At 56.1% G+C, this 107,011-nt stretch overlaps 2 protein-coding genes and 1 long non-coding RNA gene across 7 annotated transcripts; 1 reads left to right on the top strand and 2 right to left on the bottom strand.

Annotated features, from left to right (window-relative positions):
- Positions 1-22,305: 22,305 nt before the first annotated feature.
- Positions 22,306-68,395, bottom strand: LOC150003762 (guanine nucleotide-binding protein G(s) subunit alpha). Of its 5 annotated transcripts, none has more exons than XM_090286607.1 (13): positions 66,469-68,395; positions 33,293-33,365; positions 30,704-30,748; positions 26,736-26,790; positions 26,526-26,645; positions 26,011-26,108; positions 24,093-24,147; positions 23,896-23,969; positions 23,751-23,809; positions 23,530-23,650; positions 23,268-23,398; positions 23,035-23,102; positions 22,306-22,775 (listed from the first exon to the last, which is right to left on the bottom strand). In XM_090286607.1, the coding sequence occupies exons 1-13, from the start codon at positions 68,393-68,395 to the stop codon at positions 22,629-22,631; spliced, it is 2,973 nt and encodes a 990-aa protein (XP_090142733.1). In that variant the 3' UTR covers positions 22,306-22,628. The 5 variants fall into 5 exon arrangements, with proteins under 5 accessions (XP_090142733.1, XP_090142737.1, XP_090142735.1 ...); XM_090286611.1 differs by lacking the exon at positions 66,469-68,395 and adding an exon at positions 39,398-39,419; XM_090286609.1 differs by lacking the exon at positions 66,469-68,395 and adding an exon at positions 36,919-37,101.
- Positions 68,396-72,466: 4,071 nt separating this feature from the next.
- LOC150003760 (uncharacterized) lies at positions 72,467-99,972 on the top strand. The gene is made up of 3 exons (XR_016512802.1): positions 72,467-72,643; positions 97,986-98,228; positions 99,730-99,972. It is a non-coding gene; the product is annotated as an uncharacterized LOC150003760 (long non-coding RNA).
- LOC150003761 (neuroendocrine secretory protein 55-like) lies at positions 79,567-80,552 on the bottom strand. Its single transcript, XM_090286612.1, has one exon. The coding sequence runs from the start codon at positions 80,305-80,307 to the stop codon at positions 79,603-79,605; it is 705 nt and encodes a 234-aa protein (XP_090142738.1). The 5' UTR covers positions 80,308-80,552; the 3' UTR covers positions 79,567-79,602.
- Positions 99,973-107,011: the final 7,039 nt, after the last annotated feature.

The following is a 107,011-nucleotide window of genomic DNA, read 5'->3' as shown; positions in this document are numbered from 1 at the left end:
CGTTCTGGGCCTTGTCTTCTCATCCTATTGACATCTTTTGCAGAGCAGAAATTTTTAACTTTAATAAATCCAGGTTATCAATTTTTTTTATGGATCGTGTCTTTGGTGTCTTATCTAACAGGGCATCACCATCCCCAAGGCCACCTTGGCTCTCTCCTGTGTCGTCTCCTGGGAGCTTCATAGCTTTGTGTTTTACACTGAGGTCTGTGATCCCTTCTGAGTTAGTTTTTGTGAGGGACGCCAGGTCTGTGTCTAGATTCATTTTTCTGCGTGTGGGTGCCCGGCTGTTTCAGAAGCATCGGTTTAACAGACTGTATTTTCTCTACTGACTCCCCTCCGCTCCTTGTCAAAGAGTAGTGCTCTCTGCGTACGGGAGCCTGAGACTGAGCTCGCCGCGTCGTCCCTCGGGTCTCGCAGCCTCTGTCCTGCCGACACCGCCCCGTGTCCATGACTGTGGGTTCCCGGCAAGTCTTGAAGTGGAGCCGCGCCAGCCCTCCGGCCCGGCTCTTCTCTGTCAGCACCGTGCGGGCCCTTCTGGGCCTCCTGCCTCTCCGCATCCATTTTAGAATTGGTTTGTTGGTACCAGCAAGGTCAGTGCTGAGGCTTCGACTGGGGTTGCAATAAGCCTGTGGGTCAGTCTGGGAGAACTGACTCCCTGACAATATGGAGTCTTCCTCGTCCTGAACATGAGCTCTCTCCCCATGTATTTAGTCCTTTGTTTTCTTGTTTTGCTAAGATCCAGGGGCAGCAGAAGCAGGCAGTCTGGTTGCAAGTCCCTGTTTCGATCGCTTTATGTTTCCCGTAGCAGTAAAGACCTGAATGGACGCACCCCGGCCAGGCCGTGTCCGGAGGTGCAGGCGCGGCAGGGCGCGGCAGAGCACAGAGGGACACGGGACACGGAAGCCGGTGCGGAGGACAGCGCTGCGGCCCCAGGGCAGACGGGGAAGACAGGAAAGGTGCACCAACGGGCGCGTCTGACCACCCACGGTTCCTCTCATCCCGCCTCTGGGACCAGTTCCTTCGTGACAAAGTGTCTGCATCACGGTCCTCATCGTGCGCCGGCGTAAACTCTTGGCACGAGAACACGGGGCCCTCCAGGACCGTGCGGGGCCACGCGCGTCCTCTCTGCACCGGCGGGGTCTCGGAGTGTGCTACCCTCTGGGCCCTTCCTCAGTCCTCCTGGCGGCTTCAGCCACCAGGCTTCTGCCGTCCCTCACAGGGGTCTTCTATGTCGGTTTATGCTAAGCTGTCACTGGGGGGCTGCTAATGTAAACAGCATTGTGGTTTTTAAAACATCCAATTCCATCGGCCATTGCCGGTGTACAAAGAGCAATTTACTTCTCTGTTTTAAAATGGTAGCTTGTAAACTTGCTATAACCGCTTATGAGCTCTGGAAGTTTTTTTTTTTTTTTTGGTCAATTCTTTGGATTTCCTTCATAGATGATCATGTCCCCTGCAGACAAAGATAAGTTTGTCTTTCTTCCTAGTCTGCATACCCTTTACTTCCTCTTCTTGTCGTACTGCATTAGCCAGGAATGCCCGCACGGGCCCAGAAGCAGAGGGGAGGGGACGTCCTCCTCTCGCACCTGACCTCACCAGGAAAGCTTTCCGTCTCTCGCCATTCAAGTATGAGGTCACCTGCGGGCTCTTTGTAGATATGATTTTATGTTTTTAATTGACTTTGTTACTGTGTTTTTTCCATCACCATTCACCCCCTCTGCGCCCTCCTCCACCTCCGCCTGTAGGGGTTCTTTATACGTCGAGGAAGCTCCCCTCTATTTCTAGCTTACTAAGATTTCTATCACTTATCGATATTGGATTTTGACAAATACCTTTTCTCTATCTGTTGATATGATCGTGTGATTTTTTTTTTTTTCGTTTTAGCCTATTGATTTGATGGATCACATTTATTGATTTTCAAATGATGAACCAGCCTCCCTTGCACACCCGGGAAAAGACCCCTGGTCATGGCCTATAGTTTTCATACATCATGGGATTCAGTGTGCTAGTGTTTTGTTATAGATTTTTGCACCTGTGTTCATGAGAGATATTGATCTGTAGTTTTTTTGTGATGTCTTTGATTTTGTTATTACAGTAATGTTGGCCTCGTAGGAGTCTGAAAGTATGTTCTCTGCTTCTGTCCTCTGAAAGAGATGGTAGAGAGTCAGTATCACTTCTTCCTTAAAGGTTTTTAGAATCTGCCAGTGAATCTATCTCAGGCTGTTGCTGTCTGATTTGGAAAGATGTTAATTATTGATTCAATATCTTTAATATACAGGATGGGGCAAAAGTAGGTTTACAGTGGTTCGTATGGAAAATAAGATAATAGCTAATAAATAATAATACAAGAATAAACTCTGTGTTTCACATTCTCCCCACCGTCAACCTCCGTTTGCCCCACCCTGTGTATGAGCCCATTCACCTTGTCTGTTTCTGCGGGTGTTGTGGCAGATCATATCTTTCAGGGAATAGGTCCATTTCATTGAGGTTATCGAGTTTCTGGGCATAGAGCTCACCCTGTGCCTTTTGTATCCTTTTAATGCCTGTAAGTTCTGTCGGGATGGCCCCTCTTCTGTTCCTGATGTTAGGAATGGGTGCCCCTCTCTCCTCCTCTGAGCCTGGCTAAGGGCTGATCAATTTTACCGGGGTTTCCCAAGAATCAGCGTTGGGTGCATCCCTGTCTCCAATGAGTCACTATTTCCAACTTCCGTGATATCTGCTCACATCTTTATTGTTTCTTTTCTTCTGCTCACTTTCATTTTCTTTCTCTTTTTCTACTTTTCTCATGTGGAAGTCGAGATGATAGATTTTAGATCTTTCCTCTTTGTTAATATATGAATTCAGTGCCATCAATTTCCCCCTGAAATTTACAGCTTCCGAGGCATCCCAGAAATTTTGGTCAGTTATTTTCATTTTCATGGAATCAAAATATTATACATTTTTCTCGAGATTTCTTCTTAGACCCCTGTGTCACTTAGAAGTGTGTCGTTTAGTCTCGTGTATTTTGGGATCTCCCGACTATCTTTCTGCTTTTGATTTCTAGGCTGGTTCTATCAGATTCCAGAGAGCGGTCCGTGCCAGTGCACGTTTCTCGTGAGCCTGGGAAGAAGGTGCGTCCCCCTGCTGTCGGGTGATGTAGCCTATACGCGTCTGTTGTGCCCACTGGACTGATGGGGTTAAGGTCCACCACAGGCTTTCGGGTTTCCTGCCGGCCGGTGCCTCCCCTTCTGACGGAGGGGTGGCGGCTTCTCCAGCGACGAGGGTACATCCATCTCGTTCTCTTCGGAGGTCTGTCAGTTTCTGCCTCACGCAGTCGGACCCTCTATTGCGAGACACGTGTACATGAAGAACTGCTGTGTCCTCTTGGAGAACTGACCCCCTCACCGTTCTGTCAGGGCGTTCTTCGTCCTCGGCCACGTTTCTTACGCTGACGTCTGCTTCGTCTGAAACGAATACAGCTCCTCCTGCTCTCTTTTGATCGGTGTTAGCATGATGTATGTCCCTCCAGCCAGTTACTTTTAATCTGTGTGGGTCTTAAACTATGAGGCAGATTTCTCGTAGACGATGTCTAGCGAGGTCTTTTTTTACTCATTCTGACAACCTCTGGTGTTTTCTTTTAATTATCGCACGTTGGCCATCAGTGTCCAAGTGACTGTGTAGGGAGGTGACCTAATAGTCCCTCTGTTTCTCACTTTTTCCACTTACTGCCCTGTTCTTTGTTCCTATCTTTGTCTTTCTCTCTTTTTGCCCTTTGTTAATGTAATGGGACATTTTATACGAGTCCTCTTCTTTGTTCGAAGCATTACCACGGGTTCTTTTCTGACTGTTCGTCGTAGTTTTCCCAGAGTTTGCCCTCTACGGTCACAGCTGACCGAGCGCCGCCTGCACACGCGCCCTCCTGCGCCATCAGCCGCGCGGTGAGAGACCGACCCGAAGCCCTGCCCCTGGCCCGGGCGACACCGCTGTCATTCGTTCCGTTACACAGTATTGCATGTGAGCACGTGCGCCTGCATTAGCGTGATGACCAGCTGCATCATTGTCATTGCTGTTTGGGACGAGGCGTGTTAGGGTCACTAAGGACGCGAAGGAGAGGAGGTGGCGCCTCCCCATCACTCCCTCCCTCGGCGCCCCGCACGCTGTGCAGACCCAGGCTCCCGACGGCCTCACGCTCCGTCCCCCGCACGGGCGTCCGAGCGATTCCTGCAAAGGGGGGTCCCCGGCAACGCGTCCCCTCAGTTCGTGTTTGTCCAAGAAGATCCTTATCTCTCCTTCGCTTTTGAAAACGGACTCCGCAGGGACAGAATCGGGGATGGTGGGTTTTTGTCTCTCAACACTCCGACTATTTCATGTTACTCTCTTGGCGGCATGGCTTTTGGGGAGAGTTGAGGGTAATTCTTACCTTTGTTCCTCGGCGGGGCACTCCCCCCCCAGGATTTTTATTCGTCTTTGACTTTCCATAGTTCGAAAACGACCTGCCTAGATGTCGTTCTGAATGTTTTGTCTGGCGTTTTCCCCTCCCGGTGCCCGGGGCTCCCTAGACGGGGGTGCTTTTGTGGCCGACAGTAACTCGGGGACACTGTCCCGGCTGTTTCACATGCTCCTCCTGCCCCTTCCCCTCCCCTCCTCCTGGGCCCCCGGTCCCCATGGTACACCCTCTGTACTTGTCCCACGGCCTGCAGAGACCCCGCGGGGAGGGCTTCCCGCTTGTCTTCTGTCTGCTCCTCAGTTTTCGTGGGTCCTCCCCGCGCAGCCCCCCGCCCGGAGGTGCTCCCCTCTGTCAGGCTCGGGTGACGTAAAGGCACCCCTCGTCTCTGCTTCTGTTATGTGCTTTGTTTTGGTTTTTTTAATTCTTTCTAATGGTTCCCAGCTCTGCTCACGCGGCCCATCTGTCCCTGCGCGCTGTGTGCTGTATCCATGGGAGCCCTTAGCATATTTTCCTCACGGTTTTAGATTCCTGGCCCGGTCCCCGCAGCGTCCTCGCCACGTCTGGTCCTCTGACTTCCCTGTCCCTTCCAATCGTGAGGCTTCCCTTGTTTTTTTCTTGGTAGCCAGACGCAGGGAGCTGCCGTGAAGGGGCCTTCAGGGGCTGGCGGGGAGGGGTGCGGGGTGGGGGTGCAGCTGCTGCCCTGAGGGGGGCCTGGTCTGAGAGTCACCCGTTTCTCTGTGCCTGAGACACCGGGCTTGGAAGCCTCCCGGCTCCGCCTCCTTGGGTGTCCCCATCACCTGTACACTCAAAGCCTCCTTCTCCAGTGGGTAGTTCTTTCTCCTCCCTGTTTAAACACCCCCACGTTGCCTCCATCTAGAAAAGCAACGAGGGACAAAGGCTCCTTGTGAGTGTTAGCGACCGTGGCAGTAACCATGGCTGCCCAGATAATCACCCCAAACTTAGGGACCTGTATTATTCTAACGGTTTCCTTGGGTCAGGAGTTCAGACGGAGCACAGTGGGGTAGCTGGTACCTATTCCGCGACACCCGGGCGTCAGCTGGTTGTCCCCAACGCTCGGGCTGGCGGCACCTGAAGCCTCCTTCACTCTTGTGAATGGAGGAAGGCGACCCCCATCGGCAGCACGGGAGCCTCCCCGGGAGGCCTCTCTGTGGACACCGTGGGCTTCTTTCCCGGGTGGCTGCCGGGTGCCGAGGCTGGAGGTACTGAAAACAGAACCAGGGTGGTCCAGTGCACAGGGACAGAAAGAAGGAGGGTGGTCGCCAGGGCCTGGGGAGAGGGGACATAGAGAGCCCCCCAATGAAAGGCAAGGCTCTGGAAGAAAGTGCGGACCTGAAATGATGACCATCTGTGAAAAATGTCATCTTCCACGGGAATATCCCCACTCCCCGTGCCGCCAGCGGTCACAGGCCCTTCCCTCTGCTGGCCGGCTTTCTGCATTCTTCCTATCTTTCTTCCTTTCTTTTTTTGGCTTTTGCTTTTAAAATGCTCCAGTGAAAACCACACGTGATTTCCATGTTGATGAAGCAAATATGTTTTTTGTTTTCTTTTGCTGTGATCTATGAAAATGGTCCCACATATTCAAAAGTAGAGAAAATAGTAGCATGAGTCGCCGTCACCCAGCTTCGACAGTTACCAGTGTTTGTGAATCCTGTTGCTCCGATCCCCCCTTTGGATAATTTGGTAGGGAATCTCATCTCACTTGACCCTGGGCAGCCCTGACAGGACCCTCCCTCCTGCTTGTTCAGTTTCCTCGGGGCCCAGAGCAGCGTCTTCGCGCCGCTACTGAGCGCCCCGTTACTGTTTGCCGAACGAACCGATGGCCACTTTTCATTCTTCAGATGCGCGGAGCCGGGGATCTTCTCAAAAGCTTGAACCAACATACCCTCCGAGCTCCCGCACCTGAAGGTACGGTTTTCCTCCTGGGGACTGGCATGCTTCCAAAGTTTTTATTATTCCTATTTTTCATGCTTTTATTGCCCGTCCTCAGCCCTTCTATTCTGACTGGTTTGTTCACGTCCTTTTCTCAGACTCCAGTGGGGTGTCCCTCTCATCTTCATCTTTAAGAACCTTCGGCGCACGTGGGGCACAGCACCTGTCCGGCAACCTGTCACCGGTTTCCTCGTCTCACTCACGGGGATTCTGGCTGTTGGTGTCATTTACAATCAGATCGTCTTCATGGCTACATGACCTTATTTTTTGCATCAAATGCTAAACCAGGGACCGTCTACTGCTTTGTTTGCCAAGAAAAACAAAACAAACATCCACCCCTCCCTGTAAGCTCTCCTGCCCAGTTGCCCTGGGACAGTTCTGTCTCCTGCTCCAGACTCGGGGTATGAACAGACGCTGTCCCTTTCCAGGCCCCGCCTTCCCGGTCACCTTTGATTGGCCCAGGAGTCACTTCTGATTCAAGTCCGGCCTATCTTCCTTTCTTGAAATGATTTTTTCCCCCAAAGAACCGGGAGATGAGATACAATCCATTAAAATAATGTATTCCTTCCTGAGAGAATGGGGACGTGTTCATATTGTTTAATAGCCTGTGAAAATCGCTACGAAGAACTCTTGAAAATCAACGAGAAAATTATAGGAACCCTAATAGAAAAAGTAAGAAAAAGATGTGAACAAGGACTTTCTAGAGGAGGAAACCGGAAGGCCAACAAGTGCATGAAGAGCTACTTAAACTTATTAGAAATCAGAGCGCAGCCATTGAGAACAATAATGGCTCTCGTCTGCACCTACTTGACTGGCAGAATTTAAAAGGCTGGTGATTGCCAGCCATTGGCCCGGCATGGAGATGGCTGCCCCTCGTGCCTGCTTGTCACAGCAGCCGTTCCGCAGAGACATCTGGCCCTGCTGCGGGAAACTAAATACGTGCCCTACTGCCTCCAAATCCCATCCCGGCTGTGTGTCTGGAGTGGTGGCCATGGGGACCTGCGGGGGCCACGCGCAGGGGTGCCCCTCACACCGCCGTGTGGGGCAGCAGGGAGGTGAAGGCCACCGCGGGCCAGCGCTATTCGTTAGGACTGTCCCTATATGTCCCAGCCCTTTCTCTTTCCACGTCACCTGGTAGCCCTGCCCTTCCCTGCCATTGAAAGTTAGGGGGGGACCCTGTGCCGTACATTGGCCGTGAGGGGGTTCAAACCGTTATACCCTGGGCAGTGTTGGTTCCCACCGCGTAGCCCCTCTACCGGCCCAATGCAGTGGCCACGGGGGGACAGTGGGGGCAATGGAGGAGGCATGTCCAGAGCCTCGTGAACGGATCTGAAAAACCGCTGGGTGGCGAAAAGGACTGACTGAGCGCTGCAGCATAACAGCGTGTGTGTTCATTGCAAAATAAGGAGCCCCCTACTTTTCTCGCATTCTTCCAAGGACACGCACAGAAAAGGGTACCCAGCGAGCGTATTGGGCCTGCTGCCCAGAGCGGAAGGGGAAATGCAGAGAAAGGGGAGTAAGTCATCCATCCGACAGGAGCCTCCCGGCACAGACCAGGGATGGTCTGGCCGGGGACTGGGGACCACAGTGAGCTCTATGGTCGTCTCCTGAGGTCCCAGGAGGGCAACGGATGTGCTCCTGGATCTCTTCCCCGGAGACATCCAGCACTACCTGCTTGCTGTGTGTCCTGCTAGGGGGCTTCGGCATATGTAAGCAGATATATGTCCCTTCCCGCACACACGCACATACGCACGCACGCACACAGCCTTTCACACAGATGGAAGCCCGCCGGGGGCTGTGCGATTGTTTGCTGCTTGTGTTGGGGGGTCCGAGGCACGGAAGCCCTTCCCATTACCTTCCCCATTTTCCTAAGATAGCTGACACCGAGTCTCGGTGGCACGTAACCAAATGAGCGCTGGCCAACGCCTCCAAATGCCGCTTCGATCGCGTGTTACGTTTCTGTATGCGTGGGGCTGTGTCTGGCCTTCCCGCCTGGCTTCAATGCCCTGCTTACAATATGTTTTTAACACGCAGAGTGGGAGCCCCTGTCGACAACCTTCATCTTCAGAATTTCATTTGTTACTTTTGGAGTGGCAGTTTACTCTTTGGGGTGAGCCACACTGATTTTGCCACATTTAACAGATCAGGGTTGTCTGAGGCTGCATTAGATTTAGGGGCAAATCAACATCTTTCATGGGGAGCCCTCCTAGCCAAGAACAAGGAGCGATTGCTCATCTATTCCAATTGTCTTGTATCTGTTTCAGTAAAGTTATAGTTCTTAATGTAATAAAACTGTGCTTTTCTTGTGACGTTTACTTGTACGTATAAGCTTTGTTTTTTTAAAGCGATTTTATTTATTTAATTTTAGCGAGAAGGGAAGGGAAGGAAAAAGAGAGGGAGAGAAATAACCTGGCCCGCAACCCAGGCATGTGCCCTGACTGGGAATTGAACCAACCACCCTTCTCTTTGCCAAAGACGCTCGGCCCACTGACCCATGCCGTTGTGATTGGTCTCTTTTTCCAGTTACATTTAATGTGTCCATGGTGAGTGTGTATGCTGTGGACCGGGGGTACATGTGTGCGCCTTCAGCCACCGAGTGGCCTTTGGGCTGGGTCTGTTTGTTGCAAGAAATGGTGACTCCGTCAAAGGAGCTGGGTGGGCATGTGTGTCACCGAGTGGCAGCCAGGGAACCCTGGTCTAGAGACGAGGCACCCTCAAAGCGACGCGAGCAGGCCAGCCAGCGGGACCGAGGACGCTGCCCGCTCTCCCTCGCCCGTGGGTGCCCCCTGCCCCTGCTTACCAGCGGGTCTCCCCCCAGCGCTCCTGCCCGGCCCCACCCTACGGGTCCCTCGAGCAGCTGCTGCCCTCGGCGGCTTCCCTCACGTGCCCGCAGGGAGAGAGCTGATGGCATCGCTGCCCCTTCTTATGACCGGCCAGCCACCTCCCTGCATTTGGGCCGCATGTCCGTCCCGCCTTCAGTCCCCTGTCACTTGGATTTTTAAATTATGCAGGGACAGAGACACACACGTGCTCATGGAACTGTGGGCCCTCAGCAGAGCGGTTTCTGTTCCCTTTCCAGGGGGTCGGGCAGAGCGGGGCTCTGAGGTCCCCCCACCCCAGCAGGGACGTGGGGGCGGGGCCGGCTCTGCGCCCCTCCCACTCCCGCACCTCAGGCACACGCCCCCCCGGCCTCAGGGTCAGCCTCTGTGAAGGGTGGGATTTAAAAATAACGTAAGAGAGTATAAGTTGTACGTCACTTAACGGGGAACAGTATTTCCCATTATACGCATGGAGCTATAATAGGATGCGAGAGTGGTAATATAATCATGTAACAATAACATATTCATCTATCATAAAACACAATATAGCATGGTATGATAAATTATATACAATTTAATATGTAATATATCACCTTGCACATGTATAATTATAATATATGAACTGTTACAAATATAAATGCGGTACTGTAAATTATAGTACAGTATTAATCATCTAGAAAATAAAATTAATAATGTAGTACAGTACAACGTTAATTCTGTGTACTTGAATATGTACTATTTCACGCATGCGTGATTATAAACTGCATTGTAAAAGTGAATACTCTATGGTGATGTGTCACTAGAACCTGGCACGTCATATACTCCGGCACGAAGAGCGTGGAAAGCCCCTGCGTCACCGAGAGCGTGGAAGTGCTCTGACACGGCCTGGCTCTCGGCGGGAAGACGTCGCGTCGTCAGAGCCGTGGAGAAACGAAGAGCCGCGCAGGAGCCGGCGTGGGACGGGCTCTCGGTCCGTGCACTTCCGTTTTTGTGGCTACGCCGCGTGTGGGGCCTCGCACGTGTGGCCCAGCGCCGCGCTCCGTGGGACGCGAGTTTCCTTGGGGTTTTCCTGAGCCGCAGGACCGCACCCGCCACGCCACGTACTTTCCTGTTACGGTCACTGCAATAGGCCTGCTTCTTCTTTTGTTGCAGACTCGCGCGGGGCGGGCAAGCGGACCTTCCGAGCAAAGTTCGTCAGTGGCACTGTGCCGCTGCCGGCAGTCAGGACGGGCCCAGTGTCCTCGCGTGCCTTTTCTGTCCCCACGGAGCTGCTGAGGGTGCGTGGTGGCCCTTGTCGCCCATTCATGTGGGAACCCTGCTGGCGAGTTCCGGCCGCCCGTCTTCTGCATCCCCGGGCTCGCCCCGTCTTGCGACGGTCTGGCTGCTTTGTGCTGTGGTTCAGCTCAGCTCTAATTCTGCAAAGAAGTCTCAAGAATAAGGGTCAGGGCACAAAGCACCAATATCATTTTAGCAAGAACCAGGTGAGTAAGAAGCACTAATCTGTATTGATCTATTAGAAAATACAATATAATGAAGCACAGTATAATAAATTACACGTAATTCAATGTAATATACCACCTTATATGTGGGTAATTGTGATATATAAAATATACACATATCAACATGTAGTGATATAAAAATATACTGTATTAATAACCTATACAATAAATGTATACGTAATTTATGCGTTTATATACCTAACATGCCCAACATGACCACAGCCTCCTAAACGTTACCAAGTCGCGGAACCAGCCCCGACAAAGCCAGAGCCGCGGTGACATGCAGGAGAGCTTGTCGGGGTCGCTCCTTAGCGACCCAGCCCTCGTCCGCATTCAGCCCCCGCCGCGAAGGTGGGCTGTCAGAGGCGCTCTGCGTCGCCCCTGGGGAGCCCGGCCTCCGTCCGCAGGGTGAGCTCATTCTACAGCCGGATTTCAAGCCCCTCATGGGAGAAAAACCCAAGTAACCTGCCAGTTCAATTTTCACTGGTGGCCTGTCGGTGTGACACCAACCCTTCCTTCTTTTGTGGTGAAAGAAACGCAAGACTGAGCTTTTACGTCCCTCACGGAAAGGCCTGTGGAAGGGAACCTTCGCGGCGCGAACACACGTGGTCCCGGGCACGCACCGGGGACGTCCCCGCCTTCTGCGCTTCCGTCCCGCTTACGGAGGCGAGAGCCGGAGGGCAGATGCTAACTAAGCTGCTGCTGGTTCCGGCCGAAGCCATCGTGCGAGCGTTCACACCTCGGTCTGGTCGCCGGGGTGCCTGTCCGGGAGTCGTGGCAGGAAGCCGTGTGGGAGTCCCGTTTGGGGTAATTCCTCAGCTATAATCTTAGGGTGAACGGGTTCCGCTGTCCTCTTTTGGATTTACCCTGCGTGACTTTCGGATTTTTCGATTACGAATTAAGGAAAGGCCTCTTCCCGTTTGTGAAATGCATCCTGCCACCTTGGATTCTTGTTCCCGGAGACAAATAACAATTTTTCCAGCTATCCCAGCGATGGTAATTCTCTTTTTAGGAAAGGCAGGAAACTGGAGTTCTTCCTTAGAACTTCCTCGGCGGCCTGGTTGCTCCCTCTCTCTTTATTTGTTTCTTTGATTTACAGCTTTTTACGGCCAATCTGCTTGTGATCTGGCACTAAAAACGGGTTTGGGCTGAAGCTAAGGTTTGCTGCACCAGAGCACCCACAAGAAACCGCACTGAGTACCCTCTCCCACGTCCACGGCCCTGCAGTCTGGGGAGCCCTGGGGCTGCTCCCACCCAGGGCTGCGTGAGGGCCGGCAGAGGCGGGAGAGGGGGAAGCACTCACCTCATGCGATGTGGTCCATCAGCGGGCTTCAGGTACTTGCCACTCCGTGAAACCCCCAACGCCCAGAGAACAGAGTTTCGGACGCCCTCACTGGCCAGTCCTTACAATGTCCAAGGATCGCACTTGGCAATGGTCTACGAGATTCGGAGGTGCGGACCGAGAACCTGGGAGTTGGTGATGGAGACCCAGAAAGGCTCGCTCTGCCCAGGACCATCTTGGTCATCCTGGTCCTGCGGGCAGCTTTGCGTTCCTCCAAGTCCTTGTCCACTGAAGCGCGACGAAGGAAAACTCTTTCCTCTGCAGGGCCCTGCGCTTGAGGGGCAGCAGGACCATGGTATTTCTTTTTCTTTTCCTTAATTAGTTCTCTCCTCTTAGGAAAGAGCCAATTCTTGTTTCTGGTTCATGGATCCTTATTTCTAGTGGCTGAGCTCAGTGATCCCGACCTTCAGCTTCATCTCTGAAGCACCAAGGGGTGTGTGTGTGTGTGTGTGTGTAGAAGCGGTCTCGGTAGGTAGGGGTCAGGGGGGGTCCTACACGCACCCATTATCAGAAGAGCCACCCTGATGAGTTTGTTAGTTTCAGGAGGAAGTGGGCTTCCCCGCCCTCCTGCTTCTCCAGTCGGCTCTCACCGCTTTCTGGGCTCTATGTTCAATGCCCTTAATTCCAGATTCTGACACGGAAGCTTCGTCATTTACTCTCCTCCCGACCCCGCCCCATTTACGCAGATCCTGACTTTGGAGAGGGAAGAACCTGAGGGGCAGGGCCGGAGGTCCTCCGTTACAAAACCCACTGGTGTCTGATGCTGTGGGGTGAAAGGCGTGGGGGGCCCCGGGGGTCTTCCTTGGGGGGTGCCCAGCGCCTCGAGCTCCGTCCTCAGACCTCCACTCTCTTCCTACTCTTCAAATGTCACTTTCACGTCACCTCTTCCAAGAGGCTCTCCATGACCCCATCTTCTAAAGTGGCACCAGCACCACCACCATCATCATCATCATCATCATCACTATCATCATCGCTATCATCATCATCACCAGCACCAGCATTATCACCAGCATCAGCATCATCACCAGCACCAGCATCATCACCAGCATCAGCATCATCACCAGCACCAGCATCATCACCAGCATCAGCATCATCACCAGCACCAGCATCATCACCAGCATCAGCATCATCACCAGCACCAGCATCATCACCAGCATCAGCCTCATCACCAGCATCAGCCTCATCATCATCACTATCGTCATCGTCACCATCATCACCACCACCACCATCATAATCATCATCATCACTATCATCATCATCACCAGCATCAGCATCATCACCAGCACCAGCATCATCACCAGCACCAGCATCATCACCAGCATCAGCATCATCACCAGCACCGGCATCATCACCAGCATCAGCATCATCACCAGCACCAGCATCATCACCAGCATCGACATCACCACCAGCATCAGCATCATCACCAGCACCAGTGCCAACACGTCACGCTGCTGCTGTAGACAGGCCTTGGGACTCTCTGAATTTCCTAGATTATTGACTAGGTAGCAAGTTTCAAGCCTACAATACAGTAACTATAGCTGCTTATTCGTACACCAGATCTCCAGAGCAGACTCGTTTGCGTCACTGAATGTCACCTCGTAAGTGACACCTCCCTGCCCCCTTCCCCCCAGCCCCCGGCAACCACTGTGGGGACTCTTTGCACCCATGAGGGTGACTATTTTAGACTATTTTAGGCAGTATCTGTCTTTCTCTGTCTAGCACAGTTCGTTTAGCAAAAATGTCGTCATGTTCATCTGTATTGCCCTAAACAGCAAGATCTTCTTTTTAGAGGCTCCATTACGTTCCGTGTACGTGTAGGCCACAGCTTCAAAGTCCATTGGTCCACAGACAGAGGGCGGGCGTTTCCACGTCTTAGCTGTTGGGCCGAGCGCTGCCGTGAACACGGGAATGCAGATACTTCTTTAATATCCTGTGGCCTTTCCTTTGCGTCTGTAACGAGAAGTGGGGGTGCTGGGGCATGTGCCACTTCATGCAGGTTCCCCACAGAGGCCACACAAGCTACGCTCCCACCCACTGTGCACAAGGGCTCCCACTCTCTGCGTCCTTACCGACACTTGTCTTTGCCTTTTTGATCAGAGCCATTATGGGGGTGTGAGGTGACCTCTCACTGTGCTTCTGATTTTCATTGCCCTGACAATTAGTGACGTGGAGCATCTCTTCATACACCTGTTGGCCACTGGTCGGCCTTCTTTTATAATTTTTTAAAAAATTTATTGATATTTTGAGAAAAAGAGAACACCCATTTGCTGTTACACTTACTGATGCATCATTGGTTGATTCTTGTCCATGCTCTGACCCAGGATCAAACCTGCAACCCTGGTGTGTGGGGATCTCACTAACCCGCTGAGCTACCTGGCCGGGGCTGGTAACGTCTTCTTTGGAGAGATTTCTATCCAGGTCCTTTGCACACCTTATATCAGGTTATTGGGTTTTACTGGTGGGGTGCATGTGTTCCTTACACAGACGTACCCTGTTTCAGGGTTTTGCTTTGTTGCACTTCACAGATATTGTGGGGTTTTTTGCAAATTGAGGAGGGTGACTGAGGGAGAGAGAGATACCGATTGGTTGCCTTCTTGTACGTACTGTGACTAGGGATCGAAACTCCAACCTTTTAGTCTACAAGACGATGCTCCAACCAGCTGAGCCACATCAGCCGGGGCTCATCGTTGTCTTCCTTTAAGAAACGGCCACAGCCCCCGCCACCTCCTGCGGCTCCCCCACCCCATCCGCAGCCACCATCAGCATCAAGGCCACACCCTCCACTGGAAAAAAGGTGACGACTCAGATGATGGTTAGCGTTTTTAGCAATAAAGTATTTAAAAGTTAAGGTGTGTATATATATATCTTTAGACATAATGCCATTGCATACTCAATAGACTATAGTGTAGTATAAAATAACTTTTATACACACAAGAAACAAAAAATTCGTGCGACTCGCTTTACTGTGACCATCCCTTCTCTGCAGCAGCCTGGAGCCAAACCCGGCGCATCTCCGAGGTTTGCGTGTACATTTCGGAGCGTAAGCCCTTGTCAGATACATAATTTGCACACATAGCCCCCCACTCCATAGTTTGCCTTTCCACTCTGTTGATCGTTTCTATCATTGCACAGAAGCTTTTTCCTTGGATGCAGTCCCACTTGTCAATTTCTGGTTTTGTTGCCTGTACTGACAGTGTTATAGCCAAAAAGAAAAAAAAAAAGAAAATCACCTCCCAGACTGATGTCAGGAAGCTTCCTACCCGCCCCCCACCCCCGCCCCGTCTTCTATTAGTTTCATGATTTCAGGCCTTACATTTAAGTCTTAATCCGTTTTGAGTTGGCTTTTGTATACAGTGGGAGATTGAGTTCACGCTTCTGCGTGTGGATATAAAGTTTTCACTATGCCCTTTATTACACTGTCCTTTCCTTGTCGATGCTCCTATCGAAGATCAATGGGCAGTAGATACGTGGGTTTATTTCTGGGCTCTCTTCTTTCCCGTCGGTCTGTATGGCCACTTTTAGGCCAGTACTGGATGGTTTTGATGACTGTAACTTTGTGACGTATTTTGAAATCAGAAAGTGCGATGCCTCCAACTTTGCTCTCCTTGTTCAAGATTGCTTTGTTCCTGTGGAGTCCTTTGTCATTCTACATTAATTTTAGGGTTTTTTAATATTTCTGTAAAGAACACCTTTGGGATTCTGATAGAGGCTGCATTGACTCTATAGGTCCTTTTGGGCAGCACTGACGTTTTAACAACATAGTTTATTCCAGTCTGTGAACAGGGGATGTCTTTCCATTTACCTGAGTCCTCTTGAACTCCCCATCAAGGTTTTCTAATGTTCAGTGCACCAGCCTTTATTTACCCTTTTTGCTTTAGTTTATTCCTGAGAATTTTATTCTTCTTGTTGCTGTATGAATGGGATAGTTTTCTTAACTTCTTTTTTGGAGAGTTTGTTGTTTGTATATAGAAATTTGACTGATTTTTTTGTATACTGATTTTTTTTTTATCCTGCAACTTTACGGAATTCATTTATTCTAATTTTTTTCATTGTTTTTGAGTCTTAAGAGCTGTTGACATATGTGATCATGTCATCTGCAAACAGGTAATTTTACTTCTTCCTTTCCAGTTTGGATGCCTGCTAGTTCCCTTTCTTGTCTAATTGCTCTGGCCGCAATTTCAGACAGAAGTGGCAGGAGGGAGTGCCCTTGCCTTGTGCTGGATCTTAGAGGAAAAGTCTCAGTATTGCCTCATCAATTACTGCTTTAGCTCTGCCTTTTCATATGGGACCTTTATTGTGTTGAGGCAAGTTCCTTCTATATGTATTTTATTGAGAGATTTTTTAAGTCATGAATGGATGTTGAACTTTGTTAAATTTATTTGTTTCTGCATCAATTAAGATAATCCTGTGGTGTTTATCCTTCATTCTGTTAATGGGGTATACCATGTTGATTGATTTGCGTGCGTTGAACCATTCTTGCATTCCAGGCATAAACCCCACAGGTGATGGTTGAAGATCCTTTTATTGTACCGTGGAATTTGACTTGTTGGCATTTTATTGAGAAGTTTTGCATCTATGTTCATCAAAAATATTGGCCTATAGTTTTTTTGTGTGTGATATTTTTATCTGGTTTTGGTATCACACAATGAGTCCAGAAGTGTTCCCTCTTCTATTATTTTGGAAGAGTTTAGGTAGGATTGGCATTAATTTATCGTTGAATTTTTTATAGATTTTACCCATGAAGCCATCGGGTCCTGTGCTTCTCTTTGTTGAAAGGGTTTTGGCTGCTAATTCCATCTGCTTCTTTGTTGCTGGTCTGTTCAGGCTTCTATTTCTTCTTGATTCAGTTTTGATAAGTTATACAGTTATAGGAATTTAGCTGTTTCCTCTAGGTTATCCAATTGGTTGGCATATAATTCGAGTCCTCTATTGTAATGTAGTCTCTTTAATCTCTGATTTTTGAAATTTGAGTATTCCTTTTTTTTTTTCCCTTAGGCTAGCTAAGGGTTTGTTAATATTGTTTATCTTTTCAAAAAAACCAACTCCTACTTTTTTTCTTTATCTATTTGATTTATTTCTACTCTATCTGTATTTTATTTTTATTTTTCTACCTTCAGGCTTGGTTTGTTCTTCTTTTCCTAGGGTTTTGAGGTGTACAGTTAGGTTGTTTATTTGAGATCATTCCTCTTAAAAAATTTTTATTTTTATTCATGAGAGAGAGAGAGAGAGAGAGATTTGTTGTTCCACTTATTTATGCATTTATTTGTTGATTCTCGTCCAACCCGTAACCAGGGATCAAACTGGCAACCTGGGCGTAGTGGGGTGACGCTCTAGCCGGCTGAGCTACCTGGTCAGGACTCTGTCCTCTTCTTTACTGTAGGTCGTTATCCCTGTAAGCCTCCTCCCTCCTATCGCTCTTGCTGCATCCTTCTGTAACTTTGGTATGCTGCATTTCTTCCTTTTTTTTTCAGATATGTTTTAAATTTTCTTTCAATTTCCTCTTGGACCAAAAAGCTATTCAAGAATTTGTTATTTCATCTCCAGGTATTCATGAATGTTCTCATTGTCTTGCTGTTATTAATTTCTAGTTTCAGTCCATTTTGGATGGGAAAGTTACTCGAAATGATTTGATCTTAAATTTGTTAAGACTTTTTTTGCAGCCTAACATGATTTATCCTGGGGAATGTTTCATGGGCACTTGAGAAGAATGTGTATTCTACTGAGTAGAAAGTTCTGTATATGTTCAGTCTCTTTGATATAGAGCATTGTTCATGTCAGCTGTTTATTGATTTTCTTTCTGAATGACCTTTCCATTATTGAAAGGCTATTGATTTTTGCATGTTGATCTTACAAACCTGTTCTTTACCAAATTCACATTTTTTAGTGATTATTTTTCTGTGAATGATTTGGGGGAGTTATGATGCTTAACTATATCATTTGCAGTAAAGGAGAGTTCTACCTCTTCCTTTCCCGTTCTCAGGCCTCTGGTTGCTTTCTTTTGTCTGGTTGACTTGGCTTCTATGCCCAGTACAGTGATAAAGGGAGCGCGGTGGTATGAGGCGTCCTTGTCTTGTTTCTTATTTCTGACCTTGGAAAAGTTTTTAGTTTCCTCATTAAGTAAAATTTTGATTTTGGGAGAAAAAAATATACTGTATGTACATGTTATATATGTATATGCATTGTCCCATGCAAATTATGTATACATGCATGTTATATATATATATATACACACATATTGTTACATAGTCATTCTATTAAAATTTCATTAATTACTATATTATTGGATTTGTAAAAATTAAATAAATGGGTATTAAATTTTGGCAAATATTACTGTTTTGTTACTATTGAACTAATCTTGAATTCATAAAATATATCTAATCCCATCCAGGTATGCTATATTATTTTTTAAATCTAATATTGTATGCTGCTTGCTTATATTTTAAATTTTTCATATTGATATTCATAAGTGAGGTTAGTCTGTAATTTTACTTTTAGAGGCAATCTTTGACGTGTTTTAGAATCAATGTTATACTTGCTTCATGAAAATAATTTTGAAGTTTTCCTTTGGTTTTACTCTGGAATAATTTAAGTAGTATTGAAATTATTTGATCTTTAAAGATTTAGTAGAATCCCCTGTAAAACTATGTGGGCCTGGTGCCTTTTCCCTTATCCTCATTTAAAGAAACTTAAAAGTATGCATACTGAAAACTGCCCAAATCATGGGGGTATAATCTAATGAATTTTCTCAAATGGAATATATGTATTTTCTAATCCAAATGCTGAGTAAGCAGGCACTAGCACCCCAGAAGCTTCCCTCACGCTTTCTTCCAGCTTCTCATGACAGGCTCCAACTGTGCTCTCTCTATCTCTTCCTATGGTAACTAGTCTGCTTGAGTTGTTTTTGTCTTCACTGGAGTCAATTTTGATAAACAGTATTTTTCTGGACAATTATATATTTCATCTAGGCTTTCAAGCTGATTTATACAGAAATATACAAATTAGTCTCTTATTATTTGAAAGTTTTTTACCTGTTATCTTCCCTAATTCTTATAAACTACAGGCACTGCACCTTCTCATCCTTGTACTTCCATAAGAAAAGTCACCTCCTCCAAGAGGCCCTCCTGGCTATTCTATCTAAAGTGGAATCCCTCCTCAGATCTCTTCCATTCCCCGTTGTCCTTCTCTTGTTTATGAGCTCGGAGACCTTGTCACCATCTGTATTCCTTTTGATTATTTATTTGGTAAATGCATGTCTCCCCCGATAGAGTATAAACCCCACAAAAGCCCAAGTCCCAGAGGCTGACATAGATTCCGTATTCTCTCTACATTTGTTGACTAATAAGGTGACCAAAAATGTCCAAAAAGATACATGCATTATAGCAAAGGATGTCATTTGACATAGAAGAGACATTTCTTTTGATATAATTTTGTCCACATTTAAATAAAAGTGAAGGTGGCTAAAAATTCTGCCCAACTATAGGCCTTCCACATATTAGGCCTCATCAGGGAGATTAGTGGTTTGTTATTATTATTATTACTATTATTATTATTATTACTACTATTTCTCTGAAAAGTCAGTGGTTATTTATAATAACTGGCCTGCACATTTTATAAATTGTGGCACAAATTGTTAACGTTTAGAAAAATATGTTGTTTTGCATTTGGATAGAGAAAAATTCAACTAAAAACATTAAAACTAATAGCTTCTTAAAATCAAAGATTTAGATGTAATTCTTCATAATTTCTTGGCTTGCTGATGACCCCAGCACCTAGATTTTAGAGTGGCCCTAGAAAAGTTTGGTTTGGTACCAGGTCAAAGGGCACATGGAAATGAGGACAGTTTAGAGCGAAGGGATGGACTGTGAGGAAGGGAAGGGGGGACCCTCAGACCCGAAGGAGGGACGGGAGGTGGCCACATAGCTGCAACTCTCTGAACTGGCGAAAGCAGGCGGCTCTCCCCGCTCTGACACCTCCCCGCCTACCCCATCATCACCGCCAGATGTGGGACCCAGGAGGGCCCTGCAGGATTTCCCTTTGGGGTCACAGGTCATGGACGCCTGACGACTGGCATCCTGGAAAACACAGCAGGACCCCGTTTCCTCTTCGGTCCCGTGTCCTCCACACCAACAGTATCCGGTGCAGAAGCCAAGCGTTGGCTCCGTCCACCCGGGTTGGAAGGCCATTTTCCCAGTTTAAGAGCCTTATCTCTTGGGGCAAATTACTGTGGCCCCTCCAGGCCCCCATTTATTCTTTGGCCAAATGGCGGTCACAGCCGAACCTGTCTCATTGGGCAGATCGGCACATAGTGGGTGACTTTTATTCCCTCTTTCTGGAAGTTCCCAAAGTCTCTGCCAGTTTTGACCAGCAAGGGGGGGGGTATCATTTTCTTGGTATAACAGCTTGGTGGCCTTGAAATTTTTCTAATTTTGGTGGGTATGTGCCTAGTGCTGTGGCCATCTTATGTGGACTACTCAGAGAAGGTTCCAGAAGTCCTGCATGGAGGTGGCATACAGGTGGTCATCTTCAAGAGGGCCTATGGGACCGGCATTGAACCTGTTTTATGTCAGAAAGCCTTTCCTGGGGTGGGTGTTTGTGTGATGGGCTAAGTTGTGTGTTTTTGGAGTGCTGTGTGGGATTCTGGGAATGTGTGGGCAGGTCTTCTGGCTGTATTTGCATAGTAAGCAATTATATAGATTATATGTTTATTTGGGCTGCTTTTTAAGAATTTTTTTTATTGATTTTTTTTTTTTTTGAGAGACAGGGAGCTATTGATTTGTTGTTTCACTTATTGATGCGTCATTAGTTGATTCTTGTATGTGCCCTGACCGGGGCTGAACCCCCCACCTTGGAGTATCCTGACGGTGCTGTAAACTGAGCTACCCAGCCAGCACTTTTTTTTAAAGTATATTTTATTGATTATGCTATTACAGCTGTCCTAATTTTTCCATATGCACCCCCCCCGCCCAGCACCCCCCCTTCCCTCCAGTAATCCCCCCACTTTAGTTCATGCATAGAAGTTCTTTGGCTTCTCCATTGCCTTCACTATTCTTAAGGTCCCGGAGGGTGCGCTTGAGTGCTGTTTTGCAGCTTAGCCTACACAGCAAGCACACGGTTTTCATGTGGACTGAACATTATGTAGGACTGTTTATGGAGCTGGTGTACTGGATACTTTTTCTGCCCTCCTGGCGCTCACTGGGCGCAACAGCATTGTAATTGGGCTGGGATTAATTAGATCTGGAAAACAGGAGGTGGATGTTTTGGCCTGAATTGTGGAGTCACCTTGGTTCATGCCCCGTGAGGCCAGTTTCAGAAGGTGCAGTGGTAGACGCTGGGGGCAAGCCGGTCTCTCCCTCCCTCCCACCCACCTGGGGAAGCCACACCGTGGTTGAGTGCATACGTGAGGGATGATCCCAGGGGTGAAGGACTAGAGGAGCCAAGTGGACCTCAGGTCCAAGTGGCAATCCACCATGGCGTCACAGGGCCCCCGAGTGCCAACGGCCACCCCCTTCCAACCGTGGCGCAGGTTTTATTTGTATTTCACTTATGGCTCAGTTTCCATGTTTCCCCCAATGTAAGTCATTTGTATTTTTTTAAGTAAATTGCTTGTTCATGTGTTTTGCCCATTTCTGTGATGGGTTTGCTGCTGCTTTTTGCTTATTAGGAAAATTAACCCTTTGTTACATACAGATCTTTATCCAGTCCCCACCCCTTCATATTCTATGTGACTTTAGTTTTTGTATAGCCCTCCCACGCCCTCCTCCCTGGCTTTTGGATCCCAGGTGACGCTTAAAGATTTATAATATATAAACCAAGGTTTTAATTGTGAAAGTAGCCACTTTTAAGCCCTTTTTACAGGATGAGGTAGGGATCCAGTTTAAAACTTTCCCCAAATGGGGGCCAATTGTTTTGATACCATTTCTATTTATTTGTAGCCCTTGCCACCACCGATTTGGGGGTGATTCTGGGTAGAGACACACTGGGGTGTAAATTATCTGACAGATTCTTTGGCTAGGGGAGCAAAGACCCAAGTATAGCGTTCTCGATGGGCCTAGTGGTTTCCGGGGGCGCCAGTTTGGGAGGAGGATGGGGCGGATGGTTTGTATTGTCCTCAGGAACCCAAAGATTAGGTCAAGGAGGTGGCAAGATCTTTACACCCACTTACAAGCTTGGGGCTTGAGGCCTCACCATGGGCCTCCCGACTTCTGAGGCCTCAATACCACGAACAACGGCCTTGGCTCGAAACCGCAAATAATCCACAGGAGTCACTAACAACTTTTTAAATTTTTATTGATTTTTAATGCTGCACAAGACAATATTGATTTCATTGATTTATTTGCTGCTGTAATTTTAATTACTGAAAGAGGGAACCCATTGTGGCCTTTTTTTCTTTTTATCTGAAGGCCGCCTTAAGCGTGCTAAATTTAGAATATTTAAGCAAGCGGAAAGGGAGAGGGGGTTTTGCAAAATCACTCAAGGGGAAGGGAAGGCTGCTTTGTTAATCATGCCCTATGGTGGGTGATTAACTGCGTGTACAGATACATTTATTTTTAATTAATTGTGCTTAAGGCTTTAATTAAACTGGGGTTCCCTTCTTACAGCAGCTCGTACTGGCGGAGATGCATGCGCTGGATGATGTCGCGGCAATCGTTGAACACGCGGCGGATGTTCTCGGTGTCCACAGCGCAGGTGAAATGGGGGTAGCAGTAGTGACGCCCATCCCCGCTGGCGGTGCTGATTCTCTGCGGGACACAAAGGGGCCGGGTCAGCCCGCGCCTCCCTCCGGGCCCCTCCCCTGCCGAGGACCCTGGCCCCGCCACTGACCTTCCGTGCAAACAAATCTGAGTAAAGGACATAAAAGCTACAAGTCGCGTGGGTGACCCATGAAATGAAACTGAAGTAAGTGCTGGATAGTTTGACCCCCAAACGCGGAGTGAAGCCGGTTCCCACCCCTGAGAACGAGAGCCACCAGAGAGAGAACTGAACATGGTCTCCACTCACCAGAAACTCGTCGCGGATGAAGTACTTGGCGCGGGTCACGCGCGGGTCCTCTCCGGGCTCGGGAGTGGCTGCGGAGAAGAGGAATGTTTTGTAACTTCAGGCCATTGAAAGAACAGAGGTGGCGGCCCGCCTGGTGGCCGCCCCTTCGCCCCCCGGGGTCTCTCCACGGGCACATGCGGGGATAAGGAACGAGCTGACACGCGCGCCCGTCCACGGCAGGAGGCCACACATACCATCCTCAGGGGTAGTGTAGCGAGCGAACTCCGGAAAGTAGTCCTCGATCTTCGATTTCCCAGCGAGGACTTTCTCAGCGAGCAGGTCTTGCTTGTTGAGGAACAGAATCACAGAGATGGTGCGCAGCCATCTGCCAAGGAGGGGGCGGGGTTAAGGCCCGGCCAGAGACGCTCGGCCCAGCCCCTCGCCCAACCTTCTGCCCTGTAAGGGGGCGAACACGGGCGCGGGCGGGGGGCCCCGAGGGCCCGGTGCCCCACCCACCTGTTGTTCCAGATGCTCTTGAAGAGGTTCAGAGCCTCCTGCAGGCGGTTGGTCTGGTTGTCCTCGCGGATGACCATGTTGTAGCTGCTGCTGGCCACCACGAAGATGATGGCGGTCACGTCTGCGGCACAAGGACAGGAGGGGGGAGTGTCAGAGGCAAGGACGCGCCCTCGCGATCTGAGAAGCCACGCCCTCCCTCCCGAGAGGCCCGGCCACTGTACCGTTGAAGCACTGGATCCACTTGCGGCGCTCGTCACGCTGGCCGCCCACATCGAACATGCTGCGGGGAGAGGACACCGGTCACGGCCCGGCCCGCGCCGCCCTGCGCCGCCCCGCCCGCCAGAGGACGCGGAGCCCGTCACTTACTGGAAGTTGACTTTGTCCACCTGGAACTTGGTCTCAAAGATTCCAGAAGTCAGGACACGGCAGCGCAGCAGGTCCTAGAACGAAATCAAGGTCAGCGGGGGTCCCCAAAGCCAGCCGAAGCGCTAACGGCCCCCCACCAAGAGCGCGCGTCCTGACGCGCTGGTCCAGCGGACCCCAGACCCCCAGGGCGAGCGTACCTGGTCGCTGGGGACGTAGTCAGCCTGCTTGATGACATCAATCTTGTCCAGAAAGCTGGGAGGCGGAGAGAGACACACAGGGGTGCTCAGCCGCGCCCCTCCGCCCGCCCCGCCCGCCTCTGCCGGGCCCGGCGGACCGACACGGTCACCCGCCTCTGACTCGGGGGCGTGCCACCTGGGCAGGTCACATTTGTGACTCCAGACCGGAGCTGCGCGTTTCTGAGCGCTTAAGCTTGGATTTGTCCCCACCCAAAGGGACGAATGAAAACGAGGTGCTGGAGGGACTCTTTCTACCTTTTAAGAATCTCACTGGTTACAGAGACTAGGAGAGGCTGACGCCCGGGGGCGCGTCTGGCCCAGAGCGCGCTGCTGCGCAGGAAACACACACAAGGTCCCCTTCCGGTCCGTTTGGTCCGGGAGAGAACAGGCCAGATACGAAAGCTGGAGTTTTAAGGAACCTCGGGGCCACCCAGGTGATGGGCCCTGACCCGGCGGGGCGCAGGCACGGGGGGCAGGGGTCTCGGGGACTCCCCTCTGTGACCCAAAGGCTGGGCATGTAAGCTTCCTGCCTCCCTCTCCGCAGCTGAATTCTTTGCGTTCGTGTTGCCCGACTAGAAACACCATCAGGAAAAATAACTTTTGAAAGACTGGATTAACTTACTTTAGAAAATTAAAGTTAAACCCAGCTTTTTGGGGGGGGCTGGGTGGGGAGTTGGCGCGCACTTGGAATTGCTTTCAAACGCGCTAATCAGAAAAGAAAATCCCAGAGGGGAAAAGTCTGTTTAAAGAAGTTCTGCAAGTTTTTTTCCCCTTCCTTTTCACCAGTTGAGAGCGAGTCTGGCTGGGAGGAGACACGCACTTGCCCAATCAGTCTTACATTACAGCACCAGGCCAGAAATAGCTCCCCAGCCGCCCTGGCCTCCAGCGCGTTGCCATGGCAACAGAACCACAGTTCTATAAATAGCTCATCAGGACCAAATCTTGTGAGAGAGACAGCTGGAGCCGGGCCAGCGAAACCCCAGTTCAACAAATAAAAATAGGCAACTTAAGGAACGGGCAAGGTACCAGGATCTCAACTTTAACATAAAGGCAGTGAAGCCAGACAGGGGCCGGGCAGCGCCCCCGCCCGCGGGGTCCTCGGGCCGGGGAGCCATTTTACAGGCGTCAGCTGCTCTCGTTCTCCCCCAGTTTCTTCACACTTGCCCCACACGGTGGGGATGCTGCCGCTGCAGATGAAGTTGCAGGAGCAATTTAATGTTGCATTAAAAAAATAATAATAAAAAATAAAAAACAAAAAAATCCGCAACAACTTTCAGATGGTGGAGGACTGAAAAAACAACAAAGGGCCTGGCAAAAGGGCCCTGAGCCCCGCCCTCCCGGGGCACCGAAGCCCACCCTGTACCTGTCCCCCGACTTGGATCCAACGCAAACGCAAACAATTCCAGGATTTCCATCTGTTCTACGTTACTATAATTAGCACTTCCAGCTCTTGGTTCTAGCTTTTGAGAAAATCAGGACTTTGTTGAAGAAGAGGTGGGGGTGGGGGTCGCAGGGAGTGGCCGAGAGGGGCCTGTTTTTCTGTCCCTTGTGAAAATACACAAACTTGTCCATTAAACGCTGTGCGATGGCACAGCGCCATGATCAGCTCCCCAGGGGGAGACCTGTTTCTGTCAAGTTTTCAGTGGCAGCAATAAACTACTTCTACATTAGCCCAAGTGTGAGAGGTGCCCCGTCTCCCTCCTTAATTAGGACCCTCCCGCTATCGCTACAGGGACGGTCCTCCTGGCGAACAGGCCTTCGCGTCTCTGTTCAACAACGGCCCTGCGCGAGGAAGTGCGACCAAGGGCCCTGCAAACTGAGTCGGAGGGAAGTTCTAACTGCGGGTGCGGAGAAGGGGCCCCGCGGGGACACCACTCACTACTGGGCGCAGTCGATCAGCTGGTACTCGTTGGAGCGCTCGTAGCAGGCACGCACCCCCTCGTCCTCCCACAGGGCCTTGGCGTGCTCGTAGAACTCCTGCGGGGGCACAGAGTGGGGTCAGGGGGGCTGCGCCCACGCGGCAGCCCGCGCACAGAGCGCGGAGCTGGCGCCCGGCTCCTGGGCGTTCAGGGTTCGTGCAGTTAACTGGACATCGGGGTGCGTGCACCGTGTATAACAGATGCACAAGGGGGGCACGAAGGCTGCCACGTGTGACTCCTCGTAACGTGCAACCGCATCAAGTGTGTTCTGGGCCCCAGTGTGGCGTTTGCACGTGGGGATGCGTGAGCTGTGACGACGAGCGGGTGGGCTGGGTTGTAACCAGTGAGGGTCCTTATGGGAGGAACCCGACTACCCCAAGGGTCGCCATCATGGGGTGTTTTGTGGGACACGGGGCACCAGCTACCGCCTGGGGTGGGGGTGGGGGTCCTCGTCGGGTGCCAGGGCTCAGCTTACGGGAGGGAAGTCAAAGTCGGGCACGTTCATCACGCTCAGGATGTAGTCCACACGGAACTGGTTCTCAGGGTTGGCCAGCTCCACGGGAGGCACCAGGCTGCTCATGGCGGCCACGATGGTCTGAAAGTGATGAGCACGCGGTCAGGGGCGGCCCTGTCTGGGGGAGGGGGGCGGGGGGCTAACGGGACAAGGACAAACCCACACACGTACTTCAATGGCCTCCTTCAGGTTGTTTTTGATGTCCTGCACCTTGGTGGCCTTCTCACTACAGTGGGAGCGGAAAGGAAAAGAGGTCATATGGCATCACCTTGACTAACGGGGCCGCTTTAGTCAAGCTCTTCCGGCTAAACTCAGCATTCTGTTCTCGAAGGAGCAGGGGGCTCATGTTTGCGGGGGCTGAAGGCCCCTGAATGAGGGGGTTTCAATGGGCCACCTCCCAGCTGTCCGGAGGGCGCGCCCGGCTGGAGCCGGGGGGCACCCTGGCATCTAGACCGAGGCCACCGTACTGTACCAGAAGCTGGCTGCCCAGCCACTCAGCGGCGTCCTGTGCGCCTCGAGCCCCACTGCACTCTGTTGGCGGGGGATGGAGTGGGGCGGGGGGGCTTGCTGTGGGCTGAGGAGGAAGTTTCAGGGTCCCACATGGGGCTTCCTGGGTCACGGGTTAGTGGGCTGAATGAAGGTGCCGTGTTAATCAGATGTCAGGCTAGCGTGGCTGTTTGTTTACTTATTTAAATGAAGTCACTGGGTTTCTGTCCCTGCAGCCAGCAGCAATGACTGCCATTCTAGTTCCCAGTGTCCCTGGGCCCTCTGACTGCACAGAAATAAAACTCCGCCCTTTATGAATGGGGCTTCTGAGTTGGGAGGGGGTGGAGGCAGGGCCCCCCCCTCTTTTGAGTAGAGATTAGAGGTTTTGCTGCTTTAAAATTTTGATTTTGACTTGGACCTATAGAACAGCCTCTGTGGCTCGGCCAATCACTGGTCAGGCCACACTTGTGGGCTTCTGGGCCTCCCCCCTTCACACCCCTCCCCCACAGGAACGTCTGCACCCCATTACAGCAATTGAAATGCCGTGTGTTCCCAAAACTGTCCTCCATATGAGGCTGGGACCGAGGAGATGCCTCAGTTTGTGTTTTTAGGGGGTAAGAAAGGAACTCTGGTTTGGGGCGTATCATTTGTGGGCAGATGGGCCCATGGCCCCCTCTGCCTCGGGGCTTTTGAGTGTGTGGGGGCTGTGCATGGAACCAAAGCCCACCTACTGTGCACTAGGCCCTGGGGTTATGACTGAAGAGGAAACTGAGTCACAGGCAAAAGGGACAGAGCTTATCTTTCTGTTACCCTCACTTTTAAAAGAGTCTCCGGAGAGTCCCAATTTTGGAAGCATTCACCTGGAGTCACGGGGTGCAGGCAGTGACCCCATAGAAGAAGACAGAAAATTAAGAGGAAATGTGTGGGGAGGGGGGGTGTTAGGAGCAACCACAGCCTAAGTGTTAGTGTGGGTGGGGAGGGGGCCTTGTGCCCATCTGCCCACAGCCCTGACCCCCAATAACCTGGGGGCACCCCCTGAGCATCTTCTTCTGGGATAAAGGGTGCATATCTGAGGGGAGGGCCCTCGGCTTCTGCAGGGACTCAAGGCACCCGTTTCAGGCTCAGTGCTCAACCCGTTACCCGGGCCCTGGGGACTTGGGGACCCCACTCTTTCCCCAGGATGGGGGTTGCTCTCAGCAGCTGGGGGGGGGGGGCAGGACAGATGGGACCAGGTGCCCCCTGATGGGCACATAAGCTGGACTGGGCACACTCAGGGGACTGGAAAAGTGACAGCGAGGGGTGGGGGGCAAACCAAGAGTGAGGGGCTGCCGGAGCCGACCTACTGGTCCCCAGACCCCTAGGGCCTCCCCCCCTGCAGGGGAGGGAGTGGGGGCCCCACCCTCCTGTCTGTGCCAACTTGCAGCTTCATCCTGCCACCAGGAAGGACGTCCCACCAGTTTTGGAGACCCTGTCTGACGTCAGTGCTGCTCACGTCAACATTTAAAAGCACGTGTGTCTGGCCGCCCCTCATGTTTACTAGGGAGTCAAGCACACCGAAGACCCCACAGGACCAGTCTGTTTCTACTCATTACAGGCCCCGTGGCCAGGGTAACAGGAGCCAAGGGCCCTCCTCTGGTTTTAAGGTCCCACAGTAATTAAAACAAGCTGCATCGGGGCACTAAATACCCAAGTGTACTTGCAGCCACAGAAAAGGATTTCCAGAAACGAGGTTTTCATTCAACTTGATTTCTGGGTCTAAGTAGTAGTATGATAATTGGAGACGCTCCCGTCTTAAATACGGATATTTTGAGAGCGTGTGCAGCACTCATCCACGTACGGGAGTAGGTGTGGGAGTCTATCAAGTAGAAAACCGCTAAAAGAGGAAATCCGAAATCTAATTCGGGGGTGTGATACTCCAACATGGAACTCTGCCGCCAAAGCGATCACTGAGGAGCCGGAGACGTGACACCGGGGGCCGGCAGGCTTCTCCTCTTCCCCGCTATCGCTTGGGGACCCAGACGCTGATTGTAAAACTCAGAGCCAAGCTCCTCAGGTGTCTCTTAGGCCGGAAAGTGCACCCATGGCTTGCAGTCTGATGGGCTACAAAGTTGGGGCGGGACCTCCTTCCAGGCCCTCATCGCTCCCCTCCCCCCTCTGTGTACAAAGCAGAGGAGCGTGGTTCGAACCCCAAGAGCTCCCTGCCCATGGGCTGGGGGTATCATTCAGTTCTCTACCTTCGTGCTTTTAGGGGACAGACAGACAAAAGAAGAGAGACAGCAGACAGAAAGGGATGCTGAGGCATGCAGAGAAGTTTTATTAATCACACAGGTTAAGAGTTTTTACTGCAGACAGTCAGAGAGGAGAGCAGGCAGGTTAGTGGGGTGAGGGGCGAGGGCGGCATCTAGCGCACAGCGGGCTGCGGAGGAAGGGCTGGCCCCCTCCACGCCGACTTTTGGTACAGTACTCACGGCCGGTCACTTGCTACAGATGCCTACTTGGGGTGGTACATCACAGTTTGGACAATAAAGGGTCTTATTCCATTTCTTTTTTTTTTTTTTTTTGGTTAGATTTTTGTGTTTTTTGTGTTTTTTTTTTGTTTTTTTGATTTTTTTTCACTTATCTTTAAAGGTTAGGTGGGTGGGGCCCATCCCCCCTCCCCGCTCCCCCCTCCCCAGAGTAGTATTCTTATTAGAAGTTCCTAAGACAGGGTAACTCCAGCATGCAAAGGGCGGTGGGGCAAAGCCGGGAAGGAGAGAACGGGAAGCCATCTCTAGGGATAATACACTCTAAAAAAAACAGATGAACAAACACGTGTCAGTCACTTGGTCCCGACCCGGCCTCCTTTGCCCCTCCCCGCCCCCCGCTCAGAGGCTGCTTCCTCGCAATGCCTAGGCTCGGGGCGGCCCTGCAGTCCCATGAGAAGTGGCTGCCCGAGGACGGGCACAGCCGAGCAGTGGCCCTGGCATGCACGTGTGCGTGTTGGCGTGATGGGTGGCGGGGAGGCCGGAGTGAAGAAAAACAATGACCTGATAATGAATGGAAAACAGAAAGATGGACGCCGCCGCCCTTTCCTGTCCGCTGGCCAACTGCGGGGCCCGGACTCCAGCTCATCTGATAACTTTGAAAAGATCATTCGTAACAATGACCTGCCCCGCCGCTGCCCGAATTAAGGGCGGTGCGGCACCACCTATTTTAGTAGAGGAAAATTTTTTCAGAGATCTGAAAATTTAAAATCAGAGCAACCACTGGGTGAATGGAACTTCGTAGTTTTAAAACAAGCAGTAGATTCAAATGGAGAGCTGGGGGTTGTGTGCGCGCGTGAGGGGGGCGGGGGCTGCACGGGCCAGAAGCCAGAGGGAAAAACAGCAGTTCTCAAAACCCCGACCCGACCGTCTAACGCTGACAGCTGTAGCCTTCCCCCAGCTGGATCTAATTACACTCTAAGGACGGCTAAAAAAACCAAAAACCTGTTTTGCGCCTCACGTGCCGTGGGATGTTATGAAATTGTTTACGTGTTGTTTGCACACGTATGCCAAGATGGATGATGGCCCTTAAATGATTTCTGTGTCCTTCCCGGGGCTCTGCCCTCACTTTCCCAGGGTGACCCTCCTGTCTGCATGTTTAAAGGGCTTGCTGGTTTCGAATGTGCCTACCCATCGCTGTTGCTCCTGGCAGCCTGCGGGTCTTCTTCGCCGCCCCTTGTAAAGAGAGAGTGAGAGCTCACCTAGTCTGCAAGGCAGGGCACCGCCACCAGCCCCCCACCCCGAGGGCCGCGGGCCCCAGCCCCTGCGTTCTCAGGTCGCCTGGCTGGCTAAGGGGCTGCGGGCCTGGAGGGGAGCGCGCCACACCTTGGCAACAGCATTAGCCGAGCCCTGGAGACTCCCGTCGGGGACAGAAGGGACCGATAATTATTTTCCTGTGCGCTCACTAAATGCACGTGCACCAGGGAGCCAGAGCAGCACCCAGGTGGCCCCCTGCTCTCCCACGTGTGTCCTCAGGCTGTATGTGAACACGCAAAGGCAGGGGCACAGGTCACTTGCGCCTGTGACGTTGGGTGCCATATAAAGAGCTCCCTCCCTGCAGTCTTGGGTAACTATAGAAAATGCTTTTAGTTCTAAATAACTGTTCCCCACAAATCCTCACCAATTGAAACCATGTCTGGACTCGGAAAACCAAACCAAACAAGGAAACTACCCCTCAAACCCAGTCTTCGCCTCCGGCCGCCGCCCCCCTCCTTGAAGGCCGGGAGGGCCGCAGGGCTGAGCCGTCGGGTTCTCCGTCCATCAGCTGACAGCTGACGTGCTCGGCCAGGGTTAATAGCACGCTGTTTCTGGGGTGCTCAACGGGAGGGGAGAGTTAGCCATGAGTTAGGCGCACCCGAATGGGCCGCTGCTGTAAGCCAGGTTAGAGTCACAAGTGGCCTACGTCTGTCCCCGGCACGCAGCCAGGGCAGGTCCAGCAGCTCAGCCCAGCACCTACGAAGCGCACGTGTAGGGGAGGGGGAGGCCCCGCGCCCCTTGGGGGGCCACTTTCAGAGGGAATCCCTAGCCAAGAAGGAAACCATTTTTGTTGCAATACTGAGGCAAAAAAAAACAGGAGGCTCGTGGGACAAGATAAAAATAAGGTTTCTAGGCTCACACTAAGAAGTCCCCTCCTACCACTTTCACAGGCTAAATGTAACTAACATCCTTGGAGGTTACCTATGGCTTCCTCTACAAAGCAGGCAAAGTTGGGACGGTGCTTCCTCTTTTTGAGGAGAAAATAGAAAAGAGAAGTCCCACTTTAAACGCCTGGTCTGCATTACAGACTGGCTCCCTTAGGGAGGAGAACGCTTTCTCTACAAATTAGAAGAACGAGGGCCGTGGGCAGAGCGATGAGACTCGGCATCATCGCAAAGGTGCCCCATCTGCCACCGGACTCGAAGGTAAATGGTGGCTGCTGCCTTTTAAAAAGGGTGCGGTGTCCCCCAGAATATCCATCTAGAGGGCAGCTTTGCCTAGCCAGCCTTGTGAAGAGGCACTCCCTAGTAAGGGGCCAGGGGGACTCTATGCAAGGTTTTAAGTGACAAATTCGTAGAGCGAGAAGCCTGTTTCCGGTTTTTGTTTAGTGACCGGTGGCCGCCTGTGGTGGCAGGGCTTCCCTGAAGGGTGTGTAAGGAATGAAGAGTTTCAGCCCCGCGCTCTGCCAGCGAAGGGGGCTTGTCGAAGGAACAGCATGGGCGAGCATGTGGACAAGCCATCGGGGGTTTCCCATAAAACTGGCACCACGGCCCATCCTTCCGACTCCCCGGTTAAGGCCTAAAAGGGTCCCCACACTGAAATGTCCATCTGCACTATGTCATCCTTTTCTTACACGCACCCCCCCCCCCCAGTTATTTGGTCTAAGAAATTCTAGAATTTTCCCAAAGTGCTGCCTTCAGTGCGGCTCTGTCCCCTCTGAAAGGTGACAAAACCCAGCCCTTGTCTGCCTGGTGCTCGGGGACAGGAAGGACTTCTTCAGGCGTCTGTGTGTGTGTGTGACTGAATTCAGCCACGCCGCCTGGACTCGGTGTCTCCCCCCAGGGGACTGACCGGCACCCCATTGTCCTATGTACCGAGATGCCTGCAAGGGCACTTCAAAGGCACGGGGTCCCTCACGCTGCCATCCCGCCCTGCCGTCACTCCCAGGCCCCTGGCTCCTTTGATTTCTAAACAGGGAAACGACAATTTGCCTGAAATGTTAATTCCAAAGGTGGGGGATGAGGAATTATTCACAAGGGCTGCCTCTTCCAACTTCGTTCTGTGTGAGAACATTATTGAAACAATGTTTCCCTAACAGTTTAAAACATCCTGCTTTGGTGCATTGCGCTGAAACCTGCTGGGGGAGGGGGACACCCTGCAGTGGCCAGTGTCACCTAAGGGGGTGGCCACACCCGTGGCGGCCATGTTGGGGGCCCACCACCCCCCGAGTCTGCAGACCTGTCCCGGGGCCAGGTAGGCACTATTTTCCTGGGGAAGGGGAGGTTTTTTTTTTGTTTTGTTTTTTTTAAACAAGACGGGTGCTGTTTTCTTTGTTGCTGCATCAAATATTAAAAGGACGGGGGGGGGGGGGGATCCCTAAAGAGCTCTCCCCAGGATTTTCTAATACGTAGGGTGAAAAATTAAGTGGAAAGTGGCTGCCCACTGCCCCAAGCTACCTAGACTTGCTCTGGGTCGGGGTTAGGTGTGCTCCTGTCCCTGGCCTGACCCAGCTTTGACACTTACTCTCCATTAAACCCATTAACATGCAGGATCCTCATCTGCTTCACAATGGTGCTTTTACCAGATTCTCCAGCACCTAGAAAATGAAAGTAAGTCTCAGGTTATGAAAGAGCATTTTATACACTCTGGGCAGCCACAGGGCTGCTGGTTTTTCCATGGAAGCCACACGCAAAAGAAGGGGACAGACAGACAGAACAACAGACTTGCAATTTTCTTTGACATTCCGACGCCTCGCAAGCGAAGTAAACATCCAGCTCTGGACCCCTGCAGTATCTCACCACCAGAATAACAAACCAGAATGAAAGGTTCTGCTCTTCTCAGCGTGTTTGTTTTGTTTTGTTTTTGTTGTTTGAAAATTTGTGGAGCGGGAAAGCAAACGGGGGAGAAGGAATGACGCAATTTTGTCATTTTGGGGGGAGGGGGGCGGAAAATTGAAGTTCAAGGTGTGAAGCAGATTCCTTGGAACCCGAGGACCCACTGGGAAATGGCACGTGGACGCCCAGGGCCCCAGGAATAGCGCCCTGAGCCTCCTGCCGCAGCCCCAGCGCCCAGCGCCGCAGCTGCCGCTTTCTGGGCTGCTCCCCCCACCCCACCCCCGCCCGGGGCTTCCAGAAAACCAGCCCCTCGAGCCGCTCTTACACAACAGCCCCCCCTCCTTTCCCCGCAAACTCTTGTCCCAAAGACAGAGTCTCTCTGGGTTTCACAGCCATGTTACGCGGGGCGGAGGGGGGCCACGGAAGACCACCAACTTTGTCCTCTTCTGGAAGACCGCCGCTCAGCGTCAACCACAGGGCCTGCGCTCTGCCGCCTGCGCTCGCAGCGCGGCCCGAGCAGTCAGGGAGGACCAGACTGTAACCGTAAGGAAAGATGTTCCTGGAAACCACCGCGTTTTCAAAGATTCCAAGTCCTTCCCAACTTCAAGTAAGAAAGGACACATGCCTCCATTTTAAATCACCTGACATTTGTAAAAAGACTGAAAAACCACATTTCCAAGCTAGAAGGAGGATTGCTGGGGCTTTTCCTTTTGGAAATGCGCTCCCCCACAAAGCCCTGTTTGGGTCTCTTTTGCCCTCCTCCCACACAAAGTGGTTTGTTTTTTTTTTTTTACCCCCTTTTTTCACCTTTAATCTTAATTGTTTTACTTCCCAGAGCGAAGCATTCCTCCTTCCCTCGCTTTTCACAAGGCTGTAATCAATACCTGGAAAAGTTAAAATCTGTTTCCACAGAAACATTGATTTCAAAGCAAACACTCTATCTTAATGAGCCTGATTCTCATAAATTAAAATATTAAAGGCACTAGCAGGAGAGTCCATGAAGAGAAAAGAGTATTAATCAGAACCTCCCCGAGTCTCACTTGGGAGGTGTTGGCACGCCCAGCACCCCTATTATGGGCACAAACGGGCCCGTGCCTCAGCTTCCCCACATGTAAAATTAGAGAATTGGGCTGAAAAAAGGACTGCAAGCTCTTCTGTGGTCTTGTAATTCACTTAAGTTTTACGTCATTAAGGAAAATGGGTTAAAAAGAGGACTCTGGGCACCACTGTTCCCCCTCTTTTATGGGGGGGGTATTATTTAGTTCGAATCACCCTTTAAAAATGCCCACTGCGTTGCTCGGGCTGGGGTTGCAGACACTTTGTGCCTGAGGCGACCATTAAACTGTGAGAAAAGTAGCCCCAGAGACCAGAACACCTGGGGAAGGTGACCCAGAGGGGTGCAAGGTCTTCCGAGGAGCACGTCTCAAATTCAGGGGAGACTGTGACCACCACAAAGGTGTTAGAAACTGAAGGGGCCATTGGGACCCCACTTGTTTTAAATCAGTATTCAGCTAACAAGATAGCATTCCTAGGAAAAGATTCTAGACTTTTCCAGGCTTGTGCTTTGAAATCAATTTATGTGCATATCATTATTCACTTAGTATGATCTTACCTTTAGAAGTTTTAGGTAAGACCTCAACATATGTATCTTTTAATTACTGAAACGGCAAACGCATAAATACCACAGAGACTGATTTTCACCTAATAAATAATTTTCTGCTTTGTGTAAACCTGGACCCAGGGGAACAAAGACATGACCCATCCAAAAAAAGCAAATCAAACATCACCACAAAGAAAAGCCAGAGTTTCCATTTTATTCTTTGTAATTAAACTGTTTTGTTGAAACGTGACCATGAACTAGGTGCTAACCTAGCAAATTCACCAATTAACTCAGAGAGCCAATAACTACGGAAGTGGGAAACTTCCCCACTAATTAGTGCGTGTGTAATTCGTGTGGTCATCGCAACGATTTCTTTTATGATGCTTGTGTTTTAATTTTTTTCCCCAAGGCAGCACTTAAAAAAAAAAAAAAAGGGAAAGGTCATCTCCTTATAGTTACCCCCCACCCATTTTTTGGCCAGAGTAAAAACCGCAATCAGAGTCAACCCAGAACCAGCCGACCACATGGCACTTGACAAACAACTAATTAACGTCTTTCCATCTCCTTCCACCTGGAAAAAGTCGGCTCAGCCCTCCTCCCACCTTCAAAAGGACAATAAACGCCATTTCTAGACCAAGAAGCCGTTTTACAGACTAATGTCATTTTCCAGCTCTGATTTGTGAATGTCCGCCCCCCCCGCCCCCCCACAAAGCGCTCTCAACAGGAACGTGTGTGAACGGTTTATGGGAGGGGGCGCTGCTGCGGGCGGGGGGCAGGGCAGCCGCTACAATTAAGTCTCTTCTCTGCTTTTCAAAAAGCCTGCATGTCTGGAAGGGGAAAAAAAGGTCATACTGTAAAAATGACGTGTCACTTGGCTTCACTGGGCACTCAGCGTACTAACTCCATTTTTTGTTTTTTTTGTTTTTTGCTCTTATTTTATGTGATCCTCCTTCCCGTCCCCCTGCCGCCAGGCCCGGGACACGTCGCTCCGCGCGCACAGGCGGTCCGGCCGAAACGCACCGAGTCGCGCCCCGCGGCCGCGCGCAAGCACCTCCCCACCCCCAACTCCGGCGCCACGACTCGCCCGCGCCCCCTCCCCCCGCGGCACCACCTTTACCACGCCGAGCCCTTCCGAGGGGCTGATGTCACCCGCGCTCCCCCCCACCGCCGCTGCCCCAGCCAAAGACTCCCTTTGGCGAGGCCCCTCGGCCACCGCGGTGGCCCCCCCCAACTCTGGCCCCTCTTTCTTTCCCTCTCCGAACAAATCACTCCCCCCACGGAGGCGGGTCCGCCCCCCTCCGCCCGCCACCCCATTTCCTGTCCCCGAAACCCGTTTTGTCGCAGTCTCCCGAGCCCGGTGGGGCTTCCCCTCCCCCTCCCCAACAAGCACCCAAGTCCCCGGCGTCGCGTAGGCCTCGCGAAGGGAAAGAGCGAGGAAAAGAGCAAGAAAGAGCGAAGGGGAGGGAGACAGAGGGGGTGGGCGGGCGCCGGCCAGGGAAGGGGGACCCGCGCCCGGTTTCGAGCCCCCGCCCAGCCAAATCCGCGCCCCGGGGTCCCCCTTCCGGCCTCGCCCCCCAAGAGACACAGCCCGCGAGCGGGCGGCGGGCCCGGGAGCGCGCGCCCGGGGCGGGGGGCGGGCTCGGCGCGCGCGGCCTGCGGGCGCCCCTCCGGGCCGCGGGCCGGGCCGGGGCCGGCGCCCCCCGCCCCGCCCTTACCCAGCAGCAGCAGGCGGTGCGTGGCCCGGTAGACCTGCTTGTCCTTCTGCAGCTGCTTCTCGATCTTCTTGTTGGCCTCGCGCTGAGCCTTCTCCTCGTTGCGCTGGTCCTCGGTCTTGCTGTTTCCGAGACAGCCCATGGCGGCGGCAGCGGGCGCGGGGCGCGGCCGGGCTGCGGCGGCGGCGGCGGGCGGGCGGGCGCGGGCGGCCTCACGCGGGCCGGGAGGGCCGGGGCAGCGCCGGGCGGGCGGGCCGGGCGCGGGCTCAGCTCCTCGGGGAGGAGCACGGGGCGGACTGCGGGCCGCGCGGGGCGGGAGACGGCGGGAGGACGAGGGAGTGCGCTGCCCGCCCCTCGAGCCTGAGCTGAAGGGGCAGTTGGCCGCACGGGGCCGAGGCGGACCGGAGCAGGAGCTGCGGGCGCTGCTGCCGCGCTGCCGCCGCCGCCGCTCTTATTGCCTCGGCCCGGGCCCGCCGCCCCTACCCAAAAGGGCCCCGGCGGGCGGGGGGAGCGGGGGGAGGAGGAGGTGGCGGCGGCGAAGGGGGGTGGAAGGAGGAGGGATGAGGAGCAGCCGCGGCGGCCGCGGCAGCGGGGAGGGCGGGCGCTGGCGGAGGGAGGCGCCCCCCGGGTGCCCGGGAAGGGGGCGGGGGGGGGTCCCCTCCGCCAGCGCCCGGCCCAGGACAGGACGGGGGACACGGGTCGGGGAGCCGCCCCCTCGCCCCCCTGGCTCGGGCCCCAGCCGGACCGGCCGCGGGGGGGAGAGGGGGCGGCCCCGAGCCAGGGACGACCCCTCGCACGACGCCAACGCTCCACCCCCCGGGCCGCGTAGCCCTTCGGCCCCCGAGGCCGCCTCCCCCCCCTCCCGCGGGCGCCGCCGAGGGGCCGGGGTGGGCGGAAGGGGAGGGCGCGCGAGCCCGAGCCCGGACTTCGGAAAATTTTCGAAGAGCAGAGAGTCACAGAGAGAGCCAGGGAGCAGGGAGTGTGGAAAAAGCGAGGCGAGCATGAGCCACAGGGCAGAGCAACTGAAAAGGAAAATGTGTCCACACACGCACACGAACACGGAATAAACTCCACACTGTACACTGATGGTGGCGGGGGGGGGATGGGGGGCGGCTTAGATGAGCCTCTCGTCGCGCCCCCGGCGCCGGGCACCCTGGCCCGGGCCAAAAGCCCCCGTGGCCCCCGGGCGCCCGCGGCCCCTGCGCCTGGCGCGGCCGCCCCAGTAGGAGAAGGCGGCGCAGCCCAGGAACAGGCGGCAGCAGCAGGTCGCCCCGAACACGAAGCCGCAGCCGCGGCCCTGCTCCGTGCGCCTCTGCAGCAGGAAGTTGAGCACCCACGACGGGCTGCGCACGGAGAACACCAGGAACACGATGAGGGGCAGGTGGGCGCTGAGCGCGCCGGCCTTGCGCGGCCCAGGCCGCCACACGACGCCGCCCACGCGGGGCACGGTGTAGTAGGCGTCGTCCTCGTCGCCCGAGTCCGAGTCCCACGCGGCCCAGGCCCTACTCGTGCCCCCGACGCCTGCGCCCTCGCCGCCCCCGTCGGCGCCCGCCGCGGCGCCCTCGTCGGCGACGCCGGCGCCCTCGGGGCCGCGGGCCGCCTCCCGGGCCGGGGGCCCCTTCTTCTTCTGCATCTTCTCCAGCTTCTTCCTCTCCTTCTCCTTCTTCTTCTCCTTCTTCTTCTCCTCCTTTCGCCTCTGCTCCAACAGCTTCTTCTCGAGCTTTCTCCGCTCCTTCTCGGTCGGGAACTGCTCTGGAGGCGCCCCGCGCAGAAGGTTCTTGGGGTTCCTCTTGGTCTTCTCGGGGTCCCCACTCATCAGCGGCACGGGCGGCTCTCTCGGCTCGGCCAGCGCTGCAGCGGCCGCCGCAGCTTCGGCAGCCACCTCGGCCGCCACCTTCTTCTCGCTGTCCAGCGCCCTGGCTTTGATCTTCATGGCCATTCTCAGCATGGCTGCTGGGCCCCCGCGGGGCACCCGGCTCCCGCCGGGCCCGGGCGCCCTGCTTGCCCCTGGCCTCGGCCTTGCCGAACCCCGTGCGCCCCGTGTCGGGGGTCTCTGCTGCGATGCCCGATGCGCCGTCCGGGGGGCCGCGGAACGCGGCTGCCCAGCTTCGAGCCGCTGGGCTAGCTGCCTAAGAGTTAGCGCCAAAAAGGATGAGCAAACGAAAAAGGGGCGAGCGCGCACCAAAAAGCACCCAACAGCAGCGAAAAACCAAAAAGCACCAAGAAATGTCAAACAACTCAAAAAAGAAAAGTGCAGAGGCGCGATGGCACGAGTTCGCTGTTACCCTTAGGTGCTCCTTGGCTCAGCTCTTGGCGCGCCAATGGAGAGAAGAAAAGAGAAAAGAGAGAATTAGGGGGTGCCCGGGAGGCACGGGGCAGGGCGGCAGCGCCGGGCGCCCCTGCCCTGTCCCGGCCCCGGCGGCTCTCGCCCGCGCCGGGCCACTCGCACTTCGCGGGAAGCCACGGGGGCGCCCGGACTTACATGTGAGTGAGGTGCACTCACACGCAAGGCAGTGCCTGCCGGCCGCCCGCCGCCGCCGCCGCCCGACGCCGGGACGGGGTTCGCTCCAGCCGCGCTGCCGCAGCCCCAAGCCGAGAGCCGGCGAGCCAGCGAGCGCGCGTGGGGCCGGCCACCTGACGCAGCCCGCTCCGCGGTGCCGACGCGACTGAGCGTCCCGGCTGAAGCCCGGCGCTCCTAAGCAGCCCGATGACGCCCCAGCCTCTTCAGAGGACGGACCCACCGCGGCGGCCCCTATAAAGCGAAGGGGAAGCCGAAAAATCGGCCCGCCGAGGACGCGCCCAAATGGGGCGCCGCGCGAGCCGGGGGTGCGGGCCGGCGTGGGGACGTCGCGGAAGTGGGCGGGGGGCGCGGGCGGTGCCGCAGCGGGGGGCCCGGGGGCGCCCAAGTCGGTGGGCACCGGACCCCGCCTCCCAGACCTGCCTCCCAATTTTCGGTGAGTGGTGTAGCCCTGGGCGGCGTGCAAAGTGTGCGACGGCGGCGCTTCCCCGGCGGCGCGCCTCCTTACCTCCGGCTCCCCGGCGGTGCACGCGGGACAGCACCCACCCCGCCCCCCGGCGGCGCGCGCCCGCGGGTAGGTGTCGGCAACCCAACTACTAGCGACGCCTGCGAAGAGTTTCAGACGCGAGAGGTGCGCCGCGCGCGCAAAGCTGGCGCCGCTGGAAGCGGCCGGCGGCACAGAGCGCGCGGGAGACGCGGGCCGAGCCACGCGGGCCGGGGCCGCCGAGTCGCCGCGCCAGGCGTGTTCCCAGGCGGGAGGAGAGGCGGTGGGCCGGGCGGCCGGTGCTCCGAGGCCGGCCTGGGAGCCGCGGGGGTCTCTGGAACAGAGGGAGAAGTAGTTTATTGAACACGAATTTGTTTGTGCGTTGTTTCAAAACTAAAGCGTCCCCACCCGACTCCTGCCCTGACACCAGCACGTGGCGGAGAGAGCACTGGGTTAAGAGCAAAGGCAGGGAGCTGGCCACGCAACCGCGGGGCCGCTGCTCACTTTTCCTGAGACCTCGGTTGAGTCACTTGCCGCCACTGCGGTTTCTGCTTGGGTGCGATTCGCTCATTCAGTCCCTGTTGGGACCGTGTGGCCCACCTGTGCCCAGGTGAGCTGGAGCAGCCAGGTGACAAGGCGAAGACGTGGCCACCGCCTTTGTGCCGGCCAGGCCTGTGTGCCAAAAAGCTCAGATGGGTCGGGTAACGGCAAACTCTCTCCCATCTGGAAACTTTTTTGACTCCTAAGCAGTCAGTAAAATTTTGGATGTTTGGGGGAAAAAAAGAAAAAGAAAAGAAAAGAGAGAGGGAAAAAGAAAAAAAAAGGTTAGGCCACCCATAAACGGAAACACACCTATCACTCCTAGCGGCCTGGGGTGATTATGTGATACTTCTAGAAGCCTGGGAGCAAACTGTCGTGAATAGATTTAAGTTTTCTTTGAAAACAGAAAGACAATACTAACCGGTCAACGGGACTATTAAAATTCCCCCCTTGCCCCTGTCTGCTCAACCCAAAGGTGAGAGAAGGCGTGATGTGAGGGTGTCACACGGTACTGTTTTGGGCTCCTTCAGGTACCCCTGTAGCCACTCTGCAAGGCCTCTCCTGGATCTGGGTGGACGACAGGGAAGAATTCAAAACCCCCAAAGAACACGCGGGACTCAGAACAGAAAGCACACGCTGCGGGCCAGGCCCCGTCGCCTGCAGCCACCCCTCCGCCCCCAGCGGCCTCAAACTTTTCCCGGTCGGCTGCAAAGCTGTGCTTTTAGAAATACATGTAAACTCTGGAGGGAGGGAACCTCCGTGCCACACACTGACACGTATTCTAGGCCGAGCACCGTCGGACGGGACTGCTGTCCTAGAAACACACACACGAGGTAAGCCTTTAGGCGTGTCCACTTCTGACCTAGCAGGCCATGCTTGAGAAACAACTTGTTTTTAAATGTAGGTTTCACCTATATTTTATTATGACCAACCACTGACGGACAAATAAAGCATTTACTTTGTAAATAAATGGCAGCAGGTGAGACCGAGGGTGTACAGGTTAGCAAATGACACCGAAGAGCCTGGGGACACAGGCCCATTTGTGGTCTGTTCAGCTTTCTGTTTTCACCCCACACAAAGGGAAAGATGAGATTTTACTTCACTGGCGTGGTGAGCTGGCGCCAGCTACGGTTTTCAGCCTTGCATTTGACCTACACCTGGGCTTTAAAAGTTTTAATTTTGTAAAAGTTTTTCCAATTTGAAGGCCACCATGTGTGACCTTTTCATACGAATTAGTAATTTATTTTACGAGGCCATTACCATTTTAAGTGCCTGGTTTATGCTTTAAGAGTAGAGCGATGCATTAGCATAATTCTTGGAACAGCCCAGGCTGGAGACTTGCAATGGAAGGGGCCCCTCACTTGGCTCAGGGGAAGGCGGAAATGGTGGGAACTCCAGGCTCCAGAGAGGGGCGAAGGGCCGGAAGGTCCTGGGCGTGAGACGCCTGGGGAGGCCACGGGTCCCTGGCTCAGGTGACTTGCCTCATGCCAAGGCCAGCAAGTTGGGATAATGACACCCCTAACCTAACGCACGAGGTCCCTGACTGCAAGGAGCCCTATGCTTGCGTGCCAAGTGGAACGTGACGTTCAGGTTCAGAACACTTCAGAAGACTTGAAACAAAGCATGAACGACACGGCCACGTGACATCTCCTGTCCTGGCTGCTGTGCTCAGTGGGTAGCGCACCGGCCTGCACACCAAAAGGTCGCAGGTTCGGTACCCGGTCAGAGCGCCGGCCTGGGCTGTGGGCTGGGTCCCAGCTGGAGGCGTGCGAGAGGCAGCCGGTCGATGATCAGCGTACCTCTCGCACATCGATGTTCTCCTCCCTTCCCCTCTCTCTAAAAGTAAATAAAACCTTTTAAAAAAGAAGTTTCCTTACTTAATATCCATCAACTAATTCTAAAAGAATGTTTAAAGCAACTCAGACTGTACTCTAACCCACACAGAATGGAGGGGCACGCTGCCCAGTGTTGTTTGGACCCTGAGAGGTGCACCCCATCTCCATGAGGAGCTTCCTCATCCCCGGTGCCTCTCTCACAGCACCCCCAAGAGCCAGCCACACAGTAGGGGGGTGGGGGGCCTGGTAACAAAGCCACCCCCTATCTTAAAAGGTGGAAACACTAAAAGGGACCGAGCGCAGGATTCTCTTTAACACTTAAACCTAAACTACACGACACCCGCAGGTGGCAGCCTCGGCCAAAGGTCCCACGGTCTGGATCCGGGGCGTCATGGCGTCAACCACAGACCCAGGGACCCACTTACTAGAGCTCTTCACTGGGGAGGAAAAGCAAAGGCGAGAGGGCGGCACCACTCTGGCGGGAAAGTGAGCTCTCACTTCTCTAGGGGGCCCTTTTTTCTCATGAGGCTGAAGGTACAGGGACCCCTGTCACTCGGAGCACCCAGCTTGGCCTTGAGGATGGAGAGCGTGCAGGGAGACCTGGCTACACCTAGGTGCAGGCCAGCGCACGTCTGTTGTCCCTCACAAGGCGCCCTGCCGGGAGCGAGTGCGTTCTCACCCCGCGTCTTACTAAACAAGTAACAACCCAGGAGAGCCGGGGGCAAGGGGGCCTGATGGTGAGACAGCGAAGGCCCGTGCGGCCTCCCGAGGTTGGGGTTGAGAGTTACACCCTGCGGCTCAGTCGGGTGACACGTTTCCCTTCCTCGAGGCCTTGTCCTATGGACAGAGAGACAGAGGCCAAACTCTAAGTTGACTTCTTGGGTCTTTATTGACCTTCCAGCCAAAGGGGTTGATCATTTTCAAACTGCCTGGCAATTAGTCACCAGCCTGTTTGCGACAGGGCTCAGGGTGTCACTGGCCTTTGAAACTGAAACCCCCCTCCCATCTGCTGTTGGTAAATCCCGAACCAAGCAATTAATTGATGTGACAATCAGTCACACGTTTAATGCACCCAGAGACGCAGGTCCCTCTCCGTCTCGGCGTTTCTGCCCCCACCCATGTAAACCGAAGTGGGACAAGGTATCTCAGGCTGAGCCCGCCTGCCTCCCAGGTTGTGTTTGGGGGGGAACCATGGGGCACCGAGGACGGGCGTCCCAGGTGAGGAGGGTGCCTTCTCCGCAGGCACCTATGCCCAAGCCCCACCGGTGCTCCCAGGGGGGCTTCGGTCGGTCAAAACGCAGTGTCTGCCAGGGAGCCCGGGGGCTGCTCCCCCTGCAGCCCCCAACCCCGTCCCTCAACAGTTCACCCCTGTCCCGCCAGGAACCCATTCAACACCAGCAGAGCCCAGGTGGCACGGTGGCTTTCTGGGGGCTTTGCTGACCTCCGGAAGCTAGAAGGAGACAATTGCTCAACCAAAGCATCGGGCGTTTGCACCAGCCTGGGGGTCAGCAGGAAGGAGAGGTTTTTATGAGCTACAGGCTTCAGCCCGACCCACCGCCCGGGGCCGGGGCAGCTGCCTCTGCCTGCCTTCTTAGACATTCCTGCCTCTTGGTCACTTTAGTCTCTGCTACCTTCTCAGATTACGGCTCCTTTTGTGCTAATTACACCTAAAAAAATGGAAAGAATGTGGCTGACTTTACAAAGAATGCAGAGCAGGCTTGCTTCAAACCCTAAATAGAGCCAACTTCTTCCAGAAGGCGGCCAGCTCGGCTTCAGCTTCGTTGCGGGCGGCCAGCTCACTCACCACGGCCCAGGGGACAGAGGCCTCGCCTCTCTGGGGGCCAGAGTCAGAAGGGACGCTGCTCTTGAGGGCCACTCGCATCAAGTGAGAGAACCTGATTACGAGGGACGTTCCCGTCCCTTCAGCACGTAACTGTAAACCGAGTCCCCCAAACACCCCACAACGGAAATGACATGCCCAGGACAGCAGGCCAGGGTCTGCTGCGTGGGCGCAGGGGAGAGAAGCTGCCCATCGGGTGCCACCAGGACCTGGAACGGGCAGGTAGAGTGTCAGGGCCGCGGAAGTCTGACCTCCGGCCCGAAGGCGGGGGCTGCAGCCCATTGGGTGGGAAGTGGCCTTTCACACCACAGGCCGGGCAGCGGTGTGCGTCCTGCGCAGCCTGACAATCAGGGGAGACCCCCCGCTGCCTGGGAGACCCTCCAAGGCTTAACAGCTGGACAGAGCAGCCCAGAACGACTTCTTTTTCTAAGGAACGTGAACTGCTGAAGTCACGCTCCAGCTGTGACTCTCAGGGCTGAGTTCTGGGCACCTGCTCAAGTGACAGGTGTGCCCAATGCGTGCCCAGCCTGCCTGAGAGCGAGGTGCCTGATTCAGGTGGGGACTCTGGGGCCGGCCAAACGGGCCTTTTGCCACAGACACAGAAGACCATGCGCGCTCAGCCAACAACATGCCGGCTGCGGGAGGACAGAGGCCCCGCTGCCCGGACCAGGACGTGCAGACAGACGGGAGGCGGGGGGGAGAGGGCACAGAGCCGGGACGGCTGATGGGGACCAGACCCTGCCTCTAGGTTTTGAAGCAAACAGGTCTGTCCTGTAAACGGCTTGTGGCGGATTTTAGCAACTGAAGCAAGTCCGGGATCCCTGGAAATGTGCCGCCCAAGGTGGCATTATTAGGGGAAGTGGCACACAAAGCTAGAAAGGCAGAGGCCTTGGGACCTGCTCATTACCCGCAGTTTCACCGCAGCACAGCAGGGACCTAACACTAAGAGCTAAAAGCTCCAGGAAATGTCCCTTCACAAAAACAAGACACGAATGCCTGAGAGATGAGGCCACAGCGCAAAGGTCGCCCTAAGTCCCTGGGTCCTATCAGTCAGCTGATGTTTGAGGAGCCTTGGCTGCCGTGAGGGGAGGTAAGTGGGGCCCTACAGCAACCTGAGGCATCCTGTGTGACTGACGTCAACCTGAGGGTCGGGGGTCAAGTCTGCAAGGACAGAGGCCAGCCTGCGCCCGGGGCCTCGAGGGTGTCGTGGCCTTCAGAGGACCCGACGGAGGCTGGGCTGAGTTTGGTGGAGCCAAGATGAGTCCTACACAAAGCTCTCCTCGTCCATCCCACCAACCGCGAAGGCGCTGGGTCCCTATTTTCTGACAAGATGGTGACAGATGGCTGATGGACAGAGCACCAGCCCAAAGGCTGCCAAAGCCCCCACTTTGGAGACTGGTTCCCGTACGATGGTGGTGGAAGGTGTCAACCTACGTCCAGCACTGTTAGGTCTCTGCTCCCTTCTTCTGAAAAGGTCATCTCTACCTTCTGAGTTCTAGGACTTCTTAAATAATTGAAGACCCACTGGGACTGCTTCAACAAGCCTTGCTGTGCAAGAACCTTTCAAAGGAAGTTGACACACAACTTAGTTGGGACCCAAAGACACGTCATCAGATGACGTGGAAGCATTAAAAAGCCACAGACTAGGAGAAGCCAAGACATGATGACCCTGTCAACATGAACGGTGCTCACGGGACAACACCAGCCCCTGCCACCTGGGGGTTCCGTCAGTTCAGCGGCCCCATGTCTAGTGTGTAAAAGAAAGAAAGATCCCCAGCCATCTATCTGTACGCACACGTTTTCAAAACAAAACCAGACGTGGACATGTAGCACGTGCTGAGTATAACAGGAGGCCCAAGGATAAAACACCCCGTTCCAAGGGGACTTGATGGGTAACAGGAAAACTAGACTAAATTCAGGAATTAAAAGGGTTTTTCTTCCCACAGCTACTGGGGATTAATTGTACGACGTCCATGTCTCTGTTAGCATGAGGGGTCAGGGAAAAGGGGCCCAGGGCTCTAGGATTTAAGATGGAGGGCAGCCCGGGATCTAAGATGGGGGACGGGAGCTCAAATGGGGGACAAGAGCTAAGATGGGGGACGGGAGCTCAGATGGGGGACAAGAGCTAAGATGGGGGACAGGAGCTCAGATGGGGGACAAGAGCTAAGATGGGGGACGGGAGCTCAGATGGGGGACGGGAGCAAGACAGACGCTACGGAGAAGGGGTCCTGCCACAACCTGTTTGGATGAAACTGTGACTTGATCTCACTGTGGCAAACGAGTTAACACAGGACTCAGAGGCAGCTGATGGAGCCTTGTCCCCACCAAGGCCAGGAGGCTGAAGGCCGCGCGCCCGCGCCCGGGTGCGAGGTCCCCGTGGTGTCCCCGCGCCGCCCTGCCCCCAGCGCCGGGTAGTCCACTGTCCCAGCAGCAGCCCCACCACCACCCGTCCCCTCCCTTCCTCACCGGCCAGAACTGTCTCCCCTCTAATGAACATCCCCAGGAGAGTAGAACTTGTTTTTCCAAAGTGGGGGAAGGAAGAAAGGACAGGAGGGAGGAAGGAAGGGGAAAAAAAGGAAAGCAAACAATGCCGGCAGGCTGGCCGGGCCTGCCAGATCCTGGGGCCATCAACCTGTGCGCCCTGAGGATTTCCTCCGCGCGGAGGCCACACGGAACTGCAGGGCGTTTGCTTCTACGGGGAGGATTTGCTGGGTTCTGTTGCGAGTAATTACCGAATCAAAGAACTCCTGAAGACCGGATTTTTTTTTTTTTAAGGACACAAAGATTCCACTGTGTGCCCAGCTTCTTAAACCCCAACCAAACTGCTAAATGGGACAAGGTGAAACCCTTGGGAAATCAGGTTGTGCAAGAGGGGGGCTTATTACTCACTTCAAGAACAAACAGAAGTGGGATCATGGGCTGAGGGACAGGAGGGACAGGACAGGCGCTCAGGAAGCCGCGGGACGGTGGGGGCAAGGGTCAGGGCTCAGCCAGCAGCGGCGAAGGGAGGCAGGGACCGCTCCTCCGGGCACCCATGCCAGCCTCGCGGTCCCCGTCCTGCTCAGTGGACTCCAGAACCAGCACGGGGCCTGGTGGGGCAGCGGGCCGGGGAGAGGGTGACACCCTGGCCCGCCCGGCCCCCCAGCTGCGCGGGCAGGGCTGCCACCGCTGGCGGCCCTCCAGCCTCCGCCTGGTGCCCGGCTGCTGCCAGGACTTGCAACCTGAGCCTCCCTCCCAGACTAGAAGTTGCCAGTGGGCAGGAGCGCCGTCTGCGCTGCGTCTAGAGCTAAATTTAGCGGAGACACGACCCTTCTTTCGCTCTTCTCTCCCCTTTCTTCTCCTTCTCTCCCCCCCGGCCTGCCTTTCCCTTTCAAAAAATCCCACTTGGTCTCTGTACTTATTTCTCTCTTCGGAGAGAAATGCACCTTTTCCTTTCTCTCTCTCGTCTCTCCCCGTCTCCCCAGCGAAGACCTCACTAAGGGGAGCAGGTTTTCAACATCTTAGTCCATAGTTCACAAGAGTGCCGGGGTGTCACGGGTCTAAAGAAGGAAAAGCCAAAGAAAGGGATTCAGACCCTCACCCCCCGCCGGCCCACCCCCCTGAGAGGGCTGAGGCAGCCACAGACTGAGACGAGAAGAGGGGGAACCTTGAAGGAAATGCGTGTGTGTCGGGGCGGGGGGGGGGATGCTAAGTACAAAACCATCTGCCAGCCATGGTTCCTGCCTCCTTAGGAACGTCCCTCTACCTGGTAAAGGAGAGAAGTGGGGAGACGGGGAGTCGTGGCAGGACAGAGGTGGCGGCAGGGGCTTCCGCAAGGGCACAGGGCCTTTAAGCAGTAAGTGCAGCTTCTGGAAGGAAAGGGGGAGAGTGGGGCAAGCAGGAGTGGGCAGCGTGGCCCAGGTCAGAGCGCCGCAGCTCCGAGGGGCGTGATCCCCGCTAAAGAAAAGGTGTGTGTGTGCTGAGGGGTGGGAACTGGCAAAGGAACCCCCCAAGGGAACAGACCAAAGCCCTCTGCTCCCCGCAAGGCACAGAGTGGCAGGACTGGTGTTAAAGCTAGCCCCCCGAAGGCCCAGGACGGGATACAGCCCCCACCTAAGAAGGAAGGTGCACCCCTCCCCAGCTGCAGCGGGGCTTTTTTCCTTTGGGCCTTCCTGCATGTCATCTGGAGAATTCTAAGAGACCCCGCTCCTGTGAGTGGCTCGGCTCTCTGCTGACCCCTGGTGGGGGAGGAGCCGTCCTGGCCCAGACGAGGTGTTAGAGACAGGGGTGGCCCACCTGCCCTGCTTCCCAGCGACCCCCACACCGCCTGCCAGCCGCCAGGGTGGGGGCTGCTGTGAACTGACCCTGGCCAAGGCTCAGGGCTATAAACTGGGCTGGGGGTTGGAAAGGAAGAGAAGCAAGAGAGGCTTTAAAGAAGGCCCACGAGATTGTGGGCTAAAGAGACCGTTGGAATAAAGTTTAACTGAAAGAATTCCCGCAGCAGGGATGAGGGAAGCTTTTGCCCGAAGCTGGTGCTTCCGTTGGTGTCCCTGACACTTCCACTGTGAGAGGGTCTCCCAGAATGGGGCACGGAGGGCAAGCTTTGCAGGAGAGGAGCCCACCGCCGCCCTAGAGCCGTGGCAGCCCTTCTCAAAGAGATGGGGTCGCGGCTCTGCAGCTGTGCTGAGGACCCTGGCCCAGCCATCAGATCCAAGTTCCCCTCCACTGAAGACCTGGCCTAAAGAAGGCAGAAGTGACCTGACCTGCCCCCAGTGCCGCGCAGGGCCTGGGAGGAAAGGTGGGGGTCCCGTTTTCAGCCACGAAGATGCTTCCCTAAAGGGATGGCCCCTCATGCACCATGGGGCCGCAGCACTGAAGAGCAGAGAGATGTGGAGAAGGGGACGGGGTGGGGGGATTATCCCTGAATGTCAGAGACCCTAAAAAAACCCCATGATGCTCTCAGGAATGAAAAAACAGTAGGATTCATCCTCAGCCAGTACCTTCTCTGTAAAAAAGGATCGATACGCCACCCCCACAAGGCTACTCCCTCACCTCCCTGCGTCTTCCCATACTGTCTCAAATGCTAGCTCCTCCAGGAAGGCTCCCTGGGTTTCCCTGCCCACCCCTGAATCTCTTTCCCAGCTCTCAGTTCGGACGGAAAAGGATGTATCACCCAGTCTTCTTTCTGCAAAGATCTTCCCAGTGACAGGGTACCATAAATTATAATTATTTACCAAAGGTCAGAAGACCGGCCTACGACGTCCTGCACAATCTATCGTTCCTGAAAGGATGCTTTAAACAAGAGCGGGGGACCAGCATTCCTATTCTTGTTACACTTTTCATAAACAGATTAAAGACGTTTGACAGTGAGAAGGACATCACTCCCAGTGTTCGGACTCGTCTGAGGTCTCTGAACGGGCTCCCAGCAGACCCAGGGCGCGTGGGCTGGACTTTGGGGCTCACTGACCGACTGTGTGCCACCCTGCCCTGGCTGAGGTCTACAGAGCCACTGAAGTGACAGGATTGGTCTCCAGAGATCAATTGCTCAACTGAAACCCTTTACAGCTGCCCCTGGGCCCGGGGAGCAGGGGCCGTGTTGCCTGGAGAGGGTTAGGGGAGGGGGCGCGGGCTGAGCCTCCGTCTCCAGCCAGCCAGCCAGCTAGTCGGGGGAACAGCCTGGCTCCCAACAGTGAGAGGCGAGCGCCATCTGCCAGCCAAGTGTGAGCAGCCCTGCTCCATTCACCCAGCCCTCGTTTTCTCACCTCGTCCCTTAAAAGGGGGCTCATTCCTGCTCAGAACCTCCCCCCAAGGAAGGCTCTTATTATTTTTTTTAAATCTCGAGAGAGGGGAGCATGGGAAAGCAGGAAAGCAACGAGGGAGCTTCTCAGGAGGCCGGTTTCTGCCACCCCAGCTTGGGGCCACGCCTCCAGGGAGGGTGGGCTGGCTCTTTTCTCCGGCTGTGGCTGGACTGAGGGTCTCCCTCCTGACCCTTCTTCCTGGCAGAACACCAGCCAGCCTCCCAGTGTGGAACCTGTCCTAATACCTAAAGTTAGACCCCACTTCTGGGGAATCAAAGTTTTAGGTCCCACGCCCCTGCCCCCACCTCCCAAAGAGGCGCTGCCACCTGTCATGTCTCAGGATAAGACGCTGGGATGTGTCCCGCCACCTGTGTGCGAGTCCCCATCTGGAAGCCACTTCGTTAAGCTGCCCACCTGCCTGCCTGCCCACCTGGGGTTGTCACCCCTTTATGCACAAAGCTGAACGCAGACCCAACAAATTTAAGGCCCCCTGCGGACCCCGCAGAACCGCCGCAGGGTGAGGCACTGTCCACCTGCTTAAGAAGCTGTCGGCCTTTTCTGGCCGTCCCTTGGCAAAGGCATGGACTCAACCACGGTCCCAGGAATGACACGCCTCTAACATCTAAGCCAGTGCTCTCTTTCCATGAGCCTAGGACCCTCGGGAAAGTTGGGGCTCCCCACCCCACCCCGTATGAGGGCGATGTGGGAAGACAGCAAGGAGTAAGTACCACGGGCCCGCCCATGTGAAACAGCCCGAGGTGCGTGGTTTCCTAAGACTGTTCTGGAATGACTGCTCCCAGCAGGAAAACGTCCCAAGACGCCCACGCGGGAAGCGAGCCCTTTCTCAAGTGCCCATCTTAAACCCCGTCCTGGCTGCTCTTGTGCAGAACTAAAGTGATCTCACGTGCTTCCCTCTTACCGGTGGAAGAAATGAAGTCACGTGAATGTTGAATGATACACAGCCATTAGTTTTCTGACAATCCAACTTTTAAAAAGTTCCCCTCCTGTTTTGCATTTGTTTTTGGGACCTGCCCGCAGCCTTCCAGGCATTTCCTTGGAAGAATGTTGCACTTGGTCCCAGGCAAAATGCCGAAACCCACAGGCGGAAAACCTGCCTTGGGCAACTCCGAGGACTGCAATGTGGAGATATTAGTCAGGGGAAACTTTACTTCGCTGAACTTGGAACATTAAAAAGTATTTTTAATTTTACACGTCCAATACATAACTTATCAAACTACAAAGTAAGCCTCCTAGTAAAGCGAACGTGTTTAAATTCATAATAGATCTCCAGAGTGTTGTTTTTCTCCTAGATTTTGCAGTTAACTTAAAGGCCGTGAATTCTAACTTCTCCAAGAAACAAAACTTTATTAAAAACATTAAATCTCTGATGACTCTGTAACATCAGAAGGCTCTATTGAAGGACCAGACGGAGACAAAACTACAATGTTTTAGGCTAAAAATAGAATGAAGAGGCAAGCAAGTCTCCTTCCGTAGTGGTTACGTGGGAGAGAGGCTGGTTAGGGCTCCCTGGGGGGCTTGGTCACGGTTCAAAGGTGAATCATGACTTAGTCCCGTCATGGTTATTCCAAATATTGTTGGGCTCTCGTGTCTGCCCCACGATGGTGGGGGGTGGGGGGTCAACCATCCCACCAAAGACCAAGTGCAAGACCCTCGACCGGGAAATGTCTGGGGTCGTCACTGCCACTGGCAGGACTCCGTTTTCTTCCTGAAAGATCTTACTTTGCCTTCCTTTGTAGTCACCCAGGAGCATCTCACCCGCTGCCGCCGCTTCTCTGCGAGGGAAAGGGCCGTGGGTCACCTCCATGCCACGCCCTGGCTCTCTATGGGCCTGGGGCTGAGGTGAGCTAGCAGACGGGACCCACACCCTTGTCACCGGTGTGCACACCCTGCCGTGAAAGCTCCGGAGGACCCGTGCAGGGCAGGCTGCCCCCCTGCCAGCAGCACCTGAGCCCCAGGCCTTGCTGCCTCGGCCTCCTTCCCCACGCCGCGGGCGAGGCAAGCCTGGCCTGCCGCAGACGGCCCTGCGTTCCCGGCCCGTCCACGGCCTCCGGGACTGGCTGGCTTCACCACAGTCTCGACCAATCCATGACCAGCTGCCCTAGAATAATTTCCTTGCCTATCCTATTTTGCGTCACCTTCTTTTCTGAAATTTCTGGAAATTACTTCTACCCAGAAACGCAGGATCACCAACACCGGGATAAACACTTCATGCTGCGTTATTGTAACTGATGTCAACACCTCTGCTCCGGAGATAACTATCCTTTTTAAGGTGCTCATGGGTATGACATATATGATCTCCACCTTCCGCAGAGTTCCATGTTGATAATGTTAGAGTGGTGCTTCAGAGCTGGAGATGATTCTGCCCCCCAGGGGACACTTGGCAATGACCAGAGACAGTTTGGTGGTTGCACTGTGTGTGTGTGTGTGTGTGTGTGTGTGTGTGTGTGTATGTATGCGGTGGGGTGGCTTTTCTGTATGTATTGGTTGCAGTGTGTGTGTGGTGGTCACACTGTGTGTGTGTGGTGGGTGGGTTTTGTGTGTGTGTGTGTGTGTGTGTGTGTGTAACTCTGTGTGTGTATATGTTGTGTATGGTGGTCACTGTATATGTGTGTGATCACACTGCATGTGTATGTGGTAGGGTGAGTTTTGTGTGTGTGTGGTGGTCATACTGGGTATATTGTGGTCACATTGTGTGTGTGGTGGGTGGGTTTGGTGTATGTTTGGTCACATTGTGTGTGTATGTGGTAACACTGTGGTTGTATGTGGTGGGTGGCTTACATGTGTGCATGTGGTAGTTATACAATGTATGTGGTGGGTAGGCTTTTTGTGTGTGTGGTCATACCATGTGTACATGGTGGGATGGCTCACATGTGTGTGCATGTGGTGGTTACACCATATATGCGGTGGGCAATTTTCAAGAGTGCGGTCACATCATGTGTGTGGTCACAAGCTGTGTGTGTGGTTGCACTGTATGTGTGTGGTCAATGTGTGTGTATGGTCACATGTATGCAGTGTGTGGGTTTGGTGTGGGTGTGTGTGTAGTCCCGCTGTGTATGAGGTGGGTGGCTTATGTGTGTGTGTGGTGGTCACATCATGTATGTGGTGGGTGGGTTTGGGGTGTGTGTGTGATGGTCACATCATGTATGTGGTGGGTGGGTTTGGGGTGTGTGTATGGTGGTCACATCATGTATGCGGTGGGTAGGTTTGGTGTGGATGTCACTGTGTGTTGTGGTCACACTTGTGTATATGTGGATAGGTTTCATGTGTGTGTGTGGTGGTCACACCATGTATGTGATGGGTGGGTTTGGGGTGTGTGTGTGGTGGTCACACCATGTATGTGGTGGGTGGGTTTGGGGTGTGTATGTGGTGGTCACATCATGTATGTGGTGGGTGGGTTTGGGGTGTCTATGGTCACACTTGTGTTGTAGTCACACTGTGTATATGTGGATAGGTTTCATGTGTGTGTGTGGTGGTCACATCATGTATGTGGTGGGTGAGTTTTGGGTGTGTGTGTGGTGGTCACATCATGTATGTGGTGGGTGGGTTTGGTGTGCATGGTCACTGTGTGTTGTGGTCACACTTGTGTATATGTGGATAGGTTTTATGTGTGTATGTGGTGGTCACACCATGTATGTGGTCGGTGGGTTTGGTTTGTGTATGGTCACACTGTTGTGTTGTGGTCACACTTATGTATATGTGGATAAGTTTCATGTGTGTATGTGGTGGCCACATAATGTATGTGGTGGGTGGGTTTGTGGGGTGTATGTGGTGGTCACATCATGTATGTGGTGGGTGGGTTTGGGGTGTGTGTGTGTGGTGGCCACATCATGTATGTGGTGGGTGGGTTTGTGGGGTGTATGTGGTGGTCACATCATGTATGTGGTGGGTGGGTTTGGGGTGTGTGTGTGTGGTGGCCACATCATGTATGTGGTGGGTGGGTTTGGGGTGTGTGTGGTGGTCACATCATGTATGTGGTGGGTGGGTTTGGGGGGGTGTGTGTGGTGGTCACATCATGTATGTGGTGGGTGGGTTTGGGGTGTGTGTGTGTGGTGGTCACATCATGTATGTGGTGGGTGGGTTTGGTGTGCATGGTCACTGTGTGTTGTGGTCACACTTGTGTATATGTGGATAGGTTTTATGTGTGTATGTGGTGGTCACACCATGTATGTGGTCAGTGGGTTTGGTTTGTGTATGGTCACACTGTTGTGTTGTGGTCACACTTATGTATATGTGGATAAGTTTCATGTGTGTATGTGGTGGCCACATCATGTATGTGGTGGGTGGGTTTGGGGTGTGTGTGTGGTGGTCACATCATGCACGTGGTGGGTGGGTTTGGGGTGTGTTTGTGGTGGTCACATCATGTATGTGATGGGTGGGTGTGGGTGTGGGTGTGGTGGTCACATCATGTATGTGGTGGGTGAGTTTTGGGGGTGTGTGTGTGGTGGTCACATCATGTATGTGGTGGGTGGGTTTGGGGTGTGTGTGTGGTGGTCACATCATGCACGTGGTGGGTGGGTTTGGGGTGTGTGTGTGGTGGTCACATCATGTATGTGATGGGTGGGTGTGGGTGTGTGTGTGGTGGTCACATCATGTATGTGGTGGGTGAGTTTTGGGGGTGTGTGTGTGGTGGTCACACCATGTATGTGGTGGGTGGGTTTGGGGTGTGTGTGTGGTGGTCACATCATGCACGTGGTGGGTGGGTTTGGGGTGTGTGTGTGGTGGTCACATCATGTATGTGATGGGTGGGTGTGGGTGTGTGTGTGGTGGTCACATCATGTATGTGGTGGGTGGGTTTTGGGTGTGTGTGTGTGGTGGTCACATCATGCATGTGGTGGGTGAGTTTTGGGGGTGTGTGTGTGGTGGTCACATCATGTATGTGGTGGGTGGGTTTGGTGTGCATGGTCACTGTGTGTTGTGGTCACACTTGTGTATATATGAATAGGTTTCATGTGTGTGTGAGGTGGTCACACCATGTATGTGGTGGTTACACTATGAGTGTGATAACACTAGCTTATGTGGTAGGGTGGCTTAAATGTGTGCATGTAGTAGTTACACCATGTATGTGGTGGGTAGGTTTGTGTGTGGTCACACCATGTGTGTTGTCATAATGTGTGTGTAGTCATAGTATGTGGTGGGGTGGCTTACATGTGTGTGCATGTGGCGGTTACACCATGTATTTGGTGGGTAGGCTTCATGTGTGTGGTCACATCATGTGTTGTGGTTGTACTGTATGTGTGTGATCACAGTGTGCGTGCATGTGGTGGTCACATCATGTATGTGGTGGGTGAGTTTTGGGGGTGTGTGTGGTGGTCACATCATGTATGTGGTGGGTGGGTTTAGGGGTGTGTGTGGTGGTCACATCATGTATGTGGTGGGTGGGTTTGGGGTGTGTGTATGGTGGTCACATCATGTATGTAGTGGGTGGGTTTGGGGTGCATGGTCACTGTGTGTTGTGGTCACACTTGTGTATATGTGGATAGGTTTCATGTGTGTGTGTGGTGGTCACACCATGTATGTGGTGGGTGGGTTTGGGGTGCATGGTCACTGTGTGTTGTGGTCACACTTGTGTATATGTAGATAGGTTTCATGTGTGTGTGTGGTGGTCACACCATGTAAGTGGTGGGTGGGTTTGGGGTATGTGTGTGGTGGTCACATCATGTATGTGGTGGGTAGGTTTGGTGTGCATGGTCACTGTGTGTTGTGGTCACACTTGTGTATATGTGGATAGGTTTCATGTGTGTATGTGGTGGTCACACCATGTATGTGGTGGGTGGGTTTGTGGTGTGTGTATGTGGTGGTCACACCATGTATGTGGTGGGTGGGTTTGGGGTGTGTGTGTGGTGGTCACATCATGTATGTGGTGGGTGGGTTTGGGGTGTGTGTGTGTGGTGGTCAGATCATGTATGTGGTGGGTGGGTTTGGTGTGCATGGTCACTGTATGTTTTAGTCACACTTGTGTATATGTGGATAGGTTTCATGTGTGTATGTGGTGGTCACACCATGTATGTGGTGGGTGGGTTTGGGGTGTGTGTGTGTGGTGGTCACACCATGTATGTGGTGGGTGAGTTTTGGGGGTGTGTGTGTGGTGGTCACATCATGTATGTGGTGGGTGGGTTTAGGGGTGTGTGTGGTGGTCACATCATGTATGTGGTGGGTGGGTTTGGGGTGTGTGTATGGTGGTCACATCATGTATGTAGTGGGTGGGTTTGGGGTGCATGGTCACTGTGTGTTGTGGTCACACTTGTGTATATGTGGATAGGTTTCATGTGTGTGTGTGGTGGTCACACCATGTATGTGGTGGGTGGGTTTGGGGTGCATGGTCACTGTGTGTTGTGGTCACACTTGTGTATATGTAGATAGGTTTCATGTGTGTGTGTGGTGGTCACACCATGTATGTGGTGGGTGGGTTTGTGGTGTGTGTGTGTGGTGGTCACATCATGTATGTGGTGGGTGGGTTTGGTGTGCATGTTCACTGTGTGTTGTAGTCACACTTGTGTATATGTGGATAGGTTTCATGTGTGTATGTGGTGGTCACACCATGTAGGTGGTGGGTGGGTTTGGGGTGTGTGTGTGTGGTGGTCACATCATGTATGTGGTGGGTGGGCTTGGGGTGTGTGTGTGTGGTGGTCACACCATGTATGTGGTGGGTGGGTTTGGGTGTGTGTGTGTGTGTGGTGGTCACACCATGTATGTGGTGGGTGGGTTTGGGGTGTGTGTGTGTGGTGGTCAGATCATGTATGTGGTGGGTGGGTTTGGTGTGCATGGTCACTGTATGTTTTAGTCACACTTGTGTATATGTGGATAGGTTTCATGTGTGTATGTGGTGGTCACACCATGTAGGTGGTGGGTGGGTTTGGGGTGTGTGTGTGTGGTGGTCACATCATGTATGTGGTGGGTGGGTTTGGGGGTGTGTGTGTGGTGGTCACATCATGTATGTGGTGGGTGGGTTTGGGGGTGTGTGTGTGGTGGTTACATCATGTATGTGGTGGGTGGGGTTGGGGTGTGTGTGTGGTGGTCACATCATGTATGTGGTGGGTGGGTTTGGTGTGTGTATGGTCACACTGTTGTGTTGTGGTCACACTTGTGTATATGTGGATAGGTTTCATGTGTGTATGTGGTGGGTGGGTTTGGGGGGTGTGTGTGTGATGGTCACATCATGTATGTGGTGGGTGGATTTTGTGTGTGTATGGTCACACTGTTGTGTTGTGGTCACACTTGTATATATGTGGATAGGTTTCATGTGTGTGTGAGGTTGTCACACCATGTATGTGGTGGGTGGGTTTGGGGTGTGTGTGTGGTGGTCACATCATGTATGTGGTGGGTGGGTTTGGTGTGTGTATGGTCACACTGTTGTGTTGTGGTCACACTTGTGTATATGTGGATAGGTTTCATGTGTGTATGTGGTGGGTGGGTTTGGGGTGTGTGTGTGTGGTGGTCACACCATGTATGTGGTGGGTGGGTTTGGGGGTGTGTGTGTGGTGGTCACATCATGTATGTGGTGGGTGGGGTTGGGGTGTGTGTGTGGTGGTCACATCATGTATGTGGTGGGTGGGTTTGGTGTGTGTATGGTCACACTGTTGTGTTGTGGTCACACTTGTGTATATGTGGATAGGTTTCATGTGTGTATGTGGTGGGTGGGTTTGGGGGGTGTGTGTGTGATGGTCACATCATGTATGTGGTGGGTGGATTTTGTGTGTGTATGGTCACACTGTTGTGTTGTGGTCACACTTGTATATATGTGGATAGGTTTCATGTGTGTGTGAGGTTGTCACACCATGTATGTGGTGGGTGGGTTTGGGGTGTGTGTGTGGTGGTCACATCATGTATGTGGTGGGTGGGTTTGGTGTGTGTATGGTCACACTGTTGTGTTGTGGTCACACTTGTGTATATGTGGATAGGTTTCATGTGTGTATGTGGTGGGTGGGTTTGGGGTGTGTGTGTGTGGTGGTCACACCATGTATGTGGTGGGTGGGTTTGGGGCGTGTGTGGTGGTCACATCATGCATGTGGTGGGTGGATTTGGGGTGTGTGTGGTGGTCACATCATGTATGTGGTGGGTGGGTTTGGGGTGTGTATGGTCACACTGTTGTGTTGTGGTCACACTTGTGTATATGTGAATAGGTTTCATGTGTGTGTGAGGTGGTCACACCATGTATGTGGTGGTCACACTGTGAGTGTGATAACACTAGCTTATGTGGTAGGGTGGCTTAAATGTGTGCATGTAGTAGTTACACCATGTATGTGGTGGGTAGGTTTGTGTGTGGTCACACCATGTGTGTTGTCATAATGTGTGTGTAGTCATACTATGTGGTGGGGTGGCTTACATGTGTGTGCATGTGGCGGTTACACCATGTATTTGGTGGGTAGGCTTCATGTGTGTGGTCACATCATGTGTTGTGGTTGTACTGTACGTGTGTGATCACAGTGTGCGTGTATGTGGTGGTCACATGTATGTGATGTGTGTCTTATGTGTGTGTGATCACATCATGTATGTGGTGGGTGGGTTTTGTGTGTGTAGCAGCCACATGTATGTGGTAGGTGGGTTTGGGGAGTGTGTGTGGTGGTCACACTGTGTATGTTGTGGTCACACTAATAGTGGTAGGGCGACTCTTGTGTATGTTGTGGTTATACTGCGTGTATATATGCTGGAGTGAGTTTCATGTGTGTGTGGTGGTCACACTGTGTAAATGGTGGGTTGGCTTTGTGTGTGTGTGTGTGTGTGTATTACACTGTGTATGTGGTAGGTAGCTTTTGTGTGAGTGTGGTGGCCACACTCTGTATGTGCTCAAGTGGCTTTCATGTGTGTTTGTGTGGTAGTCACACTGTGTGTGTTGTTGTCACACTGTTATGTGGCTTTTTTGTGTGTTACACTGTATGTGTTGTGGTCACATTGTTTGTAAGTGTTGGAGTGGCTTTTGTGTGTATGTGGTGGTCACACTGTGTTTGTATGCGGTGTGGTGGCTTTTGTGTGTGTGTGTGGTGGACACACTGTATATTTTGGTCATACTGTGTGTGCATGGCGGTCACACAGTGTCTATGTGGTGGGGTGGGTCTGGTGTGTGTGTGTGTGTGTGTGTGTGTGTATAGGTCAGTGATTGTGCTAAATGTCCTAAAGGACAGCCCCCATGACAAATGTCCGTGGAGCCACTGTGGAGGGCCGCGTAGAGTGCCCCTGAAACCCCAGCATGTAGAGAATAGGGAGAATTCACAGCTTAGTAACAGGACAGATGTGACTGAAGCTTTGGGGCCTGTTAAACCCAGGTTTTGTCCTGGAGGCCCTGGGGGGAAAGCGAAGTGGGACCCTCCCTACCTGGCTGGCTCTCTCCTCTACTCCCACTCCTGATGTGGTGGGGCGCCTTCCTCTGCCCGTCACCCCTACCAGGACGTGCCTAATGCCGTCTCAGCATCTCGTGACCACCCGAAACCTCACTCACGGGCACCAGTTCTGGGCCCTTCTAGAATCAGTCGTTAAAAAAGTCACCTCTGATGGGGCAGTGGGCTGAGGACCCCCGGGTGACGTGTACGGTTTCATGGAGGAGCTAATTGAGCATCTCCGTGGGCCTGACAACAGACAGCGGCTCGGGGGATTAAGATGGGCACTTTCTAAGATTTCAGAAGCCCGGGGAGGCCAAAAAACTCAAGGCGCTGATGGCAAATAAAGTTGCCTTTTTGCTAATATGGCTCCCACGGGGCTTGTGCGAAAGTCCTTTAGACACTCAGGAGTCACCGTCTCTAACCACAGATGAGAAAATGGCAGCCATTTAAAAGGCTATGCCCAAGGGGTCAGGTAACTTAAGCACCAACATGCTTCCCAAGGAATGGTCTCCCCTTGATGGGCTGTTGTTCTGCTTGTTTGTTTTTCCTTTTTTTTCAGTTGGGCCCATCAGCTACTTTTACAGCTGAGGAAACTGAGTGGGGGGCTGGGACAGGCCCCTTGCGTAGAGCCCCGGCTGGCAGCCCTTCCTGGTCCTGGCCCACGCAGTAAAGCCTGGTTTTAGTGTTAGTGCATAATCCCACGCCTTATTCTTTCCAGAAATCCCACAGACGCAAACTTACCTGAACGCACGTGCCCTGTAAAAAAAACCTTCACGGTTACGCGCACGTCAGCAGTCAGTGTGGTGAAGGCAGGGTTGTTCAAACGGGACAGAGGAGAGAGGTGATGCGGCCTTTTGATCGAGGGGAGAAGTGGGAGCGGGACCAACTGACAGAGGCCCTCGCCGCCAAGGCCACGGTCCCTTCTAAGCGCTCACGCTCAGCCTGCCCCCGAGCCCGCGGAAGCTGCGGCACTCCTTAGAAAGTGGGTACAAGGCGTTTCCTTCCCATTATCAACTCATTAGGGAAGTTTACGGTACTGACTCTGTCCCACACACGGAGGAGCGTGTGTGACAACGGTGGGAGCGCTGAGTCATCGCCCGCTGGGGCTCAGGTAACAATGGGCGCTTTCTTACCTCTCTCCTCGCCCCAGATTGAATCATTAAGAAACATTTAGTAAGAGCTAATGTGCGAGTTCTGTGGGCAGACCTCCACGAGTCTCAACGCTCGTGAACTCTCCTGGGGCTTTGACAGATGACTCCGCGATGCAGTTTGGGGGTTCTGCTCTGAGCGAGTATAACAGAGCCACGCTCCCCCAACTGCCACCGCCCGTCACAGATCAGCCACCTCGCGGCCTCCCCTTGTTACAGCCCCCAGAAGCGGCTGACGGGGAAGGTGTGTAGCTCCCGTGCCCCGCGGTCAGAGACCGGGGTGTCCTGGGCATGTGAGGACCAGCCACGCGGAAAACCCAACACTGTGTGGTCGTCGTGTGGTTCCCTACCTCATTGCTGGGGGTCTCCTCTTCTGCTCCCAGGGGCCAGGCCGCTTCATTCCCCATCTGGCTGCCGGGAAGGAGACTAAAAACAAACTCGGTGTTTTTTTTTGGCATGTGGATAGCGATGCAACAATCTACGTTCGGGTCCCCAGGCTCAGCCACAGGATTTACAGAGAGGGTATAATAAAGAAGTGGTGGGGGATGAAGTGACAGAGGACAGGGGACAGGGGACAGGGGACACCTTTTCAGGACAAGTCAGAAAAGTTCTCTCATCCTCCCTCGACCACGTCACTCAAGCAATCATCAATTTGGCAAGGTGTTGCCTGTCTGCCGCTTGGGCTGACCTTGGTTGACAACGAGTGGACAGAGAGTGGACCCCGAAAGTGAGAGACAGAAAGAGCGCCTGCCCTGGGCTTTTAGAATCTTGAGGGCACAGTCTCCCGGGGACTGCAGAAAACCAAAAGCCAAAGCAAAACCCTCACCGGGCACAAACAGTCAAAAAGAGGGGTACGTTTCTAAAAAGCCATACTTCCCAATGGGCTGGCCTGGGAACACCTTTCGAGGTGCCTCTCAGTTCCTAGAGGGGAACTTGCCTCCTTTTTAGGGGAATCAAGGAAAGTGGCGTCTCCTGATTATCCCCGGAACACCCCTCCCCGGGCCAGAAGCCCGGCCAGGTGTCCCCTCACCTTCCTTGCTTTTCTAAAGTGCCCTTAGGGCCTGCGGGCTCAGTCTCCGCAGGACTCCCGGAGGGGCAGACCCGGCCTGCGTCCCCCTCACTCCCTGAAAAGACCAGGACTTTTGCCCAGGGCGACCACAGGCCAGAACGGGACCTCATGGGACAAAGACCCATGGGCACCTGGCATGTACACCTCACATCCCACTGAGAGCCAGGGGGCACAAGGGGAAAGAATCAAGGAGCCCAGAGGCCCGTCTTCATGGGCCGTTCACAGCACCCCGGAAAATTACTACATCTCTAAGACGTGTTTGAAGGGCCACAGTTTTGCTGGGGGCAGTGGGTATGCTTTCTTTGGTGGGGAAATCAACTCAAAGAAGAAGAGACAAAACCGGTACGGGGAATTTCAAATCCACCCAATTAGGTCGCCTTCCTGAAAATAAATGTGTTGTTTTGCTTAACACCGACGCGCCTGCATAAAAACCAAAGGCGACTTCTAAGAGTGTACACTGGCTCTCACTAGGCAGGAATGAGCCCTGACTAAAAGGAAGAAATACTTAAAAAAAAAAAATCCCCACGAAGGATACCAAGCCACAGTTGTTAATAGGGGGTCATTAGATCCCAGGCAGGCTTCTGAATAGTCTATTAACAGCAGAACGCCGAGCGCGTGAGGGGGCAGCGTGTAAAAACAACTGCATTTTAAAATTATTATTTTTCTGTGGAAACCTGCGTCAGTAAGAAAGCTTTCGATCCTGAAGAAAACCACAGGGGGATTTTTGAAAAGACTCAAAAGAAAACCTGCATTTGAAAGGGAAAAAATAGCCCACAGAGCAGGCCAGGGCCCCAGCGCTGGCCCGGGCACCCCAGCAAATGGTGGAAACTACACGTCAGCACAGCAATGCGAGGCATCCCCGCCGTGGGGGCTCACGTTTCACATCCACTCGGTGGCCACTTATAGCCGGGAACCTGTCAGGGCCTGGCTGCGGCTCCGAAGGCAGAAGCCTGCTGGACACCTGTCAGCTGACAAGGGATTTTAAGAGCACACGGCCTACTCACAATAATCATGCTTCACATTTAAATGATGCGACACAGCCTTTCACCACTTTTTTTTTTTTTCTCGGATAAGCATGGATTCATTCACTTACTTACCTTGCGGTCTTTGAGCAAAAGTCCCTGACACTGAATCTGTGAGCTTATGGTTTATCTGCCTATGAAACGGGGTCCTCTCCTGTGTTTTTATTGCCCAAGGCTGTTTCAGGGGACAAATGCCACTCCATGAAAGGCTTTTAAAAACACAGTAGGAATGTGCTGTCATTATGCAGAGTGGGTGCTATTATTGGTGCCTAATAACTCTCTAGGGCAGTTTGTGTACCCCCTTCTTTTGGGGGAGAAGGGAGTATACAAAATGGCTTCGTACCAGTTTTCATGGTATGTATAATGTGGGTAAATTATAACATTTAACCTATCTGTATAGAAAAAAAATTTTATGAAAGAAATCTAGGGGAAATCGGATTTTAAAAGGCAGGAAAGAGTTTCGGCCTTTGAGAAGCACGAAATACCTATTGGGAGACAGAGAAAGGAAAATGATAAAAAGTCTCTCTTAGTTCTAAAACTGCTGTGGCCTGGTCGTTCGTAGCCCTCCCACTGCACCGAACAGCTGAGTGGAGGCATTTGGAATACAGAAAAATGTGTGCATTGTGGGGGGGGGGGGACGTTCCTGCAAGATGGATGCTGTGTGTGGCTGTTGTAACTGGTGGCATACAGAAGTGGTCCTACAGTTAGTGGAGATGCACTGTGTGACTAGTGTCATGGCAGAACGATCATGGTTGCATATGGCGTTTGTTTGGGCTGGTTTCACAAGGGCAGCAGCTGCTAAGAAATGCTAATCTAGCCGTCCCTTCAACTCTTAAAACAGGAGGGGACCACACCCGTTAGGGTTCCAAAAATGTTTGAGCCACCAGAAGCACTCAGTAGGGCAACAGAAACAGGGAACCTGTCTGCTATTGGACAGTGCTGAGTAAGAAAAAAGGCTTCAGACTCTTTAGGTAGTCTAGGACTTTAGTCATGCTATGGATTCTGTCTATGTACCCATTTCTCTGATCCTTTCCCCTTTTAAGATCCCCTGCATACAACAATACCATAATGGCATGTATGACAGACCGGTACTAGACTTATGGAGGTCACTTCATCAGGGGTGTAATGTCTGATCACTGTGTTGTATACCTGAAACTAATATAATAGTGTATGTCAGCTATAATTTTAAAAAATCCCTGTAATGTTAAGCTGTTTGGGCAATAAAAAGAGAGGGCACACACGCACACACACACACACATTGTAAAGCAGCAGATGAATCTGCATGTCACAAATTCAAAGCCATGTCAAAGGATGGTCATTTGCTCTACACTTTCCGTGGCAGGAAGATGGATGCCTTGTTTTACATGCTAGGACTAGGATGCCAGTAAAAAAAGCTTGTCCCAAATATGAGTCCTCATCCTTCCTCCTCTCCCTTCCCCAGGGGGTAACTCAGGCCCAGATGAGGTGCCTCTCTTACCACTTGGGCAAAATGAAACCTGATCAGAAACTGGAAGCCCAGCTCTCTGAATGCAGGTTCATGCTACCCATGGCCTGAGCTTTGGTCTCCTGGACCACCACCCTGGGGACAGAGCCAGGACAAAGGCAAGTCTTCTTCTATTAAAGTTGACCCCACCCCCAACCCACAGAAGAAGGGAAACGTCTGTGATTCTTAAGACTCGACCCCAGACACAAGTTGCTGCAGGGTTGATTCTCTATAATCTATGATATAAGCCTCCAGTATTGATCTGGGTGGACTGTGCTCCCTACTCTGCACCCCGTCCCCCAGAACAGAACAAAGGTGACTTTGCTAGAGACCTGCTGGGAAAAGCTTCAGTTCACAAATGAGGCAACTGAGGCCCCAGCAGGGGCCAAATGTGCACTGTCATTGGGGGGCTCCTGTCTTCCTCCAGCTGTGTTCCCCTTCCCATCACAGTCTTGCTTCCCAGAGTTCTGCTTGGGACCCCGAAATGTGACTATCATGGCAAAATCAGCTGCAACAGGAAAGGAGTGCATTGCCATTTGAGGCTCTGTGACTTTAATGCAGTCAGCACATCCAAAATTTAAAACACCTCCCTCCTGTGTGTTTTTGGTAAAATGATGACATCATTAGGTCCCCGGGGGGGTGGGGGGCGTAAATGACCATCGCATTTAAAACTGCAATTTGTGAGGGACACACATGACAAGAGCATATAGTTGTGTCCACGATGCCATTAATTACAACCATCACGCATTACAAAGCATTTCACAAACATGTAGCAAAGCCTTTGAGACTGTGATCTTCAAATCCCTTGAAAGGTCTTAGAGACTAAAATAAGGAAAATAAGATTGTGGAGTTTCACTTCTGCAATTGTCATGTAAGCCACACATTCAGACCACTGCTAATTTACTGCCTTGATTAACTGTGGCACAAGGGGTCGACACCCCAGATTTGAGCTTAAGGAGTCTTGAAGAGGCAAAAGGGGGTGGAGGTGGGGAGGGGCCAGGCAAGGACTTGAAGACAGGGAGAGGGCTTGTTGTGGGGGGGTGACGAGGCAGGCAGATGGCCCCCCCAATGTGCCCTCCTAATGTGATTATTAACACAAGACCTTTTCATTTTTGCCCCCCAGCCCATCTGCAGAGGATCTTACCTTTGAGACTCTTTACCCCCAGCTAAAGCTGCTTGAAAAGATTCACATGCAAACATTTACATTTTTCACAAGTCATAATCAGTTTTACCTCATTTTGTCCACACACTTAAAATACACTTGGAGTTGTTTAAGTTTTATTTTAATTGCATTTCAAACACACGCTGCCAGTCCACTCCCAATGCACAACCCCTCTTTTCAACCAGGCCCCTCCTACTGCACCAGGGTGAATGTGTAAATGATTGGCTTACCTGGGGCTCGACCCTAGGAAAAAAATTATTTCATGTTTTTAAACCACAGCCACGCCCATCCCCTGGAACCAGCCCCGTGTGGTTTGCATCCAGACTTGCCTCCAGCAGGGTTGCATGGTTTCCCCTCCCGCATCCCTCCACTCCCCCCACCGGGTGAGCCGCGTGTGTGCAGAATACCGAACGTCTGTGTGCGGACCCTGACGCCCCAGATACCTGAGTGTCTGGTTTTTCAACCGTAAAGGCGGGAGGGTTTGGCGAACGAGTGAGAAGTGAGGAAACGCTTAGCGCAAAGGGGAAAAAGAGAGAAAGACATACAGAAAAAAAGGTTATGGAGGCCGGCGGGAAGCGGCCCCTTCTTCCCCCCAGCCAGGCGCCCAGCATGTTACCCACGAGGTCCCACCGCCTCTCCGCGGTTCCGCGCGGCCCCCTGCAGAGCGCCAGCTCCCAGGTACCACCAGGGAGTGCGAACACGGAAAGTTTTTGCCCGCGCCATGGCGCACAACACAAGACAGCCAGTTTCCCGGTACAAGTACGCAGTCGGCGGGTGATTTGGGGGTGCCGGGGATGGGGAATGGGGTACACTTGAGCATGTCATGCACAGGCGGACACAATATGGACACCAAGACACACCAACGACAAGCTGTCCGAGTCCAAGCAGCCGTGCCAGGCGAGGCGGGATGGGGGGGCGCGCCTTCCCCAACGACCCCAGCCCACCACAGCTTAGCCGGGGAGGAACCCCGAGGTCCCTCCCCGGCAGTTCCTGGCTCACCTGAGGCCCCCGCCTTCCTGGGCGTCCCCCACCCCAGGCCTCGGGGGTCGTCTTATGGTCGCTGGCACTGGTTTGTCCAGCTGGAAACGACCCTCAGTGTTGTAGAGCACCACTTTGCTCCCTGCAGGGCACATACTTCGACCCCCCAAGCCCCCCGGAGACCCCCGCCCGCTCCCAGGGCAAAGTTGGGGCCCCTCACTGGAACTTCCTAGCAGGCTCTCACAGCCTTCGCCCAGACACCCCGCTCCCGCTCCCGGGCCCCGAGCCCCACCGGGCAGCCCCTCCACCGGCTCCCGGTCCCCGGCGGCCCTGCTCCCCGCGGGCAGAGTCCGCCGCATTACCTAGAAGCAGCAGGCGGTGCGTACATATGTAACCCATCTTCTCGTCCTGGAGCTGCTTGTCGATGAGCTTGCTGCGTTTCTTCTGGGCGCGCAGCTGGGCGCGCTGCTCCAGGGCTTCCTTGCGCATCTCTCGGCGCCTCTCCTCCAGAGGGATCTTCCTGACCTTGGGGCTGCGCAGGGCTCTGGGCTCGGTGCTCTCAGGTCGGCCGAGGCAGCCGGCGAAGGCTCGCACGAGGAAGTTGCGGAGCAAGTTACGCTGCGGCTTTCCGCGGCGGCGGCCCCGCCGGGGCTGGAAGCAGCTGAGGCACCCGAAGGCCCCATCGTCGGACTCGTCGCTGCTGCTGAGCGACCCGTCTCCGTAGTCGCGGCCGTGCTCGGACCTGGCCCGCCAGGCATACACGCGCGGAGGCTGCGGAGTAGGCGGATCGGCAGCCTGGATCTCGGGGCTGGGGGGTCTGAGGGACCGGAGCTTGGGGCGCGCTCCAGAAGCAGGGGCTGCCCGCGCGGCAAACGCGGCTGCGGCTGCCCGGGCAGCAGGGGCGGCCCTGGCGATCGGAGCATCGGAGACGGCAGGGACTGCCCGCGCGGCTGGCGCTGCTGGGGCGGTCCCCGTGGCTGGGGCGGCAGGCGCGGCTGGCGCTGCTGGGGCGGTCCCCGCGGCTGGGGCGGCTGGGGCGGCTGGGGCGGCTGGAGCGGCTCCGGTGTCTGGAGCGGCTCCGGCGTCTGGAGCGGCCCCGGCGTCTGGAGGAGCCCTGGCGGCAGGAGCTCCATCTCCCGGAGATGGGACTTGGCGTCCCTCCGCGGCGGCGGCGGCTGAGTTGGCCGAGCTTCCTTCCATCTCGGCTGCTTCGCCCTCGACTGGGGGTCTCTCTCCCTCTGCTTGCTCTCTCTTAACTGGGGCTCGGGAGACCTCGATGGGCGGGTCATCAAGCGCGACTGGGGGGCTGTCCATGTTGACGGGAGCGTCGTGGACCCCAATGGGGGCGCTGCCGATTTCGAGCGGGGGTCCGGAGATCTCCATTGGGGGGCCGCCGCCCACGAAGTGTGGAATAGGTCTGACAGCCTCTCGAGATGCGCGGCCGATGGCGTCTGCGATCCGGAGGGGGGGCTCGTTCGCGGCGGGAGCGAGGAGGACCGCACTCGGCACCGCGCCTGCCGCGGACTGGCCGCCGCCTCCGCCATCGGCTCGTAGGTTAGCTCCGCGTGGCGCGGGGGGTGCGCTGTTGTCTCCGTAGGCTGCTCCGTCGAACTCAAATGGCATAGCCTCCTCAGGGGGAGGGCTGTCTCCTCTGAAGCCTGCGTTCGCAGGTCTGAGGGCTCGGGGCTCCTCGAGGGGAGCGCTAGAGACCCCCACACCCGAGCCTCCTGGAGCGAGGTCTGAGAGCTGCGAGAGCGGCTGGCTGCAATGTCCCTGGGCAGGCTGCTCACGCTCATAGGGCATGGCTTCTTCGGGCGGAGGGCTGTAGCTCCCCAAGCCTGGCTGGGCCTCCCCGAGGGCTCTGGGCTCCATGAGCCCTGCGCTGCACGTCTTGCTCCCTGCATGGGCCACGCTGGCGAATCCAGGCTGCTCCAAGGTCGGCCAGAAGCCTCTGGAGCTGGGCTGCTCGACCTCGAAGGGCATGGCTTCCTCAGGAGGCGGGCTGTAGCCTCCAGGAGCTCTGGCTTCCTCGATGGCTTCGCCAAGGCCCTGGACGTTGGGTCTGGAGACCTCTGGGGGGCCACGGGCCTGGCCCTCGATCTCGATGGGGATGGGCTGGCTGTGAGGCGATGGGGTCTCCATCTCTTCGGCTGTGCTAGGCCCAGCACTGGGGGCAGCTGCCCCTGGGGCCTCCAAAGGGGGCTGCTCCTCGGGCTGTGCCCCGAGTTCAAGGGCGCGATGGCATTCTCCTGACATATTATTGCCGTTGAGGCAGAGGCGCACGCCCATAACACGGTGGCGGACTTTTAAAATAAACTTGGGGCCCCGTAAGACGGAGCACCCAGCCAAACTAGGGTGAAAAAAAAAACAGAAAAACAACCAAACAAGGTCCCAGCTAGAAAGTTCTCCGACCTCACACTTTCCAACCCTTGTGAGGGCTGGGGGTTCAGGGTCTCGAACTCTAGACTGTGGCAGAAGCAACTATTGTTGCTGTTGGAGTCTTGGCTCCTTCCTGGCCACTTTTTATGCCCTCAGGCTGTCCGGGGGCCCCCCTGGCATGCCCTTGTCCCCTCCTCTCTACCTCTTTCTCTCCCCCCTCTGTCCTCCAGGGCAACCCCGCCTGCTTTAGATCTGAGGAGCGTGTCGATTCGGTCCGAAAATCGCTCGTAGTGCTCTGTCTCTGCCACCAGGGGACGCCGGCCTGGTGCCCAGGTGGCTGCGGGAGCCGGCTTCTGTCTCCGGAAGCCCCAGACTTTGGGTAAGGGGGCGATGAGCGCAGGCCGCGCAGGGACGTTTTGGCTCCTTCCACTCCTCTCCCTGACTGATTTGGAGTCTTTCTCCTCTCTTCTCCCCTGGTCAGAGAGAGAGCGTTCTCCTGCGTGGCAGGACACGTGACGCAAGACGTGGGCCCTGGGCAGCTTGAGCGCAGGAACTGAAACCCTGCCTCTCTGATATAACTGACGCTCCCCGGGAGGAGAGGGGGGGCTGCATGAAGGTTTCATCACCTCAAAGGACCCCTGAATCCAAGCGTTGCAGCCCCAGCCCTGGGCAGCTTTTGATTCTGAGTTTTAAGACCGGAGCGCAAGGCTTTGGGCACGTAGGAAGGGGGCGAGGGCGACCGCGAGGATGCGACAGGTGGTCGTGAGCCCACCGACCGAGAGGAGGGGGCGAGGGGCTGGCGAGTCTGCGCACACAATTTTTTAAAAAAACACCTTTGGGTATTTTCCACTGATTCTGCGGCAGCTATTTGCCGGCTTGCCGAGGCTGGCTCCGTAAATCACCTCATGTCCCCCCATCCCCGCCATGTTCTGGGGGTCTCCACAGTGGCCGAGGGCAGCGCGGGCCGGAGTTTCCCCCCCCGTTTACATGGACAAATGATTCAGGGAATAAAAGGGTCTCGGGCAAGTACCACGGAGACCCTCTAAACAGTAGCCGCGGCGGCATGGAACGCGGCGGGAGGGGGGGGAGAGGGATGCGCACAGGGACCCCACAGAGTCCGGGCCTCAGAGTTCCGGGGGTCCTACTGCTCTGGGGAAGCGTTAATGGGGATTTCAGTTGGGATTTAGGGCCGATTTAGGGTGGTTTCTGAGATTGGTCAACCCTATGCGCACCGAACCCAAAGACCGACTTCGTGCCGTGCCGCGCGGCGCCTTGCCGCAACAGTTGCCGCGGTGCGCGGCTTCCTGCCTCGGGCGCCCGCCGCAGGGCCGATCAGTGAGACCCTCGCTCTGGCCCCTCCCCAGCCCACTCCCAGCCCCTCTCCCCTCGCTGTAGGTATCTCCGGGTAACCGCTTTTACAACGGCAAGAGCCCGCCGCGGCGCCCCCAAGCCTGGTCAAAACACCGCGAGCCGCCAACCGCGCTCCCGTCTCCGTGGCGCGTGGTGGGCTCAGAGCTTGCGGGGGTAAATGTCCACGCTGCGTGGGTAGGCTCCGCGCATGTGTGCGTACTGCTCTGGCTCTGGGGTCTGCAGTGGCGTTTGAGCCCCGGATAATTTTTGCTGCTTGTGGATCACGTAAAACCCAGGACATAGACATCAGGTCTGTCTTGCCAGAGGGTAACACGGACTTGCGAGCCACTTTCAGGTGCAAGGCAGCCGGGCAGGGGACAAGTGGTCACCTGTCCTGCGGGCGGGGAAGGGATGGCGGGACACAGGGCGGGCTGCGGCAAGCGAGGCGTGCCGCCTGGACCGCGGCATCGACGAGTCGTGGGGTGGACGAGCCACTTACAATCTAATCTCATTAAATCTAACGCTTCCCTTTTAGAATGAGGAGACCACGGCCACAGCGCAGCATTTTCCCCGTGTCTGCCATCGGTGTAGCCGCGTTGCGCGGAGGAAAGCCGACGAAGTCTGACCCCGGGTCACGTCTGGGGTCCCCCAAAGGTGTATCATCTCAGCTCTGTGGGTCTACACACGTCCAAGTACAAACACTGAACTTTGGCTCAAACTTTGGCCAACTACAACCACGCGCAAGGGCTCCAGCCTTTGAGCATCCATTCAATGGGCCAACCGGGTCCCAACACTCAACTCGCTCCCCTCTGACCCCAGGGCTGGGTCAGCCATTGGGCTGGGGTCACGCCACTCAAGGCTGGTTGGCGAATGAGCGGGGGGCGTCGGACCGGAAACCGGATATGAGTGGGAGGTCCAACAGGGGGCGCCGCGTTGGAACGCCCGAAGAGGTTGTGCTGCTGGGATGCTTGGAAGCAGTTGGGGGCCGCGTGAATGGCGACCAGGCCCAGGGCGCCACGAGGCCGGCTGGCACCGCAGCGTCACTGTTCCTGACCCCCACACTCACAAGGCTGGGAGGGGCGGCCGGGGTCTCACTGATGGCGGTGGGCACACACACCCCACGAGGGGCCGCCGCTGGGCGAGGACCCTGAGGGAGGAGGGGCTGACTGCCCTGCTGCACACGGGCAGCCCCGACGGACGAGGCGTTGAGGCCCCGGGGCTGCTGAGCCCTGCCGAGGTGCCAGGTCAGTGGAGGCTGGGGTTGGAGCCCCAGAGGGGCCGCGACGGGGGCCCCACGGGGCTCGCCTCTCTGGCCAGGCCTCGCTCTTCCCAAAGCACTGTCGGCCCCGCAGGGGTGTGAGGCCTCCTCGTGGGACGCCCTGGTGGGCCCGCGGGACGACTCTGTCCCCCCTCTTTCTGGTCTCTTGGTTCTTTACCAGGAGAGCGAGCCATGCGTGGAGGAGGGAATGCCGGGCAGGTAACCGTGCTGAAGGGTAGGCAGCACAGACACGAAAGGGAGGACCCTGCAAGTCCCAGAAGGGCTTCCTTCCCTGGAGGGGCAGCGGGCTTGCTTACGAATGGGAGGTGGGGGATGGGCGGGGCAGGGCGGGGTGGCGCCCGGGGGAGGCAGGGGGCAAGGCGGCAGGGTCTCTCCAGGACACCGTGAGTATCAGGACAAGCAGTGCTGAGGCTCCCTCGGTAGGAAATGCAGGTGTTGGTGGCTGTTGCCCCGGGCGCGAGTGGGTGACAATTTGAGGCTGGGGCAGTGTGGAGGGCCATCTCCGGAGCCCGCAAGGGGCCCTGGCCGGTATGGCCTTTGAGGCAGGGGCGGACCCACACCTGCTGAAGGAAGCAGGAAGGCGGGAAGAGGGGACCCTCCAGCAACTTAGGTGCTGGCATGGATGGCACAGAAGGTGGCGGAGCGACGCTGGGCACGCGCGCGCGCGCGCGCGAAGACGTAGGAGTGGGAAAGGGGATTGGTGAGGGGTGGGCAGTCCGGACAGAGGTTTTCACAGCCTGTTATGTAGGAGGATGAGTCTGAAGTTTAGAAGAAAGGTCAAGACCCTTCAAAAGCAGGGTGACAGCCATCCTTACTAGGGCGTGAGTTTGCTGATCAGAAAATGCCCTCAAGGGGAGAGAGGTGCTTGGTGACGGGACCTCGAGCACTCAGAGGAGAAGGGAGCCAGCAAAGGAGAGCAGCGATCTAGGAAGGGGCCGGTGGCCCGTCCGGAGGCAGGCACCAGGGCCGGTCGGTTTACCTAATCTAGACGGTGCTTCCTGAGCCTCTGCACTGTTGGCGCCTGGGGCCAGGCCCCTTGTTGTGGTGACTGTCCCGTGCACTGTGGGGTGCTGAGCAGCACCCCTAGCCTCTACCCACGAGATGCCAGTAGCATCCCCTCAGCCGTAGCAATGGAAAATGTCTCTAGATTTCTACCACTGTGCTCTGGAGGGCAAGACGGCCCCCCTGTCCCCCTGCCCCCCGCCGAAACCACTGCTATAGGCTGAGAAAGGGCCCTCAGCCTTGAGTAGCAAGCACCTTAATTTAAAAGTAAACTAGGACCAGGAAGAAAAATTCCAGTATTTAACTCTGGTGTTCCTCTTTTTGTCCACTTTTCTTTTTCTGTAGTGACTGGCCACCAGAATCTGGAAACCCCGATCGCCTGGGTGAGTGGGATTCAGAGCTGAAACCCCACCAGGTGAGCAGTGGGACTCCAGAGAACCCATGAGTGCGGCCGGATGCTGGAGGAGCGAACCAGCCCAGAGGGCAGCGGGGCGGCCTGGCCACAGGGACCCGAGGAACCTGCTATGGTAAGAGCTGGGGGCGATCACTTGCTGGGGTGACTGGGGGCACCCGACCCAGACTGGTGATCTTATTGGTTTAAGACGGCAACGTGACCCTGCCTTGGCCGGCCGGCCCAAGGATGCGTAGAAGTGGGCAGCCTAGGCCAGGACTCGCGCCCCCAGGGGCACAGTGGTCAGGACCTGCCATTGCCACTTTAGAACAGCAAAGCGTCTGCCACTCAGGTTCGCAGTTGTGGACGGTTTTCTATCGGGGGAAAGCATCTGTCGCTCAGGGGGGTGAAGGGATGCGGAAGGGAAGCCCCCGGGCTCCGGCAGGACGGCTTGGGCAGGGTCACCGCTGCCCGCAGGCAGAGCGGGGGTGAAGGACCAAGGACCCGTCCCTCCTGGGAGTGTGTGACGGGGGCTGCAGTGAGGGGAAAGGATCGCCTGTCCAGGTCCCCGTGAGGGTCTCCTGAGTCCCCCCTGCAGATGAACCAAGAACACGTGGAAAAGGGGTGCTGGATCTCAGTTAAACTGTTTCTGAGGAGAGAATGGCCCGGGCGCCACATGTAGCAAGTCAGCTGGCTTTTTGGTAAATAACTAACCCCCGTGCCAAGAAGACTGGCCTTCGCTGTGGCTCAGAACAGCGCCACCGCCACTTGCAGGGATGTGGTCCCTTTCCTTGGGGGCCCCACGTGGCCCCCTGGGCTCCCTAAAGCCTCCATGCCCACACCCTGAATCAGCAAACAGTGGTCTGCATGCTTATGTTGGGGGTTCTTGCCGCCGAATGCATGGGCCCATCCAGGTCTTAAGTAGCTGCCTGTCAGCCTTCCCCCTTAGCTCATCCCCGCATCCCTGGAAGCCCCCGTGAAGGCGAGGCAGGTCCTCCGCCGGGTGGGGGTGGGCAAGGGGGCGGGGCCGCACGCAGGAGAGCCCCGCCTTTTGGCGGTGGCATTTCTTGCTGCTGGGGCACTGGGGAGTCGCTGCAGAAAAGCCTGTGCAGCCCAGGCGTGTCGTTAGTTGTCAGTGGGTTTCTTTCAAATGAGGACAAGGGGAGTCCACAGGAGAGAGCTCAGACCGCTGTGACGTGTCTCAGCCTCCGGTGACAAGCGGTCCCTGAGCACAGACTGTGTAGCAATGAGACTGGAGGCCGTTCAGTTCATTACTGTGGGGCTGCGACGCGCCGCGCCTCCCGCCTTCGGCGGCCCCTCTGCCAGCCTGAGCCGGAGGGGGCCGTGGCAGCCCACCGCTGTCTGCACAGGGGTCTGCGAGACCCGCTGCTGCAGGCTGGCGGCAGCCGAAGGGGGGCGGATGGGAAAGATTGCGGGACCCGCACGTGATCTGCGCCCACTCAAAGGCCCCGCTCTGGAGCCCCCCCCCCTCCATGAAATCAGCACCCTTCAGGCTGCTGGCCCCTGTCCGGGCAGGGCTCCCCAGCTCTGCTGCAGCCGGGCTGGAGGCTGTCACCTGACCACCCTGGTCACGTGGTGCGTGCAGACAGCCTCCAGCCTGGGCGTCCCTTCTCCAGGTTGGCTGGTGGTGCAGCAGAGGACTTTGAGGGGAGAAGTGGCCGTTCCAGAAAGGATGACCAGCGCCACGGGAGGGGGGCTGAGAGAGGGGCAGAGTGGGCGCTGGGTGCTGGGAGGGAATCCCGGAAGGTAACTTTGGCTCAGTGGAAGCTCTGTTTAAAATTTCCGTAACTTCACAGTGGAAATGCCAGGCCCCCTGGGGGCTTCTGGGCAACGTAATTTGCATGTGCGGGGAATGGTATATTTCACCTTCGCAGAACCCCAATTACCCAGGGCGAATTTTCCTAATGAAACCTAATTGACACCGGCGACATAAGCCAGGGCACTCAGGAAGCAGCTCCCGCCTGGGGGAGGAGAGACCTGTCCCAGGTGGTCGCAGGCAGTCCTGGCCCTGCAGCCCTCACCCTTGGCTCTGAAGTCTGAGATTTAGGGTTGAACTCTAAACAAGATGTCCTAGGGTTTAAATCTGTTAGGCTGAAGCAGTTGAGCTCCACGTGGGGAAACTCCACTGCACGTATGGAACAGCGGTTTCTGGGCCACGTGTGTGATAGACTTGGGCGGGGGGGAAGCAGGATCAAGGGTAGTGGATCTGAGGTCTCTCTGCCAGTAGCCCCCCGCGCCGTCCTTGGTATCAGGATGCTCTCGCGAGTGCTGGAGACCCCCCTGGCGTCTGCCCTAATTCTGTCTCTCACACTCCCCGTTTCTTCAGACGGCTCTGTACACCCTAACACTCGGGGGCTTCGCGACTGCCGTCTCCAAAGGCCCCGTGCCTTCCCTGTACCCTCCGGTTTGTTGTTGCCCCCCTAGGCCCCCAACCTTTGCCTTCTGCTACCCTCAGGTCTGCGCCACATTAGAGGCCCCACCTGCCCTCTGCCCACGCAGCCTCTTCTTATTTATTTCTTTATTTACTCTGGCCTTTCTGATATCTGTGCCCAGCTGTTGTTACCTTGGCAACATGCGCACGTCCACACACAGCCAGGAGGGCAGCCACCCCAGTTCTGCCTGGGCACAGGGTGCCACGGCCCTGCATGGCGGCCCGGGGCCTCGGGGGAACTGAGTCACGACGCTGTGGACTCCGGCTCCTCCGCCTTGCGAGTTAACTAGACGCCAGCACCAGCCTCTGTACCAGGGGCTTTGGGGTGAAACCAAAACAAAACCGACTTCAAAAGGGAAAGCAAACACCAGTAAAACTCACCTTCTGCATAGCCTTGTAATGTGTGGGGGAAAAGGTTAAATATAAAACAAAAATGAGATGTTAAATCACTTAATTTGACACAAACCAGTTTTGTTTTTAAAACATTTGCTCTGCTTATGCCAGGCATTTGCAACGGGGGCGACGCGGGCTGGGGGCGGCGCACAGACTCTCAGTCACCCCCATGTCCTGCGGCGCAGACAACGCGGCCTGCGCGAGCGTCTGGTCATCAGATTTCACGGGGGAGGCGCAACTAAGAGAAAATGTCGGAGAAAAGCTCCTGGGAACGGGTGATAATGAAAAAGAGGTTGAGAAAACGGGTCTGCCCTGCCTGGCTGCGGCTTCTGAGCCCCTTCTCCAGGCCGGGCCGGGTCCGGACCCTCAGGGGTGTGACCCCGCGGCCAGTCAGCACTCCTGGTCTGCGTGGGGGTCTGTCTGCTGGCCCCGGGCCCCTCCCGTCCCCTGAGAGCAGGGGCGCAGGTGGGGGACCAGCGCCCGTCCCCGACAGGGCAGTCACGGGCACAGGGGAGCTGTCTTCTCCAGCGCGCCTCCTCAGGTCATTTGCCACCAATTTAAAATCAGATCAACACAAAACAGTTTCTTCACAACGGCAGCTTTGGAGCCTGGTCAACCTTTGAGACATGTTTTGGCTTAGTTAGTGTTAAAATTACGGATAGGGTCAAGCTGGGCCACTCTGGGTTTCTTAGAGGAGTCGGCCTGCAGGTGTGTGGAGCCGAAAGGGACGCTGGGCCTGTCCCAGGCGGCGACCTCGTGCTCCTGGTGGGGAAGCTGGGGCAGGAGGCCGCGGGGCGGCTGCACCTGGGAGGCCCTTGGACCGTGTGTCCTGCTGCCTGTCTCTGGGCGTCAAGCGTTAGAAGCGTCACTAACGTGAAAAGCCCGCAGAGCAGGACTGGGATGCGGGGACTAACGGTGTCACTGGAGACGCCTCCCCTTTGCTGGGTTGTGACGTCACTCAGCGTCGGACGCTTCATCTGACTTTAGTGGAGGTTTGTCATGGGCCGCCGTTCTGTTCAGAGATGCAGCTTCCCCAGCACCTTGTTCCCGCCCAGCTTCCCCACAGGGGATCCCCTCAGCGCGCGGGGGGGGGGGGGGGGGGGGGGGGTTTGCTGGCGACAAGCCCAGGTGGAGCCCATAAACGAGACCCCTTCCCGGCGCCCAGGTGGCAGCCTCCTTCCTCCTCAGGCCTCCAGCACAGCTGCCAGCGCTGAGGGCTGAAGAGGAGTGGGCTGGGGGCGACTGGGGGGGGGGGGGGGGGCGGGGCTCCAGGCTCACTGAAAAAACCTTATCTTAGTCGATTCCAAACTTTAAAACTCTCATGAGAAGTTTGCCAAAACGTAGAAGTAAACCCATGGCCAACTGTTGGTACCACACAGTATTTGAACGTTGCTACATGATTTTCCAATGTGGAAAGTTAAGTTATAAGAGCAGCTTTGTCCAAGAAAAAGCAAATTTCCATTAAGCAAATGATTGATGTAGTGAAGGAAAAAGTCCTAAATACTGGAGCATACCATCACATTTACCTAATTTTATACTCCTCCTCCTCCTCCTCCACTGTTTTTCTCTCTCCACTTGAAAAATCATGAAATATTTGAAGTAGTCACCTTTGTGGTAAACGATCAGGTCTGCTTTTTTGGAGAACTTCCTCCCCAGACCCACCCCACCTAAGCTGCGAGGGCCAGGGAGCCAATTCAAATGCTAACTGGAGTTTAGCAGGAGGAGACAAAGGACCAGGTGGAAGACCAGTGAGTCAGGAATGCTTGGAGAACTTGCCAGAAACATCCCTGGAAAAGAAAGGCAAATGAACACAGGTGCCTCAGGCAGAAGAGGGTCTGGGGTGTCTGAGTAGCAAAGTCCCCTCTCTGGCGGGTCTTGGGCACTTTACCAGGGGTCTGGCAAGGTCCTCAGTTGTTCTGTATGGACCCTAATGGCCCGCCCACCCTGGAGCCAGGATGGAAGGAGGAAGTTGGGGGAGGGGGGTAGGGGTGGGGGTGGGGTGGGTAACAGGTTTTCACAATCAAGTTTGTGGGACTGTGTCTGAGAGGTGAGGATGTTTGCGTGTTCCTAGATGCCCCCCTCCCCCATGAGCCTGTGCGTTGCTTAGTTCGGAAAGCCAGCCACCCGTGTGCAGACGGCGTGAGAGGCACCCGCACCGAGGACTTTCTCACTTGTCTGTTTGCCCTGCGACAAGGTGGCAGCTCGATAACTTCTCTAGTGAAGAGCCCAGCTCCGCCGAAGACCTGGCCCCCCAGTGACCCCGCTCCCACCCCGAGAAGCAGCCCCCAGAGCCAGCAGGACTGTGGCTGCTGCTGCCCAGTCCCCCGCGAACGCGGGCTGCGAAGGCGTCACCTGGGAAGGACGGACGCTTACGCCACGGGAAGATGCCGCGTCACTGCGCGCAGGAATTCCACCTCTGGGGAGCGGCTCGTCACTCAGCCACCGCACACGTCTGCGTCACCGACAGGGCATCGCCGCCTGGCCCTCGCCCCAGCCCAGGCAGCCTCCAGACCCGTGACACCTTGAGCTAACGGGGCAGCCCCTGGCCAACGAACTGCCCACGGGGCATTCACAAGTGAAAACCACAGCCGCAGCCAAGCCCCAGCAGTCATTAGCCGTGCCGAGCCGCAGCCGCGCATAACTTAAATCCCGGGCGCGCTGTGCCCCCTTCCCCGGGGATGAGACCTGGAAGGAAGACCATTTAAAGTTGTGTTCCTTCTGGCCGCTGCCTTAGGATTTTTAAGTCTCAAAACGCTTCACCTTTCCCGCAAATCATTCTCATCAGAATAGTTCAAACCCCGCGGAAAAACGAGACGCGCGCGCACAAAGATCAACTCCCACATGGGGAGAGGTTTTGTGAACAGGTTTCACTTTTCGGTCTTCTCCCCCAGATTTGGCGAGAAAGCACTTTCTGCACCGACGATGCGTTCCCGGACCGCAGCCGGGTTTGTTCTCAGACACCAGGGCAGTTTCACCCCCAGGTTACAGATTTCAAACTTGGCTCCACCTGAGCTGGAAATGGCTGGGGAGCCCGGAAGCGCCGCCTCTCCGCCCCGAAGCTGCCTGGGCCGCTTGCCCCTGCCCCCTCTCGAGCGACCGCACAAAGACTTGCATTTGATCCAAAACCTCTCTGCAGCTCCGCGGTACCGCGCTTTTTCAGAACCCTTTGTAGGGTGTCCTGATAATCCACTCGACCCCCTCTCCAGCCCACTCCTTGTTCTGCTTTACCTTTCCGCACGCTAGCACCTCGCGGGTCTCTCAGCCCTGTCCCCCAGGTCCTTGCGCAAACAGCCCAGGACCTCTCCAGCCAGGCTGCACCCAGCTCTGCCGCCGGAACAGCTGCGCCAGAAGGCTGGGACACCCCGATGCGACCTGACCACGCCTGCCACCAGCCGTGGCAGCCCGTAGAGGCACTCCCCGAGACCCCCATGCCGCCTCTACCTGCCCTGGAAGTACCGGTAATCTTAGGGAGCCGCCTGCCACTCGGAGAGGGCAGCTCTAGGGCGTGCGGGCAGGTGCGCACACTCTTTGCCGCGGTCTCCAGCTCCACCAGTGCCCGGAGACTGCTGCTGGTGGCCAGGGCTGGCGCACGGCCGCGAGGGGCACTTGCACCGAGGATCCCGAGGCGCCAAATTGGCAGCGTCGGGACTTGGGCTCCAGGCTCTGAGTGTCTTAAGCGCCTCGTGCGACTTTCCCCGGAGCCGCTGCACCCAGAGTTCTCGCCCAATCCCAGCCTGATTACTTTCCGCACATTGCAGCAGCGCGGCTGCTCTGGCTTTGTGAGAGTTGGTGCGCGCACCTCCGAACCACATTTTGGGCAACCCGCTAAAGCCAACTTGTTTGAGACTAGTCTCTTCTAGGAGGAGAAAAGAGCGCAGAGAATAACCGACTTACCTGTGCCTTTGGGGTGTACAGTTAGACATCTAGGGACGCCCGGGATTCAGTGGCGCGCCCTGGACACCAGCTCGGAGACCTCAGGCTGTCTCCAGCCATGCGCCAGGAGAGCCCCGCCGTCCAACAAGCCTCTGGCCAGCTGGCCACCTGGCTGCCTTCCGGCGCACTGGGGAGGTGCGGGGAGCGGGGAAGGGCTCCCACTTTCCGGGATGGCTGGCTTAGCCCACTGTCTTCCCGCCTTCCTTCCGACCTGCCTTCCCTCCTCCCCCTTTTGCGGTTCCCGAGGCTCCCCAGTTTCCCGGTGTGCAACTAACCTGAATCAAAGAAAACAAGGAGAATCTGGACCGAGTCCTCCATTAGTAGCGCCGGATGGGGATGGGTCCCCTTTTGGAAGGGGACTCCGGGGATGAGTCGCGGCGGGTGGGCTTCCTGGGCTTGCAGCGGCGCTGCTGCTGCTTCTCCTTTTTTGGCTCCACGGACTCCTTGGGGTCCTTGGGCCGGGGCTCCTCCCCTTTTCCGGGGCTCCTGGGCTCACGAGTGCGGGACGGCGCGCGGCCCGGGGAGGCGTCGGGGCTCTGCAGCCTCAGAGCGTGCAGGCGCTCAGCGAGAGATTGGCTGAAGGCGATCTGCCTGGACACCACGGGGCCGCGCTCGTCCTCGGGCTCGGTCTCGGGCTCAGTGGTGGGGGCCGTCTCCGTCTCGGTGCCGAAGTTGCTGTCGGACTCGATCTCAGACTCGGTCTCGGATGCGTAGCCGAACTCTGGCTCGTACTCTGGGCACTCAGGGAGGGACAGCTCTTGGTCTGTCTCCTCGGGCTCGCTGTCAGAGCTGGGGGGCTGGGGGAACACCTGGGCGACGCGGTGGTGGGCGTTAAGAAAGCTCCGGCGGGCAGCCGCGCGCTGCTGGGCGCGGCCGCTGGAGGTGGCAAGGGCGCGGAGGAGCGCGATGGAGCAGGAGAGCCAGAGGAGCGCGGTGGCAGCCCGGCGGCCAATGGATGGGCACAGATCGTTGTAATTGTGGCGAGCTCGGCGCCACTGCTGAGCCCGGAACCTGCGATCCATTCTCCTAGGCGCGCACCGAGAGACCACCCCGCCCTCTGGCTCTGCAGAGAGCGGCTCCGATGCGCATCGGCTGCTGGAGCCGAAAAAGGTGCACCTTACGAGGCGAGAAGCTGGGTCCGAAGGTCCCGGCCTCACCTCGGTGTAAGGGCAGAAAGGGAAGCAGCTACCTTCCTGATCACTGAACTTTCTAAAGCTCCGCGCCTTGGCTTGCCTCTCTGAGCAGAAAGAAGGGATGGAGAAAGGGGGAGGAAGAGCCTATCTCTTCCCCAGCTCCTCTCTCCAAGTCTCAGACTCTGGGTCTAAGACTCGGGAGAGGTGCCTCCGCTGGTCCTCTGCCTGGGAGAGGAGAGCAGAGACTGAGGCGAGGAGGGGGGAGAGGTTCTGCAAAGTTGCGCGCCGGAGTTCTGCCGGGCATGTGCAGTGAGGAGGCGGGGGCGCCTCCCGGCGAGCTGCGCGGCGGCGGGCGCGTGGCGCAGACCCTAGTGGGCCGGCAGGTGGCAGGAGGGAACCTTGTTTGAACGAATATTGGCAAAGCGAGGGGCGGGGGCCTGGCGGGTGCCACGGAGCGAGGGACTGAGCCACAGGTTAGCCTGCCTGGGCAGCGGGGCAGGACGTGGGTGCTCCGGGGGGCCCAGACCCCCTCCCCAGCTTCTCCGGTGTTCTTTAAAGTGAACGACTCGAACCAGACGGAACCGCAGACGTTCGGGGGAAATGAGGGTCTGTACGCGAGGGTTGGCAGTCCAGCCCCGGGCATTTTCCAAGGGCTCAGTGCTGTGAGGGTGGGAACCTCAGGTGCTCATTAATCACGAAGCCACCTTCAGCAGGCCTGCTCCAGTGACTGTAATTTGGGACGTTTCCAAAAAATTCGGACCCCCCCAGTGCAGTCTCAATCTGCTAATTACCTCATGGACAAATTAGCATCTTCCCTAGGAGGGTCCCCACAGACCAGCTTGCAAATCTGCAAGCCCATGGATGGACCGTCATGAGCTCCAGCTGAGGACAGGCTGGACCCCCCCCCCCCACTTCCGGGTGGTCTTTCCAGCTCTGATGCGCAGTGGTACAAACAGCTCACCGAGCGCGCGCGCGCGCGCGCGGGGGGGCGTGTGTGTGTGTGTGTGTGTGTGTGTGTGTGTGTGTGTTGCGCCGGCAGGGACGGGGTTGTTCAGGGGGGTTAGCGGGCAAAGAAACCTCAGCAGGTACCCCTTAAAGCTCTCTCACAGGTTTTCAATGAAGTTAATTCATTCAGCGAATGTTTACTGAGCGCCAAGCTCCATTCTAAGTGCTGAAGGTGGAGTTAAAGAAAAGGGAAACCATCTCAGATTAAGGGAAGGGGGTCCAGGGTTGGTCTGCTGTGAATCAGGCATGAGGCCGCCCAGAGCCCCTCCTTACCCACCAACATTGCTTCCTCCAGCTTGAATTCTCGTGAGGGAATGGCTGGCAGGGGACAGCTAAGACCCCCTAGAGCTGGCTGCTGAACCCCAAAGGCTGCACCATCAGAGGAAGTTCACATGGCTCTTTCTCAGCCCTGAACAATCAATCAAATGAGCTCCGGGCCCTCGAGAGGAGCCCTGGAGTGGTCCTTTAGGAGCTCCATGTTCCCTCTGTGACCTCTGCTCCTCCGGGGTTGTGCCTGCCCCCCCCTTAAGATAGGGAGCACCCCTCTTGCCATAGTGACAAGACCAAAGGTGGCACCGATTTCTAGACTCCACGGACATGTCAGCCGGGCTGCTGCACTCGGGACGCATGGTTTTGCCATCTCTGAGTCAGCGTGGGGGGAGCTTGGAGAGAAAGGCACAACCTCCTGGAAATCTGCTTTCCCTTTTGGTCCACCTGGACACCCTCCTGGTGCCTGAAGAGCCGGGTACCCCCACTGCCGGTCAGCACGGGGGGATCCGCTCATGCCTAAACCCCGTGCCTACACGAGACCAGCAAGCTCGGAGTTAAGACCTTCGTAAGAGCCTAGCAACTGCTCTGGGTGTGGTGAGGCTTGCTTTCTGCATCTTCAACGTCCCTGACCTGGCTCCTTGGCTGTGTATCTTACATCTTGTGTTCTTCGGTTCAGTTTGTAGCATTACAACACTGATTGGTCTAATAAAGCGGGATTGATCTGGCGAACCCCATAAAAGGCTAATGTTTGTATTCCAATGCTGGAACATTCCAGAGAACCTGGGAGCATTTTGTTTATTATCACAGGTGCCTGGATGGCTCCAGTCATCGTGTGGCTCTGATTATGGGACAGAGGACCAGGGCGTCTGGAGCTGGATACCTCACAGCCTGACTGCTCTGCCGCGGGGGGACATTTTAAAGCTTCTGTTCCAATGGCCCGCCTATGTCTTCTCACTGAGCACAGCCCACCGACAGTGTACAGAACATAAAGACACGGTTCGGGGGGTTCAGGAGCACGTGGGGGCTGCGAGTGCCCCTGGCGTGGACGCGTGCCAGCTGTCGGCACCGAGGCGGGTACGGTGCTTCGGTGCACATGGGAAGTACTCGGTGTTGCAGAAGGGGAGCTCTATGCCTGTCACGGAGGTGGCGGCCCAGAACGGGTCCACTCACACGGACGCACAGAGATGGCCCACGTTGTTAAACAGTGTGCATTACATAATACACATTTTTGGACTCCATTTTGCATTAGTAATGCACGTTCTTTGCAAGGTGCATTTTAGCCAGCACACAGGCGTGGAACAAGACCCCGCACCGCCGAGCCGGGCGTGCCCCCCGCGTGGGCTCCAGGGGCAGCAGGAGCGCCGCCCCGAGACGCTGCTGCTCCTCGCGCCGCGCGCCGGGGTCGAGCAAGTGGGGCTGTGCAGAAACGCTCTTTAAAATGCATCATGTGCGGGACTTTTAGGAAGTGCTTGCTGCAGAGTGAGTTTCAAAGCGGAGCAAGCGGGTGATGAACGACCCCGGGTCGTTAGCAGCCGGGGAACGAGGGGCTGGGTCTGTCTGCCGGTGAATAACACGCGGACACCCCTCACCTGCAGGGCTGTGCCGGGCAGGGCGCGGCCCCGGGGGACAGAACGCGCAGTCGCCCGTCCCCCCAGTATTGGACAGTGAGGTGCTTCTGTGGGAGAATTTGAGATGCGTGTCCTCGCCATTTCGAGGGCTGTCCTGTGGGGGAGGCATCACGACGTGTTTTGTGTGACCCCAGAGGGAAAATGAGAGCGGATGGGTGGCGATGACAACAGGCAGATTCCAGCGCAGCCGGAGGAAGGCTCCTCTGACAGTCAGGGCTCCGGAGCGGCACTGCTCTCGGGAGGCGGTGGGCGCTTTGTCAGCAGCGGCCTTTGATCAAAGGGCCGATGCCCACATAGTGGAGATGTTTTCCGTGAGACTCATGAGCCAGGGAGAGGGGCGCCTGGCGCAGTGCGGGTTCCGATTCCACGGGAGGCACATGGGGGCCCTGGGGCGGGCTGGGGGCTCCTCCGGCTCCGTGGCTATTTTAGAAGCCTTGGAAAGTACAGTGGCTCAGTGACAGGAAGGAATGTTTGGGTGACATTTCAGGACATGAGCAAACAGGTGTATGCTGTAGAGCTTTTGTAAGCAGGGTTGGGCTCTGAGGCTCTTTGCACCAAAACTCGCTTGTTGAAGCAAAGAAACAAGTCAAGCCTGTGTTCATTATGCTGGTCCTTGTTGCCTCCCTTCCCAGAGGAGTCTTGGAAATTAAAAAATGATGTTGGCTACTTAGCAATCGTGCGTTGGGTCACTTCCTGACCAAGACCCTATGCAGGCATTGTGAGGAGGTGGTGATGGGAGGGAACGGCCCTCCCACCACGGAGCCTGCATGGCAGTGGGAAGTGCCTCCGAATACTCAGGAGTGGATTGCCAGTGGGTGTGAACTAATAAACCCATCCCACAGCAGACCCAGAAACCCGAGGGGGGCTGGTGGCGCCGCCTACAGCCAGAGCGAGGGCTCAGCTGGTGGGTTTCCGCGGGTCTGACCCGGGGCTTTCCTTTCTTTCCCAAGTCCCTGAGAGGGCTGCATTCCGTCCCCCGTGCCCATGTGCCCACCGGGTGCTGAGCTGTGCCAGTCACTCTGGGGGAGACAGAGGGACCCCGTGAGTTCTCAGAGGCCTGCCAGGCTCTGTCGTGGGTGCCAGACGCCAGCACATTCTACGAGATGAGACACAGGCCAGGGATTGGCTCTGCTCTGCCAGGTGAGGGGACCTCATTGCTCCAGAGCCTCGTTTTGGACGGTCACTGGAAAGGCTCCGCCTCCCTGAGACTTGGGCTGTGCACACCCACCTGCCCACCTTACAGGTCTGGGCGCAGTGCGGACCCCCTAGCTCACTTCTCCGATGCCACTTCGCTGTGACTCAGGCTGCCCCGCTCGTGACAGGCTCTCAGCAGCAGGAGCGGTGACAACCCCGAGCCCCTGGTTTTGTGACTCGGGGAAGTAACTGTTTGTGATGTGACTGGGGTCCGTGTAGGCCGTTTTCAGGATGACGGGGCTCTCTGCCCTTTAGCAAGGGAGCCAGGGTCGCAGATGAGCAGTGTCCCGTGTGCAGAGCTGGTAGTGGTGGCCGTCTTCTTGGGAATGCTGGCCTCCCCTCACCATGGGCGCCATGGAGGGTCTCCCGCTGGCCCAGCCCCTGCCCCCCTCCCTCTGCCACGGGGCGAACAATTTCTGGGCCCCTGACCCAGCAGGAGGCTTCTGGATGCTCCCTCTCGCGCTCGGGTATCCGGGTCCTCCGTGATGTGGGGCCCCCCTGCCTCCCCTTCAGCCCAAGCGCTCAGAGCTCATGCAGCCCCTGGGTTCCCCTCTGCACTCTGGCCACTGGCCTGACAGCATCCCGTCCAGAGCCGGGACAGGGTCCTGTCTGGCCGCCTCGCCCCAGCCTGCACCCGCCTGGTCCGGCTCATCCCCTGGCCTGCTGAGACAAGTGTCCAGAGGTGCCTGCAGCCCAGGTGACTCTCTGCTCAGCTGCCCCTCCACCCTGCACCCCCGGCCCCTCCTGCAGTGGGGGGCTGTGAGTGAGGAACACTGCTCCCGACCGGGGTGACTCAGACCTCAGCCCTCAGCCCTGCGGCATGGCGGGAGCTTTTGTCCCGCTCTCCTGGTCATCCCACCTGTCCCTCCAGCCCCTGGCACTGACAGAGGGCCTCAAAGTTGTTTTTCTCTCATCCGCTGAGGCTCTGACTCACCCTCCGACTTGGTGGGGGAGCGAGCAGCGAGCCCCGAGCGGGGGGAGAGAGTCTAGTGGTGTGTCATGGCTCAGACACACGCGCACAGAAGCCCTTTCCGCTGCAGCTCTTCAGGAGATGATGAGGCCAATTTTACATGTCTCGTCACTGAGGCTCCGGGAGCTCGGGCCTGTTCCCTGGGCGAGCGGAGTGAAGTGGGGGGCTGACGCAATTATCTGCAGGCAGATAACGCGGCTCTGTAATCAGCCCTCCCTGAGAGCCGGGGGCCGGCGCCGGGGAGCCTTCGAAGGCGTCTGTTTGTTTCTGCGCTCGCTTTGTTTTCCAGAAGGAGTTGGTGTTCGGGTAGGGGCTCCCTCAGGTTGCAGGACCCTGGCAGCCAGGCGGGGCTGTGGGAGCGGACCCGGAACCGCGGTGCTGGCACTCGTGTCCCTCCCATCCTTCTGCCCTTGCCCACGAGGCCCCTGAGACGTGGGCCCAGGTGATCAGCACGGTCACCTTTAGTGCTAAACAACACAGACTCCATGGGGCCTAACACGCAGCACACCTGTTCATGAAGACGTCACGGGACTAGGAGAACAGAGAACAGGTCTCCAGGTCGGAAATGGGAACTCACTGGCTGGCAGTGGCTTCGGGACTGTCCCTCCTCCATCCTTTGTTGTGGCTACAAATCCGGGTAAATTGGGAGTTTTCCCTTTGCTGGTCTAGAAATTTCCTCCTGAAACAGCCATTGCTTCCTCCTAGCTCTTCACTCAGGAGGGAGAAGAAAGAGAGACCATTGTTTTTCCAAATCATAATTACCCTCGAGGACAGTCAGGGAGTCAGGGGTCTGCGTGGGGCCCGGCCGGGGAGCCCAGACAGGAGGCACCCCCATCTCTCTCTCTCTCACAGACGGAACACATGTACCCACAGGGAAGCAGAGGAATCTAATCAATTCCAAAGGTGCTTCCGATGACAAGCACCTTCAGAATGGGGCTGGAGATGACCCTAAGAAACGTATAGCAGTTACACACTTGGGGTTTTTTAAAGACTGTCAGGAAATCTTCATCTTCGTCACTCTGAAATTTTTTGATGTTGCTTAATTCACTTTTAAAAACAGAAACCAAAAGCTTCCTGTCCACACTGGAGATGAGAGGGTCCTGTAAAACATCCCCCCGCCCTCAGGCTGCTGGGGCAGAGTGCGGGGGGAGGGGGGGTGCGTTTCTGCCCCGCGCTGGCACCGTGCCGTCTCTCCAGCCAGTGCTTCAGGCCCCGTTTCGCCGTCTGCAGCGGTAGGTAGGCGCCTTCCGTGGCGCACAGCTCCGAATCCTGACGGCGCTGCCCGCCTGCTTTTCTAGAGGACTTAGGAACCACTTTATTTTTGATCCAGTTCTGTAATGGCCTGGCTGATATTTTGACTGGAATTGCATTCAGTCTGTAAATTAAGTTGGGAAATATTGCCTTTTCTGCATTTAGCCTTAAGCCAGAAGTATGATCTCTCTCTTCATTTATTTGAGTTTCTATCTCTGCCATTAAGGATTTGCGTTTTCGTCGTATAACTGCAGCGTGCCGTGCGTGGGATCCGACGTGTGACGGCGTGGCCCGTTTCCCCAGCATTGGTACTCCTGTCGCCGTCGTGAACAGGCTGTTTCCATTCTATTCTCAGGCTGCTCAGTATGTGCTTGTAGGAATGGTATTGATCTTTGTGCATTCTCCTCATATCCTGCTACTTTTAGAACTGGCCGTGTGTGAGGCGCCCGGAGGCCTGCCCGGCGGGCACCTGCTAGAGGGTTTCTGGGAAGGGATTCCTGCCCGAGGGCGCCTGCCAGAGGGGGGACGCGGGAGAGGAAGGCGGTCTCCCCTCCGGCTGTACTTGTCCTGGGAAGGGACGGACCTTCCTCCCGCCTAGGGTTTCCTCGTCACTTACTGTTGAATGACAGGAGGTAGTAATTTAGGTTTCTAAGATTTTAGAGGTTTTTTTCTTTAAAAAATTTTGTTTTTATTTGGCTTTTTAAATGACTACCTAGGATATTAAAAAAATAAACCATTTGGCAAACCCAGGCCAGCGTCCCACGTTTCCCTGGAGTTGTAGCCCAGCCTGAAGTGTCCAGATCAGGGCCTCCCAACATGGTGCCCCTCGACGACAGTTTTGTGACATTTGGTAATTCAGGATTTTTTTTTAATAGTAATTTTTGGTTTATCCTCTTATAGTCTAGTTCGTCACATCTTTTAGTTTTTATTTCTTCCTTCGCCTTCCCTTCAGCCTCGCCATGCGCCCTGCCAGTGCGTGTGAGACTGTGGGCACATGAGCGATGGAATGGGGCGCCCTCCCTGGATGGTGGGGGTCGGCTGTGTGAGGGGCGACGCTCAGGACCGTTCACTGACCTGGAGGGAGGGTGGGAAGCGGCCCGCGGTGGGGGGAGAGGCAGCCGCAGGTGGAAGCACCCTCGGGCCGCGCGGGCGGCGGTGTCCCCGAGGCAGAGTCGGGGGGGCTGAGCCATCAGCCACAGGCTCTAGCGGAGCAGGAGGAGCCAGTGGTGGGGAGGGCACAGACAGGGACCCCAGACTGAGTTCTGCCCAGAGTCGTGTGGACAGAAGTTGTCCCAGAGCTGGACAGGACTCGGGACATGAAGCCCTAGCTCCTTCCTTGTCAGGTGAGGAAACTGAGGCCCAGACGGGTCAGGGCCTGCTAGCTAACAGCAGCATCACCTGTTGGCCAGCAGCGTGCACATGCCTAGCTCAGGCCCCCGTCCCGACGTGCTGAGCGAGACGCTTCGTGGACAGAAGGGGACATGAGACAAGGGCTCAGATGTCAACCCCTTGATAGCAGATCTATTTTTTGTCAGCATCCAAGCGGACCGTTCACAGCCTCACATTCTTTTCCTGGTCACTTCAGAGCTCACATGCTGCCAACTGCTCAGCAAAGAGCGGGCGAGAGCTGGCCGGGGCGGCTGCAGGCTGGAAATAGAAGCCCCGTGCCCTTCACGGCCCCGTCTGGCCGAGGGCGCACACAGCGGCGAGGCCTGGGCAAGGTTGAGGCGAGGATCATAAGGTGACACTTTCTCTGCTGGTTATTCAAAAGTCCAGTCAACTCCCAAAGCTCCAGGCTTCACTGCGGGGACTGGGTGTAAAATGGGGGAGCCGGCGTCTCTCAGACCCTCCGTCAAGGTGTCCGCTCGGGGCCACCTGTGACGTGGCAGCTGCTGCTCCGGCCACTGTTGTCAAAGTCTCACGTCCCATCAAAGCTATGGACACTGAAATGACACCGAACTCACTACGATCAACAACAAAATCTAAAAACTAAAGACAAAAACAAACTAGGCAGAAAACCACGATGGGAACAGAATCAGGTGTGGGGAGCACGTGGGGGTGTCGGCTGGGAGGGGGCGGGGGAGGGAGGGCGGTGGTGCAGGGACTGAGAAGCAGATCAGGCGGCTGCAGAACAGACGGGGGGCATTAAGAACAGTACAGGAAAGGGCGAAGTGTAAGAACTTAGATGCACGACCCATGGACGTGGACTGAGGCGCTGGGTGGAGGGGAGCAGAGGGAGAAGAAACAGGAACAACTGCAACGGCGTAATCATACAAGAGCTCCACACGGAGCATGGGAACTGGGTGCATCAGGAGGCAGCGATGACTGACTGGAGCCGAGACTGATGTCTGCTTGGGTGACCACCCCCCCCCCCCCGGCCAGGCCCCTGCCAACCTCTCAAGTCCCACGACCACCAGTGTCTGCGGAAATGCTTTTTAAAAAAAAGACAGGTAGTGTCTGTGTCACTTTGCAGCTTGTCACTTGGCAGGCACCTCTCGGAGTCCCTGCTGCACTGGGTCCTGTGAGATCTTATTCTTCTGAGTGGTCACCTGTCACCTGTGAGAGTCCCTTCCCTGTGGGCTCTTGGTCCCTCAGCAACAGCACCTCTGCCCCTGTCCCGGCACATCCCTCGGGGACACACTGACAGGGCTTCTCGGGGACACTTCCAGCAGTACAAACACTAGGTCACAGGTTGATGTGGAGCTTGGGCTCAAGTGTCCTTCGACACAGGGCCACCAGTCTCTCCCCTCTCCCACGTCGCCCCATTCCTCTGGCCTTCCTCACATTTGTCCCTAAGCACTCAAGGAAAGTGGCACATCCCTGAAACACAGTTCCAAGATGCGCCACCATGGGAGGCGCAGGGAGAACCTCCCCAGAGACGGCAGGAGAGAGGCCTGGCGCCCAGGGGTATATGCCCAGTACCCTGGCCGTTACTGACGGTGTTCGGGTTCCGGGCAGGTGCTGGTGACAGCGCCACCCTCGGCTCGTCAGCGGAGCCTGCCTGGAAGACCCCGCTGAGCTCTGTCCAGGCCGTTTAAGTGGGGACTGGCCACAGTGTAAGAACGGTCTCCTGCCTCTGAAACCGAGGTCCCTGTCCTCCTGTTTGCTCCCCGCTCCGCTCATGGCAGATGTGCTGGTCTTGGTGGCAAACGAGGGTCACAGTCTAAGCTGGCATTGGGCGGGATGTTCTTGACCGCGAGAAGCAGCACTGGCTGGGGCAGAAGCAAGGCAAGTGCACAGGCCTCCCCTGCAGCCCGGGCTGTGGGGTGGGGCTGGCTTTTCCTTAGTGAGGATACGATTAATAACCTTGCCGAAGCATTAATTATAAATGAAAAGACATAACTGATATGATTAGTACCTTTACACATCTAAGAGTGACTCCTGATCTCCCGCTAGTTCCCAGTAGAGCCCTCGTGGGGCGGCCTCCTGTCGGGGCCTTGTTGGGCTGTGCACACCGGGGTCCCTTGCTGGAATCAGTGTGGTAGCTGGAGGAGAGACACGTGGGAACGTGTTGAGACCTTTGCTGAGGGTCCTGACCAGCCCACTCCTCCTTCACTGCCACCCGCTCTGGTGCTCGGTGCAGCCAGGGGCAGAGCCTTCACCGCGGCCCCAGGGCCACAGAGTGGCCGAGCAGGCCGGGGGCTGGCTCGGGGTGGAAGGGCCGTTTGCAGGCAGACAGTGTCGTCAGGAGCTCAGGAATTAGAAACAGTTTACAGCCCCTCAGAACACAGACCTTGCTGCTCAAACTTCAGCCCCCCGGCTGCCGTGGCCTTCCTGCCCCGCCCCGCCCTCCTGCCCCGCCCCACCCTCCGGCCAGGCCCCGCCCTCCTGCCCCGCCCCGCCCTCCGGCCAGGCCCCGCCCTCCTGCCACGCTCCCACACTGCGCCTGCACTGAACAGTTTCTTTCAAATCTGCGTGTCTCATGACCTGGAAGTTCCACTTCTGGGGGTGTGTCTAAAGGAACCCGAAGCTCCGATTCAGAAGAATACACGCACCCCTACGTCCATTGCAGCTTATTTCCAGTCGCCAAGACTTGGAGCAGCCCCAGCGCCCACCAGCAGACGGGTGGGTAAAGAAGCCGTGGTGCATTCACACAGTGGAATATTACTTGGCCATAAAAAGGAAGAACTCTTACCCTTTGTGACTGTGGACGGACCGTCAGAGAAAGACAAGGACCACATATAATCTCACTTGTATGTGGAGTCTGACAAACAAAATAAACTCACAAAATTGAAACAGACTCACACACGGGAAGAGACTAGCAGCTGTCGGAGGGGCGGGGTTGGGGGCTGGTTGAAAAAGGTGGGGGGCCTGAGCAAAGGGAAGAGCACTCAGATAACAGGGTGGTGACTGCTGGAGAGAGGGGCAGGGGAGGGAGAAGAGGGGTGAATGACTTGGGGTGAGCACCCAAGATCTATGGAACTATCAGCCAACGTCACCCCACTAAGTTCAATAAAAAAGGAAAAGAAAAAATCAATGTGGCTCTCTTAATGTAAGTGAATTTAGTTTTCAAGGACAGTTAACCAGTATCGCTTGGCGCCTAGCTCAGTATGTTTAAGTACACGTGAAGATGACTGTGGGGCTCTTCTCACGGGCGCTGTCGGCCCTCGTCCCAGGGGATCGCGTTGGCCACGACCTTGATCTAGTCCATCTGATGGGCAGGGGCTGAGTCTGACCACCTGCCGGGGGGACACTGTGACGGGGGTCTGCTGTTCAGCAGGCTCTCGTCTCCTCCAACAGACACATGCCATCAAAGGGGACAGACTTGGGGACGCGGATCAGCACGGCGCTCCGAGCTGAGGAGGGGCAGGGCAGGGTCTGGCTCCAGCCAGCGGGGGCCTGTCGCATTCCAGCAGGACCGGATCACTCGGCGTATTTTCTTTCCGTGACACTTGCCTTCTAATAATAAACCGACAGATGCAGGTGTCTTGATCTGCCTTTACCGTGATATTTGCCATCCCTTCCAATTCGTGTTTGCAGACCAGCCAAGAAATGGTTCTCCGTGGTCTCTCACCCGCCCCTTGGCTCCCTGGAACTGTGTCCTGGCCCTGGGGGCAGGAGCACGGCACCCGTCCCTCCTGCGGGCACATGGCGCCGCTCCCCGCCCCATACAGCGGAGGCCGATCCTCCTTTTGGGAGGGCGGGTTGCAGGAGCTGGGTCTTCCCCTCCACCCTGTTGCGGTGGGGGGCTCAGGGCCTGGGACAGCGGACCAGAGCCAGGCCTCCGCCCGCCTCGCTTCCTTCTGTACGGGTCGGAGGGGGCCCGGAGGCATTCCTAGCACATATGAGGTCCTCCTCAAACATGTGCTGAATACTTTTTTCACGTGTGTATTTTTAAACTGGTTGTTATGGGAATTTCCAAACACAGCAAAGAGTGAGGAGGCCCAGGGGCCCGGCACAGCTGCAGGGCCGTCAGCCGCTGCCAGTGCCCTTCCCTCTGCTGTCCCCCTTCTCTCAGTGTCTTTGAAAGCAGATTCCAGAAATCATTCCATTTCCCCCTCTCTGAGTGCCTCGGTCACCTGTTGCCTGGCCTCTGCCCCCACGAGGCCACTGCACATGGCCAGGGCGCCCTCGCTCCCGGGGGTCCCAGGAGCCTCCCGAAGCCAGCACCTATTTCAGGGGCCCCCATGTTGACTAGTGGCGCATTCCCCAATTCCCAAAGCAATGCAGACACACTCAGTGACCAGGCGCATTTCAGCTGTGCTTTCTAAAAGAATGCGCATTTGGAACACACAGCCCCAGTCGGTATGATGTCAGTTGTCACCGGCCATGCGGGCAGGTTTGCCAAGGCCAGCTGCCGGGCTCCTTGGCGCTATATTAATAGCAGAGCCCTGGGGCCCGACATACGGGAACCCAGGGAGGAGAGGGACAGCTGGGGGCGGGGGGCACGCTCCGCTCTGGCATGTGCCTGTCCTGGCACGCACGGCCTGCACCTTGCCCTGCCGCTCAAGCCCCCCCAGAGCTCCCGGCCACCTTCTCCTTGTAGGGTCAGGAACGTGCTCAAGCTGACAGCAGCACACTTGACGCAGAAGCCACATGAAGGCTGGGGTGGGGGGGTGGGGGGTTGGGAGGGCCCCACGCCCGGGGTCAGCCCACGCTTTTACTGAACGCAGGCATGCACGGGAGAGGGCGGCGCTGGGCTCCACGGCCAAGGCTGGACAGACAGACTCACGTGTCATGGGCCACGCAGGAACTCAGCTGGCAGCAGGGCCGGGGGCGCGTTGGGGGGGTGTCTCCTGAGTAAGCGGGCAGTGTTGGGCGAGCAGGAGGCAGGGGCTGTGGACGTGCGTGGAAACGCCAAGGACAGGTCCGGGGTGAGAGGCCCACGGGGCCCCGCCTCCAAGTCCAGAGGAGCTGGCTGGGCACTAGAGCCCGTGGTTAATGTCCCTGATTTTGGTGTCAAACAGAACTGAGCACCAACTTCAGCCCCCACTGTCCACCCGACGCCCTGGGGCAACTCACTGACCCGCCCGGTATACGGAAAGGCCCTGGGTCCCACGATGGAGCCAGGCCAGCGGCGCCTGGGGCTCAAAAAGAGCCCCCGAGGGGCGGCGCTGTTGTGAAAAGCGAACACTGATCTGGGAGGAGCGCCGTGCATGCGGAGGTGGAAGCTGCCCTCCAGGCCCGGCCCCGCCCAGAGACACCCGAGTTTCAGTGGCCGGGGCTTTTTAAAAGTCCTACAAAGGATGCCGCCGACGAATAGACGAATAGACGTTAGATTTCCCCAAGAGCTTTGATGGGTGGGCTTCTCCTGGCCCTTCGGAGCCTCCAGGCGCCTGGGCCCTGCTGACCTGTCCACAGGCGGCTGTGGCTGAGGGGCGACTGCCCCCTCTCGGCCAGCCACGAACCCACCGCCGTGGGGCCCGCAGCCACCTGGCCTGTCACTCACCCGGGGCCCGGCCTGGCCTCCACAGGCATTGCACGTGCTCCCTGCCGTCAAGTGGGGCTATTATTATCTCAGAAGAGACCAGGGCCCTCAGAATTAGCTCTGAGGCGCTGGCCGGGCCTCCTTGACCTTGCGGTGACACTGGTCTGGGAGGCCTGGGCTCAGGGTCTGGCAGACTGGGGCCTGGAGGGGAGGCGGCGAAGGAGCGGGGCCAGGCCGAAGAGCCAGCGCAGCGGCCCCTCCTCCCCGCGCCGCCCCTTGGTGGCGCCGGCACAGCCTTAGGTGCTCGGGCGGTCACCGCCGTGGCACCGACACCTCTGCTCTCTGGGCCTCTCCCCCGTGGCCGGTGGGGCTTCAGGAGGCCCCGTGGGGCCCGGGGGCTCTGAGACCAGGCGAGGCTCCTCAGCGCAGGGGCAGGCTGGGTGGAGGGAGCTGCAGGTCCTCTCGCGGCCCCCGGCTGCAGGCGGGCAGCCTCGGAGTTGCCCCCGGTCCCTGTAGTGCAGGCCTCCGCCCGCTTGTCCGGGCCGCGGGAAGAAGCCGCAGCAGCAGCCGCGGGGACCACGCGGGGCCTCGGGGCACCTGCACGAAGACAGAGGCGTCCCTCTTCTTGAAGAGCCCTGGGGGGACGCTCGGGCTGGCGGTCCCGGTCCCCATGCAGCCTGCCCCGGCTCAGCCTCGGCCCCGAGAGCCCCCCCTCATTGGTCCCTTCTTCGTCCCATGGCTCTCGTGTTGCCTTGCCATGTCCTGGGCATCAGGGGAACATGTCATCCCATTTAATCTTCATCTCACAGGGGACCCCAGGCACAGAGAACGCAAACAGCATGCCCAGGGCCGCACGGGTGGGAAGTGTGTCTGCATTTGAACTCGGGGGTCTGCCGGGCTCCAGACCCCCCTTGTGGACCTCTGCCGTTGAATGCTGCGTGGGAGGTGAGGGGCTCCAGGGAGGGCCAAGGCGACACGTGGGCAGAAGCCGGCCCTGGGGGAAGGGCTGGCTGCGGGCCCAGGGCCCTGACGCGGGAGGGGAGGGCGGGCTGCAGGGGCTCTGGGGGCGCTCAGCGGCGGCCTGAACCGTGTTTCCTCGGGCTCCCCGCCCCGGTGTGGGGCAGGTGCGGACCCCGCTGGCCCAGGTGGGCCGGGCCGCGGAGAGCGTGGCTGAGGAGCACCCCGGGGGCTCCTGGCCCTTCCTGGGCCGCGTGCGGGGCCGGACAGCTGACGGCGCAGGCCTGAGCTGGGGCGTCTGAGTCGGGGCTTGTCTTCCGAGGTTTCTCTCTTGACAGTGCAGAAGAGGGGCCCTGGCACTTCCAGAAGCTTCCTCAGCCCTTTGGGGCTCAGCCTAGCGCACCACGCGGCCTGGGTGGTGGGAACAGCTGTCACGTCGGGAAGACCACAGCGCCTGTGGCGGGCCCCACTGTGTACGCGGCGGCCTGCGCCCCCACCAGCACCCCCACTCCCACTTGGCCCAGAAGCGAGGCGCCGTTGTCACCCTCTTGATGCGTTATGGGTTTTCAGGTTTTTTCCTGACAGGTGAGGAAAGTGAACCTTGATGGAGGTCAGTGCCCGAAGCCGCTTCCCCAGCCCCTGGCGCACGGGCAGCGGGGGGGCAGCTGGGGCGTGGGTGGCCAGTGCCCGTGCGGGTGCAGGGGAGCCGTCTGGATGCCCCAGGCCCTCACTGGAGCCAGACCTGCGGTCCTGCCCTCCGGGCGACTGATGCTCCGGCGGGACCCGCGGCCGCACAAGTGCCCCGGCCCCTCACCACCAGATGGCGCAGCTGCAGTGACGACGCGGGCCCCGAGGAGCCCTGGTCTCCGGAGAACCCCGGGCTGGGGGCTCCCGCGGGCCCTTTGGCCGCCGACACCTGTCGGCGCTGCTGTAGGGCCCGGCCTTGTGGCCACCAGCTCTGTCGTTCCGCCACGGACAGGCCGCCAGTGTGGCCGCCCCGTGTCTCTTGTCCCCCCCTTCCCGTGGCGGCCGCACAGGACCAGCAGGGAGCCGCAGCGCCCTTGCCTTCCTCCGCCAGCCCCACTTCCCGTGCTTGGCCCTGGCCCCGCGGGGGCCCCGAGGAAGCTGGTCTGGGCAGGTATTTGTCCGAGACCACGTCAGACACGTTCGGAGGTCGCGGCTCAACCCTTTCCATTGAGTCCTCTCTCCTTCATGAATAAAGGGTCCACGTTTTCAAAACCATGACTGTTTCTCTCTTAAATTTTCTTTATTTACTGATTTGAGAGAGACAGACATCGGGAGCCTCAGCTCTCTCGGTGGCCCCGACGGACCATGTGACAAGGAAGCACAGGGGTAGGACCCAACGTGCAAGATCCACGTGCACCCCCGGCTTTCCTGGGACGAGTCCTGAAGAGGCCAGGGAAGAGGAGGAAGAGTAGGCGTGCCCCAGCTCCGTAACTAGTTCCCTGGGGCCAGTCACTGCCACTCCTCCCGTGGACGGTCTGAAAAGGCAGAGGCGCACCAACTGTGAGCCAGGCCCTGTTCTTGGCCCCAGGGACACGGGGAGAACAAGATGGATATGGGCCTGTCCCCATGGAGCTCAGAGCCCAGCCTAAGAGAGACCCTGGCCACGGAAATAGCAGGGAGGGCTTACTGGAGGAGGTGGCATGTAAGTGGAATGAGGAGGCAGCCAGGTGACTAAACAGAAGGGCAGTATGCCTATGGGGGAGGGGGCAGTCTGTGGAAAGGCCCTGACCCTGCACAAGTCCCTCCACTTTCCCCAGCATATGTTTTAACAGAGGACAGGAACAAGCCATGGAAGCAGCTGTGATGATCTAGTCTGCATCTTGGACAGTTCCTTCCAGAATTGTATTTGAGGCCAGAATGGATATGGGGGTACAATGAGGGCATGAGGCCATTGGGGTCACCCTCTCTGGAGAGGGGACATCCCTGGCTGGGGTGTAGGTGGCCAAGGCAGGAGAGGAGAGCTGGGTGCTGAAGCCTGTGCAGAGGGGACACCGAGGGTGGGCGAGGTGAGAGAAGGGGCTGTTTGGGGCAGGACATGCAATGTGTGGTGTCACCCTGGTCTTGGCGGCCCCTTATGTAAGTTCAGGGAGCTTGATGGGCAATCAGCCAAGTCCCACTGAGCTTGTAGCCCCAAGATGGTGTGGAGGTGTGACTGTGGCCACCAAGAAGGCTGGGACACCAGGCCAGGCCACCGCCCCCGATGTCGGGACAGCACCACGGCAGTCCCCCCCCCCCACCCCCCAGGAGACACGGAGCTACCCGACCACAGCCTGGGTCCGCAGCGCTGGGCCCTCGCCGTGGGGTGACTCACTAGTGTTCGTGTCCATTCGATTTTCACTATAAATTACGCGTCCACAGTTTCTTCATGGTGGGTTGGGAATGGCTCCTCGGCAAGGCTGGAGCGGGCCACTTGGTCTGTCCTGCCAGGGACATCGCTGTCCCCACCCCCACCCGCCCTGCGCGTCTCCCAGGCCACTAATGGGAGGTGCTCACCCTGGCGGGGGTGGGGGTGGGGCGGGGAGGGCTTAGGTTGACATACCACTTGAATACGGAAGTCGGGACACTGAAGGTAAAAGGGAATCACACTCTTGAAGATGGAATGTCTCCCTCCATCCTTCCTTCAAACCTCTGTTGACCTCTGGTGACATAACAGTCACTGGGATTAGCCATGGTCCCCGTCCTTGGACTATTTACCGCCAAACCAGGACAGACGTGGACGGGGTAATCCCAGAAGAACCTGTCCAGTGGCTGAGATGGGCTGGGCCCTTCCTGGGAGGTGGCTGGCTGAGACCCCAAGGAGGGGGGAGGGGTGGAGCGTCACCTGCGAGGGCCTATGGGGAAGAGCCTGGGAGCGAGGGGACCCTGGAGGACAGGCTCGCTGAGGGGACAGAAGGAATCATGCTTGTTATCCTGAGAGGTCAGGGTGCGATCACTCGCTGAGGGCGTGGAGGGACATACTCGCATCTGTGTGTTGGGGGGATCATTTTACGAAGCTGAGGCTCAGCCAGGAGCACTGGGGATCTGTGAAGGGAGGGTCCCTTCCACACACAGACCTGGGTCTGGATGGGCCAGGAGGCCCAGGGGACAGAGAGGGAGTCCACGGAGGAATGGAGGCAGGGCTGGGGTGGGGGTGGGGACGGCAGGAGACAGGAGGCCGCAGGCCCTCTGCTTCATCACTAGCAGTGCAGACGCACTTGGGAAGATTCTGACAAGCCCGATTGACTCATCCACCCCGATTCCTCCGCAATGGAATAAACCAATTTGCTTAAACCTCCAACTGTTCTCATATATTCATCTTTTTTTTTAATATCTGAAGCTCAAAAGAAACTGAAATTTACACAAAAAGAAAAAACCTAGACGCGAGATTGAAGCAGACGTGTGCTTATCTGTTTTCCAGGAGAACCGAATTAAAAACAAAGCGCACACACAGAGCCTCACGACGTCGCCTGGGGGCCTGGAAGAACTCAGCCCGCAGCCCGCCCCCACCCGCCCGGGGCCTGCCTCCTCCGTCCGGGGTCCCCACCACAGGAAGTGGGGCCGGGAGCAGCCTTTGTGGAGGTCCCGTGGGGTCACTCCTGGCACCGATGCCCCATCATTGTCCCTGTTTGCTGACCAGGAAACCGAGGCTCAGAAGATTCAAGTAATTTGCCTTGTAACTGTCAGAGTTGGGCCTTGACCCCCAAACATGACACCAGAAACCACAAGACCCCAAAGTGGCAGGCCTTCCTCTCCCCCCTCTCCCCAGTTCTCTGCAGACACGGGCACAGGCAGGACAGTGGGCACATGATGCCCCTGGTCTCGGCGCTTCTCCAGGGGCAGTGCTGTCCTCCAGGGGACAGTTCTGGTCGTCACAGCTTAGGGGGTAGAGAGACTATTGGCACCTAGTGGGCAGAAGCCGAGGATGCTGCTGAATGTCCTGCCCTGCCCCCACAGCAGAGAATGATCTGGACCACAAGGTGCCGGGCCGTCGGCTGGGAAACCCCATGCCCACAGGCAGAGAAAGGGCCGGGAAGACCGGCACCAAAATGTCTGCATTTGGTTATCTCTTAGCAAAAGGATTTGGGTAATTTTTTATTTTTCCTCCCTATGCTTTTCTGTACTGTTTGAATTTTTTAAGGAACAAGGTGTTTGTATCATTTTTGTAGTCTGAAAAAAAGCTGTTTTCATTTTGTAAAACGAAAAAAGGCCTTCAGGACCTAGCAACTCCGCTCCCGCTCCCTCACTAACTAGCTGTCAGGAACAGCTCTTGGGAAAACGTGTCTGGACAGTGGGAAGGGCAGCCTGTCCTGCACTGTATGACGGGGGCAGAAAGTAACATTGTCCCGGCAGAGCTCCTGGAGCTCAGAGGAGAGAAGCGGTGGGAACGCGGAGACCCTGCCGTCTCACGTACGTGCCCTCTGAGGCAGCGTGTGCGTTTCTGCAGCACGAAGATTTCGGAGACAGGGTCGGGGGGACTTGTGAGGGTCTTCTGCGCGCCAGAGACTGGGGACCAGGAGGGTCCGGCACGCCTGCCCCTGCAGGGTGGGAGGACTGGGTGCTTCCCCTTCCCAAGGTCGCACTCATTCCCTAGACCGTTCTTCCTTCATCCCGGGCCAGGCTAGGGCACCGCGACATGCTGGGTGGGAAGGTTTTCTCCTTTGGGGAGGCCTCCTGGCACTGGGGGGCATTGAGCAGCATCCTTGGCCTCTACCCACTAGAAGCTCCTGGCCCCTGTCCTCTCCCAAGTCTCCACGCAAGGCCCAGGGGCGGGGGCAGGGCGTGCCAAGGCCATGGCCGGCAAGCCCCGGGTTTCCACGGGAGGCCTCGGAGAGATGCGCAGGCTCCCAGGTCGGGGTGCCCATGGCTGCATTTCGGAGTTGCTGCCCGTGGTTCTCAGCGTCACAGGTCTCCCCTCGCGACTGCCCGATTTGAGAGGGCCCCTCGGGGGGCCCCTCGTGCCCTGCGTCCTTCCGACAAGCCCCACGCGGTTATCCGGCGCGTGACAACAGGCAGGCGGAGGAGCACAGGCACCGGCGGGCTCTGGGCAGCGCCCCCTCCGAAGCAGGAGGGGGGCCTGAAGTCGAGGAAGAGAAAATGCAGCCAGTCTGGAAACTCAATATCTCACATCCCTCCCCATCTTTTTAAAAATCCATAATTCATAGAAAACCCAGTCGGGTGCGCAGCTCCAACTGAATTATCCTTGTTAAGATGGAGGCTGGGAGAGGCATTCGCCTGAAATGCAGAAAATCAGAGGTGCCCCTGGAGCTCGCGTGCCCCGAGGACGGCCCCTGGCCCTGACCACCACCCCACAGGCGCGGGCCACGTCTCACACCGGAGACAGCGTCCTGAAACCCAGGCCGACTGCAGTGCCAGGCGCCGGCCCGCGCTGACGATGCACAGGAGCCTCACTGCTGGAGCTGGTGCGACAGCTGCCGGGGAACCATGGAGGGCCGGCCGCGCCGTGTGGCGCTAAGAGCGCGACCCGGTGGCTGCTTGGACCGAGAGAGGGAGCGCGGCGGGGAGCGCGCTGGTGCTGCGGCGCCGCCTGTGTTTACAGAGCGGGAGACGCACGCGTGTGCCCTGGCCGGGGCTCAGCGGCCTGTCCCAGGCTGGCCGCCTCCCAGGAGGGGACAGCCCCCCCCCACGCCCTTCTGTACGTTTTGAAATAAGTGCTCAGAAATAAATAAATGAAATTAAATTTCCTTTAAGGAAAAAAAATCATACACGGTAGTAATTTGTTATGAAAAACACGTCACGGGGCGGGAATGACGAATTCCCACGAGACAAACCCGAGCGTGCTGCCCGGGGGGAGACCCCAGCCCCTCTGGCTCTAGAGAGTTTTCACTTGGCAGTTGTTCCCCGAGGATTCTCCGCTTGGCTGCGAGCCTGTAATGACTTGGTGACAGCGCAGCCTCGATGCGCTTGAGTTGTGGGCACAACTTATCCCAGAGCCGCGACCCCTCAAGCCTGTGCCCCTCAGCGAGGTGGTCAGGGTTTGGGCTGACCTGTGGATGGTTATTAACCTGATGAACAGGGACTTGTTTTTCTGGATAGTTCCTTTATGGCAGGGGCGGGAGCCTCTTCCCTTCGCTGGGGTGGTGCAGAAGTTCCTTCTCAAACCCTTTAAGTCACGCAGGAGTAAAACCGCACTAGTGAAGCCTGCAGGTACGCGGAGACCACCGAGCTGGGGCCTGGCAGCGGAAATCTGGGCCACAGCCCCGCACGGCGCCGCCCCCTCGCCAGCAGATCCACTTTACTCTCCATCACCCGGCCTCTCGGGCTCCCTGACTCCACATGATCAAGGACAGAGGAAAAAGGCATCTGCAGTGAGCTTTCTAGAACGTAGGTTCCGTTCCCTTTTAGAAAGTGGTGTCCGTTCTCCGACGTCACTTAGGCGCTAACTGCCGGCAGCCCTCCGCTGACGAGGGCGCCCCAGTGAGCAAGGGGGTCTGGCTGGGCCGGCACGCGTCTGCAGCCTGTTCTCAGAGACCGCAGGCAGGCGGCGTCAGAGCTGGGTCCCGGGCGAAGCCCCGCGCGGAGACCTGTGGTTAGCACGCGAGGTGGCCGTCCTGCTCCAGGGCCACTTAAGTCAAGGTTACACAGTGGAGACACATGGGGGGCGTCCAGCGCAGACGGGCACAGGAGCCGGTCCTTGCTGGGACAGAGTCGCAGCAGAGACGGCGCCTCCCAGAGCCCCACCCAGCTCTCCCGTTGGCCTTCACGGCGCCCACGAAATCCCCCTGTGCCTGCTGCCCGGTGCATGAGCTCTGGACACCTCCTGTTTCTTCGTTTTCTTCTAGAAAACCTTGTTAATCTTCCCGCTCACGTCCGATTTAGGACTGAGCTTGGGAAAGGCAGGCTCCTGGGGAACTAGGGCTTCTGGAAGGTCTCTGAGGCTTTGAGACAACCCCGAAAACCGCGCTGGAGCTCCGAGGCACAGAGCAGACGTGAGTAAACTTCCAAGGCAGCCCAGCAGCGCCGCCCAGCCCGTCGGCACGGCCGAGCGCCTGATCTGCCGAGGGAAGTGCTGGTGTGGTCCCTGGTCACAGGCGGGCAAACGGACGCTCGGAGACGCTGGGCCACTCGCCCGTGGTGACAGAGACGGAGAAGGCCGGAGACAGGATTTGGGGAGGGAGAGGCCCGCGGCCAGGCCAGGCCCGGCCGCCATCGGTGCCGGACACACGGGTCAGAGACGGCCAGACGCTGACAATGCCACGCATCGTCACCTCACTCCGATGGGGACCGGGCTTTCCGCAGCTCCCGCCTGAAGTCCAGGGAGCAGGACAGTGTCCGACCGACAGGAAGGACACACTGGTGCCCACGTGGCCATCTGAGGGCTTCGGGTGCTGAGGCCGGGGCTGTCAGGGCCAGGGACGGGCGTGCGGACGCACGAGGCGCCTCTCCTCCGTCTCCTGTGAGGTCCCACCCACGCGTGTTCCCGGCACGGGAAGAATGCAGTTCTTCACCCAGATCAACGCCCTGCTAATGGACTTGCAGGCAACAGAGGAGGGTTCCCGGGAGGGCGTAAGGCCACCTTTGCTGGGACCCTAGAGGGACTGCTTTGTCCTGGTGCCCTGCGGGCAGGGGCGGGGCGGCCCTGTGGGCCAGGCCGGCGGTGCGTGTGGGGACAGGACCGTCCCATACACCACGTCTAGAGAGGGTCACAGGCGGGCGGGAACGGAACTAACGAGAGGCGCCGGGATCTGGAGGCCGTGCTTCTGGCACTAACGGAAACGCGGCGAGGGGGGGGCTGGCGGGAGAAGCCGCCACTCTCGTACTTCCCTGAACGGGAAGTTTCAGCTTCTTGACAATTCCCAGGTAGGGGAGGAGAAGCCAGCAGGGAAGGCCACCTCAGACGGTCTCAGAAGCAGGTCTCCCTCCTTTCCTCCCAAGTGGGGGCCAACTGGAGAGACGTAGACCTCGAACCAATGCTGGAGTCCCTGGCCCGGCAGCCAAGGGGTCCATTTGTTCCACTGATCAAGCCCTTTCGGATCAGGTCCGACAGCTCCTCCCAGTTCCCCAGCTCTGCCTTCTTAAGAGGCCTCGGCCGGGAAAGTGTCCCGGAAAGGAGGCAGCCCAGAGACCCCGGGAAACCCCAGTGCCACCCCTGAAACAGCCTGGTGGCTGTGGACACAAAGGTGACATCTGGGCTCCTCTTCCATTTCTGCCGCCTTGCTTGCTGCCCTCAGGTGGGATCACGTGAGTGGTTTTGAGAGAGGAAGGGACATTCCGCCAACGGAGGTCTGCTGCCCAGAACTATCAACCACGTCAGTCTCCTGGGGGGTGGGGCACTCCCCGGGGCTCCCCCCCTGTTTCTTGGTACCTGGCCTGGGAATTATACCACCCACTGCCCAGCCCCTCCCCCTTTCCTGGAGCCAGGACAGCCCCGGAGCCTCAGCCCCGCCGCAGCTGCAGCGGTCGGGCAGGACCCGTGGGCTGAGCCGGCCTCGGGGTCCCCTGTGGGCTGCAGAGGGCCCGCAGGGCAGCGGGTGGGCCAGCTTGCCCCCCTGAGCATTTCCTTCCCGCTCCGCTGTAAGTGGGGGGCGGGAAGGGCTCGATCGCTGCTGCAGGCGCCTTTAGAAACACGGGTTCCCGGGCCCTCTGACCTGCTGGGTCTGAGTGGCCAGGAGTGGGGTCCAGGGTCTGCATTCTTATTCCAGACCCCCTCCCCCACACCAGCCTTGGAGACAGGGGCCTAAGGATAAGCTCAAACCGGATTCTTTTTGTGTTTACACATAACAAATTTAAAAAAAATTTAATATCCTCTAACAGTCACATGCAAATCCCCCAAAGTTTTAAATAATTTGTTCAAATTAGGATCCGTACAAAGCCTACACGCTCCACCTTAGAACAGCTCTTCGGCTGCTGTTGGAGTCACCCTCAGAGGGGTTCGGGCAGAGTGGATGCTCAGTGCGGCGCGCCGTGGCCGGCCTGGGGGCGGGGAGCAGGAAGCTCCCCACCGCCGCCCTGAGACTGGCTCTCTGGACAACCTGCGGCTGTGATTATACGCGCAAAGCGAAGCTAAAATCTCAGAGAAGTGTCTGCAGAAGTAAAGTCAGAAGAAGCATGTCCGTCTGCAATACCTAGATAATTAAAGAAAAAAAGATTCACTGCATAAACTGCTCACTGATTCACTCTGTGGGGGCCACAGCTTGGAAGCGGGCGCCTGGATTAATCCACGCTATGCATATGAAACCCTCAAGAGGCGTTTTTCCTTTCCCTGTGCCTGGGTCTTCGTATTTCCCTCCTCTAAGAAAATTCATAAATGAAGTTGTGCCTTTGCAAAAATGCGTTTCAGATTTGGCTTGGCAAAATAAGTGCTCCAGTTGGGACAATCAGTTTAGGCGCCCTTTTTCTTTTTTAAGCATATGTTTTGAAATCAGATGCATTCTTTCTAGTTCACTGAAAATGCTAATTTCTTTTCCCTCCACATTTCAAAGTTATATTGTGTATGGCTAAAGAGCTGGCAAAACAGCGCTTCCAAGTGACTGAGGACGGACTGATCCCAATCAGAGGGAGAGCCCAGAGAAATGGTTAATTTCAAAAGCAGGCCACTGATTGGGAGCAGAATCTATAGAATTATTTATTTCCTTAAAAAAAAAAAAAGCTCCTGAGCCGTGTAGTGGTCTAGCAAACAAAGTTATATTTATTCCCTCTAAATCGATTTTTATATATTTTTATAGCATAAGCTCTTTTCTGATTACAACAGAGATCCATGCTTATTACTAAAAAATTAAATCTGGGATGAAATGGATGATAAAGGGAGGGAGGGTATCCATGATCCGGCTGCGGGATCCCGGCTGCTGCCCTTTCTTCTGTGCAATGATGTACTGCGGTCACGTACCCCCCTCTGTGCATCCTATTTGCTGAGGTCATGACCGACAAATAAACCTGATGCCATCATTCCTGGGTTACTGCAGCTGGGAGCCTCTTGCTCTGATCATATGAATTAAGAAAGTTGGCATTACTCTAACTCTTCCTTTTAGCGAAGTCATGCATGTACAAGGCGGGGACCAAAAACCCCAGAACTATTCAATATCTTCTGGAGGGCGGGCCCCTTGTAGTGCAGGCTTCCCCCACTAAGTGAGTGTTTGAGGAACCATCTGGGTCAGTGTGCTAGCTGGCGCCATTGTGAGAGGCGGCGTTTGGCTTCAGTGAATTTTTCCGAAGACTCAACCCCTCTGTCCATTTCATGAAGGGTGATTTACAAGCGCCCCTCCCCATGCTGCACAGCGTGTTCAGCAGTTTTTGACCAAAAACAGCAATGACCCCTGTGCCCCACCCTGCCTACTCACCGACCTCGCCTGAGTGACTTTTTAAAATTTCCCTGGATGAAAAGAGTCCTCAAAGGGAAATTCCTGCCAGCGTGGGAGAGGTGAGACAGACAGCAGAAGCACTAACAGGCATCCAGGCTGACGAGCTCAAACGCTGGAGCCGAGGGAAAGCCGCACAGGTGCCGTGCGTCAGACGCAGCGTGCGGCCCGGGGCGCAAACACGGAGAATAAACATGGCTTCTTACAAACACATTCCAGTTTCGGGATCCCCTTGTTACTCTCTATGAGCAAAGAGCACTGCACGTTTGCGCTGGAGGAGACGGCCCTTTGCCCGCCCCCGGCCCCTCCCTCACAGTCCCAACTGACACGTGTCTGGGGCCGTCCCACGACGTACCTGATGGCCGCTGAGCTCCTTCGCCGCGCCGCTCGTGGCTCCCCAGCGCGCCTCCGCCCTCCGGTCCTCAGCTCCCAGGCCCTGAGGCTGCCCCAGCTGCCGGGCCACGTCGCTGTCCTGGGTGGTGCCCAGCGCCGGCCTGGACTGCACAGTGCCTGGCCCTGGGCGAGCACCGCGAGGGGCCATGCGCCCTGACCGCGGCGGCGCCCGCAGGAACGCAGGCGAGGGCCTCCCGCCCTCCCGCCCCTCCAAGACCAAGCCCCAGCCCTGAAGGCCCCCGCAGCCCACTGCGCTCAGACAGTGCCGAGGTGTCTGCGAGGGCGGGGCGGGCGCTGGGGCCAGGAGGAGGAACACCTGTCCCGCCCCCGGTCTTGCGTCAGACGTCAGAGGCCGGAGCCCGAGCACAGTCTCTCCGGGTCATCAGGGGAGGTTGCCCTGGGGATGGGGGTGCGTGGCTGTTGGGGCAAATTCAGACCCACCCAATTCTTCTCTCCTAAGAAGCTTCTGGATGCCCAGTCCCAAGCCAGGCGCTTTGGAGACCACAGAGCGAGGCCTAATTCTTCCCTGGGACCTGAGGCCCGCGGAGGTAGCAGGCGCTGCGCCATGTGCGATGGGGAGCGGCCAGAGGAGGGCTGCAGGGTAGGAAGCCAGCCAGCATCCGACGGGCGGCTGGCCCCAGCCCCACGCTCCGCGGAACTCAGCTAAACCCCCACGTACACGCGCGGAACGGGCAGCCACCCTGGAGAGGAGGAAACGAGCCTGGAGGGGGCGGGCGGGCCCCAGCCCCACCGCTCACAAAGGCTCCGTCAGCCGCGTCCCCGCTCTACGGCCAGTGCAGAGCAGTGACAACAGTCGTGCCGACAGTAACAGCGCTGGCAGCACTAACCTGCGCGTGGGATTCTAACCACGTCCACAGGACGGGGGTTCTGTCCTCTCCCCACTTTACAAACGAGGGAGTGGAGGCTCGGTGATGTCAGAAGGGGAGGGGGAGCCTCCTAGAGGAGAAGCAGGGTTTGGAAGGGCGAGGGGGCAGGGGCGGGCACTGGGGCTCTTCCAGGACCCTGGGAGCGACTGTTGAGGATGACATCATCAGCCCAGGCTCTGACGTCAGCGATGGCGCGACGGCCAAAGAGGACAGGGGGACGAGCAAGGACTTTGTCCTGAAAGCCACTGCCTTCGCTCTGAGCTTGAGACCCACACCGGAGCCCTTCCTCCCTGCCCGCTCAGACATCATGGCCCGTGGACCGCAGCGTTGGCTGCTGCCTGCGCCTGGCAGGGACGCAGCCTCAGAGCACCCCGCACCCCTCCGCCTGCCAGGCAGGGCCGCAGGGTCTTAGGGTCTCCGTCTTCCAGGACCCTGGGACAGCCCCGTAAGCAGCACTTTCTGGGACAGCGGAGGAGACGCCCTCTGTCAGCAGCGCCCAGGGCAGCAGCCGCCTGCCCCGTGTGGCTTCTGAGCACTTGCAGTGTGGCTCGTGCAACTGAGAAACAGGTGTTTCGTTTTACTGAATTAAAACGAAATTTCAGAAACTAACACTTGAGTCAGTTATTGGAAAACTTGCAAGTTTGTTTGGAACAACTTGGGTGTATGGATCTGTTTTCCACTCTTAAGTTCTGTTAAATCAAAACACAGGTCAATTACTTCCGATAAAAATCCAGCATTCCAATTGCAATGCTGTGAGAGCGAAACACACGAGATTTCGAAAATTTGCTGTGGCCAAAAGAATGTCAGCTATTGCCATAGTTCTTCATATTGCTGACCTGTTAAAATCATCA

The sequence above is a fragment of the Furipterus horrens genome, unplaced genomic scaffold, assembly GCF_987537825.1.
Source record: "Furipterus horrens unplaced genomic scaffold, mFurHor1.1.pri manual_scaffold_8, whole genome shotgun sequence".
Taxonomy (NCBI): Eukaryota; Metazoa; Chordata; class Mammalia; order Chiroptera; family Furipteridae; genus Furipterus; species Furipterus horrens.
Note: the sequence above shows the minus strand (reverse complement) of the source record. Positions and strands in the feature narration are given on the sequence as shown.

Bases quoted from the DNA above. Each gene is read 5' to 3' on its own strand.
- LOC150003762 (XM_090286607.1), bottom strand. From the start codon at position 68,395: ATGGGCGTGCGCCTCTGCCTCAACGGCAATAATATGTCAGGAGAATGC. The intron at 24,148-26,010 runs GTGAGTGGTGTC...TCCGCCTCCCAG, and splicing joins CTGATCGACTGCGCCCAGTA to CTTTCTGGACAAGATTGATG. The intron at 23,651-23,750 runs GTACAGTGGCCG...CTTGTGCCGCAG, and splicing joins GTGGATCCAGTGCTTCAACG to ACGTGACCGCCATCATCTTC.
- LOC150003761 (XM_090286612.1), bottom strand. From the start codon at position 80,307: ATGGATCGCAGGTTCCGGGCTCAGCAGTGGCGCCGAGCTCGCCACAAT.